Genomic DNA, 144179 nt, shown 5'->3' on the forward strand with positions numbered 1-144179 from the left:
GGCTCCAGGAGCGGCGGGATAAGGGTTAATACTTTTATGTAGGTGGCGGCGGTGGCGGGCAGCAGATTAGGGGTTAATAAGTATAATGTAGGTGGCGGCGGTGTAGGGGGCGGCAGAATAGGGGTTAATAAGTATAATGTAGGTGGCTGCGGTGTTGGGGGCGGCAGATTAGAGGATAGTAAGTATAATGTAGGTGGCGGCGGTGTAGGGGGCGGCAGGTTAGGCGTTAATAAGTATAATGTAGGTGGCGGCGGTGTAGGGGGCGGCAGAATAGGGGTTAATAAGTATAATGTAGGTGGCTGCGGTGTTGGGGGCGGCAGATTAGGGGTTAGTAAGTATAATGTAGGTGGCAGCGGTGTAGGGGGCGGCAGGTTAGGCGTTAATAAGTATAATGTAGGTGGCGGCGGTGGCGGCAGATTAGGGGTGTTTAGACTCGGGGTTTATGTTAGGGTGTTAGGTGTAAACATAACTTTTATTCTCCCATAGGAATCAATGGAATATTGGGCAGCAGCAAACATGAGCTTTCGCTGCTTTCAGACTCCCATTGATTCCTATGGCATCCGCGGCCTCCAGGGCGGCGGATTGAAAAGGAAGTACGCTGAGCCGGAATAGTGGCGAGCATACCTGGTAGATATTTGATAACTAGCAAAAGTAGTCAGATAGTGCCGAATTTGCATTCGGAACATCTGTAATGATGTAAGCATCAGTCTGTGTCGGACTGAGACCGGCGGATCGAATGTTACGTCACAGATTTCAACTTTTGCCGGTCTGTAGGCTTTGATAAATGAGGCGAATCAAGCTCGCCACAATTACGCTGCGGAATTCCAGCGTATTTGCTGTTGACGGCTTGATAAATAGGTCTCTATGGCCTAGATTTGGAGTTTGGCGGTAGCCGTGAAAACCAGCGTTAGAGGCTCCTAACGCTGGTTTTAGGCTACCTCCGGTATTTGGAGTCACTCAAAAAAGGGTCTAACGCTCACTTTTCAGCCGCGACTTTTCCATACCGCAGATCCCCTTACGTAAATTGCGTATCCTATCTTTTCAATGGGATTTTTCTAACTCCGGTATTTAGAGTCGTGTCTGAAGTGAGCGTTAGAAATCTAACGACAAAACTCCAGCCGCAGAAAAAAGTCAGTAGTTAAGAGCTTTCTGGGCTAACGCCGGTTCATAAACCTCTTAACTACTGTACTCTAAAGTACACTAACACCCATAAACTACCTATGTACCCCTAAACCGAGGTCCCCCCACATCGCCGCAACTCGATTACATTTTTTTAACCCCTAATCTGCCGACCGCCACCTACGTTATCCTTATGTACCCCTAATCTGCTGCCCCTAACACCGCCGACCCCTATATTATATTTATTAACCCCTAATCTGCCCCCCACAACGTCGCCGCCAGCTACCTACACTTATTAACCCCTAATCTGCCGTCCGCACGCTGCCGCCAGCTACATTATCCCTATGTACCCCTAATCTGCTGCCCTAACATTGCCGACCCCTATATTATATTTATTAACCCCTAACCTGCCCCCCACAACGTCGCCGCCACCTACCTACAATAATTAACCCCTAATCTGCCGACCGCAAAGAGCCGCCAGCTACATTATAGCTATGTACCCCTAATCTGCTGCCCCTAACACCGCCGACCCCTATATTATATTTATTAACCCCTAACCTGCCCTCCCTAACATCGCCGACACCTAACTTCAATTATTAACCCCTAATCTGCCGACCGAATCTCGCCGCTATTCTAATAAATGTATTAACCCCTAAAGCTAAGTCTAACCCTAACACTAACACCCCCCTAAGTTAAATATAATTTTAATCTAACGAAATTAATTAACTCTTATTAAATAAATTATTCCTATTTAAAGCTAAATACTTACCTGTAAAATAAATCCTAATATAGCTACAACATAAATTATAATTATATTATAGCTATTTTAGGATTAATATTTATTTTACAGGTAACTTTGTATTTATTTTAACCAGGTACAATAGCTATTAAATAGTTAAGAACTATTTAATAGCTAAAATAGTTAAAATAATTACAAATTTACCTGTAAAATAAATCCTAACCTAAGTTACAATTAAACCTAACACTACACTATCAATAAATTAATTAAATAAAATACCTACAATTACCTACAATTAAACCTAACACTACACTATCAATAAATAAATTAAATACAATACCTACAAATAACTACAATGAAATAAACTAACTAAAGTACAAAAAATAAAAAAGAACTAAGTTACAAAAAATAAAAAAATATTTACAAACATAAGAAAAATATTACAACAATTTTAAACTAATTACACCTACTCTAAGCCCCCTAATAAAATAACAAAGCCCCCAAAATAAAAAAATGCCCTACCCTATTCTAAATTACTAAAGTTCAAAGCTCTTTTACCTTACCAGCCCTGAACAGGGCCCTTTGCGGGGCATGCCCCAAGAGGTTCAGCTCTTTTGCCTGTAAAAAAAAACATACAATACCCCCCCCCCCCAACATTACAACCCACCACCCACATACCCCTAATCTAACCCAAACCCCCCTTAAATAAACCTAACACTAAGCCCCTGAAGATCATCCTACCTTGTCTTCACCATACCAGGTTCACCGATCCGTCCTGGCTCCAAAATCTTCATCCAACCCAAGCGGGGGCTGGCGATCCATCTTCCGGCGGCTGAAGAGGTCCAGAAGAGGCTCCAAAGTCTTCATCCTATCCGGGAAGAAGAGTAGATCCGGACCGGCAACCATCATCTTCCAAGCGGCATCTTCTATCTTCATCCGATGAGGACCGGCTCCATCCTGAAGACCTCCACCGCGGACCCATCTTCATCCGGCGACGTCCAACTGAAGAATGACGGTTCCTTTAAGGGACGTCATCCAAGATGGCGTCCCTCGAATTCCGATTGGCTGTTCTATCAGCCAATCGGAATTAAGGTAGGAATATTCTGATTGGCTGATGGAATCAGCCAATCAGAATCAAGATCAATCCGATTGGCTGATCCAATCAGCCAATCAGATTGAGCTTGCATTCTATTGGCTGATCGGAACAGCCAATAGAATGCGAGCTCAATCTGATTGGCTGATTGGATCAGCCAATCGGATTGAACTTGATTCTGATTGGCTGATTCCATCAGCCAATCAGAATATTCCTACCTTAATTCCGATTGGCTGATAGAATCCTATCAGCCAATCGGAATTCGAGGGACGCCATCTTGGATGACGTCCCTTAAAGGAACCGTCATTCTTCAGTTGGACGTCGCCGGATGAAGATGGGTCCGCGGTGGAGGTCTTCAGGATGGAGCCGGTCCTCATCGGATGAAGATAGAAGATGCCGCTTGGAAGATGATGGTTGCCGGTCCGGATCTACTCTTCTTCCCGGATAGGATGAAGACTTTGGAGCCTCTTCTGGACCTCTTCAGCCGCCGGAAGATGGATCGCCAGCCCCCGCTTGGGTTGGATGAAGATTTTGGAGCCAGGACGGATCGGTGAACCTGGTATGGTGAAGACAAGGTAGGATGATCTTCAGGGGCTTAGTATTAGGTTTATTTAAGGGGGGTTTGGGTTAGATTAGGGGTATGTGGGTGGTGGGTTGTAATGTTGGGGGGGGGGTATTGTATGTTTTTTTTTACAGGCAAAAGAGCTGAACTTCTTGGGGCATGCCCCGCAAAGGGCCCTGTTCAGGGCTGGTAAGGTAAAAGAGCTTTGAACTTTAGTAATTTAGAATAGGGTAGGGCATTTTTTTATTTTGGGGGGCTTTGTTATTTTATTAGGGGGCTTAGAGTAGGTGTAATTAGTTTAAAATTGTTGTAATATTTTCCTTATGTTTGTAAATATTTTTTTATTTTCTGTAACTTAGTTCTTTTTTATTTTTTGTACTTTAGTTAGTTTATTTCATTGTAGTTATTTGTAGATATTGTATTTAATTAATGTATTGATAGTGTAGTGTTAGGTTTAATTGTAGGTAATTGTAGATATTTTATTTAATTAATTTAATGATAGTGTAGTGTTAGGTTTAATTGTAACTTAGGTTAGGATTTATTTTACAGGTAATTTTGTTATTATTTTAACTAGGTAACTATTAAATAGTTATTAACTATTTAATAGCTATTGTACCTGGTTAAAATAATTACAAAGTTACCTGTAAAATAAATATTAATCCTAAAATAGCTATAATATAATTATAATTTATAGTGTAGCTATATTAGGATTTATTTTACAGGTAAGTATTTAGCTTTAAATAGGAATAATTCATTTAATAAGAGATAATTAATTTCGTTAGATGTAAATTATATTTAACTTAGGGGGGTGTTAGTGTTAGGGTTAGACTTAGCTTTAGGGGTTAATACATTTATTAGAATAGCGGTGAGCTCCAGTCGGCAGATTAGGGGTTAATAATTGAAGTTAGGTGTCAGCGATGTTAGGGAGGGCAGATTAGGGGTTAATACTATTTATTATAGGGTTAGTGAGGCGGATTAGGGGTTAATAACTTTATTATAGTAGCGCTCAGGTCCGGTCGGCAGATTAGGGGTTAATAAGTGTAGGCAGGTGGAGGCGACGTTGTGGGGGGCAGATTAGGGGTTAATAAATATAATATAGGGGTCGGCGATGTTAGGGCAGCAGATTAGGGGTACATAGGGATAATGTAAGTAGCAGCGGTTTACGGAGCGGCAGATTAGGGGTTAATAATAATATGCAGGGGTCAGCGATAGCGGGGGCGGCAGATTAGGGGTTAATAAGTGTAAGGTTAGGGGTGTTTAGACTCGGGGTACATGTTAGAGTGTTAGGTGCAGACGTAGGAAGTGTTTCCGCATAGCAAACAATGGGGCTGCGTTAGGAGCTGAACGCGGCTTTTTTGCAGGTGTTAGGTTTTTTTTCAGCTCAAACAGCCCCATTGTTTCCTATGGGGGAATCGTGCACGAGCACGTTTTTGAGGCTGGCCGCATCCGTAAGCAACTCTGGTATCGAGAGTTGAAGCTGCGTTAAATATGCTCCACGCTCCTTTTTTGGAGCCTAACGCAGCCTTTATGTGGACTCTCAATACCAGAGTTATTTTTATGGTGCGGCCAGAAAAAAGCCGGCGTTAGCTACGCGGGTCCTTACCGACAAAACTCTAAATCTAGCCGTATGAGTTTAGTGGGGTATCCCCAATGGTACCGGATGTTACCTTTCCGTAGGGTATGGGTGATAGATCTAAATGTCCTTTTTTGGACGGTATATGTTGAGACATCTGGGAATATCAACACTTTCTGAAATTTTGATGGTAGATTTGGGTGGTTGGCCATCTCACAAAGAATTCTTTCTTTATGGGTGAAGAAATGTACTCTGGTCAGTACGTCTCTTGGTTTATCCTGGGGGACATTTTGTGGTCTGGGGACTCGATGAGCTCTGTCTAGGATGAGACCAGGAGGGTCTAGTGCAGGTAGGTGCTGGCATAATTCCAGGATGTACTGTTCCAGATCAGCTGATCCAACTTCTTCCGGTACACCTCTGAATCTCAAATTATTGCGTCTAGACCTGTCTTCCATATCAGCCAATTTGAATTCTAAGTCTGAAATCTGGATAGACAAGTTCTGAGAGTAGGCCAGAGATTAGCATGATCAATGGCTAAATCTTCGTGTTTCCATTCCAGGGTCTCCGTACGTGTGGATAGCGATCAACTTAATGTTAGAAATAATAGGTATAAATATGAAGACACAGTCCCCCCGGGTGCCAGCTTGATAGTTTACACCAGCATCGTTAGCACAGAGAGAGCCTGTATCAAATTAAGGCAAGGAGGAGGTAGGCAACAATACGATGAGGGCCTGCAGCCCCAAGACTTTTCCAGTACTGGTTTGTTACTTATGGAAGTCTCTTAGCCTTGGTTAGTGCAAGCAGCCTGAGATAGAGGCAAGAAACCCCAAGCTAGGATGTTTGAGAGGTAGTAGTAGTTCAGTCTTTATTAAATAGTATATTTTAGAGTCTGCGGCTTGTTATGGGGCCTTTCTTTATAGTTAGTGTAAGCATAGATGGCGATTTTCCCGTCACTTACCCCTCGCAGAAGACGTTTTCACTGCTCCTCTATATTTGGTCTGTGTAAAGTATGATCTCGATCCGGTTCTAAGGTTCCTTATTTTAGCTGGTATTTAAGTCAGGTAGTGTTACATTTGGCAGTTTATAAGTATCAACATTGCCTGTGTGTTGGCCTGTAGTTTTGTGTCCTTATATCATAGGTGAACTTTGTTATTGGCTAACAAATGAAATTTTGATGGTAGATTTGGGTGGTTGGCCCTTGGATCTGACTATTAGCTCACCGGGTAATATCCTGGGTGCCTCCGAAGTTACAGCCTGTTTGGAGTGGTTGTGAGTTACGGAGTAGGCTGCAGCCGCGGTCTTTCCTAATATTGAATCGGTCAGGACGATTCCGGAAGTTTAGATCTCGCTCAGGTCTCACCAAACTTGCACAACGAGTGTTCTATCCAGTACAATCAGCAACCTAAGGGTCAGCCTATGTCCAGTGATTCACCTTAATTTAGTGTTTATTAGGTATTCTTAAGACAGAGCTCTCTACATATGCTGCTGCTCAGATCAATGGCTAGCTCCGCCCCATCAGAGAATCTAGATTTTGATGAACGAAGGGACCCTGTATTAGCAGATCTCTGTGACAAGGTAACCTCCACTGAGGAGATGAGGACATCCCCACCAGATCCGCAAACCAGGTCCTTGGCGGCCACTATGAAGCAATTAGAATCACTGATGCTCGCTCCTGCTTGATGTGAGCCACCACACAAGGGAGTAGCGATAATGGAGGAAAAAGATATATGAGTCTGAACCTCCATGGTACTGATAAGGAATCTATCAGTTCCACCTGAGGATCCCTCGACCCGTACCTGGGTAGCTTGGTATTGAGATGGGATGCCATGAGATCTATCTCTGGCATCCCCAACTCGCTACTTATCTCTGCAAACACCTTGGGTGGAGAGACCATTCCCCTGAGTGAAAGGATTGCCTGCAGAGGAAGACCGCTTCCCAGTTGTCCACACCTGGAATGTGGATCACTGACAGCACACATCTGTAAGTCTCCGCCCACTCTAGTATCTGAGATACTTCTCTCATCACCAAGGGACTTCTCGTTATGGTTGATGTAGGCAATCGAGGTTATATTGTCTGATTGGAATCTGATAAACTGGGGCGAACCCAGAAGGGGCCAAGCCTTCAAGGCATTGAAGATTGCCCGGAGTTCCAATATATTGATCGGAAGGGAGGACTCCTCCTTAATCCACAGCCCTTGTGCCTTCTTGGCACCCCAAATGGCTTCCCAGCTGGAAAAGGCTTGCGTCCGTAGTCACAATCTCCCAGGATGGTGCCTTGGGACAGATGATCTGGACAGAGCCACCAAGAGAGTAAGTCTCACGACAGGGTGTCCAGCACAATCTGTTGAGGCAGATCTGAATGGTCGCCGTTCCATTGTCTCAGCATGCATATTTGTAAGGGTCTGAGATGGAATCTGGCAAAGGGAATAATGTCCATACTGGGCCACTGAGGGTCTCAAGGAGGCCTGGAGGGCACGACAAGCAGTAGTTAGTTTGTTACGTCTCTGATCTGTGAGAAATATTCTCATGGATTTGGAGTCTATTATCGTCCCCAGGAAATTTGCCCTTGTACTTGTAGTAAGAGAACTCTTTTCCATGTTTATCTTCTATCCATGTGATCGAAGAAGACTGTGAAGGGACTCTAAGTGTTCTTTCGCTAGACGAAAAGATGGTGCCTGTATCGTCCAGGTAAGACACTACTGCAATACCTTGTGTTCTGGCAACGGCTAGAAGAGCTCCCAGAACCTACAAAAATATCCTTGGAGCTGTAGGTAGGCCATACGGAAGAGCTATGAACTTAAAGTGCTGGTCCAGAAAGGCAAACCTCAGGAACTGAAAATGTTCACTGTGAATCGGAGCATGAAGGTATGCAGGTATTGACTGTATTGTCTCCATTTTTTCTGATCTTGTAGACAGTCTGGAGAGTAGGAATCTGCCCCTGGGCAGATGAGATTTGAATCCTATCCGGTATCCCTGAGATACAACCTCCAGGACCCAAGGATCCTGTACATCCTGGAACCAAGCGTCTGAAAAAAGAGAGAGTCTGCCCCCTACTCGATCTGATCCCGTATCGGGAGCCACCCATTCATGCCGATTTGTTCTCGGCGGGCTTCTTAGTCTCCAGCAACCGCGGCTACAGCTGTCGCCGATTGAAATAAAAACCCTGTATGTTGAAACATCTTCCTCAGAAAAGTTTCCATTTTCTTATCCATAGGGTCTCTGAAAGAAGAACTATCCTCCAGAGGGATAGTAGTACGCTTAGCCAGTGTAGAAACAGCGCACTCCACCTTAGGAATGGAGCCCTACAAATCTAATTGAGAGCCAGGGACTGGGAATAATTTCTTAAAAGTAGACGAGGGGAAAAAAAGTTCCTATTCTTTCCCATTCGTTACTAATAATGTTCGCCATCTTAACTGGCACAGGAAAAGTCAGAGGGACCTTTCTGTCTTCATAAACTCTAAGTTAGGTATTTTAGGTTCCTTATAGAGTTTAGCCTCTGGAACATCTAGCGTAGACAGAACCTCCTTTAATAAAAAAAAAACGCAGATGCTCAATTTTAAAATCTAAAGGAGGGCTCCTCCGCTGAAGGAGGTTTAGAAACTGAAGTCTACGACCCAGAAAGTTCACCCTCTGATGCTACAGAGGTTAACTCGTCCTCGGATAGCTGGGACATAGTAGCTAAATCCGACAAATATTTAGATGACTCTAGGTCAGGAGAAATATGTTTAACCTTTCTCTTACGTTTGCTAGAGGGAGGTAAGGCACTCAGGGCCGCAGAAACCGCTGATTGTAACTGCGCGGTAAAGTCCACAGGAAAAAAGCCCCCTCCAGATGGAAGATTAGTTTGGCCGTGGGGAACTGCATGTGGAGTGGGTAGTGTAGAAAGGGCAGTAATCTCTCGGGACACAGATTCCTGAGAGGTAGACGGCTAAGAGGGGCTAATAGCGCTATGAGTATTAGCAGGCTTGTCTTTCTTCTTAGACTTTAGAACAGTGCTTAGGCAAATGGAACAAAATTGAGCAGGCGGGCAAACCATGGCCTCCTCACAATATAAACAGGAAATATTAATCAGTACAGAAGAAGCAGAACCTTCTAATGTAGTATCAGAGTCATCCATAGCTAAGATATATTCACAGAAGAACAGACAAAAAAGAAAGCTTTTATTTTTTTTTAAAAACGGCACCATATAATTTGAATGGCTGGGGCACTCACCACCTCCTAGACCCAAACAGCTAACGGTGAAAACGCTCTCCTTAGGAGTGATGTCCACAGCAGGTTCGTAGGAAAATGAAAATACTGCACACGGTCACGTGGTGCGTAGGACAGGACTTCCCCTGCTGTGAAAAAGGTGCTAAGCTATTATGAGCTGTGCAACACTCAAAAATGAAAGTGAAACCTGTTTGTTCCAAGTCAAAAGCACACAGTCTATGAGCCCAAAAAACTCTCACATTAAAGCAGTTATAAATAACCCCTTGCTGTTCAAATAATCTCCCTGAAGGAGATATTAACCCTTGATCCTTTCAAGGCATAAAGGAGCCACACTGTGACCCTGTATAGTAAAAGTGTATATATATAACGGTCTTACCCTCCAGGATCCATGCTATGGAACAGGCACAGCCTCTCAAGTGTGACAGTCTTGCAGCGACGCTCTGACATGGACTTGAGTGTGTAACAGCAAGCAGTGAAATTCGTCAACACTGATTGCTCAGGAGCTGTTAGCGACAGTCTGGATGGGTTAGCAGAAAAACTTTCCCTGCATCTCCAGACTCTAACTTTCATCAATACTTTCACTAAGAGGTTGACATGATTACTTAAAACTCCAGTCCTTTCTTGAAGGGAACATACCCATTACAGGACTATACACTTTTCTGACACTTCTCTGCCACCTCCTATAGTGACGAAAGGCAAAGAATAACTGGGGGATAAGGGAAGTGGGAGGGATAGTTAAGCCTTTGGCTGGGGTGTCTTTGCCTCCTCCTGGTGGCCAGGTGTTGTATTTGCCAACAGTAAGGAATGAAGTTGTGGACTCTCCCTGCCTTATGGAAGGAAATATAATTTATTGCTATTGACTACTATAACATAAATATATATTAACATATATATATATATATATATATATATATATATATATATATATGTTATCACTAATAAACACAACAAGCTAACATAAATACATTTTAATGTATATGCAATACTTAAAGGGACACTGAACCCAATTTTTTTCTTTCGTGATTCAGATAGAGCATGCAATTTTAAGCAACTTTCTAATTCACTCCTATTATCACATTTTCTTCATTCTCTTGGTATCTTAATTTGAAAAGCAAGAATGTAAGTTTAGATGCCGGGCCATTTTTGGTGAACAACCTGGGTTGTTCTTGCTGATTGGTGGATAAATTCCCCCACCAATAAACAAGTGCTGTCCAGTGTACTAAACCAAAAAGTGCCTTCTTTTTCAACTAAAGATAGCAAGAGAACGAAGAAAATTTGATAATAGGAGTAAATTAGAAAGTTGCCTAAAATTGCATGATCTATCTGAATCACAAAAGAAAAGGTTTGGGTCCAGTGTCCCTTTAAAGCTTTATGCAAAATAAAAGCCTAACAGTTTAAATATTGAATATCAATGTAAGGCCTGATATCTACAATGTTTAAAATAAAATGCATGGTCATGTATAAAATCAGTTTAAGAATTGGATATATAAATTCAAATGTAAATATACTTGCTTGATACATTTATTATTTTAAATATAAAACCATTGTAATACTAATGCCTTTTGTAACATTAATATAAATTTTAAAATCTACATTTATGTTTAAAATAAAAAACACAGGAAAAAAAATACATATACATTTATATACAATAGTCAAAAGACTATGCATAATACATGTGAATGCATAATATTTAAAAAACTGTAGATACATGCACTAATAGCCCCTAAACTGCCCTAACCTAATTACCTAATCAGCCCCATACAGGTTTGGGAGGGTTAGGAGATTAAGACCTAATAAATCGTAACCATCAATAATCACCTAATCAACCCCCATAATTGTATGGGGGTGGTTAGGAGATTAAGGCATAAACCACCACCTCCCAATGCAAGCTAGAACTACACTAACATCTAACCTCCACTCAAAACTAACGCCCTCTAAACTAACTCCCCTAAGTTACAAAAAATAAATAAGTTACAATAAAAAAAGCTAAGTTACAAAACACAATAAACTACGGTATCCAAAATTAAAAAAACAGCATTATACCTAGCACTAAACTACATGCCCCATAAAATAAAAAGCCCACCCAAAAAAAAACCCCACTAAAATAAATTACAATAGCCCTTAAAATGGCCTGGGAAAAACTTAAAGGGACAGTCTACACCTTAGTCATCTTAAAGTCTTACCTTAGATTAAGCTGCAAATAGCCTCCTGCATCTATCATGCAGCAGGAATAGTTAAAATATTATTTTAAAATGAATATTGTTTCTGGCCACTTTGAAATGGCTTCCAAGTTCTGCCCACTGATGACATCACGATCTGGGCTGCATATGGCATCCAAACACAAAAGTCTCACTAGTTGAATTCAACAGATTGTCAATGCTATTCAGCAGAGTACCTAGATGTAGCCCAGATCGTGATGTCATCAGTGGGCAGAACTTGGAAGCCATTTCAAAGTGGCCAGAAACAATATTCATTTTGAAATAACTTTTTTACTGTGCCTGCTGCATGATATAGTAAGGAGTGTGGGAGGATATTTACAGCTTAATCTAAGAAAAGATTTTAAGATGACTATGGTGTAGACTGTCCCTTTAAGTGTTTCCCAGAATAATCTGCAAGTTTGATATATAGTTTATCCCAAAACTCAAGATATAATGAGTTTGAGCCATATACATTGCCGAAGATCCAGGTTATCCCATTAACCACTTCTTCAATATTTAAAAATCTGCCTAGGGGATCCATCTCTTGAGACAGAGCAGAGTACTTAATTTTTTTATGGAAAAGAAAAGCTACTCCATATTGCCTACTAGTACATGGGGTGGCAATAACTTCCCCTACTCAACTATTTTTAAGCTAACTTAACTCTGACTGTTTTAAATATGTTTTTGCAAGAACACAATATCTGGCCTGTAATTGCCTAAATTGTCTTAAGATATTTTTCCGTTTAATAGGGGAGGTAATGCCTTCAACATTCCATGAGAGTCCGTTCAATGACTTAGATGTCATTATAGACAATCAGTTTACTGTATTGGAAGGGGCAGGGGAGACTAAAAATTAAAAAAAAAACAGAATTTATGTTTACCTGATAAATTACTTTCTCCAACGGTGTGTCCGGTCCACGGCGTCATCCTTACTTGTGGGATATTCTCTTCCCCAACAGGAAATGGCAAAGAGCCCAGCAAAGCTGGTCACATGATCCCTCCTAGGCTCCGCCTTCCCCAGTCATTCGACCGACGTAAAGGAGGAATATTTGCATAGGAGAAACCATATGATACCGTGGTGACTGTAGTTAAAGAAAATAAATTATCAGACCTGATTAAAAAAACCAGGGCGGGCCGTGGACCGGACACACCGTTGGAGAAAGTAATTTATCAGGTAAACATAAATTCTGTTTTCTCCAACATAGGTGTGTCCGGTCCACGGCGTCATCCTTACTTGTGGGAACCAATACCAAAGCTTTAGGACACGGATGAAGGGAGGGAGCAAATCAGGTCACCTAGATGGAAGGCACCACGGCTTGCAAAACCTTTCTCCCAAAAATAGCCTCAGAAGAAGCAAAAGTATCAAACTTGTAAAATTTAGTAAAAGTGTGCAGTGAAGACCAAGTCGCTGCCTTACATATCTGATCAACAGAAGCCTCGTTCTTGAAGGCCCATGTGGAAGCCACAGCCCTAGTGGAATGAGCTGTGATTCTTTCAGGAGGCTGCCGTCCGGCAGTCTCGTAAGCCAATCTGATGATGCTTTTAAGCCAAAAAGAGAGAGAGGTAGAAGTTGCTTTTTGACCTCTCCTTTTACCAGAATAAACAACAAACAAGGAAGATGTTTGTCTAAAATCCTTTGTAGCATCTAAATAGAATTTTAGAGCACGCACTACATCCAAATTGTGCAACAAACGTTCCTTCTTTGAAACTGGATTCGGACACAAAGAAGGCACGACTATCTCCTGGTTAATGTTTTTGTTAGAAACAACTTTCGGAAGAAAACCAGGTTTAGTACGCAAAACCACCTTATCTGCATGGAACACCAGATAAGGAGGAGAACACTGCAGAGCAGATAATTCTGAAACTCTTCTAGCAGAAGAAATTGCAACCAAAAACAAAACTTTCCAAGATAATAACTTAATATCAACGGAATGTAAGGGTTCAAACGGAACCCCCTGAAGAACTGAAAGAACTAAATTGAGACTCCAAGGAGGAGTCAAAGGTTTGTAAACAGGCTTGATTCTAACCAGAGCCTGAACAAAGGCTTGAACATCTGGCACAGCTGCCAGCTTTTTGTGAAGTAACACAGACAAGGCAGAAATCTGTCCCTTCAAAGAACTTGCAGATAATCCTTTCTCCAAACCTTCTTGAAGAAAGGATAGAATCTTAGGAATTTTTATCTTGTCCCAAGGGAATCCTTTAGATTCACACCAACAGATATATTTTTTCCATATTTTGTGGTAGATTTTTCTAGTTACAGGCTTTCTGGCCTGAACAAGAGTATCAATGACAGAATCTGAGAACCCTCGCTTTGATAAGATCAAGCGTTCAATCTCCAAGCAGTCAGTTGGAGTGAGACCAGATTCGGATGTTCGAACGGACCTTGAACAAGAAGGTCTCGTCTCAAAGGTAGCTTCCATGGTGGAGCCGATGACATATTCACCAGGTCTGCATACCAAGTCCTGCGTGGCCACGCAGGAGCTATCAAGATCACCGATACCCTCTCCTGATTGATCCTGGCTACCAGCCTGGGGATGAGAGGAAACGGCGGGAATACATAAGCTAGTTTGAAGGTCCAAGGTGCTACTAGTGCATCTACTAGAGTCGCCTTGGGATCCCTGGATCTGGACCCGTAGCAAGGAACCTTGAAGTTCTGACGAGAGGCCATCAGATCCATGTCTGGAATGCCCCACAATTGAGTAATTTGGGCAAAGATTTCCGGATGGAGTTCCCACTCCCCCGGATGAAATGTCTGACGACTCAGAAAATCCGCTTCCCAATTTTCCACTCCTGGGATGTGGATTGCAGACAAGTGGCAGGAGTGAGTCTCCGCCCATTGAATGATTTTGGTCACTTCTTCCATCGCCAGGGAACTCCTTGTTCCCCCCTGATGGTTGATGTACGCAACAGTCGTCATGTTGTCTGATTGAAACCGTATGAACTTGGCCTTTGCTAGCTGAGGCCAAGCCTTGAGAGCATTGAATATCGCTCTCAGTTCCAGAATATTTATCGGGAGAAGAGATTCTTCCCGAGACCAAAGACCCTGAGCTTTCAGGGGTCCCCAGACCGCGCCCCAGCCCACCAGACTGGCGTCGGTCGTGACAATGACCCACTCTGGTCTGCGGAAGCTCATCCCCTGTGACAGGTTGTCCAGGGACAGCCACCAACGGAGTGAATCTCTGGTCCTCTGATCTACTTGTATCGTCGGAGACAAGTCTGTATAGTCCCCATTCCACTGACTGAGCATGCACAGTTGTAATGGTCTTAGATGAATTCGCGCAAAAGGAACTATGTCCATTGCCGCTACCATCAAACCTATTACTTCCATGCACTGCGCTATGGAAGGAAGAGGAACAGAATGAAGTATTTGACAAGAGTTTAGAAGTTTTGATTTTCTGGCCTCTGTCAGAAAAATCCTCATTTCTAAGGAGTCTATTATTGTTCCCAAGAAGGGAACCCTTGTTGACGGAGATAGAGAACTTTTTTCTACGTTCACTTTCCACCTGTGAGATCTGAGAAAGGCCAGGACAATGTCCGTGTGAGCCTTTGCTTGAGGAAGGGACGACGCTTGAATCAGAATGTCGTCCAAGTAAGGTACTACTGCAATGCCCCTTGGTCTTAGCACCGCTAGAAGGGACCCTAGTACCTTTGTGAAAATTCTTGGAGCAGTGGCTAATCCGAACGGAAGTGCCACAAACTGGTAATGCTTGTCCAGGAATGCGAACCTTAGGAACCGATGATGTTCCTTGTGGATAGGAATATGTAGATACGCATCCTTTAAATCCACCGTGGTCATGAATTGACCTTCCTGGATGGAAGGAAGAATTGTTCGAATGGTTTCCATTTTGAACGATGGAACCTTGAGAAACTTGTTTAGGATCTTGAGATCTAAGATTGGTCTGAATGTTCCCTCTTTTTTGGGAACTACGAACAGATTGGAGTAGAACCCCATCCCTTGTTCTCCTAATGGAACAGGATGAATCACTCCCATTTTTAACAGGTCTTCTACACAATGTAAGAATGCCTGTTTTTTTATGTGATCTGAAGACAATTGAGACCTGTGGAACCTCCCCCTTGGGGGAGGCCCCTTGAATTCCAGAAGATAACCTTGGGAGACTATTTCTAGTGCCCAAGGATCCAGAACATCTCTTGCCCAAGCCTGAGCGAAGAGAGAGAGTCTGCCCCCCACCAGATCCGGTCCCGGATCGGGGGCCAACATCTCATGCTGTCTTGGTAGTAGTGGCAGGTTTCTTGGCCTGCTTTCCTTTGTTCCAGCCTTGCATTGGTCTCCAGGCTGGCTTGGCTTGAGAAGTATTACCCTCTTGCTTAGAGGACGTAGCACTTGGGGCTGGTCCGTTTCTGCGAAAGGGACGAAAATTAGGTTTATTTTTGGCCTTGAAAGACCTATCCTGAGGAAGGGCGTGGCCCTTGCCCCCAGTGATATCAGAGATAATCTCTTTCAAGTCAGGGCCAAACAGCGTTTTCCCCTTGAAAGGAATGTTAAGCAATTTGTTCTTGGAAGACGCATCCGCTGACCAAGATTTTAGCCAAAGCGCTCTGCGCGCCACAATAGCAAAACCATAATTTTTCGCCGCTAACCTAGCCAATTGCAAAGTGGCGTCTAGGGTGAAAGAATTAGCCAATTTGAGAGCATGAATTCTGTCCATAATCTCCTCATAAGAAGAAGAATTATTATTGAGCGCCTTTTCTAGTTCATCGAACCAGAAACACGCTGCTGTAGTGACAGGAACAATGCATGAAATTGGTTGTAGAAGGTAACCTTGCTGAACAAACATCTTTTTAAGCAAACCTTCTAATTTTTTATCCATAGGATCTTTGAAAGCACAACTATCTTCTATAGGTATAGTGGTGCGTTTGTTTAGAGTAGAAACCGCCCCCTCGACCTTGGGGACTGTCTGCCATAAGTCCTTTCTGGGGTCGACCATAGGAAACAATTTTTTAAATATGGGGGGAGGGACGAAAGGTATACCGGGCCTTTCCCATTCTTTATTTACAATGTCCGCCACCCGCTTGGGTATAGGAAAAGCTTCGGGGGGCCCCGGGACCTCTAGGAACTTGTCCATTTTACATAGTTTCTCTGGAATGACCAAATTCTCACAATCATCCAGAGTAGATAACACCTCCTTAAGCAGAGCGCGGAGATGTTCCAATTTAAATTTAAATGTAATCACATCAGGTTCAGCATGTTGAGAAATTTTCCCTGAATCTGAAATTTCTCCCTCAGACAAAACCTCCCTGGCCCCCTCAGACTGGTGTAGGGGCACTTCAGAACCAATATCATCAGCGTCCTCATGCTCTTCAGTATTTTCTAAAACAGAGCAGTCGCGCTTTCGCTGATAAGTGGGCATTTTGGCTAAAATGTTTTTGATAGAATTATCCATTACAGCCGTTAATTGTTGCATAGTAAGGAGTATTGGCGCACTAGATGTACTAGGGGCCTCCTGTGTGGGCAAGACTGGTGTAGACGAAGGAGGGGATGATGCAGTACCATGCTTACTCCCCTCACTTGAGGAATCATCTTGGGCATCATTTTCTCTAAATTTTGTGTCACATAAATCACATCTATTTAAATGAGAAGGAACCTTGGCTTCCCCACATTCAGAACACAGTCTATCTGGTAGTTCAGACATGTTAAACAGGCATAAACTTGATAACAAAGTACAAAAAACGTTTTAAAATAAACCGTTACTGTCACTTTAAATTTTAAACTGAACACACTTTATTACTGCAATTGTGAAAAAGTATGAAGGAATTGTTCAAAATTCACCAAAATTTCACCACAGTGTCTTAAAGCCTTAAAAGTATTGCACACCAAATTTGGAAGCTTTAACCCTTAAAATAACGGAACCGGAGCCGTTTTTATATTTAACCCCTTTACAGTCCCTGGTATCTGCTTTGCTGAGACCCAACCAAGCCCAAAGGGGAATACGATACCAAATGACGCCTTCAGAAAGTCTTTTCTATGTATCAGAGCTCCTCACACATGCATCTGCATGTCATGCTTCCCAAAAACAAGTGCGCAATAGAGGCGCGAAAATGAGACTCTGCCTATGATTAGGGAAAGCCCCTAGAGAATAAGGTGTCCAATACAGTGCCTGCCGGTTATTTTACATAATTCCCAAGATTAAAATAATTCCTCAAGGCTATGGAGTATAAAATATGCTTATATATAAATCGATTTAGCCCAGAAAATGTCTACAGTCTTAAAAGCCCTTGTGAAGCCCTTTTTTTCTTTCTGTAATAAAAATGGCTTACCGGATCCCATAGGGAAAATGACAGCTTCCAGCATTACATCGTCTTGTTAGAATGTGTCATACCTCAAGCAGCAAAAGTCTGCTCACTGTTCCCCCAACTGAAGTTAATTCCTCTCAACAGTCCTGTGTGGAAACAGCCATCGATTTTAGTAACGGTTGCTAAAATCATTTTCCTCTTACAAACAGAAATCTTCATCTCTTTTCTGTTTCAGAGTAAATAGTACATACCAGCACTATTTTAAAATAACAAACTCTTGATTGAATAATAAAAACTACAGTTAAACACTAAAAAACTCTAAGCCATCTCCGTGGAGATGTTGCCTGTACAACGGCAAAGAGAATGACTGGGGAAGGCGGAGCCTAGGAGGGATCATGTGACCAGCTTTGCTGGGCTCTTTGCCATTTTCTGTTGGGGAAGAGAATATCCCACAAGTAAGGATGACGCCGTAGACCGGACACACCTATGTTTGAGAAAAATACATTATGTCCTGTGTTTTAGTGACCCCTGTAATTGTATTTCATGCTGTGTGGGTATCTATCTAAAATATAGGCAAGTGCTTTTAAAAGTAAAAAACAAAATTTATGCTTACCTGATAAATTCCTTTCTCCTGTAGTGTAGTCAGTCCACGGGTCATCCATTACTTATGGGATTATAACTCCTCCCTAACAGGAAGTGCAAGAGGATCACCCAAGCAGAGCTGCTATATAGCTCCTCCCCTCTACGTCATACCCAGTCATTCGACCGAAAACCAAACGAGAAAGGAGAAACTATAGGGTGCAGTGGTGACTGGAGTATAATTTAAAATTTAGACCTGCCATAAAAAACAGGGCGGGCCGTGGACTGACTACACTACAGGAGAAAGGAATTTATCAGGTAAGCATAAATTTTGTTTTCTCCTGTTAAGTGTAGTCAGTCCACGGGTCATCCATTACTTATGGCATACCAATACCAAAGCTAAAAGTACACGGATGACGGGAGGGACAGGCAGGATCTTTACACGGAAGGAACCACTGCCTGAAGAACCTTTCTCCCAAAAACAGCCTCCGAAGAAGCAAAAGTGTCAAATTTGGAAAATTTGGAAAAAGTGTGAAGTGAAGACCAAGTCGCAGCCTTGCAAATCTGTTCAACAGAGGCCTCATTTTTAAAGGCCCAAGTGGAAGCCACAGCTCTGGTAGAATGAGCTGTAATTCTTTCAGGAGGCTGCTGTCCAGCAGTCTCATAGGCTAAACGTATTATGCTACGAAGCCAGAAGGAGAGAGAGGTAGCCGAAGCCTTTTGACCTCTCCTCTGTCTAGAATAAACGACAAACAGGGAAGAAGTTTGTCGAAAATCTTTAGTTGCCTGCAAATAAAATTTCAGGGCACGGACAACGTCCAGATTGTGCAGAAGTCGTTCCTTCTTTGAGGAAGGGTTAGGGCACAATGATGGAACAACAATCTCTTGATTGATATTCTTGTTAGTGACTACCTTAGGTAAGAACCCAGGTTTAGTACGCAGAACTACCTTGTCTGAATGGAAAATCAGATAAGGGGAATCACAATGTAAGGCCGATAACTCAGAGACTCTTCGAGCCGAGGAAATAGCCATTAAAAACAGAACTTTCCAAGATAACAGCTTGATATCAATGGAATGAAGGGGTTCAAACGGAACACCCTGTAAAACGTTAAGAACTAAGTTTAAGCTCCATGGCGGAGCAACAGTTTTAAACACAGGCTTAATCCTGGCCAAAGCCTGACAAAAAGCCTGAACGTCTGGAACTTCTGACAGACGCTTGTGTAAAAGGATGGACAAAGCTGAGATCTGTCCCTTTAACGAACTAGCGGATAAACCCTTTTCTAAACCTTCTTGTAGAAAAGACAATATCCTAGGAATCCTAACCTTACTCCATGAGTAACTCTTGGATTCGCACCAATGCAAGTATTTGCGCCATATTTTATGGTAAATTTTCCTGGTAACAGGCTTCCTAGCCTGTATTAAGGTATCAATCACTGACTCCGAGAATCCACGCTTTGATAGAATCAAGCGTTCAATCTCCATGCAGTCAGCCTCAGAGAAATTAGATTTGGATGTTTGAAAGGACCCTGCACCAGAAGGTCCTGTCTCAGAGGTAGAGACCATGGTGGACAGGACGACATGTCCACTAGGTCTGCATACCAGGTCCTGCGTGGCCACGCAGGCACTATTAGAATCACTGATGCTCTCTCCTGTTTGATCCTGGCAATCAATCGAGGAAGCATCGGGAAGGGTGGAAACACATAAGCCATGTTGAAGGCCCAAGGTGCTGTCAGAGCATCTATCAGAACTGCTCCCGGGTCTCTGGACCTGGATCCGTAACAAGGAAGTTTGGCGTTCTGGCGAGACGCCATGAGATCCAGATCTGGTTTGCCCCAACGCCAAAGTATTTGGGCAAAGACCTCCGGATGAAGTTCCCACTCCCACGGATGAAAAGTCTGGCGACTTAGAAAATCCGCTTCCCAGTTCTCCACGCCTGGGATGTGGATCGCTGATAGGTGGCAAGAGTGAGACTCTGCCCAGTGAATTATCTTTGAGACTTCCATCATCGCTAGGGAACTCCTTGTCCCTCCCTGATGGTTGATGTAAGCCACAGTCGTGATGTTGTCCGACTGAAACCTGATGAACCTCAGAGTTGCTAACTGAGGCCAAGCCAGAAGGGCATTGAAAACTGCTCTTAATTCCAGAATATTTATGGGAAGGAGACTCTCCTCCTGAGTCCATGATCCCTGAGTCTTCAGGGAATTCCAGACAGCGCCCCAACCTATCAGGCTGGCGTCTGTTGTTACAATCGTCCAATCTGGCCTGCTGAAGGGCATCCCCTTGGACAGATGTGGCCGAGAGAGCCACCATAGAAGAGAATTTCTGGTCTCTTGATCCAGATTCAGCATAGGGGACAAATCTGAGTAATCCCCATTCCACTGACTTAGCATGCACAATTGCAGTGGTCTGAGATGCAGGCGTGCAAAGGGTACTATGTCCATTACCGCTACCATTAAGCCGATTACCTCCATGCATTGAGCCACTGACGGGTGTGGAATGGAATGAAGGACACGGCAAGCATTTAGAAGTTTTGTTAACCTGTCTTCTGTCAGGTAAATTTTCATTTCTACAGAATCTATAAGAGTCCCTAAGAAGGGAACTCTTGTGAGTGGCAATAGAGAACTCTTTTCTTCGTTCACTTTCCACCCATGTGACCTTAGAAATGCCAGTACAAACTCTGTATGAGACTTGGCAGTTTGGAAACTTGACGCTTGTATCAGAATGTCGTCTAGGTACGGAGCTACCGATATTCCTTGCGGTCTTAGTACCGCCAGAAGAGAACCCAGAACCTTTGTAAAGATTCTTGGAGCAGTAGCTAACCCGAAGGGAAGAGCTACAAACTGGTAATGCCTGTCTAGGAAGGCAAACCTTAGGTACCGGTAATGATCTTTGTGAATCGGTATGTGAAGGTAGGCACCCTTTAAATCCACTGTGGTCATGTACTGACCCTTTTGGATCATGGGTAAGATTGTCCGAATAGTTTCCATTTTGAATGATGGAACTCTTAGGAATTTGTTTAGGATCTTTAAATCCAAGATTGGTCTGAAGGTTCCTTCTTTCTTGGGAACCACAAACAGATTTGAGTAAAACCCTTGTCCGTGTTCCGACCGCGGAACCGGGTGGATCACTCCCATTAGTAAAAGATCTTGTACACAGCGTAGAAACGCCTCTTTCTTTATCTGGTTTGTTGACAACCTTGAAAGATGAAATCTCCCTTTTGGAGGAGAAGCTTTGAAGTCCAGAAGATATCCCTGAGATATGATCTCTAACGCCCAGGGATCCTGGACATCTCTTGCCCAAGCCTGGGCGAAGAGAGAAAGTCTGCCCCCTACTAGATCCGTTTCCGGATTGGGGGCCCTCACTTCATGCTGTCTTAGGGGCAGCAGCAGGTTTTCTGGCCTGCTTGCCCTTGTTCCAGGTCTGGTTAGGTTTCCAGCCCTGTCTGTAGCGAGCAACAGTTCCTTCCTGTTTTGGAGCGGAGGAAGTTGATGCTGCTCCTGCCTTGAAGTTACGAAAGGCACGAAAATTAGACTGTCTAGCCCTTGGTTTGGCTCTGTCTTGAGGCAGGGCATGGCCCTTACCTCCAGTAATGTCAGCGATAATTTCTTTCAAACCGGGCCCGAATAATGTCTGCCCTTTGAAAGGTATGTTAAGCAATTTAGATTTAGAAGTCACATCGGCTGACCAGGATTTTAGCCACAGCGCTCTGCGCGCCTGAATGGCGAATCCGGAATTCTTAGCCGTAAGCTTAGTTAGATGTACTACGGCATCAGAAATAAATGAATTAGCTAGCTTAAGGACTCTAAGCTTGTCTATAATATCATCCAATGGAACTGAGCTAATGGTCTCTTCTAGAGACTCAAACCAGAATGCCGCCGCAGCCGTGACAGGCGCAATGCATGCAAGGGGTTGTAATATAAAACCTTGTTGAGTAAACATTTTCTTAAGGTAACCCTCTAACTTTTTGTCCATTGGATCTGAAAAGGCACAGCTATCCTCCACCGGGATAGTGGTACGCTTAGCCAGAGTAGAAACTGCTCCCTCCACCTTAGGGACCGTCTGCCATAAGTCCCGTGTGGTGGCGTCTATTGGAAACATTTTTCTAAATATAGGAGGGGGGGAAAAGGGTACACCGGGCCTCTCCCACTCCTTGGTAATAATCTCTGTAAGCCTCTTAGGTATAGGAAAAACGTCAGTACACGCCGGTACCGCATAGTATCTATCCAGCCTACATAATTTCTCTGGGATTGCAACCGTGTTACAATCATTCAGAGCCGCTAATACCTCCCCTAATAATACACGGAGGTTCTCAAGCTTAAATTTAAAATTTGAAATGTCTGAGTCCAGTTTATTTGGATCAGATCCGTCACCCACAGAATGAAGCTCTCCGTCTTCATGCTCTGCCAATTGTGACGCAGTATCAGACATGGCTCTAACATTATCAGCGTACTCTGTTCTCACCCCAGAGTGGTCGCGTTTACCTCTAAGTTCTGGCAATTTAGATAAAACTTCAGTCATAACATTAGCCATGTCTTGTAAAGTGATTTGTAATGGCCGCCCTGATGTACTTGGCGCCACAATATCACGCACCTCCTGAGCAGGAGATGCAGGTACTGACACGTGAGGAGAGTTAGTCGGCATAACTTTCCCCTCGTTGTCTGGTGAAATTTTCTTGACATGTACAGATTGGCTTTTATTTAAAGTAGCATCAATGCAATTAGTACACAAGTTTCTATTGGGCTCCACATTGGCCTTTGAACATATTGCACAAAGAGATTCCTCTGTGTCAGACATGTTTAAACAAACTAGCAATTAGCCTAGCAAGCTTGGAAAATACTTTTCAAATAAATTTTCAAGCAATATAAAAAACGTTACTGTGCCTTTAAGAAGCACACAAAACTGTCACAGTTGAAATAACAATGAACCGGATTAGTTATAGAAACCAAATTTTTACAGTAAATGCATTAATTTAGCAAAGGATTGCACCCACTAGCAAATGGATGATTTACTCCTTAATACCAAAAAAACGGATAACAAATAAAATATATACGTTTTTATCACAGTCAAAGCACAGTCTCACAGGTCTGCTGTGAGTGATTACCTCCCTCAAACTAGTTTTGGAGACCCCTGAGCTCTGTAGAGACGTCCTGGATCATGCAGGGAGAACAAGGAAGACTTGTGACTGAATTTCTACTGCGTAGTAAAGCGCCAAAATAGGCCCCTCCCACTCATAATACAACAGTGGGGAAGCTCAGTAAACTGATTTTATTCAAAACAAACGACAGCCAAGTGGAAAAACAGAATTTATGCTTACCTGATAAATTACTTTCTCCAACGGTGTGTCCGGTCCACGGCGTCATCCTTACTTGTGGGATATTCTCTTCCCCAACAGGAAATGGCAAAGAGCCCAGCAAAGCTGGTCACATGATCCCTCCTAGGCTCCGCCTACCCCAGTCATTCGACCGACGTAAAGGAGGAATATGCATAGGAGAAATCATATGATACTGTGGTGACTGTAGTTAGAGAAAATAATTCATCAGACCTGATTAAAAAAACCAGGGCGGGCCGTGGACCGGACACACCGTTGGAGAAAGTAATTTATCAGGTAAGCATAAATTCTGTTTTCTCCAACATAGGTGTGTCCGGTCCACGGCGTCATCCTTACTTGTGGGAACCAATACCAAAGCTTTAGGACACGGATGATGGGAGGGAGCAAATCAGGTCACCTAGATGGAAGGCACCACGGCTTGCAAAACCTTTCTCCCAAAAATAGCCTCAGAAGAAGCAAAAGTATCAAATTTGTAAAATTTGGTAAAAGTGTGCAGTGAAGACCAAGTCGCTGCCTTACATATCTGATCAACAGAAGCCTCGTTCTTGAAGGCCCATGTGGAAGCCACAGCCCTAGTGGAGTGAGCTGTGATTCTTTCAAGAGGCTGCCGTCCGGCAGTCTCATAAGCCAATCGGATGATGCTTTTAAGCCAAAAAGAGAGAGGGGTAGAAGTTGCTTTTTGACCTCTCCTTTTACCAGAATAAACAACAAACAAAGAAGATGTTTGTCTGAAATCCTTTGTAGCCTCTAAATAGAATTTTAGAGCACGAACTACATCCAAATTGTGTAACAAACGTTCCTTCTTTGAAACTGGATTCGGACACAAAGAAGGCACAACTATCTCCTGGTTAATGTTTTTGTTAGAAACAACTTTCGGAAGAAAACCAGGTTTAGTACGCAAAACCACCTTATCTGCATGGAACACCAGATAAGGAGGAGAACACTGCAGAGCAGATAACTCTGAAACTCTTCTAGCAGAAGAAATTGCAACCAAAAACAAAACTTTCCAAGATAGTAACTTAATATCTACGGAATGTAAGGGTTCAAACGGAACCCCTTGAAGAACTGAAAGAACTAAATTGAGACTCCAAGGAGGAGTCAAAGGTTTGTAAACAGGCTTGATTCTAACCAGAGCCTGAACAAAAGCTTGAACATCTGGCACAGCCGCCAGTTTTTTGTGAAGTAAAACAGATTAAGCAGAAATCTGTCCTTTCAAAGAACTTGCAGATAATCCTTTCTCCAAACCCTCCTGTAGAAAGGATAGAATCTTAGGAATTTTTATCTTGTTCCATGGGAATCCTTTAGATTCACACCAACAAATATATTTTTTCCATATTTTATGGTAAATTTTCCTAGTTACAGGCTTTCTAGCCTGAACAAGAGTATCAATGACAGAATCTGAAAACCCACGCTTTGATAAAATCAAGCGTTCAATCTCCAAGCAGTCAGTTGGAGTGAAGCCAGATTCGGATGTTCGAATGGACCTTGAACAAGAAGGTCTTGTCTCAAAGGTAGCTTCCATGGTGGAGCCGATGACATATTCACCAGGTCTGCATACCAAGTTCTGCGTGGCCACGCAGGAGCTATCAAGATCACCGAAGCCCTCTCCTGATTGATCCTGGCTACCAGCCTGGGAATGAGAGGGAACGGTGGGAATACATAAGCTAGGTTGAAGGTCCAAGGCGCTATCAGTGCATCTACTAGAGTCGCCCTGGGATCCCTGGATCTGGACCCGTAGCAAGGAACCTTGAAGTTCTGACGAGACGCCATCAGGTCCATGTCTGGAATGCCCCATAATTGAGTTATTTGGGCAAAGATTTCCGGATGGAGTTCCCACTCCCCCGGATGGAAAGTCTGACGACTCAGAAAATCCGCTTCCCAATTTTCCACTCCTGGGATGTGGATTGCAGACAAGTGGCAGGAGTGATTCTCCGCCCATTGAATTATTTTGGTCACTTCCTCCATCGCCAGGGAACTCCTTGTTCCCCCCTGATGGTTGATATATGCAACAGTCGTCATGTTGTCTGATTGAAACCTTATGAATTTGGCCTTTGCTAGTTGAGGCCAAGCTTTGAGAGCATTGAATATCGCTCGCAGTTCCAGAATGTTTATCGGGAGAAGAGATTCTTCCCGAGACCATAGACCCTGAGCTTTCAGGGGTTCCCAGACCGCGCCCCAGCCCACCAGACTGGCGTCGGTCGTGACAATGACCCACTCTGGTCTGCGGAAGCTCATTCCCTGTGACAGGTTGTCCAGGTTCAGCCACCAACGGAGTGAATCTCTGGTTCTTTGATCTACTTGGATCGTCGGAGACAAGTCTGTATAATCCCCATTCCACTGTCTGAGCATGCACAGTTGTAATGGTCTTAGATGAATTTGTGCAAAAGGAACTATGTCCATTGCCGCAACCATCAAACCTATTACTTCCATGCACTGCGCTATGGAAGGAAGAAGAACAGAATGAAGTACTTGACAAGAGCTTAGAAGTTTTGATTTTCTGGCCTCTGTCAGAAAAATCTTCATTTCTAAGGAGTCTATTATTGTTCCCAAGAAGGGAACTCTTGTTGACGGGGACAGAGAACTTTTTTCTATGTTCACTTTCCACCCGTGAGATCTGAGAAAGGCTAGGACAAAGTCCGTATGAGCCTTTGCTTTTGACAGAGACAACGCTTGAATCAGTATGTCGTCCAAGTAAGGTACTACTGCAATGCCCCTTGGTCTTAGCACCGCTAGAAGGGACCCTAGTACCTTTGTGAAAATCCTTGGAGCAGTGGCTAATCCGAACGGAAGTGCCACAAACTGGTAATGCTTGTCCAGAAAGGCGAACCTTAGGAACCGATGATGTTCCTTGTGGATAGGAATATGTAGATACGCATCCTTTAAATCCACCGTGGTCATGAATTGACCTTCCTGGATGGTAGGAAGAATTGTTCGAATGGTTTCCATCTTGAACGATGGAACCCTGAGAAATTTGTTTAGAATCTTGAGATCTAAAATTGGTCTGAATGTTCCTTCTTTTTTGGGAACTATGAACAGATTGGAGTAAAACCCCATCCCTTGTTCTCCTAATGGAACAGGATGAATCACTCCCATTCTTAACAGGTCTTCTACACAATGTTCCTGGCCCCTTCAGATTGGTGTGAGGGTATGTCAGAACCATTATCATCAGCGTCCTCATGCTCTTCAGTATCTAAAACAGAGCAATCGCGCTTTCTCTGATAAGTGGGCATTTTGGACAAAATGTTTTTAATAGAATTATCCATTACAGCCGTTAATTGTTGCATAGTAAGAAGGATTGGCGCACTAGATGTACTAGGGGCCTCTTGTGTGGGCAAGACTGGTGTAGACACAGAAGGGGATGATGCAGTACCATGCTTACTCCCCTCGCTTGAGGAATCATTTTGGGCAACATCATTATCAGTGGCATCATTGTCCCTACTTTGTTTGGACACTATGTCACATTCATCACATATATTTAAATGGGGAGGAACCTTGGCTTCCAAACATACAGAACATCGTCTATCTGATGGTTCAGACATGTTAACAGGCAAAAACTTGATAACAAAGCACAAAAAACGTTTTAAAATAAAACCGTTACTGTCACTTTAAATTTTAAACTGAACACACTTTATTACTGAATATGTGAAAAAGTATGAAGGAATTGTTCAAAATTCACCAAAATTTCACCACAGTGTCTTAAAGCCTTAAAAGTATTGCACACCAAATTTGAAAGCTTTAACTCTTGAAATAACGGAACCAGAGCCGTTTTTACATTTAACCCCTATACAGTCCCTGGTATCTGCTTTGCTGAGACCCAACCAAGCCCAGAGGGGAATACGATACCAAATGACGCCTTCAATAAGCTTTTTCAGTGGTTCTTAGCTCCTCACACATGCATCTGCATGCCTTGCTTTCCAAAAACAACTGCGCATTAGTGGCGCGAAAATGAGGCTCTGCCTATGACTAGAAAAGGCCCCCAGTGAAAAAGGTGTCCAATACAGTGCCTGCCGTTTTTTTAATACATCCCCAAGATTAAAAGAACTATTTATAGTTATAATCCACTAAATATACTTATAAAGTAATCGTTTTAGCCCAGAAAAATGTCTACCAGTCTTTAAAGCCCTTGTGAAGCCCTTTATTCTTATACTAAACTAAGAAAATGGCTTACCGGTTCCCATAGGGAAAATGACAGCTTCCAGCATTACCAAGTCTTGTTAGAAATGTGTCATACTTCAAGCAGCAAAAGTCTGCCCACTGTTTCCCCCAACTGAAGTTAATTCATCTCAACAGTCCTGTGTGGAAACAGCCATCGATTTTAGTAACGGTTGCTAAAATCATTTTCCTCTTACAAACAGAAATCTTCATCTCTTTTCTGTTTCAGAGTAAATAGTACATACCAGCACTATTTTAAAATAACAAACTCTTGATTGAAGAATAAAAACTACATTTAAACACCAAAAAACTCTTAGCCATCTCCGTGGAGATGTTGCCTGTGCAACGGCAAAGAGAATGACTGGGGTAGGCGGAGCCTAGGAGGGATCATGTGACCAGCTTTGCTGGGCTCTTTGCCATTTCCTGTTGGGGAAGAGAATATCCCACAAGTAAGGATGACGCCGTGGACCGGACACACCTATGTTGGAGAAATAATGCCCATAAAATTTTTCACCAAGTACCTCAGAGCTAAAACGATTAACAAGCCAGTAAACATTTTAAATATAAATATATGAAATGTTATTAAAAAGCCTGTTGCTAGTCGCTTTCACTGCAGAAAGGCTATAAGTTATATGTATACAGTATTTTCTTAGTGAAGTGCCATTCCCCAGAAATACTTCAGTGCCAACATACATACATAACAGCCTGATACCAGTTGCTACTACTGCATTTAAGGCTGTACTTACATTATATCGGTATTAGCAGTATTTTCTCAGTCAATTCCATTCCTTAGAAAATAATATACTGCAACATACCTCTTTGCAGGTGAACCCTGCCCGCTGTCCCCTGTTCTGAAGTTACCTCGCTCCTCAGAATGGCCGAGAACAGCAAATGGATCTTAGTTACGTCCGCTAAGATCATACACAAACTCAGGTAGATTCTTCTTCTAATACTGCCTGAGAAAAAACAACACACTCCGGTGCCGTTTAAAATAACAAACTTTTGATTGAAGAAATAAAAACTAAGTTTAATAACCACAGTCCTCTCACACATCCTATCTATTAGTTAGGTGCAAGAGAATGACTGGGTATGACGTAGAGAGGAGGAGCTATATAGCAGCTCTGCTTGGGTGATCCTCTTGCACTTCCTGTTAGGGAGGAGTTATAATCCCATAAGTAATGGATGACCCGTGGACTGACTACACTTAACAGGAGAAAATGTATGTGTGTCTAAGAATATAGCAAATATTGCCTATTCTTATATGAATGCACATTATAGTAAAATTCTTACCTTTGTGCATGTTGGCCAAATACGATCCACATATTCCCAAACAGACTCTGGAGATACACATCCCTTGGATGTAATAGTGTTTGGCAAATCCTGTAGAAAATACAATTAGTGGTCATCCAAGCCAAATCTGTAAAGAGTACACACTGTTGAAGAGAAAAAAACTATAATACAGTCTTGAAATTTGAGAAAATGTGGGATGAAACTAAGCAGGAAAGTTTAGAATGTGCTCTAAGAATGATTTAAATCAAATGGAAATTATTTCTTCAGGTTCAGAATACCACATAAAATAATTACTTATGACATTCTGATTACTTGGAGGGACAGAACTTTGCACATTTTCCTCTGACTTATATTCTAATCTCACAGATTCACTGTTTAGCCAAAATATAAAAGTGTAAAAGAAAAAAAAAAAGATAATTCAATTAGTTGCTTTAAATTAATTACTGACTTTGGGCCTATCTATCAAGCTCCGTACGGAGCTTGAGGGCCTGTGTTTCTGGCGAGCCTGCAGACTCGCCAGAAACACTAGTTATGAAGCAGCGGTCTAAAGACCACTGCTCCATAATCCTGTCCCCCTGCTCTGATGAGGCGGACAGACATCGCCGGAAATCAACCCGATCGAGTACGATCGGGTTGATTGGCACCCCCTGCTGGCAGGCGGCGTTGCACCAGCAGCTCACAAGAGCTGCTGGTGCAATGCTGAATATGGAGAGCGTATTGCTCTCCGCATTCAGCGATGTCTGTCGGACCTGATCCGCACTGTAGGATCAGGTCCGACAGACATATGATAAATAGGCCTCTATGAGTACTATGCCTCCTCTTTGTGTCAGAATAGCTCAACTACACAGAAGGCAAAGTCCAAACAACTTTCCAATTTACTTTTATCATCAAAATTGCTTTGTTCTCTTGTATTCTTTGTTGAAAGCTAGACCTAGGTAGGCTCAAACTGATTTCTAAGCCGTTGAAGGCCGCCTTTTATCCCAATACATTTTGACAGTTTTCATAGTTATACAGTGCTAGTTCATGTGTGAAATATAGATAACGTGCTCAATTCTGTGGAGTTATTTATAAGTCAGCACTGATTGGCCAAAATGCAAGTAAAAAGAACTGTGATAAGGGGCAGTCTGCTGGGGCTTAGATACAGGGTAATCACAGAGGTAAGAAGTATATTACTATAACTGTGTTGGTTATGCAAAACTGGGGAATGGGCAATGAAGGGATTATCTATCTTTTTAAAAATGAAAATATTCAAGTAGACTGCCCCTTTAAATCTGACTCCTCCTAGCAAGTGATAAAGAACTTTAAACACAGAACACATTTCCTCTATGCCAGGGAATCCATAATAGGTTGAAGAAGTTTCTGTGGCATAACATTGAAAAAGGAAGATGGGAGACTGCACACTTTCTGACAGAGATTGTCATGGCAATTGTAAGCCCACCTAGGTTCTACATAATATAAGAAAATAAAAATCCTAGTACAAGTAACTGACTCTGAAACGTAACAGATGGCAATAGATATTTGGTAGAAAAAAAGTCACTAAAATGCATGACAGCAGGCTGCCACAGGCCTGACCAACTACGGACAGCTAAAGACTGAGCCTTCCCCAGGCTGAGATGGTACAACCTTGCAAGATAGAAAGCAAACTAGTGAATGGATTTTAGATTTGTATTTTCTTTAACCTACAGACATTTTTATCTTTGGTTTGTCACAAAAAACTTAAACTGTTACCACCCCTAACATATACAAAGACCCTTCCCCCCACCCCCCTGCTCTACAAAGATGTTGGTACCTAATCCTTCATCTAGGTTATTATAAAAAAATATTTAAAAGAACTGGGCTATTTTACTACAATTATGTGTATATCAACCATTTTTTTTGTTTTGTTTTTTACCAAAGTGCTAATAATATAAGGTATTGCCAGTCTCTTTAATTTTGTACAGTAAACTCTTACATGGCCTTGTATCAAGAGACTTTTCTCTTATATCAATTAATTACCGTTTATCTACAGTCCTACTTACTTCCTCATAGAAACTAATTAGATTGTTTTAGCATGATCTATTTCTGAGAAGACTATGCTAGTTCTTACTTACTATCTTGAATATAATCCCTTATAACCCCCTCTCTAGTAGAAACCCCATCATGATGTCTGACTTGCTGATCCATAGCTTCTTGGATGAGATCCCTTTTGACTCAGTGGCACCATGCGTGGGGAAATTAGATCTTGAAAAATTAAAAACATAGTTTTGGCTATTACTAAGTTAAAGGGACAGTAAAGCAGAGCATTTAATTTTAAACAACATTCCAATTTACGTCTATTAACAGATGTACTTTGTTCTTTCTGTGTCCTTTGTTGAAGAGCATACCTAGGTAGGTTCAGCTGTAGCAATGCACGGCTGGTAATTGGTGACTGCACATATATGCCACTTGTGTTCAACTAGCTCCCACTAGTGCACTACTGCCTGATGGTGGACACCTTGGGCACTACTAACCTGGCAGAGATGGCTGCTGTAACCAGAAACTAGGAAAGTCAACACTTTGAACTGTTTAATAGAAAACATATGGATGAAACCCTTCCATATGCTCTGGCTTTCTTCTGCTGTCACAGTTTCTGGAGACTCTCTGGAAAATTAAAGAGAAACTATGGGTGAGATAAATTAAAAGGTTTGGTTATAAGGCTGTACACCAAATTCTTTTGCTCCAGCTTACCCATCAGTATTCTTCTCCCCCTCTTCTGCATGCAAGAGAAAATCAAGGACATCTGTGTGAATTGTGGAGGAATCAAAAGTGATATCTGACTTTGTCTTTTCCTGTGGTATCCATTGGCTAAGGCTCGCCTCATCCAGAGGAACCATCTTCCCTTTAAGGACAATAGAGCATTTTTTTTTTTAGCATATTCATGAAACTATGCATTAAATGTAATTAATGTAAATGTTGTTTGCCATGTTGCAGAGAGATCCTGAAACTTGAATTGAATACAGATGTGTAAGAGATAGGGCAGATTATTCTTATAGTTATTATTACAAATTAAGGTTAATAATAATTGTACTTTTTTAAATATAAAAAAATACTCTAATGCCATTGCAAGCAGGGATGGCTAACTGGTAGCCTGTGGGCCACGTGGCCCAATGCATTAGTAGAACCAACATGAGGTTGATCACAATCTATCAGCCCATTTGTTTTTCGTGAGTTTACGACCCAAAAAGTCAACTTTTTGTTTTGTTGCAATCACAATAACAGGTTTTTGGCTATTTCTCAGAGCTGTGAGTGCATTTTTGGCTCCCGATAAAAAACAGAATTTATGTTTACCTGATAAATTTCTTTCTCCAACGGTGTGTCCGGTCCACGGCGTCATCCTTACTTGTGGGATATTCTCTTCCCCAACAGGAAATGGCAAAGAGCCCAGCAAAGCTGGTCACATGATCCCTCCTAGGCTCCGCCTACCCCAGTCATTCGACCGACGTTAAGGAGGAATAATAGCATAGGAGAAACCACATGGTACCGTGGTGACTGTAGTTAAAGAAAATAAATTATCAGACCTGATTTAAAAACCAGGGCGGGCCGTGGACCGGACACACCGTTGGAGAAAGAAATTTATCAGGTAAACATAAATTCTGTTTTCTCCAACATAGGTGTGTCCGGTCCACGGCGTCATCCTTACTTGTGGGAACCAATACCAAAGCTTTAGGACACGGATGAAGGGAGGGAGCAAATCAGGTCACCTAAATGGAAGGCACCACGGCTTGCAAAACCTTTCTCCCAAAAATAGCCTCAGAAGAAGCAAAAGTATCAAACTTGTAAAATTTGGTAAAAGTGTGCAGTGAAGACCAAGTCGCTGCCCTACATATCTGATCAACAGAAGCCTCGTTCTTGAAGGCCCATGTGGAAGCCACAGCCCTAGTGGAATGAGCCGTGATTCTTTCGGGAGGCTGCCGTCCGGCAGTCTCGTAAGCCAATCTGATGATGCTTTTAATCCAAAAAGAGAGAGAGGTAGAAGTTGCTTTTTGACCTCTCCTTTTACCTGAATAAACAACAAACAGGGAAGATGTTTGTCTAAAATCCTTTGTAGCATCTAAATAGAATTTTAGAGCGCGAACAACATCCAAATTGTGCAACAAGCGTTCCTTCTTTGAAACTGGTTTCGGACACAGAGAAGGTACGATAATCTCCTGGTTAATGTTTTTGTTAGAAACAACTTTCGGAAGAAAACCAGGTTTAGTACGTAAAACCACCTTATCTGCATGGAACACCAGATAAGGAGGAGAACACTGCAGAGCAGATAATTCTGAAACTCTTCTAGCAGAAGAAATTGCAACTAAAAACAAAACTTTCCAAGATAATAACTTAATATCAACGGAATGTAAGGGTTCAAACGGAACCCCCTGAAGAACTGAAAGAACTAAATTGAGACTCCAAGGAGGAGTCAAAGGTTTGTAAACAGGCTTGATTCTAACCAGAGCCTGAACAAAGGCTTGAACATCTGGCACAGCTGCCAGTTTTTTGTGAAGTAACACCGACAAGGCAGAAATCTGTCCCTTCAGGGAACTTGCCGATAATCCTTTTTCCAATCCTTCTTGAAGGAAGGATAGAATCCTAGGAATCTTAACCTTGTCCCAAGGGAATCCTTTAGATTCACACCAACAGATATATTTTTTCCAAATTTTGTGGTAAATCTTTCTAGTTACAGGCTTTCTGGCCTGAACAAGAGTATCGATAACAGAATCTGAGAAACCTCGCTTCGATAAAATCAAGCGTTCAATCTCCAAGCAGTCAGCTGGAGTGAAACCAGATTCGGATGTTCGAACGGACCCTGAACAAGAAGGTCTCGTCTCAAAGGTAGCTTCCAAGGTGGAGCCGATGACATATTCACCAGATCTGCATACCAAGTCCTGCGTGGCCACGCAGGAGCTATCAAGATCACCGACGCCCTCTCCTGATTGATCCGGGCTACCAGCCTGGGGATGAGAGGAAACGGCGGGAACACATAAGCTAGTTTGAAGGTCCAAGGTGCTACTAGTGCATCCACTAGAGCCGCCTTGGGATCCCTGGATCTGGACCCGTAGCAAGGAACTTTGAAGTTCTGACGAGAGGCCATCAGATCCATGTCTGGAATGCCCCAAAGTTGAGTGACTTGGGCAAAGATTTCCGGATGGAGTTCCCACTCCCCCGGATGCAATGTCTGACGACTCAGAAAATCCGCTTCCCAATTTTCCACTCCCGGGATGTGGATAGCAGACAGGTGGCAGGAGTGAGACTCCGCCCATAGAATAATCTTGGTCACTTCTTCCATCGCTAGGGAACTCCTTGTTCCCCCCTGATGGTTGATGTACGCAACAGTCGTCATGTTGTCTGATTGAAACCGTATGAACTTGGTCCTCGCTAGCTGAGGCCAAGCCTTGAGAGCATTGAATATCGCTCTCAGTTCCAGAATATTTATCGGTAGAAGAGATTCTTCCCGAGACCAAAGACCCTGAGCTTTCAGGGATCCCCAGACCGCGCCCCAGCCCATCAGACTGGCGTCGGTCGTGACAATGACCCACTCTGGTCTGTGGAATGTCATCCCTCGTGACAGGTTGTCCAGGGACAGCCACCAACGGAGTGAGTCTCTGGTCCTCTGATTTACTTGTATCTTTGGAGACAAGTCTGTATAGTCCCCATTCCACTGACTGAGCATGCACAGTTGTAATGGTCTTAGATGAATGCGCGCAAAAGGAACTATGTCCATTGCCGCTACCATCAACCCGATCACTTCCATGCACTGAGCTACGGAAGGAAGAGGAACGGAATGAAGTATTCGACAAGAGTCCAGAAGCTTTGTCTTTCTGGCCTCTGTTAGAAAAATCCTCATTTCTGAGGAGTCTATAATTGTTCCCAAGAAGGGAACCCTTGTTGACGGGGATAGAGAACTCTTTTCCACGTTCACTTTCCAGCCGTGCGATCTGAGAAAGGCCAGGACGATGTCCGTGTGAGCCTTTGCTCGAGGGAGGGACGACGCTTGAATCAGAATGTCGTCCAGGTAAGGTACTACTGCAATGCCCCTTGGTCTTAGCACAGCTAGAAGGGACCCTAGTACCTTTGTGAAAATCCTTGGAGCAGTGGCTAATCCGAAAGGAAGCGCCACGAACTGGTAATGTTTGTCCAGGAATGCAAACCTTAGGAACCGATGATGTTCCTTGTGGATAGGAATATGTAGATACGCATCCTTTAAATCCACCGTGGTCATGAATTGACCTTCCTGGATGGAAGGAAGGATAGTTCGAATGGTTTCCATCTTGAAAGATGGGACCTTGAGAAATTTGTTTAAGATCTTGAGATCTAGGATTGGTCTGAATGTTCCCTCTTTTTTGGGAACTATGAACAGATTGGAGTAGAACCCCATCCCTTGTTCTCTCAATGGAACAGGATGAATCACTCCCATTTTTAACAGGTCTTCTACACAATGTAAGAACGCCTGTCTTTTTATGTGGTCTGAAGACAACTGAGACCTGTGGAACCTTCCCCTTGGGGGAGGTCCCTTGAATTCCAGAAGATAACCCTGGGAGACTATTTCTAGCGCCCAAGGATCCAGAACATCTCTTGCCCAAGCCTGAGCGAAGAGAGAGAGTCTGCCCCCCACCAGATCCGGTCCCGGATCGGGGGCCGATATTTCATGCTGTCTTGGTAGCAGTGGCAGGTTTCTTTGCCTGCTTTCCCTTGTTCCAGCCTTGCATTGGTCTCCAAGCTGGCTTGGCCTGAGAAGTATTACCCTCTTGCTTAGAGGACGCAGCACCTTGGGCTGGTCCGTTTTTACGAAAGGGACGAAAATTAGGTCTATTTTTTGCCTTGAAAGGCCGATCCTGAGGAAGGGCATGGCCCTTGCCCCCAGTGATATCAGAGATAATCTCTTTCAAGTCAGGACCAAACAGCGTTTTCCCCTTGAAAGGAATGTTTAGTAGCTTGTTCTTGGAAGACGCATCAGCCGACCAAGATTTCAACCAAAGCGCTCTGCGCGCCACAATAGCAAACCCAGAATTCTTAGCCGCTAACTTAGCCAATTGCAAAGAGGCGTCTAGAGTGAAAGAATTAGCCAATTTGAGAGCATTGACTCTGTCCATAATCTCCTCATAAGGAGGAGAGTCACTATCGAGCACCTTAATCAGTTCATCAAACCAGAAATATGCGGCTGTAGTGACAGGGACAATGCATGAAATGGGTTGTAGAAGGTAACCCTGCTGAACAAACATCTTTTTAAGCAAACCTTCTAATTTTTTATCCATAGGATCTTTGAAAGCACAACTATCCTCTATGGGAATAGTGGTGCGTTTGTTTAAAGTAGAAACCGCTCCCTCGACCTTGGGGACTGACTGCCATAAGTCCTTTCTGGGGTCGACCATAGGAAACAATTTTTTAAATATGGGGGGAGGGACGAAAGGAATACCGGGCCTTTCCCATTCTTTATTAACAATGTCCGCCACCCGCTTGGGTATAGGAAAAGCTTCTGGGAGCCCCGGCACCTCTAGGAACTTGTCCATTTTACATAGTTTCTCTGGGATGACCAAATTTTCACAATCATCCAGAGTGGATAATACCTCCTTAAGCAAAATGCGGAGATGTTCCAATTTAAATTTAAAAGTAATCACATCAGATTCAGCCTGCTGAGAAATGTTCCCTAAATCAGTAATTTCTCCCTCAGACAAAACCTCCCTGGCCCCCTCAGATTGGGTTAGGGGCCCTTCAGAGATATTAATATCAGCGTCGTCATGCTCTTCAGTAACTAAAACAGAGCATCCACGCTTACGCTGGCAAGGGTTCATTTTGGCTAAAATGTTTTTGACAGAATTATCCATTACAGCCGTTAATTGTTGCATAGTAAGGAGTATTGGCGCGCTAGATGTACTAGGGGCCTCCTGAGTGGGCAAGACTCGTGTAGACGAAGGAGGGAATGATGCAGTACCATGCTTACTCCCCTCACTTGAGGAATCATCTTGGGCATCATTGTCATTATCACATAAATCACATTTATTTAAATGAATAGGAATTCTGGCTTCCCCACATTCAGAACACAGTCTATCTGGTAGTTCAGACATGTTAAACAGGCATAAACTTGATAAGAAAGTACAAAAAACGTTTTGAAATAAAACCGTTACTGTCACTTTAAATTTTAAAACTGAACACACTTTATTACTGCAATTGCGAAAAAACATGAAGGAATTGTTCAAAATTCACCAAACTTTCACCACAGTGTCTTAAAGCCTTGAAAATATTGCACACCAATTTTGGAAGCTTTAACCCTTAAAATAACGGAACCGGAGCCGTTTTAAGCTTTAATCCCTTTACAGTCCCTGGTATCTGCTTTGCTGAGACCCAACCAAACCCAAGGGGAATACGATACCAAATGATGCCTTCAGAAGTCTTTTATAAGTATCAGAGCTCCTCTCACATGCGACTGCATGCCATGCCTCTCAAAAACAAGTGCGCAACACCGGCGCGAAAATGAGACTCTGCCTATGCTTTGGGAAAGCCCCTAAAGAATAAGGTGTCTAAAACAGTGCCTGCCGATATTATTATATCAAAATACCCAGAATAAATGATTCCTCAAGGCTAAATAAGTGTTAATATCAATCGATTTAGCCCAAAAAATGTCTACAGTCTAAATAAGCCCTTGTGAAGCCCTTATTTACAATCGTAATAAACATGGCTTACCGGATCCCATAGGGAAAATGACAGCTTCCAGCATTACATCGTCTTGTTAGAATGTGTCATACCTCAAGCAGCAAAGGACTGCAAACTGTTCCCCCAACTGAAGTTAATGCTCTCAACAGTCCTGTGTGGAACAGCCATGGATTTTAGTTACGGTTGCTAAAATCATTTTCCTCATACAAACAGAATTCTTCATCTCTTTTCTGTTTCTGAGTAAATAGTACGTACCAGCACTATTTGAAAATAACAAACTCTTGATTGAATAATTAAAAACTACAGTTAAACACTAAAAAACTCTAAGCCATCTCCGTGGAGATGTTGCCTGTACAACGGCAAAGAGAATGACTGGGGTAGGCGGAGCCTAGGAGGGATCATGTGACCAGCTTTGCTGGGCTCTTTGCCATTTCCTGTTGGGGAAGAGAATATCCCACAAGTAAGGATGACGCCGTGGACCGGACACACCTATGTTGGAGAAACAGTATTTATAACATGGAGCACACACATGGAGATGGAGCTAAGGGGATCTTCAGCAAAAGTGAGATCAGGACCCCAAAATCTAGATATGGAGTGTAGCAATCACTGTCAATGTGTGTTTCTAATCCACAATCATTGTGTTGTGATTGTCACTTGTCAGTATAGGTGTCTTCAGTAACAGGATTCCAAAACGGGACCACAGTTTTTAAAAGGAACCTATTGTAATCCAAATCCACCCTGATCAGTGAGAAACAATGCCTATTGTATAGAGGCTTGATGCGTATACTTGGCATGTTTGCCTAATGATTATATTGACACTTTTGATGTTGTTTTCTAATTATTCCAATGTTTGATTTTAAAAAAAAAAAGGTTTCCCAGTTTGGTGAGATATAAATCTGAAATTAAGAAGACTATGGGTTTCTATTACAAGGAAGTGTCCGTAGCTTATCTCATCTTTTAAAATGGGATGTTAAAACTTCTCACTCTATAAACAGTGAAAACGTTCCATTGTTTTATTGTAGCCTCAAAATTTTTATACAAATTGGATTGGGTGTTTGTGACTGCATTTTGAAGTTCTTATGGCTACATTTGAACTCTTGGGATAGCACCTTTGTGACTGTGAGTTCAATAATGTAGCAAGAACTAGAAAATTCACTGTCATGAACATGTTTTGACTTTGTGGTCACAAAGGCACAATCCTACTTGACTCTACAGTGTGAGGCAGTTAGTGTAGCTACAGTTACGTCACACAGGCATTATTTGAAGTGTTCCGACACAGAACCGTGTTTGGTTTCAGTGACCACATTGTCTGCGCTGTGTAGGAACACTTCAAATATGCCCCCCACCCACTCAAAGTGTCGACTAGTGGCGATGTCGGAAATGTTTAGCTGATGTAGAGCTCCCCATTATATCCTATGGGAGACACATCAACATTTGTCTGCACTTTGCGGGTCTGTCCCCTTTTTTAGAAAATATTGACAGACTGCAAGACCGACAAGGCCAGAAAGACAGTTTCTCATCGGTCTGCCGATGCTTTGAATATTGGGGCCCCTGAGAGAACCTTGAACCAGAGACCAGTCAGTAGTTCCTAAAGAACAGAGACCCAAAGCCAGAAAGTCTAGGGACACTGGTCCATCAGAGAGTGAGTCCCCCAATAGACATTGGTTTAGTATTAGTATTTATATAAATCTCTTAAAAAAGTAAAACATCAATTGGGATATTGAATTGAATACAGATGTGTAAGAGATAGGGCAGATTATTCTTATAGTTATTATTACAAAACAGAATTTATGTTTACCTGATAAATTACTTTCTCCAACGGTGTGTCCGGTCCACGGCGTCATCCTTACTTGTGGGATATTCTCTTCCCCAACAGGAAATGGCAAAGAGCCCAGCAAAGCTGGTCACATGATCCCTCCTAGGCTCCGCCTTCCCCAGTCATTCGACCGACGTAAAGGAGGAATATTTGCATAGGAGAAATCATATGATACCGTGGTGACTGTAGGTAGAGAAAATAAATCATCAGACCTGATTAAAAAACCAGGGCGGGCCGTGGACCGGACACACCGTTGGAGAAAGTAATTTATCAGGTAAACATAAATTCTGTTTTCTCCAACATAGGTGTGTCCGGTCCACGGCGTCATCCTTACTTGTGGGAACCAATACCAAAGCTTTAGGACACGGATGATGGGAGGGAGCAAATCAGGTCACCTAGATGGAAGGCACCACGGTTTGCAAAACCTTTCTCCCAAAAATAGCCTCAGAAGAAGCAAAAGTATCAAATTTGTAAAATTTGGTAAAAGTGTGCAGTGAAGACCAAGTCGCTGCCTTACATATCTGATCAACAGAAGCCTCGTTCTTGAAGGCCCATGTGGAAGCCACAGCCCTAGTGGAATGAGCTGTGATTCTTTCAGGAGGCTGCCGTCCGGCAGTCTCATAAGCCAATCTGATGATGCTTTTAAGCCAAAAAGAGAGAGAGGTAGAAGTTGCTTTTTGACCTCTCCTTTTACCAGAATAAACAACAAACAAGGAAGATGTTTGTCTGAAATCCTTTGTAGCCTCTAAATAGAATTTTAGAGCACGAACTACATCCAAATTGTGCAACAAACGTTCCTTCTTTGAAACTGGATTCGGACACAAAGAAGGCACAACTATCTCCTGGTTAATATTTTTGTTAGAAACAACTTACGGAAGAAAACCAGGTTTAGTACGCAAAACCACCTCATCTGCATGGAACACCAGATAAGGAGGAGAACACTGCAGAGCAGATAACTCTGAAACTCTTCTAGCAGAAGAAATTGCAACCAAAAACAAAACTTTCCAAGATAATAACTTAATATCTACGGAATGTAAGGGTTCAAACGGAACCCCTTGAAGAACTGAAAGAACTAAATGGAGACTCCAGGGAGGAGTCAAAGGTTTGTAAACAGGCTTGATTCTAACCAGAGCCTGAACAAAAGCCTGAACATCTGGCACAGCCGCCAGCTTCTTGTGAAGTAAAACAGATAAAGCAGAAATCTGTCCCTTCAAAGAACTTGCAGATAATCCTTTCTCCAAACCCTCTTGTAGAAAGGACAGAATCTTAGGAATTTTTACCCTGTTCCATGGGAATCCTTTCGATTCGCACCAACAGATATATGTCTTCCATACTTTATGGTAAATTTTTCTAGTTACAGGCTTTCTAGCCTGAATAAGAGTATCAATGACAGAATCTGAGAACCCACGCTTTGATAAAATCAAGCGTTCAATCTCCAAGCAGTCAGTTGGAGTGATGCCAGATTCGGATGTTCGAACGGACCTCGAACAAGAAGGTCCCGTCTCAAAGGTAGCTTCCATGGTGGAGCCGATGACATATTCACCAGGTCTGCATACCAAGTTCTGCGTGGCCACGCAGGAGCTATCAAGATCACCGAAGCCCTCTCCTGATTGATCCTGGCTACCAGCCTGGGAATGAGAGGAAACGGTGGGAACACATAAGCTAGGTTGAAGGTCCAGGGCGCTACTAGTGCATCTACTAGAGTCGCCTTGGGATCCCTGGATCTGGACCCGTAGCAAGGAACCTTGAAGTTCTGACGAGACGCCATCAGATCCATGTCTGGAATGCCCCATAATTGAGTTATTTGGGCAAAGATTTCCGGATGGAGTTCCCACTCCCCCGGATGAAAAGTCTGACGACTCAGAAAATCCGCTTCCCAATTTTCCACTCCTGGGATGTGGATAGCAGACAAGTGGCAGGAGTGAAGCTCCGCCCAGTGAATTACTTTGGTCACTTCTTCCATCGCCAGGGAACTCCTTGTTCCCCCCTGATGGTTGATATATGCAACAGTCGTCATGTTGTCTGATTGAAACCTTATGAATTTGGCCTTTGCTAGTTGAGGCCAAGCCTTGAGAGCATTGAATATCGCTCTCAGTTCCAGAATGTTTATCGGGAGAAGAGATTCTTCCCGAGACCATAGACCCTGAGCCTTCAGGTGTTTCCAGACCGCGCCCCAGCCCACCAGGCTGGCGTCGGCCGTTACAATGACCCACTCTGGTCTTCTGAAGCTCATCCCTTGGGACAGGTTTTCCAGGGTCAGCCACCAACGGAGTGAATCTCTGGTCCTCTGATCTACTTGGATCGTCGGGGACAAATCTGTATAATCCCCATTCCACTGTCTGAGCATGCACAGTTGTAATGGTCTTAGATGAATTCGCGCAAAAGGAACTATGTCCATTGCCGCAACCATCAAACCTATTACTTCCATGCACTGCGCTATGGAAGGAAGAGGAACAGAATGAAGTACTTGACAAGAGCTTAGAAGTTTTGATTTTCTGGCTTCTGTCAGAAAAATCTTCATTTCCAAGGAGTCTATTATTGTTCCCAAGAAGGGAACTCTTGTTGACGGGAATAGAGAACTTTTTTCTACGTTCACTTTCCACCCGTGAGATCTGAGAAAGGCTAGGACAATGTCCGTATGAGCCTTTGCTTGTGGCAGAGACGACGCTTGAATCAGTATGTCGTCCAAGTAGGGTACTACTGCAATGCCCCTTGGCCTTAGCACCGCTAGAAGGGACCCTAGTACCTTTGTGAAAATTCTTGCAGCAGTGGCTAGTCTGAATGGAAGTGCCACAAACTGGTAATGCTTGTCCAGAAAGGCGAATCTTAGGAACCGATGATGTTCCTTGTGGATAGGAATATGTAGATACGCATCCTTTAAATCCACCGTGGTCATGAATTGACCTTCCTGGATGGTAGGAAGAATTGTCCGAATGGTTTCCATCTTGAACGATGGGACCTTGAGAAATTTGTTTAGGATCTTGAGATCCAAAATTGGCCTGAATGTTCCCTCTTTTTTGGGAACTATGAACAGATTGGAGTAAAACCCCATCCCTTGTTCTCCTAATGGAACAGGATGAATCACTCCCATTTTCAACAGGTCTTCTACACAATGTAAGAATGCCTGTCTTTTTATTTGGTCTGAAGACAATTGAGACCTGTGGAACCTTCCCCTTGGGGGTAGTTCCTTGAATTCCAGGAGATAACCTTGAGAAACTATTTCTAGCGCCCAAGGATCCTGAACATCTCTTGCCCAAGCCTGAGCGAAGAGAGAGAGTCTGCCCCCCACCAGATCCGGTCCCGGATCGGGGGCCAGCATCTCATGCTGTCTTGGTAGCGGTAGCGGGCTTCTTGGCTTGCTTACCTTTGTTCCAGCCTTGCATCGGTCTCCAGGCTGGCTTGGTTTGAGAAGAATTACCCTCTTGCTTAGAGGATGTAGAATTTGAGGCTGGTCCGTTTCTGCGAAAGGGACGAAAATTTGTTTTATTTTTAGCCTTAAAAGACCTATCCTGAGGAAGGGCGTGGCCCTTTCCCCCAGTGATGTCTGAAATAATCTCTTTCAAGTCAGGGCCAAACAGCGTTTTCCCCTTGAAAGGGATGTTAAGCAATCTGTTCTTGGAGGACACATCCGCTGACCAAGACTTCAGCCAAAGCGCTCTGCGCGCCACAATAGCAAAACCTGAATTTTTCGCTGCTAATCTAGCTAATTGCAAAGTGGCGTCTAAGGTAAAAGAGTTAGCCAACTTAAGTGCTTGAACTCTGTCCATAACCTCCTCATAAGAGGATGCTTGATTGAGCGACTTTTCTAGTTCCTCGAACCAGAAACACGCTGCTGTAGTGACAGGAACAATGCATGAAATTGGTTGTAGAAGGTAACCTTGCTGAACAAACATCTTTTTAAGCAAACCCTCTAATTTTTTATCCATAGGATCTTTGAAAGCACAACTATCTTCTATAGGGATAGTAGTGCGTTTGTTTAGAGTAGAAACCGCCCCCTCGACCTTGGGGACTGTCTGCCATAAGTCCTTCCTGGGGTCGACCATAGGAAATAATTTCTTAAATATAGGGGGAGGGACAAAAGGTATGCCGGGCCTTTCCCATTCTTTATTTACAATGTCCGCCACCCGCTTGGGTATAGGAAAAGCTTCGGGGGGCACCGGGACCTCTAGGAACCTGTCCATCTTACATAATTTCTCTGGAATGACCAAATTGTCACAATCATCCAGAGTAGATAACACCTCCTTAAGCAGAGCGCGGAGATGTTCCAATTTAAATTTAAATGTAATAACGTCAGGTTCAGCTTGTTGAGAAATTTTTCCTGAATCTGAAATTTCTCCCTCAGACAAAACCTCCCTAGCCCCTTCAGACTGGTGTAAGGGCATGACAGAACCATTATCATCAGCGTCCTCATGCTCTTCGGTATCTAAAACAGAGCAGTCGCGCTTTCGCTGATAAGTGGGCATTTTGGCTAAAATGTTTTTAATAGAATTATCCATTACAGCCGTTAATTGTTGCATAGTAAGGAGGATTGGCGCACTAGATGCACTAGGAACCTCCTGAGTGGGCAAGACTGGTGTAGACATAGAAGGAGATGATGCAGTACCATTCTTACTCCCCTCACTTAAGGAATCATTTTGGGCAACATTATTATCAGTGGCATCATTGTCCCTACTTTGTTTGTCACATTCATCACATATATTTAAATGGAGAGGAACCTTGGCTTCCGAACATACAGAACATCGTCTATCTGATAGTTCAGACATGTTAATAGGCATAAACTTGATAACAAAGCACAAAAAACGTTTTAAAATAAAACCGTTACTGTCACTTTAAATTTTAAACTGAACACACTTTTTTACTGAATATACGCAAAAGTATGAAGGAAATGTTCAAAATTCACCAAAATTTCACCACAGTGTCATAAAGCCTTAAAAGTATTGCACACCAAATTTGAAAGCTTTAACTCTTAAAATAACGGAACCGGAGCCGTTTTTACATTTAACCCCTATACAGTCCCTGGTATCTGCTTTGCTGAGACCCAACCAAGCCCAGAGGGGAATACGATACCAAATGACGCCTTCAATAAGCTTTTTCAGTGGACCTGAGCTCCTCACACATGCATCTGCATGCCTTGCTTCTCAAAAACAACTGCGCATTAGTGGCGCGAAAATGAGGCTCTGCCTATGACTTGAAAAGGCCCCCAGTGAAAAAGGTGTCCAATACAGTGCCTGCCGTTTTTTTAACAAAATTCCCAAGATTAAAATAACTCTCCAAAGTTATAAACCATTAAATATGCTTATAAAGTAATCGTTTTGGCCCAGAAAAATGTCTACCAGTCTTTAAAGCCCTTGTGAAGCCCTTTTATTCTTATATTGAAAATTAAGAAAATGGCTTACCGGATCCCATAGGGAAAATGACAGCTTCCAGCATTACCAAGTCTTGTTAGAAATGTGTCATACCTCAAGCAGCCAAAGTCTGCTCACTGTTTCCCCAACTGAAGTTAATTCCTCTCAACAGTCCTGTGTGGAAACAGCCATTGATTTTAGTAACGGTTGCTAAAATCATTTTCCTCTTACAAACAGAAATCTTCATCTCTTTTCTGTTTCAGAGTAAATAGTACATACCAGCACTATTTTAAAATAACAAACTCTTGATAGAAGAATAAAAACTACATTTAAACACCAAAAAACTCTGAGCCATCTCCGTGGAGATGTTGCCTGTGCAACGGCAAAGAGAATGACTGGGGAAGGCGGAGCCTAGGAGGGATCATGTGACCAGCTTTGCTGGGCTCTTTGCCATTTCCTGTTGGGGAAGAGAATATCCCACAAGTAAGGATGACGCCGTGGACCGGACACACCTATGTTGGAGAAATTAAGGTTAATAATAATTGTACTTTTTTAAATATAAAAAAATACTCTAATGCCATTGCAAGCAGGGATGGCTAACTGGTAGCCTGTGGGCCACGTGGCCCAATGCATTAGTAGAACCAACATGAGGTTGATCACAATCTATCAGCCCATTTGTTTTTCATGAGTTTACGACCCAAAAAGTCAACTTTTTGTTTTTTTGCAATCACAATAACAGGTTTTTGGCTATTTCTCAGAGCTGTGAGTGCATTTTTGGCTCCCGATAAAAACAGTATTTATAACATGGAGCACACACATGGAGATAACAATCCATTTTCCTGATACTTTTCAAAAGGTTTTCGGGACCATTTTACATTTATCAAATTAGACAACTAAAGCCACTTGATAAGATCCTGCAATTACCTTTTTGCCATCTTTAATATTCTAAGACAATTTTGAATCATTCCATTATGTTGCACATGTTTTAAACACTCTAAAATGGCCACAGAATACCTTATAGAGGTGTATTGCATACATGGGGGCCGATTTATCAAGCGCTTGATGCCCCTGTTTTCGTGCGAGCCTTCAGGCTTGCCGGAAACAGAAGTTATTAAGCAGCGGTCTAAAGACCGCTGCTCCATAACTTGTCAGCCTGCTCTGAGGCCACTGACAACATTTATCGATGTGCAGCAGACATGATACACTACATTGTATCATGTCTACTCGCACTATGATAAATCTACCCCATGGTATAAATTCATTAAAGCTATTGTATAGTCCATCTGCAGTGGGCAAGGCACACATTTACACGTATATATATATATATATACATACTATACAGCTAAGGGGATCTTCAGCAACAGTGAGATCAGGACCCCAACATCTAGATATGGAGTGTAGCAATCACTGTCAATGTGTGTTTCTAATCCACAATCATTGTGTTGTGATTGTCACTTGTCAGTATAGGTGTCTTCAGTAACAGGATTCCAAAACGGGACCACAGTTTTTAAAAGGAACCTATTGTAATCCAAATCCACCCTGATCAGTGAGAAACAATGCCTATTGTATAGAGGCTTGATGCGTATACTTGGCATGTTTGCCTAATGATTATATTGACACTTTTGATGTTGTTTTCTAATTATTCCAATGTTTGATTTTAAAAAAAAAAAGGTTTCCCAGTTTGGTGAGATATAAATCTGAAATTAAGAAGACTATGGGTTTCTATTACAAGGAAGTGTCCGTAGCTTATCTCATCTTTTAAAATGGGATGTTAAAACTTCTCACTCTATAAACAGTGAAAACGTTCCATTGTTTTATTGTAGCCTCAAAATTTTTATACAAATTGGATTGGGTGTTTGTGACTGCATTTTGAAGTTCTTATGGCTACATTTGAACTCTTGGGATAGCACCTTTGTGACTGTGAGTTCAATAATGTAGCAAGAACTAGAAAATTCACTGTCATGAACATGTTTTGACTTTGTGGTCACAAAGGCACAATCCTACTTGACTCTACAGTGTGAGGCAGTTAGTGTAGCTACAGTTACGTCACACAGGCATTATTTGAAGTGTTCCGACACAGAACCGTGTTTGGTTTCAGTGACCACATTGTCTGCGCTGTGTAGGAACACTTCAAATATGCCCCCCACCCACTCAAAGTGTCGACTAGTGGCGATGTCGGAAATGTTTAGCTGATGTAGAGCTCCCCATTATATCCTATGGGAGACACATCAACATTTGTCTGCACTTTGCGGGTCTGTCCCCTTTTTTAGAAAATATTGACAGACTGCAAGACCGACAAGGCCAGAAAGACAGTTTCTCATCGGTCTGCCGATGCTTTGAATATTGGGGCCCCTGAGAGAACCTTGGACCAGAGACCAGTCAGTAGTTCCTAAAGAACAGAGACCCAAAGCCAGAAAGTCTAGGAACACTGGCCCATCAGAGAGTGAGTCCTCCAATAGACATTGGTTTAGTATTAGTATTTATATAAATCTCTTAAAAAAGTAAAACATCAATTGGGATATTTATTTAATATAGTTGTACATATTGTTTTGCTATTTTTATAAGTTTGTATATCAAGTTCTTTCTGCACATCTCATTTAACAGTGTTTTAATTTCTGTACACTATATAATATATTTTTATTGATGAAATAGCAAAAGAAGGGTAATCGTAGATCCAAAATAAAATAAAAGCAAATCTTTATTGAAAGCCTTAAAATCCAATCACAGGAGCAGGGTAGTTGATTGGTCTTACGCATTTCAGCTCATTGCCTAATCAAAGACCCTTACATAGATCTTTATTTTTTGATCACTTTTGTGTATGTCTTGATTTTTCTTGATAAAGCCCAGAAGGGTGAAACGCGTTGAATGGGACCTGCTACACTCTACTAAACTTCATTTACTACTGTCACAAAGCTGTGTGACCCTGCAACTTTAAACTTTTCTCCTGACCCTGCAAGTTAAAATCTACCTTTGGTAACTTCAGGGAATACGGTGTTACTGCTAAACACTGACCAAAGATTTCTTCAAACCTTAAGAAGTCTGAGGGAACCCAGATGAAAACAATATTTGGGCTATAAGAAGAAAGGAAAACAAAAAAAAGGATAACTACATCACCAGAACGGATCATCACCCCTGACCTCTGAATCAAAGAGAAGGTCAGGTGACTTATCAGAAGCACCAGGAACAAACAGTCTGTGAATCCCTCACAGTGAAGATAATCAGCGGTTGCAACCAGGACAGATTAAGGTACCTCTACACTAATTTGCACTACGTTTTTTAAAACACGCAAACTGAACTTTAAAGACATCAAGGTATTCATCTGTTAAATTAACCATTTCCATTAACCACGATTGCTTTGGCACCTAAATCAGAATATTGGCTGTTTTTTGCCTTTTTAACTATCCAGCACACCTGAGCCAATTATATGTCCAAGGAAAGTAACTGTGTAACTTTATAACTGAATTTGTTACTGAAGAACTGTAAAGCTATTAGGATTGATACATTTGTGCCTTTTAAATATTTAATTCACCATTTATCTTAGAAATTTGTTGCTTGCCATATGTTATCTATAGAATTAATTCCTTTATACCTGAAATTCTAGGATTATATGGTTCTAGTCTGTTTTTATAAGTGTTGTATAAGGGAGACGTCCCTTTATTAATTAGGAAAAGCATTTGCTGTTGTTTTTATGTGTTATAAGAATTTTTAAATAAAATAGATTGTATAAAACATAAATTAGATTGGTATCATCATTTCCTAGCTTTTTTTAGCGCTGCTAAATAAACCCCATTTTTTCTTCTTATCCACCATTTAGTTCTCTTTGAGGGAAGAACTTTTTTAGCAGCAGGAATCCACCTTTAGGCGCTCCTATCACACTACACATATATGTCTTGATTTTGTCACCTGTTCCTAAAAAAAAACAAGTAATTTCTTACAACACATTCTGGTTTGGACCGTATTCATTTTGGATTGTGATCACCTGAAAAACACATTAACCAAATTGGTCAAAAAATAAAAATCCTTATCGTAAGCATAAAGCCCAACCCTATAGTGCCATAGTTTTTGTGGTCCAGTGTTTATGCTTCCCTTAAAGGGACAGTCAACACTTACTTTAACATGTTTTTATATTGAAAATAACAAAACGGAGGTCCGCCTACACTATACCCCTCCTGCCTTGCCGCCTTGCTTCTGTCCTAATCAGCGGCGCTAACTACTCTAATACCTGGTAAATATGGATGCCGGACTCCCCCCACCATTACGTAGCTGCCTTCTTCTTCAACTGATACGCGCGTGCAATTTCTGTCCGAGGACTGGATTCTGATTTGCTTATCAGTTGAAGAAGGCAGCTACGTAATGGTGGGGGGAGTCTGGCATCCATATTTACCGGGTATTAGAGTAGTTAGCGCCGCTGATTAGGACAGAAGCAAGGCGGCAAGGCAGGAGGGGTACAGTGTAGGCGGACCTCCGTTTTGTTATTTTCAATATAAAAACATGTTAAAGTAAGTGTTGACTGTCCCTTTAAGGCTTCTAAAATATTGATCTGTGGTTCGTATGTCTTAGTAAGTTGGCCATCACTGAATAAATCACTAAATTTGAAGCTCTACCAACATTCCTGCTAAAATACATACCATACATAAAAACAAATAAAAGAAACATATGAAATCCAAATAGCATAATGAAAATAAATCACATAATCTAATACTGATCAGAAGTAATTCTACCAGTGCAAATGCGACAGTCTGGATCCAGAAGGTGACTCTTGTGTTCGTAAGTGGTGTCTTTCTTCCTTGCAGCCTCTGTGCATTGAGCAACTTGTGCCTGCCATATGGAATCCTAAACAGAAAAAGAATCAGTTTTCTTCCACAAGTTAATCTACACCTTACATGATATAAAACTGTCACCTCAATTGTCAGTTCAACTCCACTATTGGAAACAGGTACACAGCGCACTTAAAGGGACATTAAACACTAAGGGCTAGATAACAAGGGGGGCGCAAACAATCGCATGAGGGTTTTCACAATCTTTGCGAGCCGTTTAAATTGTGCTGATATTACAAGTTGAGCAAAATTGCTAGTGCAATCATAATTTACACTAGAATCAATACCGCAATTTCAGAGCTGTGATCAACTGTTTGCCAAAAATAAAAAGTTGCACACACTTCAAAAATACATTACAAAGTACAGTTACACTTATAACACTGTCTAATAAAATTATTTTACAAAAATATTGCACAAAAAAGTTATAAGTGCTCAAAAATATGAGATCTTAGGTTTTATAAAAAAAAAGTTGCCAAAGGGCTTTAACATTTAGATACATACATATACATGTCTAAAGTTATGTATATATATATATATATATATATGTATGTTTATATATGTGTACATATGTATATATGTATTTATATGTGTATATATGTATTTACAGACATATATACACATTTAAAGACATAAATATACAGTATATGTACACACATATATACATTTATATATATAAGTGCATTAGAGCCTTTTGCCATAAAGTAGACGAAAACATGTAAAAACATAATTATGCGGGGGCGGAGCCAACTACCGAGGGAGCCAGTCGTGTGTGTATGGAGCTCCTGGCTCTAAATTGACTATAACCTTATTTATTAACCCTTGGGCTCAAATTCTTTTGCACCATAAAGCAATCTATTGATCTTTAATAGCCCTACAATACACTGCAGGTGCCCAGGAGTTTATTTCTCGCTTTCAGAAGCTCTACATCAACGTGGCTAAGATGGAGGCCCTGACCTATTAGGCAGAGGAAGTGGCGCAGCTCTTATATGAACATTTCGGCAGAATGGAAGCAACACTGCTTGAGTATTGCGCTACCACTCTCACTCCTAAACATTCCACCCTCAACCAGACTTGTGCTAACGCAGCTGCAGACCAGAGTATTGCCGATGGCACATTGACTCATGGGTTACTGTGTCGCCCGCCCGACTCACTCCAGCATGGCGGGCCGATCAGCCAACAATCCGGAGACCAAGCTCCCAGAGAGTTACACCTTTTACCGGAGGCGACGGAAGGTGACTATTTGACCAACTACTTTGACCCTGAGCTGCCCGACGAGACACGAGTCTATAGAAATACTCAGCCCTCGCTCCTAAAGTCACCTGCAGCTGCGGGGCTTGAGACATTTGCCGATTGCGACCATATGTGTGGGACCTCAGCGAAACTGTTTGCAGCTTCCCTCCTACTGCGCTCCGTCAGAGGCCCTAGTGATATAGATGGTGACATTGATATGTCCCCCGCAGCTTTAGGGCGGCTCGCTGTAAGTTGGTGTACACCACGGGGCCACATGTTGTCGATGCAGTATGTTCCCGGTGACCAAAGAAAAGGCATAGGCTAATCTGGAGCCCCTTTGTGAACTTGCTTGCAGCCTCTGCTCTGCAACGTATGTGGAATCTATCTTCTGTCTGAACATTTCTCCTCAGCTCAGCATACGGGCACATTTCTCAGACTCACATCAGCTTTCCCACATCTGATAGTATAAACAATATAAGCTGGTGCGAGGATGTGGGGTAGTGGACATAGTCAAGTGTATTGTTATGAGTTTGCTTCTACATACTAACAGGGTTACACTCTATCCTGTCTATAAGGTTTAACTGTTCTTAGCTCAGCTCTTTGTTGTTTTGTGTGCTCACGGTGGGATTATTGTTTGGCATAGTTTCACATGTTGAACAGTATTGTTCAGTTAAGCGCTGTTCCCTTCGCCTAATTATGTTCTAGGTTTAATATGATTACTAGTATGGGAACCTTTTCCATAGCAGGTGGAGCCTAGGTTTCCACTAATTTTCTATTTAAGAGATGAGTACCTAACTCCCACTTGCCCATATGATACCCATGTATAGTCTTACTCAGAAGCAGGAATATTACTTCAGTGATACTCTTTTTTTTTTTATATATATATATATATATATATATATATATATATATATATATATATATATATATATATGTTACCAGCTACTTTTAGCAGAGCAAACTATTCACCCCTTGTAGTAATGGTGCAGAGGGGTCTTGCTGTCTGCGGCCGGGATGGCGGGATCCTAGTGCCATATAAATATAAGAAGGTTTATTGCTCCTGATTATACTATTGTGAGGGCTGGTTCAATTATATTTCTAATTTAGAAGCTCTAAGCTGCTCCAATGATATAATTTCTAACTATGGGTATCTATCCTATCACTGCTTCATCTATGCTTACAAAGTACATTGTGCATATTAGTTACAAACTACTAACTATCATATTGAATTGTGCAACTACTTAATAGGTATATTCGTGAGCCTAAACTTGGGAATTTGGCTTGATTTAGCTCATACCCATTTTAAAGCACAAGATAAGTAGTATGCCTTTATCTTTAGATATACATATAATTGATTGTACCTTTCCAGATTTACATTGGTTTCTTTTCTTTACTAGAGCAATGACCCATAGGTTCCCTTTACATGTGTGATTCCCTATTCCTTGCTGTTTTTCTCTCTCTCTCTACTAGTTACAGGTTTGATATAAGAGATGAATGCTTACTCCCCATTTACTCACAGGGTAGACTTGTATAGTTTTATCCATTTAGAGACAGTAATTCTACCTCAGTATTATTCTATTTTTGACGCTTTTAGCTAATTTTGACTAGGCAACTATTTAACTAGCCCTTTCTTAAAAGCCCTTTGCAGCCCAGGTTCTAGTGCATTTCCCAAACTAACTGTGGCGCTTCACTTATCTATCTGGCCTACCATACTCACCCTATCACCTTCTCCCATCGGGTCATTACTTATGTTCCATGTGGGGGGACTGGGTGGTTTTCCTAACCAATCTTATACCTTAGTTTAATATAGTGTCTTTAGAGCAGGCAGGTCCTGCATTAGTATTATCTCCATTTATTATTTGAGACGTTGTCCCAATCCAGGCGCTATAAATACACTTACTTATCTAATATACCCACTCCACCTTCTCCCTCCTCCCACCCATTCCTTTTCCTTTTTCTCTTTCATACTATTCCTCCTTATGTAGGAGGATGAATGGAGCGATCCATCTAGCCCATACCACACTTTACCTTTCTTTTTTATACATAAAATTTATAGTGTTATATAATATTGACTATCCCACTTCTGTATACATAATTTATCCCCTATTTCGCAATTTGTCCACCGTTTGTAACTTACCACCTCCCCCCCCCCCCCTCAATATACCTCCTATTTCTAGGAGAGTGACTTACGTGGTTTTTCTTGTCAATACCACACCTTATTTCCCCCTTTCTACATTTATATCTTGCACTACAAACTTTTATCGGTTCTACTTTTCCCTCCAATCTGTGCAGGATTGTTTAGTACTATTTTTTGAAGAGTCTCCTAATACTATACCACCTTGTTCAATTAATTATACCAACTCTATAGCGCAACTATATTAAACTTTGAGGTTTTCACGACGAGGTCCAAAAGGGCCTCTCTCTCTTGGAGATACCTTCAGTTATAACTGTTTATTATTGTTTGTTATGTGGCCCAAGAGCAGCCCCTTAGGTGCATATGAAGGTTCTATACTTTTTCTTACTTGGCATTCCCACGAGTTGCTGTATTACTTGTCTTTCATCCATGTGGCAGTTGACGACGTTGTACGTCTTGCTTAGCATGATTGAGACCATATGTACTGTTTATCATTCTAGAATTCATGCATTGCACCATGTTATAAGCCATTTTACGCTGCCTATTGTATGCTGCTACAATTTTCTGTTTGTATGCCAACTTTTCACCTCAATAAAAAATATTTAAAAAAAAAAAAAACATAATTATGCAATGTTCATATTTAATAAAGGTTTTAACTATGTATTTACTGTAAATATTCTAATGATCTGTACATTGTAGAATATGTTTTTTGTATGTATAAATATATAGTTAAAAAAACATCCGATATATGTAGAAATATTAAATTATGAATAAATAGAACATATTCCGTTAAGTAAAGAACATCATTGGAATATGAAATATTCATATTTTCATGTCAGGTTAGCACTAATGAGAATACGTGATGGTGTTTGAGTGAGAGTGGTGTGTTTTTTTTCTCCATTGACTTCTAGGGGGGTAAACGTGAGCGTGCACGCAATACTATACCCGGATATAAATAATTAAAGTAGATTGCAGTTGTTTTATTATATTTAAGATTTATCATTTTATATTACCATCTCAAAGTGTTTAATGTCCCTTTAAAATTAAACTAGGTACCAAGATAAACAATAAAAAAACAGTTTACAACTTACATCAAAGCTAATATTTGCATTCTATATCTCTGTGTAAAAAAGTTTTATTCTACTTTGAGTCTCATTGTTCTCATGTAACCCTCTGAAATAACATTTGTACTTGGCAGTATAGGTCTATCTCTTTACAAACACTACAGAACATTACATGTTATGGAGATGCAGACTTCGTATAATCAAATCAGGCTTCTAACTACCTTCATCATGTGACGTCACTTTCGCATCTAGCTGGATTACTATATATCTGAACTAGAAAATATGCACAGAAGTAGCCACAAACAAAAAAACAAGGAAATGCATCAGTTATTTGCTTTCCAATTATAAAACAAAGGGACAGGGGCGGAACTACCGGTGGTGCAGAAGTCGCAACGCTGACCGGGCCCGAGAGGTCCAACCCTCAGGGGGGCCCCTGGCCCCAGCTTCAGCAACAAACTTTTTTTTTTTTAAAAACTTTTATTATTATTTCTTCATTAATTTTTTTTCAGCCGCTGCAGTTGAACCCTAACAGTTTTAAATCATAGCGTTGCCACAGATTACCATGGCAACGCTCTAAAACATTTCCTGCTGAGCAGGAAAGAAGGATGCAAAGCTGTCTTCTCCAAGAGGCAAATGCCATCGGCCTGCCACCTAACTGAATTAGCCACTACTTTTGCAATGAGGTAAGCAGAAGGTTGACATCCTTAGCATATCTCCCAGCTGCGGGTGTCACGCTCAGGGCTGATTGATACATCATCCACAAACAATTGGTAATAGCCTACCAAGTCAGGTGGTGGCTATTACTTTCATCATACTGGTTCCCTAAATAACAGATGGATAGACTGTGGTAGATAAAAGCAGATCAGAGGATCTTTCACAACGTTGCAAGAACCAGATTACCAGTGTGAGTGCAGTCTGACTTTTAAAATATTTCATTTGACTAATCTGCATAGCTAGTATAAACAACACATTGACACCTATTTTTTATTTATGTACATTTTAGTTTACTTTCCCTTAATGGGTGCACATCCATTATCCCTGTGTTTTGTACACATCAGAGCAGTCGTGGGGGTAACAGGAATCCATACAAACCCTGACTGGAGGGGGAATGAGAAATTCTATCTCTCTGGGTCTCATGCAATCTGCAATCACATGCCCTATCACACACACGTCTCATTTGTATCACAAGGGAATATTTCAAGGAAATTATGAAATTTTCTGTTAAAACCAAGAGGAAATATCTACCAGCATTTCACGAGACTAAATTGTAACTTTTATAGCCTTGTTCACCAAGTGTTGTTTGAAACATGGACAGGTATTGTATGCAGTATTGGTTGATTTTGAGACTGATTCCTCACATAAGTGTATGACATCAGGAATATGTAGTAAATTATATGGGCACTTCAGTGCTTAGAGGATCTTAAGGCTTTTTCTCAGGTATCTCTCACACAAAGTTCTACCTATTATTGCAAGGTTGTTTGGTGTCATGGCTGGGGTCACATAATCACATCTCAGGGACAAAAAAAGTGCAAGAAACACTGGATTGGAGAAGAGAATATTACATTATTGTTGTATGGTTGTCTGTCTATCTCTCCAATAAATACAGAACCATTAAATGTATAATAAACCTTATTGATTATTACTTGCTTGTATTTATAATCTAAAGGGACATTCTATTGAAAAAAATGCATGCCGTATTTTATTAGAACATGTAGTTGGCACTATCATGGTTCCAGAACTAGTTCTGTGTGTTTTACTGCCACATTAACACATGGATTAAAGGGACATGAAACCCAAAAACAGAATTTATGCTTACCTGATAAATTACTTTCTCCAACGGTGTGTCCGGTCCACGGCGTCATCCTTACTTGTGGGAATATCTCTTCCCCAACAGGAAATGGCAAAGACTCCCAGCAAAGCTGGCCATATAGTCCCTCCTAGGCTCCGCCCACCCCAGTCATTCGACCGACGGACAGGAGGAAAAAATAGGAGAAACCATATGGTGTCGTGGTGACTGTAGTTAGAGAAAATAATTCATCGGACCTGATTAAAAAACCAGGGCGGGCCGTGGACCGGACACACCGTTGAAGAAAGTAATTTATCAGGTAAGCATAAATTTTGTTTTCTCCAACATTGGTGTGTCCGGTCCACTGCGTCATCATTACTTGTGGGAACCAATACCAAAGCTTTAGGACACGGATGAAGGGAGGGAGCAAATCACGTCACCTAAACGGAAGGCACCACGGCTTGCAAAACCTTTCTCCCAAAAATAGCCTCAGAAGAAGCAAAAGTATCAAATTTGTAAAATTTGGCAAAAGTGTGCAGTGAAGACCAAGTCGCTGCCTTACATATCTGATCAACAGAAGCCTCGTTCTTGAAGGCCCATGTGGAAGCTACAGCCCTAGTGGAGTGAGCTGTGATTCGTTCAGGAGGCTGCCGTCCGGCAGTCTCATAAGCCAATCGGATGATGCTTTTAAGCCAAAAAGAAAGAGAGGTAGAAGTTGCTTTTTGACCTCTCCTTTTACCAGAATAGACGACAAACAGAGAAGAAGTTTGTCTGAAGTCTTTCGTAGCTTCTAAGTAGAACTTCAGAGCACAGACTACATCTAAATTGTGTAGCAAACGTTCCTTCTTTGAAACTGGATTCGGACACAAAGAAGGTACAACTATCTCCTGATTAATATTTTTGTAGAAAACCAGGCTTAGTACGCAAAACAACCTTATCTGAATGGAACACCAGATAGGGTGGAGTACAATGTAAAGCAGATAGCTCAGAAACTCTTCTAGCAGAAGAAATAGCAACCAAAAACAAAACTTTCCAAGATAACAACTTAATATCTACGGAATGTAAAGGTTCAAACGGAACCCCTTGAAGAACTGAAAGAACTAGATTTAAACTCCAGGGAGGAGTCAAAGGTCTGTAAACAGGCTTGATCCGAACCAAAGCCTGAACAAATGCTTGAACATCTGGCACAACTGCCAGTCGTTTGTGTAGTAGGACAGATAAAGCAGAAATCTGTCCCTTTAGAGAACTTGCAGATAATCCTTTATCCAAACCTTCTTGTAGAAAAGAAAGAATCCTAGGAATCTTTATCTTATTCCATGGGAATCCCTTGGATTCACACCAGCAGATATATCTTTTCCATATTTTATGGTAAATCTTTCTAGTTACCGGTTTTCTGGCTTGAACCAGAGTATCTATCACGGAATCTGAAAACCCACGCTTTGATAGAATCAAGCGTTCAATCTCCAAGCCGTCAGCTGGAGGGAGACCAGATTTGGATGTTCGAATGGACCCTGAACAAGAAGGTCCTGTCTCAAAGGTAGCTTCCATGGTGGAACCAATGACATATTCACCAGGTCTGCATACCAAGTCCTGCGTGGCCACGCAGGAGCTATCAAGATAACCGAGGCCCTCTCCTGTTTGATCCTGGCTACCAGCCTGGGAATGAGAGGAAACGGTGGAAACACATAAGCTAGGTTGAAGGTCCAAGGTGCTACTAGTGCATCCACTAGAGTCGCCTTGGGATCCCTGGATCTGGACCCGTAGCAAGGAACCTTGAAGTTCTGACAAGACGCCATCAGATCCATATCTGGAATGCCCCATAGTTGCGTCAACTGAGCAAAGATCTCCGGGTGGAGTTCACACTCTCCCGGATGGAATGTCTGACGACTCAAATAATCCGCTTCCCAGTTTTCCACACCTGGAATGTGGATCGCAGATAGGTGGCAGGAGTGATTCTCCGCCCATTGTATTATATTGGTCACTTCTTTCATCGCCAGGGAACTCCTTGTTCCCCCCTGATGATTGAGATACGCAACAGTCGTCATGTTGTCTGATTGGAATCTTATGAATCTGGCCTTTGCTAGCTGAGGCCAAGCCCTGAGAGCATTGAATATCGCTCTTAGTTCCAGAATGTTTATCGGGAGAAGAGACTCTTCCCGAGACCACAGTCCCTGAACTTTCAGGGATTCCCAGACCGCGCCCCAGCCCACTAGGCTGGCGTCGGTCGTGACGATGACCTACTCTGGTCACATACTCTTAACCATCTCCGTGGAGGCAAAGAGAATGAGTGGGGTGGGCGGAGCCTAGGAGGGACTATATGGCCAGCTTTGCTGGGACTATTTGCCATTTCCTGTTGGGGAAGAGATATTCCCACAAGTAGGGATGACGCCGTGGACCGGACACACCAATGTTGGAGAAATGTTTCTTTTATGATTCATATAGAAAATAACATTTTTAAAAAAGTTTCTAATTTACTTCTGTTTTGAAATTTGCTTTGGTCTCATGCTATTCTTTGTTGATGAGATATCTATGTAGGTGAACATATCTGGGGAATTACATGACAGGAAATAGTGCTGCCATCTAGTGCTCTTGGTAATGTATAACATTGTTACAAAATTGCTACCACATAGTGCTCCAGACACATGCACACTTGTGAAATTACATCCCTGCTTTGCAACAAAGGATAACAAGAAAACTAAGAACATTTTATAAAAGAAGTAAAAAAGTTGTTTAAAAAAAAAAAAAAAAAAAAAGGTCCTTATGAATGTCTATGACCTGGGTGGGGCTTTATGGATTCTTGCACCAGGGACCTTGAGTTTCTAGTTACACCTCTGCAAAGGGAATTATATGTGTATTATTTTGCATTCCATTACGCCCTTCTATACAGGATTACATACAGATATGTGTTTCTCCTAAATCTTAAACAACATCACAGTATAAGGATAAAGATAATTCATTCTATCCCTTGAGTTTCCCACTTCTTTTTCTTCCCTCGAATCTAATTCCCATGCAAGTTTGTCCCTTCTTTACTAGGATAGAAGTATATTTGTTAAGATTAGCTCAGTGGATTTGTGGTTGCAAATTGCCTAAAGTGGCAATGATTGTAACTAGGAAAGAAGCTTTTGCTATTAAATGTCAATGCTCAATATATAGCAGTTTTCTATTGCCTGCACCTCACATTTTGGGCCTCATGTTTAGACGGATGTGTGAACAAGGTTCTCAACTTGATAACCTATCTGCACAGCTTTGTACTGAATGATCAGCAGACTGACCGTATGTATAATTACACACTCACTTGAGTATCTAATGTCGCCCCTTCTCTTGTGAAGGGCCTTTCAATCGAGCATGCTCGGGGTAGTTTCCATCCGCCACCTTAGAGGTGGCAAAGAGTGTAAGAATCAGCGTTCTGATGATCGCTGCGTCTTACATTGCAAGAAGCAGGCTCACCCTACAAGTGCTCAAAAGCAGCTTAGTACATTAAGCTCTTCGCCTGGATTACTTAGAGCAATCACTAGGCGTTGCTCAGCTTGCCTGTCACAAATAAGTGACTCCATTTGTATTGCTTATTGGAGATATAGCTCTTTGTCTTCAATTCATGTCTGACAACATTGCAATATAGCAATTGTGAGACTGGGAATTCGGTAAATTTCAAGAGATTCACGAAGCTGCAAGAAAATCAGCCAATTTTTTACACTGCAAAAGTACGGGGGATGATTGCAGCATTTGCTGCTTGGTAAATCTACCCCAATGAGTGTAAAGTAAATTATAGCTGCCATTTACTGTGTAGTATTTTTTATTGCATTGGTCTCTTCTTTCAACTGACAAACCCATAAGAGAGAGGCAAAGGGAAGTATGCAGTAACTTATCAGGGCGAGCACAAAGGAATGACACACTGCGTCCATAGACATCAGAGAAAAGAGCGTCAGTGGCTATCTATGAAACTGGTTGCTTTGGATAATGAGTTTAAATAATTTATCAATCTAAAATGTGTTTAGTGCTAACATGGGGGTTAAATTGTGGAACTATAAGAGGTACTGGCAACATGCTGGTAAAATCTCAGTACTAAGTATGTTACTAGTCATAAAGAGTTTGATTTCCATCACTATTTGTTAAAGGCAATGTAGGGGTTAAATCTCTGCACATCGTAATCGTGGCGGAAATCTCTGTAGGAATAGGGGTTACATCCCTGTAGTGTGTTACTGACAGAAAGGGTGTTAAATGTATGCAGTATGGGTCTTACTGTCAGAAAGGAATTAAAGGGACAGCCTACACCAAAAATGTTATTGTTTAAAAATATAGATAATGCCTTTAATTCTCATTCCCCAGCTTTGCACAACCAACATTGTTATATTAATATACTTTATAACATTTAATCCTCTAAATTTCTGCCTGTTTCTAAGCCACTACAGACCGCCTCATCACATACTTTTTTATTAGCTTTTCACAACAAGAGACTGCTAATTCATGTGGGCAATATAGATAACATTGTGCTCATGCCCGGAGTTCTGCAGGATACAGTACTGTTTGGCTAAAATGCAAGTCAATAGATAATAAATACAAAGTCATGTGATCAGGGGGCTGTCAGAAGATGCTAAGATACAAGGTAATCACAGATGTAAAAAGTGTATTAATATAACTGTGTTGACTGTCTCTTTAACTGCCTGTTCTTTGTGTGCCATGGGCAGAAAAGGGACTTAAAGGGACAGTCAAATCCAAAAAATGTTATTGTTTAAAAAGATAGATAATCCCTTTATTACCCATTCCCCAGTTTTGCATAACCAACACAGTTATATTAATATACTTTTTACCTCTGTGATTACCTTGTATCTAAGCATCTTCTGACAGCCCCCCGACTTTTTATGTATTATCTATTGACTTGCATTTTAGCCAATTAGTGCTGTGCTGTGCACAACTTCATGGGCGTGAGCACAATCTTATCTATATGGCCTACATAAACTAGCAGTCTCCTGTTGTGAAAAGCAAATAAAAAACATGTGATAAAAGGTTGTCTATAGCGGCTTAGAAACAAGCAGAAATTTAGTGGATTAAATGTTATAAAGTATATTAATATAACAATGTTGGTTGTGCAAAGCTGGGCGATGGGTAGTAAAGACATTATCTATCTTTTTAAACAATAACAAATTTGGCATTGACTGTCCCTTTAAATCTGTGCTCTGGGTTTTCCTGAGTCAAATGAAGTTGAACACTGTTTGAAGAGTGTGTATCACTGACAAAAGAGTTAGAATCTGAGATACATAAATAAGGCAAATATACACCGAGATTACGAGTTTTTCGGTAACAGGGGTGCGTTGCTAACGAGCATTTTTTTTTCACCGCTCCCTTAAGACAACGCTGGTATTACGTGTTTTTTTTTAACCCGGCATTAGCTGCAAAAAGGTGAGCGTAGAGCAAAATTTAGCTCCACATCTCACCTCAATACCAGCGTTGCTTACGGTAGCGGTGAGCTGGCTAAACGTGCTTGTGCATGATTTCCCCATAGGAAACAATGGGGCAGATTCTGCTGAAAAAGAACCTAACACCTGCAAAAAAGCAGCGTGCAGCTTCTAACGCAGCCCCATTGATTCCTATGGGGAAACAAAAGTTATGTCTACACCTAACACCCTAACATGAACCCGAGTCTAAACACCCCTAATCTTACACTTATTAACCCCTAATCTGCCGAACCAGACACCGCCGCCACCTACATTATCCCTATGAACCCCTAATCTGCTGCCCCCAACATCGCCGACACCTAAATTATATTTATTAACCCCTAATCTGCCCCCCAATGTCGCCGCAACCTACCTACATTTATTAACCCCTAATCTGCCGCCCCCATCGTCGCCGCTACTATATTAAATTTATTAACCCCTAAACCTAAGTCTAACCCCCCCTAACTTAAATATAATTTAAATAAAACAAAATAAAATTACTACAATTAAATAAATGAATCCTATTTAAAAATAAATACTTACCTATAAAATAAACCCTAAGCTAGATACAATATAACTAATAGTTACATTTGTATCTATCTTAGGGTCTATTTTTATTTTACAGGCAACTTTGTATTTATTTTAACTAGGTACAATAGTTATTAAATAGTTATTAACTATTTAATAGCTACCTAGTTAAAATAAGTACAAATTTACCTGTAAAATAAATCCTAACCTAAATTACAATTACACCTAACACTACACTATCATTAAATTAATTACACAAACTAACTACAATTAACTACAATTAAATTAAATTATCTAAAGTACAAAAAAAACCCACTAAATTACAGAAAATAAAAAAATTATTACAAGAATTTTAAACTAATTACACCTAATCTAATCCCCCTAATAAAATAAAAAAGCCCCCCAAAATAATAAAATTCCCTACCCTATACTAAATTACAAATAGCCCTTAAAAGGGCTTTTTGCGGGGCATTGTCCCAAAGTAATCAGCTCTTTTACCTGTAAAAAAAAAATACAATACCCCCCAAAATGAAAACCCACCACCCACACTCCCAACCCTACTCTAAAACCCACCCAATCCCCCCTTAATAAAACCTAACACTACCCCCTTGAAGATCCCCTTACCTTGAGCCGTCTTCACCCAGCCGGGCACAAGTGGTCCTCCAGAGGGGCAGAAGTCTTCATCCGATCCAGGCACAAGAGGACCTACAGATGGGCAGAAGGCTTCATCCAGGCAGCATCTTCATCCATCCGGAGCGGGTCCATCTTGAAGCCATCCGACGCGGAGCATCCTCTTCTTCCGACGGCTAAGACTGAATGAAGGTTCCTTTAAATGACGTCATCCAAGATGGCGTCCCTTGAATTCCGTTTGGCTGATAGGATTCTATCAGCCAATCGGAATTAAGGTAGGAAAAATCCTATTGGCTGATGCAATCAGCCAATAGGATTGAACTTCAATCCTATTGGCTAATCCAATCAGCCAATAGGATTGAGCTTGCATTCTATTGACTGTTCCAATAAGCCAATAGAATGCAAGCTCAATTCTATTAGCTGATTGCATCAGCCAATAGGATTTTTTCCTACCTTAATTCCGATTGGCTGATAGAATCCTATCAGCCAATCGGAATTCAAGGGACGCCATCTTGGATGACGTCATTTAAAGGAACCTTCATTCAGTCTTAGCCATCAGAAGAAGAGGATGCTCCGCGTCAGATGGCTTCAAGATGGACCCGCTCCGCTCCGGATGGATGAAGATAGAAGATGCCGCCTGGATGAAGCCTTCTGCCCGTCTGGAGGTCCTCTTCTGCCCAGATCGGATGAAGACTTCTGCCCCTCTGGAGGACCACTTGTGCCCGGCTGGGTGAAGACGGCTCAAGATAGGGTGATCTTCAAGCGGGTAGTGTTAGGTTTTATTAAGGGGGGATTGGGTGGGCTTTAGAGTAGGGTTGGGAGTGTGGGTGGTGGGTTTTAATGTTGGGGGGTATTGTATTTTTTTTTCACAGGTAAAAGAGCTGATTACTTTGGGGCAATGCCCCGCAAAAAGCCCTTTTAAGGACTATTTGTAATTTAGTATAGGATAGGGAATTTTATTATTTTGGGGGGCTTTTTTATTTTATTAGGGGGATTAGATTAGGTGTAATTAGTTTAAAATTCTTGTAATTATTTTTTTATTTTCTGTAATTTAGTGTTTTGTTTTGTACTTAAGTTTATTTAATTTAATTGTAGTTACTTTATGTAATTTATTTAATGATAGTGTAGTGTTAGGTGTAATTGTAATTTAGGTTAGGATTTATTTTACAGGTAAATTTGTACTTATTTTAACTAGGTAGCTATTAAATACTTAATAACTATTTAATAACTATTGTACCTAGTTAAAATAAATACAAAGTTGCCTGTAAAATAAAAATAAACCCTAAGATAGATACAAATGTAATTATTAGTTATATTGTATCTAGCTTAAGGGTTTATTTTATAGGTAAGTATTTAGTTTTAAATAGGATTAATTTATTTAATTGTAGTAATTTTTTTCGTTTTATTTAAATTATATTTAAGCTGGGGGGGGGTAAATTTAGGGTAAGACTTAGGTTTAGGGGTTAATAAATTTAATATAGTAGCGGCGACGTTGGGGGCGGCAGATTAGGGGTTAATAAGTGTAGATAGGTGTCAGCGATGTTAGGGACGGCAGATTAGGGGTTAATAAAATTTAACTAGTGTTTGCGAGGCGGGAGTGTGGCGGTTTAGGGGTTAATCTATTTATTACAGTGGCGGCGATGTCCGGTCGGTAGAATAGAGGTTAAAAACTTTATTAAAGTGTTTCCGATGTGTGGGGGGGGGGCCTCGGTTTAGGGGTTAATAGGTAGTTTATGGGTGTTAGTGTACTTTGTAGAACTTTAGTTAAGAGTTTTATGTTACGGCGTTAGCACATAAAACTCTTAACTACTGACTTTTAAATGCGGTAGGAGTCTTGACAGGAGAGGGTCTACCGCTCACTTCTTCCAAGACTCGTAATACCGGCGTTAGGCAAATCCCATGGAAAAGATAGGATACGCAATTGACGTAAGGGGATTTGCGGTATGCTCGAGTCACGGAAGAAAAGTGAGAGGTAGACCCTCTCCTGCCAGACTCGTAATACCAGCGGGCATTAAAAAGCAGCATTGGGACCTCTCAATGTTGCTTTTTAAGGCTAACGCAAGACTCGTAATCTAGCCAATAGGATTTTGAGGGCTGGAGGGAAACGTTACCATATTCCTAGAGTAGAGCAAAGCCTAAAAATGCTACTGCAACTGCATCAGCATGTGAGACGAAAGACTAGAATAAGAAAAGTAGGTAAAACAAAGGCTGCATTTAAGCATGGAAAACAGAATTTATGTTTACCTGATAAATTACTTTCTCCAACGGTGTGTCCGGTCCACGGCGTCATCCTTACTTGTGGGGATATTCTCTTCCCCAACAGGAAATGGCAAAGAGCCCAGCAAAGCTGGTCACATGATCCCTCCTAGGCTCCGCCTACCCCAGTCATTCGACCGACGTTAAGGAGGAATATTTGCATAGGAGAAACCATATGATACCGTGGTGACTGTAGTTAAAGAAAATAAATCATCAGACCTGATTAAAAAACCAGGGCGGGCCGTGGACCGGACACACCGTTGGAGAAAGTAATTTATCAGGTAAACATAAATTCTGTTTTCTCCAACATAGGTGTGTCCGGTCCACGGCGTCATCCTTACTTGTGGGAACCAATACCAAAGCTTTAGGACACGGATGAAGGGAGGGAGCAAATCAGGTCACCTAAATGGAAGGCACCACGGCTTGCAAAACCTTTCTCCCAAAAAATAGCCTCAGAAGAAGCAAAAGTATCAAACTTGTAAAATTTGGTAAAAGTGTGCAGTGAAGACCAAGTCGCTGCCCTACATATCTGATCAACAGAAGCCTCGTTCTTGAAGGCCCATGTGGAAGCCACAGCCCTAGTGGAATGAGCTGTGATTCTTTCAGGAGGCTGCCGTCCGGCAGTCTCGTAAGCCAATCTGATGATGCTTTTAATCCAAAAAGAGAGAGAGGTAGAAGTTGCTTTTTGACCTCTCCTGTTACCAGAATAAACAACAAACAAGGAAGATGTTTGTCTAAAATCCTTTGTAGCATCTAAATAGAATTTTAGAGCGCGAACAACATCCAAATTGTGCAACAAACGTTCCTTCTTCGAAACTGGTTTCGGACCCAAAGAAGGCACGACTATCTCCTGGTTAATGTTTTTGTTAGAAACAACTTTTGGAAGAAAACCAGGTTTAGTACGTAAAACCACCTTATCTGCATGGAACACCAGATAAGGAGGAGAACACTGCAGAGCAGATAATTCTGAAACTCTTCTAGCGGAAGAAATTGCAGCCAAAAACAAAACTTTCCAAGATAATAACTTAATATCAACGGAATGTAAGGGTTCAAACGGAACCCCCTGAAGAACTGAAAGAACTAAGTTGAGACTCCAAGGAGGAGTCAAAGGTTTGTAAACAGGCTTGATTCTAACCAGAGCCTGAACAAAGGCTTGAACATCTGGCACAGCTGCCAGCTCTTTGTGAAGTAACACAGACAAGGCAGAAATCTGTCCCTTCAAGGAACTTGCAGATAATCCTTTCTCCAATCCTTCTTGAAGAAAGGATAGAATCCTAGGAATCTTTACCTTGTCCCAAGGGAATCCTTTAGATTCACACCAACAGATATATTTTTTCCATATTTTGTGGTAAATTTTTCTAGTTACAGGCTTTCTGGCCTGAACAAGAGTATCAATAACAGAATCTGAGAACCCTCGCTTTGATAAGATCAAGCGTTCAATCTCCAAGCAGTCAGCTGGAGTAGGACCAGATTCGGATGTTCGAACGGACCTTGAACAAGAAGGTCTCGTCTCAAAGGTAGCTTCCATGGTGAAGCCGATGACATATTCACCAGATCTGCCTACCAAGTCCTGCGTGGTTACGCAGGAGCTATCAAGATCACCTACGCCCTCTCCTGATTGATCCTGGCTACCAGCCTGGGGATGAGAGGAAACGGCGGGAATACATAAGCTAGGTTGAAGGTCCAAGGTGCTACTAGTGCATCTACTAGAGTCGCCTTGGGATCCCTGGATCTGGACCCGTAGCAAGGAACCTTGAAGTTCTGACGAGAGGCCATCAGATCCATGTCTGGAATGCCCCACAGTTGAGTGATTTGGGCAAAGATTTCCGGATGGAGTTCCCACAGCCCCGGATGCAATGTCTGACGAATCAGAAAATCCGCTTCCCAAGTTTCCACTCCTGGGATGTGGATTGCAGACAGGTGGCAGGAGCGAGTCTCCGCCCATTGAATGATTTTGGTCACTTCTTCCATCGCCAGGGAACTCCTTGTTCCCCCCTGATGGTTGATGTACGCAACAGTCGTCATGTTGTCTGATTGAAACCGTATGAACTTGGCCCTCGCTAGCTGAGGCCAAGCCTTGAGAGCATTGAATATCGCTCTCAGTTCCAGAATATTTATCGGTAGAAGAGATTCTTCCCGAGACCAAAGACCCTGAGCTTTCAGGGATCCCCAGACCGTGCCCCAGCCCATCAGACTGGCGTCGGTCGTGACAATGACCCACTCTGGTCTGCGGGAGGTCACCCCTAGCGACAGGTTGTCCAGGGACAGCCACCAACGGAGTGAGTCTCTGGTCCTCTGATTTACTTGTATCTTCGGAGACAAGTCTGTATAGTCCCCAATCCACTGACTGAGCATACACAATTGAAATGGTCTTAGATGAATGCGCGCAAAAGGAACTATGTCCATTGCCGCTACCATCAAACCTATCACTTCCATGCACTGTGCTATGGAAGGAAGAGGAACGGAAGGAAGTATCCGACAAGAGTTTAGAAGTTTTGTTTTTCTGGTCTCTGTCAGAAAAATCCTCATTTCTAAGGAGTCTATTATTGTTCCCAAGAAGGGAACTCTTGTCGACGGAGATAGAGAACTCTTTTCCACGTTCACTTACCATCCGTGAGATCTGAGAAAGGCCAGGACTATGTCCGTGTGAGCCTTTGCTTGAGGAAGGGACGACGCTTGAATCAGAATGTCGTCCAAGTAAGGTACTACAGCAATGCCCCTTGGTCTTAGCACCGCCAGAAGGGACCCTAGTACCTTTGTGAAAATCCTTGGAACAGTGGCTAATCCGAAAGGAAGCGCCACGAACTGGTAATGCTTGTCCAGGAATGCGAACCTTAGGAACCGATGATGTTCCTTGTGGACAGGAATATGTAGATACGCATCCTTTAAATCCACCGTGGTCAAGAATTGACCTTTCTGGATGGAAGGATTGTTCGAATGGTTTCCATTTTGGACGATGGAACCTTGAGAAACTTGTTTAGGATCTTGAGATCTAAGATTGGTCTGAACGTTCCCTCTTTTTTGGGAACTACGAACAGATTGGAGTAGAACCCCATCCCTCGTTCTTTTAATGGAACAGGATGAATCACTTCCAGAAGATAACCTTGGAAGACTATTTCTAGCGCCCAAGGATCCAGAACATCTCTTGCCCAAGCCTGAGTGAAGAGAGAGAGTCTGCCCCCCACCAAATCCGGTCCAGGATCGGGGGCCCGCATCTCATGCTGTCTTGGGAGCAGTGGCAGGTTTCTTGGCCTGCTTTCCTTTGTTCCAGCCTTGCCTTGGTCTCCAGGCTGGATTGGCTTGAGAAGTATTACCCTCCTGCTTAGAGGACGTAGCACTTGGGGCTGGTCCGTTTCTGCGAAAGGGACGAAAATTAGGTTTATTTTTGGCCTTGAAAGACCTATTCTGAGGAAGGGCGTGGCCCTTGCCCCCAGTGATATCAGAGATAAACTCTTTCAAGTCAGGGCCAAACAGTGTTTTCCCCTTGAAAGGAATGTCAAACAATTTGTTCTTGGAAGACGCATCCGCTGACCAAGATTTTAACCAAAGCGCTCTGCGCGCCACAATAGCAAACCCAGAATTTTTCGCCGCTAACCTAGCCAATTGCAAGGTGGCGTCTAGGGTGAAAGAATTAGCCAATTTAAGAGCACAAATTCTGTCCATAATCTCCTCATAAGAAGAAGAATTACTAATAATCGCCTTTTCTAGCTCATCGCACCAGAAACACGCGGCTGTAGTGACAGGGACAATGCATGCAATTGGTTGTAGAAGGTAACCTTGCTGAACAAACATCTTTTTTAGCAAACCTTCTAATTTTTTATCCATAGGATCTTGGAAAGCACAACTATCTTCTATGGGTATAGTGGTGCGCTTGTTTAGAGTAGAAACCGCCCCCTCGACCTTGGGGACTGTCTGCCATAAGTCCTTTCTGGGGTCGACTATAGGAAACAATTTTTTAAATATGGGGGGAGGTACGAAAGGTACACCGGGCCTGTCCCATTCTTTATTAACAATGTACGCCACCCGCTTGAGTATAGGAAAAGCTTCGGGGGGCCCCGGGGCCTCTAGGAACTTGTCCATTTTACATAGTGTTTCTGGAATGACCAGATAATCACAATCATCCAAATTGGATAACACCTCCTTAAGCAGAGCGCGGAGATGTTCCAACTTAAATTTAAAAGTAATCACATCAGGTTCAGCTTGTTGAGAAATTTTTCCTGAATCTGAAATTTCTCCCTCAGACAAAACCTCCCTGGCCCCCTCAGACTGGTGTAGGGGCCCTTCAGAAACAATATCATCAGCGGCCTCATGCTCTTCAGTATTTTCTAAAACAGAGCAGTCGCGCTTTCGCTGATAAGTGGGCATATTGGCTAAAATGTTTTTGATAGAATTATCCATTACAGCCGTTAATTGTTGCATAGTAAGGAGTATTGGCGCGCTAGATGTACTAGGGGCCTCCTGTATGGGCAAAACTGGTGTAGACGAAGGAGGGGATGATGCAGTACCATGCTTACTCCCCTCACTTGAGGAATCATCTTGGGCATCATTTTTACTAAATTTATTATGACATAAATCACATCTATTTAAATGAGAAGGAACCTTGGCTTCCCCACAGTCAGAACACAATCTATCTGGTAGTTCAGACATGTTAAACAGGCATAAACTTGATAACAAAGCACAAAAAACGTTTTAAAATAAAACCGTTACTGTCACTTTAAATTTTAAACTGAACACACTTTATTACTGCAATTGCGAAAAAGTATGAAGGAATTGTTCAAAATTCACCAAAATTTCACCACAGTGTCTTAAAGCCTTAAAAGTATTGCACACCAAATTTGGAAGCTTTAACCCTTAAAATAACGGAACCGGAGCCGTTTTTATATTTAACCCCTTTACAGTCCCTGGAATCTGCTTTGCTGAGACCCAACCAAGCCCAAAGGGGAATACGATACCAAATAATGCCTTCAGAAAGACTTTTCTATGTATCAGAGCTCCACACACATGCAGCTGCATGTCATGCTGTTCTCAAAAACAAGTGCGCCATACCGGCGCGAAAATGAGGCTCTGACTATGATTAGGGAAAGCCCCAATAGAATAAAGTGTCTAAAACAGTGCCTGCCGATATTATTTTACAAAAAATACCCAGATTAAATGATTCCTCAAGGCTAAATATGTGTAAATATGATCGATTTAGCCCAGAAAATGTCTACAGTCTTAATAAGCCCTTGTGAAGCCCTTATTTACTGTGTGAATAAAAATGGCTTACCGGATCCCATAGGGAAAATGACAGCTTCCAGCATTACATCGTCTTGTTAGAATGTGTCATACCTCAAGCAGCAAAAGACTGCTCACTGTTCCCCCAACTGAAGTTAATTCCTCTCAACAGTCCTGTGTGGAACAGCCATGGATTTTAGTAACGGTTGCTAAAATCATTTTCCTCATACAAACAGAAATCTTCATCTCTTTTCTGTTTCAGAGTAAATAGTACATACCAGCACTATTTTAAAATAACAAACTCTTGATTGAATAATAAAAACTACAGTTAAACACTAAAAAACTCTAAGCCATCTCCGTGGAGATGTTGCCTGTACAACGGCAAAGAGAATGACTGGGGTAGGCGGAGCCTAGGAGGGATCATGTGACCAGCTTTGCTGGGCTCTTTGCCATTTCCTGTTGGGGAAGAGAATATCCCCACAAGTAAGGATGACGCCGTGGACCGGACACACCTATGTTGGAGAAAGGGGATTTAAAGAACATCCATTTATATTGTATATAATCTAATAAATCCTTCATGCAATATACAGTAATGGATTCTAGCAGTGCTGGGGGAAACCTGAAAAAGCATCTGCCATATGCTTCAGTAATCAAGATGAAATGGCCTATGGTTTCTCCTTGATCACAGTGTTATATCATATTAATGGTACAGAATCTTACAGGTACTAAATAGAATGATTTAATGGCCAACACAACTGGTAAAAAATATCTACAAGTGAATTAATTTTTTCTTTCTGCTACTGAATATATTATCTCATAACATAATGATAATTATTACATACGTCTGAATACATCCTATCTCCATAAGGATGGGAGGTGTATAAAAGATATTATTTTAATAGATTTATAGATTTCTTTTTCATATTTATAGGGACTGTAGGCACAGTAAAGTCAAAATTAAATTTCCATGTATCAGACAGAGCATTCAATTTAAACACCTTTCCAATTTTCTTTTATTATCATTTTTTTTTGTTCTCTTGATATACTTTGTTAAAGAGTAAACATAGGTAGGTTTCTAGGACCTCAGGATTGTGTGTGTGCCTTAAGCACTTTATGACAGCATGGTTTGCAACATTGTATAGGGACAGTCAACATGAAAAAAAAGTATTGTTTAAAAAGATAGATAATCCCTTTATTACCCATTCCCCAGTTTTGCATAACCAACACAATTATATTAATACACTTTTTACCTCTGTTACCTTGTATCTAAGCCTCTGCAGACTGCCCCCTTATCTTAGTTCTTTTGACAGACTTGCATTTTTATGAATAAGGGACAACCGAAACATATGTGTGTGTGGATATATAACTTTTTTTGAAGATCAATAATTAAACAAGCTCTTTTATGGATCGCAGTGTTTTTCTATGATTTTTACGCAGACTTGCATTTTAGCCAATAATTCTACGGGAGAGGGAACAATGTTATCTATATGACACACATGAACTAGCACTTTCTAACTTTCAAAATGCACTGAGATAAGAGGCGGCCTTCAATGGTTTCGAAATCATTTTGAGCCTACTTAGATTTAGCTTTCAAAAAGGAATACCAAAAATCATATGCTTGAAAAAAGGGGTAGTTTATAGACTATGAGGCCTACTTATCAAGCCGTCAACTGTGCTGCATTCGCCGGGACCAATACACTCGCCTAACATCGCGGCCGCGGACCTGAATATGCTCTCCTTATTTATCAAAAAAGATGTCAAAAAGCCGTGCACCAAGTACGGGGCGATGAGCAGTGAACTGTTGTTAACTAGCAGTCATCAATCTCGCTGCTATTCGGCTTTTTCCCAACTTTATTTATACCCTGTCACTAAACACCACCACTATCCTAAAATGTTTAACCCCTATCCTGCCGCTCCCGGACCCTGACGCAACTAAATAAAGTTATTAACCCCTATCCCGCTGCTCCTGGAGCCCACCGCAACTCTAATAAAGTTATTAACCCCTATCCCGCTGCTCCACGAGCCCACCGCAACTAAATAAATGTATTAACCCCTAAACCGCTGCTCCCGGAGCCCTACGCAACTAAATAAATGTATTAACCCCTGAACCTGTGGCCTCCCACATCACTACCACTTACTAAACCTATTAACCCCTAAACCTCTGGCACCCCAAATCGCCATAAACTAAATTAAGCTATTAACCCCTAAACCTAACAACCCGCTAACTTTATATTAAATATTAACTCATCCCTATCTTATAATAAATTTAAACTTACCTTTAGAATTAAATTAAACTATATTAAACTATTAATTAACCTACCCTAACTATTATACTAAAATTACATTAAACTATATTAAACTATTAATTAACCTACCCTAACTATTATACTAAAATTACATTAAACTATATTAAACTATTAATTAACCTACCCTAACTATTATACTAAAATTACATTAAACTATATTAAACTAATAATTAATCTACCCTATTATACTAAAATTACATAAACTAAATTACATAATTAAACACCTAACCCTACCCAAATTATTTAAATCTACTATTAAATATTACTACGTTACAAAAAAATAACAACTAAGTTACAAAAAATAAAAAACACTAAGTTACACAAAATAAAAAATAAACTATCAAATATTTAAACTAATTACACATAATCTAAGAGCCCTATGAAAATAAAAAGCCCCCCCCCAAAAAAAAAAACAAAAAAAAACCCTAGCCTACAATAAACTACCAATGACCCACCCAATAAACCCTTAAAAAACCTAACAGCTTGCAACAGCCAATAGGATTTTTTCAACCTTAATTCCTATTGGCAGATAGAATTCTATCAGCCAATCGGAATGTAAGGGACGCCATCTTGGATTACATCATTTAATGGGAAACTTCATTGTTTAGAAGACGTCGTTAGAAGAGGATGCTCTGCGCCGGATGTCTTGAAGATGGAGCCGCTCCGCGCCGGATGGATGGATGAAGATAGAAGATGCCGTCTGGATGAAGACTTCTGCCCGGTTGGATGAAGACTTCGGCCCGCTTGGATGAAGATTTCTGCCGGCTTCACTGAGGATATCTGCCGCTTCGTTGATGATGGATGTCAGGTCTTCCAAAACTGTAAGTGGATCTTCGGGGGTTAGTGTTAGGTTTTTTAAGGGTTTATTGGATGGGTTTTAATTTTAGATTAGAAGTTTGGGCTGAAAAAGAGCTAAATGCCCTTTTAAGGGCAATGCCCATCCAAATGCCCTTTTCAGGGCAATGGGGAGCTTAGTTTTTTTTAGATAGGTTTTTATTTGGGGGGGTTGGTTGTGTGGGTGGTGGGTTTTACTGTTGGGAGGGGTATTTGTTTTTTTTTTTACTGGTAAAAGAGCTGATTTTTTGGGGCAATGCCCCGCAAAAGGCCCTTTTAAGGGCCATTAGTAGTTTATTGTAGGCTAGGGGTTTTTTTTTATTTGGGGAGGGGGTTTATTTTCATAGAGCTCTTAGATTAGGTGTAATTAGTTTAAATATTTGATAGTTTATTTTTTATTTTGTGTAACTTAGTGTTTTTTATTTTTTGTAGCTTAGTGTTTTTTATTTTTTGTAACTTAGCTGTTAGGTTTTTGTAACTTAGTAATATTTAATAGTAGATTTAAATAATTTGAGTAGGGTTTGGTGTTTAAATATGTAATTTAGTTTATGTAATTTTAGTATAATAGGGTAGATTAATTATTAGTTTAATATAGTTTAATGTAATTTTAGTATAATAGTTAGGGTAGATTACTTATTAGTTTAATATAGTTTAATGTAATTGTAGGATAATAGTTAGAGTAGGTTAATTAATAGTTTAATATAGTTTAATGTAATTTTAGTATAATAGTTAGGGTAGGTTAATTAATAATTTAATATAGTTTAATGTAATTTTAGTATAATAGTTAGGGTAGGTTAATTAATAGTTTAATATAGTTTAATTTAATTCTAGAGGGAAGTTTAAATTTATTATAAGATAAGGATGAGTTAATATTTAATATAAAGTTAGCGGGTTGTTAGGTTTAGGGTTTAATAGCTTAATTTAGTTTATGGCGATTTGGGGTGCCAGAGGTTTAGGGGTTAATAAATTTAATTAGTTGTGGAGGGGTCTGGGAGCGGCGGTATAGGGGTTAATAAATTTATTTAGTTGTGGCGATGTCCGGGAGCGGCGGGATAGGGGTTAATATATTTATTTAGTGGCGGTGGGGCCCAGGAGCGGCGGGATAGGGGTTAATAACATTATGTAGGTGGCGACGATGTCAGGGCGGCAGATTAGGGGTGTTTAGACTCTGGGTTTATGTTAGGGTGTTAGGTGTAAACATAACTTTTATTCTAGCATAGAAATTAATGAGATATCGGGCAGCAGCGAACATAAGCTTTCGCTGCTTTCAGACTCCTATTGATTCCTATGACATCCGCGGCCTCCAGGGTGGCGGATTGAAAACCAGGAACACTGGGCCGGAATAGTGGCGAGCGTACCTGTTAGAGGTTTGATAACTTGCAAAAGTAGTCAGATAGTGCCGAATTTGTATTCAGAACATCTGTAATGACGTAAGCATCGATCTGTGTCAGACTGAGACCGGCGGATCGTATGTTACGTCAAAGATTTCAACTTTTGCCGGTCTGTAGGCTTTGATAAATAGGGCGAATCAGGCTCGCCACAATTATGCTGCGGATTTGCGGTTGACAGCTTGATAAATAGGCCTCATTGACTGTGATGGATGAATAAGATCACTGATTCTTCACACTTCAGGATTTCAGGATAGGTAAAGAGGATGACTCCCAGTAATCCTTTGCAACTAACAGGATTGTTTCTATATTATACCTGATTAAGGTTGAGGATGTTACTTGTTACTAATTCTTTCATAGAAACATAGAATTTGACGGTAAGATAAGAACCAAAAAGGCCCATAAAGTCTACCCATATTACATGTTACTTTTTCCTTAGGATAGTCTTATGCATGTCCCAGGCATTTTTAAATTCCTTTACAGTCTTTGTGTTTACCACCTCAAATGGAAGTTCATTCCATGAATCCACCACCCTTTCTGTAAAAAAATGCTTCCTTAAATTTCTCCTGAATCTGCTACCCTCTAACTTTAGATTGTGACCCCTTGTTTTGGCATTTATTTTTTTGTGAAAAATGCTTTCAGCTTCTATTTTATTAAAGCCCTTCATATATTTGAAGGTTTCTATCCTGTCACCTCTTTCCCTTCTATCCTCTAAACTATACATATTTAGATCATAGAGTCTTTCTTTGTACGTTTTATATTTTAGACCATGTACCATTTTAGTAGCCCTCCTTTGGACAGCTTCTAGTTTATTTATATCTTTCTGAAAATATGGTCTCCAGAACTGTACACAGTATTCCAGATTTGGTCTAACTAATGATCTGTAAAGTGGCATAAGAACCTTGCTATTTCTGCTACTAAAACCTCTTCCAATGAAACCAAGCATTTGACTGGCCTTGCTGGCTGCACTGCGGCATTGTGTACCAAATTTTAAATCATCTGAAATAATAATTCCCAAATCCCTTTCTTCTTTAATTACAGTCAGTAATGTACCATTGAGACTATAATAGGCCTTTGGGTTTTTGGATCCTATATGCATAATTTTGCTCTTGGTAAAATTACATTTCAGATCCCATTTATTTGACCAGTCCTCTAGTTTATTAATATCACAGTTCATTTGATCAACTCCTCCTGGAACATCTACCCTGTTACAAATTTTTGTATCATCAGCAAACAAGCAAACCTTCCCCTTAAGCCCACTTCCAATATCGCTTATGAACATGTTAAACAGAACAGGCCCAAGAACTGACCCTTGGGGAACACCACTAGTAACTGATGCCTCATTTGAATGTACTCCATTAATTGAAACCTCTGTCGTCTATCTTTAAGCCAGCATTCTAACCACTTAACAATCTTAGCATCTATTCCAAAGCAATACATTTTGTGAATAAGTTTGTTGTGTGGGATGGTGTCAAATGCTTTGCTAAAGTCTAGATATGCAACATCTACGGCTCCTCCCTGGTCTATTATTTTAGTTACATGGTCAAAGAAATCAATTAGATTAGTCAGGCATGATCTTCCAGCAGTGAAACCATGCTGTCCTTTGTCTTCTAAGTTGTTTGTCTGAATGAAAGATACAAGTCTTTCCTTTAAAAGAGTTTCCATTAATTTCCCTGCAATTGAGGTCAAACTGACTGGCCTATAGTTAGCAGAATCTTCCCTACTACCCTTTTTATGAAGAGGGACTACATTGGCAATTTTCCAGTCTTTTGGAACAACTCCTGTTAGAAGTGACTGATTAAATAAATCAGCTAATGGAGTAGCTCCCCTACTTGACTGATGTCTCTTCAAATGTAATAAACCATATAAAGGACAATATAGTTTGACAAACAATTGTGTTGGGTATATCTAGTTATTATGCCCAATTATCATATTCAGTTAGTCATCTACTATTGAAAAAAGGCAAATGCAAACTAATATGTCATACACACACATTACCCCTGTAGCTCAAAAACATAATTTATGCTTACCAGATAAATTTCTTTCCTTCCGGATAGGGAGAGTCCACGGCTTCATTTCTTACTGTTGGGAAACACAACACCTGGCCACCAGGAGGAGGCAAAGACACCCCAACCAAAGGCTTAAATATCCCTCCCACTTCCTCATTACCTCTCAGGGGGATGATGTCCCGCTGTCTCGTAAGCTAAGCGGATGACACTCCTTAACCAGAATGATAGGGAAGTCGAAGTAGCCTTCTGCCCCTTACGTTTCCCCGAATAGACAACAAAGAGGAGGATTGTCTAAACTTCTTTTTAGTAGCCTGAAGAAAAAACTTCAAGGCACGAACCACATCCAAATGGTGAAGTAAACGTTCATTTGATGAAAAAGGATTAGGACACAAGGAAGGAACCACAATCTCTTGATTGATGTTGCGATCTGACACAACCTTAGGAAGAAAACCCAATTTAGTATGTAAAATTGCCTTATCTGCATGAAAAATCCGATAAGGGAACTCACATCTCAAAGCAGAGATCTCAGAATCTCTGCGCGCAGAGGCAATAGCCATTAAAAAGGGAACCTTCCAAGATAACAATTTAATGTCAACGGAAGGCAGAGGCTCAAACGGAGCCTGTTGCAAAACACGAAGAACAAGATTTAGGCTCCAATGAGGAGCCCAAGATCTAAACACAGGTCTGTTATTAATCAGTGCCTTAACAAAGGACTGCACGTCTAGAAGCTCAGCCAGCCTCTTGTGCAATAAAGCCAACAGGGCCGAAATCTGTCCTCTCAGGGAACTAGCAGAAAAGCCCTTCTCCAGTCCATCCTGCAGAAGAGATAAGATCCTGGCAACCAATGTCCCCTCTAAGGTGCGCGGTAGCGCGACCGCACACCTTCCCTCTCTGTGTAGCGCAGGCAGTACATCAGGCCGCGCAAAACACAGGAGGAATGTAGAAAGTTTTTTGTTTGTTTTTTTAATTCATCACTGCTAGCCTTCAGGAAACCTCAGCTGTAAGACGGTTGACAGAGGCACTGTTAAAAGGTCCCTCCAGTGTAGAACAGCTTAAGCTGTTTCCTGTGCTACACTGAGGGGGAGGACCTAAACTGACTGACAGCTGTGTGCATAAATCACACAGTGCTGTCAGAGACCAGAAAGATCAAACACAGATCAAACACGGAGGGCAGCAGGAAATAAGCATTTCCAGTGAAAGAATGTCAGTGGAAGAAGTGCAGCCCTCCTCCTCTGTACAGCAGAGCAGACACTAAAGGCAGCCGAGTAGGTGAGGGTTGGAGATTTTCCTCACATGCCTTAAGTTACCAAGTTGGCATGATGGTAGCTTTTGCTGCAGGTTATCACAGTTTTAGAGGCAAATATTACTTATTCTTTTTCTGTGTTAACATGTTAGCCTTTATCAGCATTTTTTTAACACTTTTAACTGTTTACACATTAGCATTCATCTGAGATCCTGTTGTGTGATACAGCACTGTAAAAGAGTTTTTTTCTTTCTTCATCAATATTTCAGTGCAACATATTTAAGTGTCATTAAATTGCTTGTCCTGGTTCTATAAAATCCTCAACCTTAAAAAATAAATAAAAAATAAAAGCTGTTCCAACTAGGAACAATACTCCCATACTACACTCCCTGCATGAGGTGCATGGCTGTCAGTCAAACTTATAACATAGGAGTAAATTTAAAAATAAATGCTTTTGCATGTACATACATAGACAGGCTGCTGGTGACATTCCTTTCATTTACTGAACATAAAATATGCATATGCATAGGAATACATTTGAGTACACGGTTAGTCAAACCTTGCTATATGTGACGCTATACTAGGGCATAATACCATAAATATATCATTTCTACTGGCAAGTGTATGAATGAAAGGGGAAATACTTATTTTAAAAGGGACATTCCAGTCAAAATTTAAATGTGCATTAGTTTATTTTAATTTTGAATAGAAGCATTTTTCCTATTCACCTCTCAGTGGTTTGTGACAGAGGTTAATCAACACACACAGGGTCATGAAATAGTACACAATGCTCACACAACTTAGTCTAGCAATACCAGAAGCTTTTTTGTCTTTTTTCCAATCCAGGATTCTTTTAACAAAAACAAAAAAACATGCTAATCATTATTTAACCCCCTGGCTACCAGAGAGGATTGCAGTGTATTCATATACAATGCACTGTAGCCCTTTTTGGCAGACGTGGGGTTAAATTATGCTCACAAGGTGGCCTAGGCATCTGAGGAGGTTATGCAGGAGACTGAGGCTTGTCTGTGTCACAAGCTGACAGTTTTGATATACAGTTTGAGCAATATCTGTATTACTGTGTAATGCTATTGCTGCTTTTACATGAGGGTCTATTTAATCAGTATATATAAATGTGTGTATGCTCAATGCCGCACACAAGCGGTATCAAGCCCACACACAAAAAAAAAAAATAGCACAGAAAAAATAATAATTAGAGGGAACATTGCTGGCAACCTAAACTCTTTGCCAGGAAAAACCACTCTCTTCACAACAGAATAAGTAGGTCCTCGACCCTTTGTGGTAGATACGCAAAGTAACTGGTTTACAAGCATGAATAAGAGAATCAATGACACTCTCAGAGAAACCTCTGTTTGCTAAGACAGACAGGCCCATTTATCAAGCTCCGTATGGAGCTTGAAGGGCCGTGTTTCTGGCGAGTCTTCAGACTCGCCAGAAACACAACTTATGAAGCAGCGGTCAAAAGACCGCTGCTCCATAACCCTGTCCGCCTGCTCTGAACAGGCGGACAGGAATCGCCAGACATCAACCCGATCGAATACGATCGGGTTGATTGACAGCTCCCTGCTGGCGGCCGATTGGCCGCGAGTCAGCAGGGGGCGGCGTTGCACCAGCAGCTCTTGTGAGCTGCTGGTGCAATGTTAAATGCGGAGAGCGTATTGCTCTCCGCATTTAGCGAGGTCTTGCGGACCTGATCCGCAGTGTCGGATCAGGTCCGCAAGACCTTTGATAAATGGGCCTGATAGTGTTCAATCTCAACGCAGTCAGCCTCAGAGAATCTAGATTTTGATGAACAAATGGACCTTATAACAGCAGGTCTCTGCGATAAGGTAACTTCCACGGAGGAGATGAGGACATCCCCACTAGATCCGCAAACCACGTCCTTCGCGGCCACGATGAAGCAATCAGGATTACTGATACCCGCTCCTGCTTGATGCGGGCCACCACTCGAGGAAGAAGAGGTAATGGAGGAAAAAGATAAATAAGTTTTAACCTCCAGGGCACTGCTGGTGCATCTATTAGATCTGCTTGGGGATCCCTCGACCTCGACCAGTACCAGGGTAGCTTGGTATTGGGATGGGACGCCATGAGATATATCTCCAGAATCCCCCCCTTGCTGCATATCTCTGCAAACACCTTGGGATGGAGAGACCATTTCCATGGGTGGAAGGATTGCCTGCTGAGAAAATCCGCCTCCCAGTTGTCCACATCCGGAATTTGGATGACTGACAGCGAACAGCTGTGGGCTTCCGCCAACTCCAGAACCTGAGATACTTCGTTCATCACAAAGGAAATTCTCGTTCCCCCCGATAGTTGATGTAAGCCACCGAAGATATATTATCTGATTGGAATCTGTAGTCCGTAGTCACAATCTCCCAGGATGGTCTTAAGAAGCATGTCCCTCGGTACAGAACCACTAAGAGAGCGATTCTCTCGACCGGCTGTCTAATACTATCTGTAGAGACAGATTAGAATGATCGTCTCAACATGCACAGTTGTAAAGGTCTGAGACGGAACCTGTCAAAAGGAATGATGTCCATGCAAATCACCATGAGACCAATCACCTCCATACACTGAGCCACAGAGGGACCAGAGGGCAAAACATGCCGAAATTAGCTTGCTATGTCTGTTAGAAATATCCTCATGGTCTATTAGATCACCCTGGAATTCCACCCTGGTACTTGGGATAAGAGAACTCTTTTCTGAGTTTATCTTCCATCCATATCATCGAAGAAGACTGAGAAGGGACTCCGAGTATTCTTCTGTAAGATAACAAGATGGTGCTTGCACCAGAATATCATCCAAGTATGGGGCTACTGTAATAGCCTGAGTTCTGGCAACGGCTAGAAGAGCCCCCAGAACCTTTGTAAGGATTCTTGGAGCAGTAGCTAAGCCAAACGGAAGGGCAATGAACTGGAAGTGCTGATCCAGGAATGCACACCTCAGGAATTGAAAGTGTTCCCTGTGGAATGGAACATGAAGGTAAGCGTCCTTCAGATCTATAGTCATAAACTGGACTTCCTGAACTAAAGGAAGGATGGCCCTTATCGTTTCCATCTTGAAGGAAGGGACACTGAGAATTTTTTTTAAGCACTTAAGGTCCAGAATTGGGTGGAAAGTTCCCTCCATCTTTGGGACCACAAAAAGGTTTGAATAGAAACCCAAACCTCTTTCTTCGATAGGCACCGGGACAACAACTCCTAAGGTGGATAGGTCCCGAATGTACCCTAGAAAGGCATCCCTCTTTTCTGGTCTGTAGACGGGTTCGAGGGTAGGAATCTGCCCCTGGGCAGATGAGATTTGAAGCCTATCTTGTATCCCTGAGTACGACCTCCAGGACCCACGGATCTTGTACTCCCTGAACCAATTGTCTGAAAAAAGAGACAGTCTGCCCCCTACACGATCCGATCCCGGATCGGGGGCCGCCCCTTCATGCTGATTTGTTTTCGGCAGGCTTTTTATTATGCTTCGACTTATTCAAGGACTGAGCCGGCTTCCAAGTACTCATGGGTTGCTCGGGCTAGGAGGAGGATTGTTGTCGTTAGGATTTGTCAGAACGAATGAAACAAAAATTAGAAGATTGTCGTCCCTTAGACTTGTTCTTCTTATCTTGCGGAAGGAAGGCACCCTTGCCTCCGGTAACCGTTGAAATAATGGAGTCCAGGCCTGGACCAAATAAAATCTTTCCCTTGAAGGGAAGAGAAAGGAGTCTGGACTTAGAAGTCATATCCGCAGGTCAAGACCTCAACCAGAGTGCCCGGCGGGCTAGGACCGCAAAGCCAGAGGCCTTTGCATGTAGGCGAATAATTTTCATGTTCCCATCACAGATAAAAGAATAAGCAATTCTCAGAGGTTTAATTCTGTCTTAAATATCCTCTAGAGGAAACTCCACCTCAATGAGTTCGGACAAAAAGTCGCACCAGTAGGTAGCTGCTCCGGCAACCGCAGCAACTGCAGCCTCCGGTTGAAATAAAAATCCTGTATGCTGAAACATCTTTCTCAGAAAGGTTTCCATTTTCTTATCCATCGGCTCTCTGAACGAAGAACTATCCTCAAGTGGTATAGTAGTACGTTTAGCAAGCGTAGAGATAGAAGCATTCACCTTAGGAATGGAGTCCCACAAATCCAGTTGAGAGTCCAGGAGCAGGAACAACTCTTTTTAAAGTAGACGAGAGGGAAAAGGAAGATCCAATTCTTTCCCATTTGTTGTTAATAATGTTTGTCATTTTAACCAACACAGGAAAAGTTAAAGGAACTTTCCTGTCTTCATAAACTCTATCTAATTTTGGTATCATAGGTTCTCTGGAACCTCTAAAGTAGACAGAACCTCCTTTAATAAAAAAAGCAAGTGCTCAATTTTAAATCTAAAGGATGGTTCCTCTGCCGCAGGAGGCTTAGACGCTAAGGTCTCCGACCCCGAAAGTTCACCCTCGGAAGCTACAGAGGTTAACTCATCATCAGATAACTGGGACATAATAGCTAAATCCGATAAATATTTAGATGACTCCGGGTCAGAAGAGCTATGTTTAACCTTTCTCTTGCGTTTGTTAGGGCGAGGTAATGCACTGAGGGCCGCAGACACCGCCATTTGTAACTGCGCAGCAAAGTCCGTAGGAAGAAGGCCCCCTCCGGATGGAGAATTAGATGTGCTACGGGAAACTGCATGTGGAGTGGATAATGTAGCAAGGGTAGTAATCTCACGGGACGCCGAGTCCTGAGAGGTAGACGGCTCAGAGGGACTAATAGCCTTAGCAGGCTTCTCTCCCTTCTTAGACTTTATAACGGTATTAAGGCATGTGGAACATAATTGAATGCGCAGGAAAACTACGGCCTCCTCACAATATAAACAGGTATGATTTAGTACTGAAGAAGTAGCTTCTAACATGTCACAGTCCTCCATAGCTCAGGTTATACCCACAGTAGGATAGAAATTAAAAAAAATAAAAAATTTTAAATTTATATACACCGAATGGCTGGGGCACTCACCACCTCCTAGACCCAGACATTTAACAGAGGAAACGCTCTCCTCAGGTTGAAGCTTTAGCAGGAATAAAGGAAATGAACATAGACCACATGCTATGAAAAGTACAGCAAGTTAATAGGAGCTGTGCAACACTTTCAAAAATGAAAGTGAAACCTGTTTCACCAAGCCAAAAACACACAGTCTATGAGCCCAGAAAATAAAATCACACAAAGCAGCATGTAAATAATACACTGATTAATTAATCCTAACTGTTCAATAAACCCCCCTCAAGGTATAAAGGAGCCACACTGTGATCCTGTTATAGTGTTTTATGTGTACAAAATTTAAACGATCTTACCTCCAGGATCAATGCTGTGGAACAGAACACAACCCCTCAAGTGTGACAGTCTTATAGCAGCACTCCTGACATGGACTTGCGTGATTGAAAGCAGGCAGTGAAACTCGTCAACACTGATTGCTTAGGAGCTGTTAACAGTAGTCTGAAAGGTTTCACAGAAAAATTTTCCCTGCATCTCCAGACTCTAACTTTCATCAATATTCTCACTGGGAGGTTGACATGACTACTTTAAACTCCAGTCCTATCTCGAAGGGCAGATACCCTTTTTTCAGGATTCTCCGAAACTTCTGACACTTCTCTGCCACCTCCTACTGTGACGAAAGGCAAAGAATGACTTGGGTAATGAGGAAGTGGGAAGGATTTTAAAGCCTTTGGCTGGGGTGTCTTTGCCTCCTCCTGGTGGCCAGGTGTTATATTTCCCAACAGTAAGGAATGAAGCCGTAGACTCTCCCTATCTAAGGAAGGAAATAGGAAATTAGTTCTTTGAAACATCTGTTTTATAAAATAGGTTTTGAATACATAGTGACTCACAGATAGATCTTCCAGGGACCAGTTCTCATTTGACTCAGTATCAACTTCAATTAGACCCTTGTGAGTAAGCTTTGTGATTTGGATCTGGTGGGGTGTTCTTTCCTCTCTCTCGATGATATCAAGTGTCTGCAAAAAGCAAAGATTGGAAAAGCAAACTTTGGGGGTCTACCTTACTAATTTTATACTTACATACAATATAGCTTTTGTTATTATGAACATAAATATGATAAAACAGTTAATCACTCACATGTTGCCTTTTCTGGTTTCTCCAGTTGGTCAGATCCTGTCGAGCCATTTTCTCTGGAGTCATGAGGACTAGGTACTGTGGTGTGATCTCCCCAAGAACTACCTTACGGAACAGCTCCTGACACACCAAGAAAAAATATATCAGTTGGGAGATAAAATGAGATAAGGAAAAGAGACTAAAATCACTCTGCCAGTCTACTATTAATTAGTATTTTTATTATTTTTAATAATCAAATTAATGTATTGCACACTTTTCTAAAGAAACACACAAGCAATGCATGATTTTCATACTGTTCAATTTGAATGTACAACAATATTATCTTAATAAGTCCAAAATAAAGCTAAATGGAACAGCAGAGGAAATTTGGGTAGACAAGTGAAATCAATGCACAATTTTTGGTTTCCATTTGTTTATTCTATAACACCAACAGCAGCTATATATGAAAATACTTGACAACATTTTTGATGTGCATAGACAATCATTTATAGGTGTCACACTACAGCTGACTTGGGGGCCGAATAATCATTGTGCGAGCGGACATGATCCGATATTGCGGATCATGTCCGCTGCACATTGATAAAAGCTGACAGCATACGCTGTCGGCATTTATCATTGCACCAGCAGTTCTTGGGAACTGCTAGTGCAATGCCGCCCCTGCAGATTCGCAGCCAATCGGCCGCTAGCAGGGGGTGTCAATCAACCCGATCGTATTCGATCGGGTTGATTTCTGGCGATGTCTGTCCACAGCCTCAGAGTAGGCGGACAGGTTATGGAGCAGCGGTCTTTAGACGGAGCTTGATAAATATGCCCCTTGATATGAACTTCAAATCACATAGAAAACTATATCATTTACAAATAAACAAAGGCCAAATAATCGGGAACTACATAAAAAATAAATGTAAAAAAACATCATATTAATCTGTCAGTCCTAACTTTTTCCTACCGATGTGTCACAAAATGATGTTGATAGGAATGGTAAATACAGTTAACAGATAAAAATGTAAATAAAACCACTATCATAAATGAGTGAAATGGCAGTAGGTGTATACAACTTTTATGATCAGAAATAAGTTAGTCTTTGCTGTTAAATGCTGTGCATACTCTGAAATTCTGCCTGTGACTCTGAACTTTTTAAAAAACATAATTTATGTAAGAACTTACCTGATAAATTCATTTCTTTCATATTGGCAAGAGTCCATGAGCTAGTGACGTATGGGATATACAATCCTACCAGGAGGGGCAAAGTTTCCTAAACCTCAAAATGCCTATAAATACACCCCTCACCACACCCACAATTCAGTTTAACGAATAGCCAAGTAGTGGGGTGATAAAGAAAGGAGTAAAAAACATCAACAAAGGAATCTGGAAATAATTGTGCTTTATACAAAAAATCATAACCACCATAAGAAAAGGGTGGGCCTCATGGACTCTTGCCAATATGAAAGAAATTAATTTATCAGGTAAGTTCTTACATACATTATATGTTCTTTCATGTAATTGGCAAGAGTCCATGAGCTAGTGACGTATGGGATATCAAATAACCAAGGTGTGGAACTCCACGCAAGAGTCACTAGAGAGGAAGGGATAAAAATAAACAACAGCCGTATGCTGAAAAATTAATCCACAACCCAAAATATAAGTTATTCTCATGAAGAAAAGAAAAACTTAAAACATCAGCAGAAGAATAAAACTGAAACAGCTGCCTGAAGAACTTTTCTACCAAAAACTGCTTCTGAATAAGCAAATACATAAAAACGGTAGAATTTAGTAAATGTATGCAAAGAGGACCAAGTTGCCGCTTTGCAAATCTGATCAACTGAAGCTTCATTCTTAAAAGCCCACGAAGTGGAGACTAATCTAGTAGAATGAGCTGTAATTCAGAGGCGGGGCCTGACCCTTCTCTAAATAAGCTTGATGAAGCAAAAGCTTTAACCAAGAAGCCAAGGAAATAACAGAAGCCTTCTGACCTTTCCTAGAACCAGAGAATATAACAAATAGACTAGAAGTCTTTCTAAAATCTTTAGTAGCTTCAACATAATATTTCAAAGCTCTCACCAAATCCAAAGAATGTAAGGATTTTTCCAAATAGGAACACATTAGGACACAAGGAAGGGACAACAATTTCTCTACTAATGTTGTTAAAATTCACAACCTTAGGTAAGAACTTAAATGAAGTCTGCAAAACCGCCTTATCCTGATGAAAAATCAGAAAAGGAGATTCACAAGAAAGAGCAGAAAGCTCAGAAACTCTTCTAGCAAAAGAAGCAACACTTTCCAAGAAAGTAGTTTAATGTCCAAAGAGTGCATAGGCTCAAATGGAGGAGCCTGTAACGCCCTCAAAACCAAATTAAGACTCCAAGGAGGAGAAATTGACTTAATGACAGGCTTAATACGAACTAAAGCCTGAACAAAACAGTGAATATCAGGAAGAGTAGCAATCTTTCTATGAAATAAAACAGAAAGAGCAGAGATTTGTCCCTTCAAAGAACTTGCAGACAAAATTTTATCCAAACCATCCTGAAGAAACTGTAAAATTCTAGGAATTCTAAAAGAATGCCAAGATAATTTATGAGAAGAATACCATGAAATGTAAGTCTTCCAAACTCGATAATAAATCTTCCTAGAGACAGATTTACGAGCTTGTAACATAGTATTAATTACTGAGTCAGAGAAACCTCTATGACTTAGCACTAAGCGTTCAATTTCCATAATTTCAAATTTAATAATTTGAGATCCTGATGGAAAAACGGACCTTGAGACAGTAGGTCCGGCCTTAACGGAAGTGGCCAAGGTTGGCAACAGGACATCCGAACAAAATCCTCATACCAAAACCTGTGGGGCCATGCTGGAGCCACCAGCAACACAAATGATTGTTCCATGATGATTTTGGAGATCACTTTTGGAAGAAGAACTAGAGGCGGGAAGATATAAGCAGGTTGATAACACCAAGGAAGTGTCAGCGCATCCACTGCTTCCACCTGGGAATCCCTGGACCTGGACAGGTATCTGGGAAGTTTCTTGTTTAGATGAGAAGCCATCAGATCGATTTCTGGAAGACCCCACATCTGAACAATCTGAGAAAACACATCCGGATGGAGAGACCACTCCCCTGGATGTAAAGACGGCTGAGATAATCTGCCTCCCAATTGTCTACACCTGGGATATGAACCGCAGAATTTAGACAGGAGCTTGATTCTGTCCAAACAAGTATCCGAGATACTTCTTTCATAGCTTGGGGACTGTTAGTCCAACCTGATGATTGACATATGCCACCGTTGTAATATTGTCTGTCTGAAAACAAATGAACGGTTCTCTCTTCAACAGAGGCCAAAACTGAAGAGCTCTGAGAATTGCACAGTTCTAAAATATTGATTGGTAATCTCGCCTCTTGAGATTTTTTCAAACCCCTTGTGCTGTCAGAGATCCCCAGACAGCTCCCCAACCTGAAAGACTCGCATCTGTTGTGATCACAGTCCAGGTCGGCCGAACAAAAGAGGCCCTTTGAACTTAATGCTGGTGATTTAACCACCACGTCTGAGAGTGTCGAACATTGGGATTTAAGGATATTAATTGTAATATCTTTGTATAATCCCGGCACCATTGATTCAGCATACAAACCTGGAGAGGTCTCATGTGAAAACAAGCAAAACAAAACACGTCCGATGCTGCAGTCATGAAGCCTAAAACTTCTATGCACATAGCCACTGAAGGGAATGACTGAGACTGAAGGTGCCGACATGCTGCAACCAATTTCAAATGTCTCTTGTCAGTTAGAGACAGAGTAATGGACACTGAATCTATCTGGAAACCTAAAAAGGGGACCCTTGTCTGAGGAATCAAGAAACATTTTGGTAAATTGATCCTCCAACCATGTTTTTCAAGAAACAACACTAGTTGATTTGTGTGAGATTCTGCAGAACGTAAAGACTGAGCTAGTACCAAGATATCGTCCAAATAAGGAAACACCGCAATACCCTGCTCTCTGATTACAGAGAGTAGGGCACCCAGAACCTTTAAAACGATTCTTGGAGCTGTTGCTAGGCCAAATGGAAGAGCAACAAATTGGTAATGCTTGTCTAGTGAAGAGAATCTCAGGAACTGATAATGTTCTGGATGAATTGGAATATGAAGGTAAGCATCCTGCAAGTCTATTGTAGACATATACACCTAGATTTAGAGTTTTGCGGCCAAAGGGGTGCGTTAGCTACGCGTGTTCTTTTTCCCACGCACCTTTTAAATAACGCTGGTATTTAGAGTTGTCTGAAGGGCTGCGTTAGGCTCCAAAAAGGGAGCGTAGATCATAATTTACCGCCACTTCAACTCTAAATACCAGCGTTGCTTACGGTAGCGGCCAGCTTGAAAAACGTGCTCGTGCATGATTCCCCCATAGAAAACAATGGGGCAGTTTGAGCTGAAAAAAAACCTAACACCTGCAAAAAAGCAGCGTTCAGCTCCTAACGCAGCCCCATTGTTTAGAATTGAGGTTATGGGGGATTAGTTGGAGTTAGGCAATAACAGATACAGTCCCCTTATTAGTATTACAGTACATATATTTTGTGTCTATATGTTATATTAAATGTCACCAAATGGGATCAGTATCTTATGTGGGATCTCAGAGAACAGAACTAAACAACTAGAGAAACTAATTGTATAAGAAATACATTAGGATTCACAGCAGAGATTGCCACAAATTATATATCATGTGAACTCCAAGTGATGGATTCAGATAAAGATTACACTATATATTTATAAAAAGTTCCATAACATTCATACCTTAAGTCTTTATTAATATGACTAGGAACCAACATTCACACAGTAGTAGCGAGAAGAGAGTTAAAAACACTTAAACCCAGTCAAGAGTAATTATTTATGTTCTTATTAAAGCAAAAAAGTATATAAATATGCATGGGCCCACTTGTAAATATTCTAGAATAAGCTAAGCCCTTATAATCCGAACTTTTAACTATTAGTATAAGTAGGCACCATGTATAACAAACAATTAGCGAGAAAATTATTTTTTAGACATAGGCAAGCAGATTAAAAACGGCAGACAGGAGAGACAACGCTACTCCTGCTGGACCCCTGACGCGCGTTTCACAGAACGCTTCCTCAGAGGGGGCTTGCATCCGTAGTTACAATCTCCCAGGATGGTCTCAAAAAGCACGTACCTTGGGACAGATGATCTGGACAGAGCCATCAGGAGAGCGAGTCTTTTGACAGGCTGTCCAGCACAATCTGTTGAGATAGATCTGAATGATCGCCATTCCATTGTCTCAGCATCCATAGTTGTAAGAGTCTGAGATGGAATCTGGCAAAAGGAATGATGTCCATGCAGGACACCATTAGTCCGATTGCCTCCATACACTTAGCCACTGAGGGTCTCGAAGAGGCCTGGAGGGCAAGACATGCAGAAATTAGCTTGCAACGTATCTGTGAGGAATATTCTCATGGATATGGAGTCTATTATAGTTCCCAGGAAATTCACCCTTGTACTTGGAGTAAGAGAACTCTTTTCCAAGTTTATCTTTCATCCATGTGATCGAAGAAGACTGAGAAGGAACTCTGAATGTTCTTCCGCTAGACGAAAAGATGGTGTCTGTACCAAGATATCGTACAGGTAAGGTGCTAATGCAATACCTCATGTTCTGGCAACGACTAGAAGAGCCCTCAGAACCTTTGTTAATATCCTTGGAGCAGTAGCTAGGCCAAACAGAAGAGCTATGAACTGAAAGTGTTGATCCAGAAAATCAAACTTTAGCAACTGAAAATGTTCCCTGTGAATCAGGACATGAAGGTATGCATCCTTCAGGTCTATTGTGGTCATAAACTGTCTTTCCTGAACCAGAGGCAGGATTGACCGTATTGTTTCCATCTTGAAAGAGGGAACACTCAGAAACTTTTTTAGTCACTTTAAGTCCAGAATTGGGCGGAAAATTCCCTCCTTTTTTTGAACCACGAAAAGGTTTGAATAAAAACCCAAACTTCTTTCTGCTGTAGGTCTCGGGACAATTACTCCTAGAGAGGAGAGATCCCATACGCAACTAAAGAAGGCAGCCCTCTTTTCTGGTCTTGTCGAATGACTGGAGAAAGGAAACTACCCTGGGCAGATGAGAAATGAATCCTATCCTGTATCCTTGAGATACAACCTCCAGGACCCAAGGATCCTGTACATCCTGGAACCAAGCATCTGAAAAAAGAGACAGTCTGCCCCCTACTCGATCCGATCCCGGATCGGGGGCCGCCCCTTCATGCCGATTTGTTCTTGGCAGGCTTCTTAGTCTGTTTGGACTTATTCAAGGAGTGAGTGTACTCTTGGGCTGCTCGGACTTGGAAGAGGAAAGTTGCCGTCCCTTAGGCCTATTCTTCTTATCTTGTGGTAGGAAGGCACCTTTCCCTCCGGTAACCATAGAGATAATGGAGTCCAGCCCTGGACTGAATAAAATCTTCCCCTTGAAGGGAAGAGAAAGGAGTCTGGATTTAGAAGTCATATCCACAGACCAAGACTTCAACCAGAGAGTCCGGCGGGCTAGAACTACAAAGCCAGAAGCCTTTGCATTTAAGCGAATAATCTGCATATTCGCGTCACAGATAAAGGAGTTAGCAATTCTCAGTGCCTTAATTCTCTTCTGAATATCCTCGAGGGGAGTCTCCACCTCAATGAGCTCCGACAGAGTGTAGCACCAGTAAGGATAGCTGCTCCAGCAACCACGGCTACAGCTGCCGCTGGTTGAAATAAAAAGCCTGTATGTTAAAACATCTTCCTCAGAAAAGTTTCCATTTTTTTATCCATAGGCTCTCTAAAAGAAGAACTATCCTCCAGAGGGATAGTAGTATGCTTAGCCAGCGTAGAAATAGCGCCATCCACCTTCGGGATGGATCCCCACAAATCTAATTGAGATTCGGGGACCGAGAATAATTTTAAAAAAAGTAGACGAGGGGGAAAAAGAAGTTCCTACTATTTCCCATTCGTTACTAATAATGTTTGCCATCTTAACTGGCACAGGAAAAGTCAGAGGGACCTTCCTATCTTCGTAAACTCTGTCTAATTTAGGGATCTTAGGCTCCACAGGGAGTGTAGCCTCTGGAACCTCTAGAGTAGATAGATGCAGAGAAGATGCTCAATTTTAAATGTAAAGGAGGGTTCCTCCACTGAAGGAGATTTAATAACTGAAGTCTCCGACTCAGAAAGTTCAAAGCTACAGAGGTTAACTCATCCTCGCATAGCTGGGATATCGTAGCTAAATCTAACAAATATTTAGATGACTCAAGGTCAGGAGAACTATGTTTAACTGACCTATGTTTCTCTTGCATTTGTTAGAGTAGGTAAGGCAGTGCATGTGGAGCGGGAAATGTAGAGAGGGTAGTAATTTCTTGGGACCCAGATTCCTGAGAAGTAGATGGCTCAGAAGGGCTAATAGCGCTAAGAGTATTAGCAGTGTTTAGGCAAATGGAACAAAACTGAGCAGGCGGGCAAACTACCATCTCCTCACAATATAAACAGGAATTATTAATCAGTAAAGAAAGAGCGGAACCTTCTAATGTAGTATCAGAGTCCTCCATAGCTTTGTATATACCCACAGAACGATAATAAAAAAGAAACGGTTTTATTTAAAAAACGGCACATAAATACTTCCAATGGCTGGGGCACTCACCACCTCCTAGACCCAGACAGCTAACAGTGAAAACGCTCCTCAGGAGTGATGTCTGCAGCAAGATCTTAGGAAATGTGGTACGTAAGACAGGACATTCCCTGCTATGAAAAGGGGCGCCAAGCTATTATGAGCTGCGCAACACTTCAAAAATGAAAGTGAAACCTGTTTGTTCCAAGCAAAAAACACACAGCCCAGGAGCCTATAAAAACTCTCACATTAAGCAGATATAAATCCCCAAACTGTTCAAATAATCTCCCTGAAGGAGATATTAACCCTTGATCCTATCAAGGTATAAAGAAGCCACACTGTGATCCTGTATAGCATTTTACAATGTATATATAAAAAAAACTTACCCTCCAGGATCCATGCTGTGGAACAGGCACAGCCTCTCAAGTGTGACAGTCTTGCAGCAGCGCTTCTGACATGGACTTGAGTGTGTAGCAGCAAGCAGTGAAACTCGTCAACACTGATTGTTTAGGAACTGTTATCGACAGTCTGGATGGGTTCGCAGAAAAACTTTCCCTGCATCTCCAGACTCTAACTTTCATCAATACTCTAAATTAGAGGTTGACATGATTACTTAAAACTCCAGACCTTTCTCAAAGGGAACATACCGATACAGGACTATCCAAATCTTCTGACACTTCTCTGCCACCTCCAATAGTGACAAAAGGCAAAGAATGACTGGGGGATAGGGGAAGTGGGAGGGATATTTAAGCCTTTGGCTGGGTTGTCTTTGCCTCCTCCTGGTGGCCAGGTGTCGTATTTCCCAACAGTAAGGAATGAAGTTGTGGACCCTCCCTGCCTTATTGAAGGAAATATAATAATATGCACTTTAATTACTTCACCTGCAAATTTATACTGCAGTGCCTCTAGCTCTAACTCCACCCACACATTTCCTTCTAAGGGGCCGATTTATCAAGCCCTGTATGTATCTGTTTCCATGCGAGTCTTCAGGCTCACCGGAAACAGGAGTTAAGAAGCAGCGGTTATAAGAGGCGGTGAACAGAGATTGGATATGATCGGGTTGATTGACACCCCCTGCTAGCGACTGATTGGCCCCGAATGTGCAGGGGGCGGCATTGCACAAGCATTTCACTAGAAATGCTTGTGCAATGATAAATGATAAGAGACCGCTGCTCGGATCATGTCCACCCGCACATAAATCTACTCCTATGGCTGTATCTATATCTATTGTTGCTTTGGTAGAATGCAGCAGTAAACAGTGAATATCTGCTGGAGCATGCTTAGAAGCTGTGAATTACAATGCCTGTGTCTAAACACTGATAAGGGGGGTGGAGTAGACTGCTCTTGACAGCATGGTTATTCAAGTATTTTTGATTATTTTTGAAAATTATTTTAAAATACTTGACAGCAATTACTTTAAGATTAAAAAGAGTGAGACATAACCATGAGACAATACACTTCACATCAGTCTTTATGAATTACTTATGCTGTGATTTGTAGGTGAAAATTCTCAACCACAGCTAAGGGAACACCCATGACCAGCCAACGAAGCCTCTCATCAACGTCCTTAGCAACCCTGGTAATCTTTTGTATACTTGCGGCGGCTCGGGTAAGCGTGCCTCTGTTGTTTCCTGTTTAAATAGCGTGCTTCAACCTGTCATCCTCCCCCGTATATAGGAATTTTGTGTTCCTGGGTGTTCTATTATAGTTTTTGTCTACTGTTACCAACTATGCTTGTAAATTGGATTATAATACTATTTGCTGCCTGCCCTGACCATTGGACTGATCCTGATGATTTTCCTGCCTATCGATTTGGTACATTGTCTGCTTACCTGGTTCTTGACCCCTGCTTGCCCCCAATGCCTCTTTGTCCCAAGATTCTGCCTAGTTCTGCCTGTCTTGTTGCTGACCATGCCTGCCTGACTTTGCTACAGTATTCTTTAAGCTACTTCTACTGGCCTCCCTGTTAATTGTCAAGTCCTGGGTTACACTCAGCGTGCTGGGATAGTGTTGCCTTTGTCACTTTTCAGCCTCTGGGTTCTTTTCCTGGACTGGCGTTTACTACAGGCCTGACAGTATATACAGGCAAGAAGATAGACCCCGCGGAAGTGGACAAGGCAGTGACCCATCAAGGTCAGTTAATGGGAGCTCACGCAGCTTAGCTTCAAAACTTAGACTCCAAGATTGAACAACTGACAGAAATGTTCAAAGCATTTATGCAAATGTCCCAAACTTCTAGAACAACTACTTTTGCTACAACAACTCCTCCCCAAGATCTGTTTGGGAATCCTCTCCACCCAGGACCACAACAAGTTTGTTGGAAACTGAAGAATGTTGTGGTTTTCTCAATCTTTGCAGATTACATTTCAGAAATGACCCTATGTCTTTCTCCACTTCAGCGGCTAAGGTAACCTTTAAAATATATCTCTGGCAAAGCTCTGGCTTGAGTTTCCCCACTGTGGAGAATATTCTTGCCTTCGGGATGCTAAGCTGTGTATGTCCATGCTACAAATAGTATTTGATAAACCAGGAATATCTGCAGATGCTGAGCCTTCAATATTAGATCTTCGACAAGGAACTCAATCAGTAGCCCAGTATGCAATCAATTTGCAGCTAAAACCGTAATAGTCTCAGTGATAGTATTAAGGACGAATTGGTCTATTGTGACATTCCAGAATCACTGGAGGGATTCATTGAGTTGTGTATTCAACATGAAAGACAGTCAGAAAGAGAAAGCACTAGAAAATGTATTACACCAATTATCAAGTTAGCCCCACACTTCTCTACTACTCCTTCTTAATCTACAGAAGAACCAATAGAAGTAGGAACTATTTGACAGTCCAAAGCTGAACAACAAAGACATTGTTCTTTGGGCCTTTGTTTGTACTGCAGATTAAAGGATCATCTCATTCGTAACTTCCCTACTAGGCCAGTAAAAGATTGTGCTTAACCTTGGTAACGGGTAAAAGATTAAACCATACTTCTGGTCTCACCACCTTCAAATCAAAAAAATTCTCTCAATTTGACTCCCACTTTCTGAAAAGATCTTTAATTTTTTAGCTCTAGTGGATTCTGGCACAGCCAGAATATTTATGGACGTGAATCTGGCAGCCAATCTGGCAATTTCCAAAGTAAAGAAGAATCATTCTCTCATAGTTACCACTATCTGGCCTGAGTATCAAACTATGCCGTAACTTAGTTCTACTGGGATTCTACACACAGAGTATCTGACCTTTGATCTGATCTCTTTCATCTTTGGTTCACCCTGACTGAAAAAACATGAACCAACCTTTTCTTGGACACAAGGGGAACTCATATCTTGTCTAAAATCACCTGCCGTAATGAAGACTTCCTGCATTGCTATCTCCAGTGAATATGTTCTACCGCCTGAGTACTCTGATTATTCTGATGTCTTTTTCAAAAAGAAAGCAGAAAATGTACCCCCTCATCAATTAAAATTGAGGAATAGAGCTGTTCCCAGGTGCATCAATTCAAAAGGAAGAACTTTTCCTCTCTCAAAACATAAATCCAAGGCTTTAGAGCAATATATTGTCTAGGTGAAGATGGTTCTTCAACTTCTGAGAAAACACCAACAATACGCCACGTTACAACATTGTTTCTTTCATAAGAACAGACATCCGTTCTTAGGATATATTATTAATCCGCTTAGCTTTTAAATGGATCCTGACAAACTATCCTCAGTTCTTTAATGACCTTGTCCAGACTCCATCAAAGCTTTACAACGCTTTCTCAGATTTGCTAACTATTATCGAAAGTTTATTAGAGGATTCACCACTTTGGTTGCTCTTTTGACAGCTCTTACTACCAAAGGTGCAACAATTAAGTCTTGGGGGCATATGTATCAATGTGCGAGCAGACATAAAACGAAGTAGCGTATCATGTCCGCTGTCGGCATTTATCATTGTACCAGCAGTTCTTGTGAACTGCTGGTGCAATGCCGCCGCCTGCAGATTCACAGCCAATCGGCCGCTAGCAGGGGGTGTCAATCAACCCAATCGTATTCAATCAGGTTGATTTCTGTCCGCTGCCTCAGAGCAGGGGGACAAGTTATGGAGCAGCGGTCTTTAGACCGCTGCTTCATAACTTCTGTTTCCGACGAGCCTTCATACGGAGCTTGATAAATATGCCCCTTGGAATGAGGCTACTGAGAAGTGATTTTTGAAACTTAAACAGGTCTTTACTTCAGCCCCAAAACTTCATCAACCTAATCCAGTACTCCAATACATCCTGGAAGTTAATGCCTTTGACGTGAAACCAGGAGCAGTTCTTTCACAGAGATATCCTGAAACTAGCCGCATTCATACAGTTGCATTAATTTCCAAAACAAAAAATCTGCCAGTAAAATGGCCCTCACTGACTGGAGACATTTGTTAGAAGGAACAAAAAAGCCATTTCTCATTGTTACAGATCATAAAAATGTGTTATACTTACAGAACGCTAAACACCTGAAGCCTCAACAAGGCCATTGATCATTGTTTTTCTCACACTTCAAACTCTTGTTATCCTACATACTTGGCTCAAAGAATAAGAAAGCCCACACCATTTCTCAACAGTTTCCTTCAGACAGACAAACTGACATGGAGAATGTTAATACAATTCCCCCTGAACAAATAATTTGTATGTTAACCATATCATTGATGGAACACAAAAGAATATCCCTAAAACCATAACAAACCCTGAAAATATAGTCTTTGTACCAAAAAGACCCTTCAAAGAGAAGTACTAAAAACAAAATTTATGCTTACCTAATAAATTTCTTTTTTTTGTGATGTACCGAGTCCACGGATTCATCCAAACTTGTGGGATATTGTCCTTCCTGACAGGAAGTAGCAAAGAGAGCACCACAGCAGAGCTGTCTATATAGCTCCCCCTTAACTCCACCCCCCAGTCATTCGACCGAAGGCCAAGGAAGAAAAGGAGAAACTATAAGGTGCAGAGGTGACTGAAGTTTACATAAAAAAATACTATCTGTCTTTAATAGACAGGGCGGGCCGTGGACTCGGTACATCGCAAAAGAAAGAAATTTATCAGGTAAGCATAAATTTGGTTTTCTTTTGCATGATATACCGAGTCCACGGATTCATCCTAACTTGTGGGATACCAATACCAAAGCTTTAGGACACGGATGAAGGGAGGGACAAGACAGGAACCTAAACGGAAGGCACCACTGCTTGCAAAACCTTTCTCCCAAAAATAGCCTCCGAAGAAGCAAAAGTATCAAATTTGTAAAATTTTGAAAAGGTATGAAGCGAAGACCAAGTCACAGCCTTACAAATCTGTTCAACAGAAGCATCATTTTTAAAAGCCCATGTGGAAGCTACCGCTCTAGTAGAATGAGCTGTAATCCTTTCAGGAGGCTGCTGTCCAGCAGTCTCATAACCCAAACGGATGATGCTTTTCAGCCAAAAGGAAAGAGAAGTCGCCGTAGCCTTTTGACCCCTACGCTTTCCAGAAAAGACAACAAACAAAGAAGATGTTTGACGAAAAACTTTGGTTGCCTGCAAAGAAAATTTCAAAGCACGAACCACGTCCAAATTGTGCAACAGACGTTCCTTCTTACAAGAAGGATCAGGACACAGAGAAGGAACAACAATTTCTTGATTGATATTCCTGTTAGTAACAACCTTAGGTAAGAACCCAGGCTTGGTACGCAAAACCACCTTATCAGCATGGAACACCAGATAAGGTAAGTCACATTATAACGCAGATAGTTCAGAAAAGAGATAGCAACTAGGAACAAAACTTTCCAAGATAAAAGCTTAATATCTATGGAATGCATGGGTTCAAACGGAACCCCCTGAAGAACTCTAAGAACTAAATTTAGACTCCATGGTGGAGCAATAGGTTTAACCACGGGCTTAATTCTGACTAAAGCCTGACAAAAAGCCCGAACATCTGGAACATCTGTCAGACGCTTGTGCAAAAAAAACATAATTTATGCTTACCTGATAAATTTATTTCTCTTGTGGTGTATCCAGTCCACGGATCATCCTTTACTTGTGGGATATTCTCCTTCCCAACAGGAAGTTGCAAGAGGATCACCCACAGCAGAGCTGTCTATATAGCTCCTCCCCTAACTGCCACCTCCAGTCATTCGACCGAAGACAAGCAAGAGAAAGGAGAAACTATAGGGTGCAGTGGTGACTGTAGTTTAAAGTTAAAAAATACCTGCCTTAAAATGACAGGGCGGGCCATGGACTGGATACACTACAAGAGAAATAAATTTATCAGGTAAGCATAAATTATGTTTTCTCTTGTAAGGTGTATCCAGTCCACGGATCATCCATTACTTGTGGGATACCAATACCAAAGCTAAAGTACACGGATGAAGGGAGGGACAAGGCAGGTACTTAAACAGAAGGTACCACTGCCTGTAAAACCTTTTTCCCAAAAATAGCCTCGGAAGAAGCGAAAGTATCAAATTTATAAAATTTTGAAAAAGTATGAAGCGAAGACCAAGTTACCGCCTTGCAAATCTGTTCAACAGAAGCCTCATTTTTAAAGGCCCATGTGGAAGCCACAGCTCTAGTAGAATGAGCTGTAATCCTTTCAGGAGGCTGCTGGCCAGCAGTCTCATAAGCCAAGCCTATTATACTTCTTAGCCAAAGCGAAAGCGAGGTTGCCAAAGCCTTTTGGCCTTTCCTCTGTCCAGAGTAGACAACAAACAAAGCAGATGTTTGACGAACATCTTTAGTAGCTTGTAAATAATACTTTAAAGCACGAACCACGTCAAGATTGTGTAATAGACGTTCCTTCTTTGAAGAAGGATTAGGACACAATGACGGAACAACAATCTCCTGATTGATATTCTTATTAGATACCACCTTAGGTAAAAACCCAGGTTTGGTACGCAAAACTACCTTATCTGCATGGAAGATCAGATAAGGGGAATCACATTGTAAGGCAGATAACTCGGAAACTCTACGAGCCGAGGAAATAGCTACCAAAAATAGAACTTTCCAAGATAAAAGTTTGATATCTATGGAATGAAGAGGTTCAAACGGAACCCCCTAAAGAACTTTAAGAACCAAATTTAAACTCCATGGCGGAGCAACGGGTTTAAACACAGGCTTAATTCTAACTAAAGCCTGACAAAAGGCCTGAATGTCTGGAACATCCGCCAGACGCTTGTGCAAAAGAATAGACAGAGCAGAAATCTGTCCCTTTAAGGAACTAGCTGACAATACTTTTTCCAATCCTTCTTGGAGAAAGGATAATATCCTGGGAATCCTGACTTTACTCCATGAGTAACCCTTGGATTCGCACCAATAAAGATATTTACACCATATCTTATGATAGATTTTCCTGGTGACAGGCTTTCGTGCCTGAATTAAGGTGTCAATGAATGACTCGGAGAAGCCACGCTTTGATAAGATCAAGCGTTCAATCTCCAGGCAGTTAGTCTCAGAGAAATTAGATTTGGATGGTTGAAAGGACCCTGAAGTAGAAGGTCCTGTCTCAGCGGCAGAGTCCATGGTGGAAAGGATGACATGTCCAACAGATCTGCATACCAAGTCCTGCGTGGCCACGCAGGCGCTATCAAGATCACCATTGCTCTCTCCTGCTTGATTTTGGCAATCAGACGAGGGAGCAGAGGAAACGGTGGAAACACATAAGCCAAGTTGAAGGACCAAGGCGCTGCTAAAGCATCTATCAGCGTCGTCTGGGATCCCTGGACCTGGATCCATAACAAGGAAGTTTGGCGTTCTGGCGAGACGCCATGAGATCCAGTTCTGGTTTGCCCCAACGATGAATCAATTGTGCAAACACCTCCGGATGGAGTTCCCACTCCCCCGGATGAAAAGTCTGTCAACTTAAAAAATCCGCCTCCCAGTTCTCTACGCCTGGGATATGGATAGCTGATAGGTGGCAAGAGTGAATCTCTGCCCAGCAAATTATCTTTGAGACTTCCAACATCGCTAGGGAACTCCTTGTTCCCCTTGATGGTTGATGTAAGCCACAGTCATGATGTTGTCCGACTGAAATCTTATGAACCTCATTGTCGCTAGCTGAGGCTAAGCCTGAAGAGCATTGAATATCGCTCTTAGTTCCAGAATGTTTATCGGAAGGAGTGTCTCCTCCTGAGTCCACGATCCCTGAGCCTTCAGGGAGTTCCAGACTGCCCCCCAGCCTAGAAGGCTGGCATCTGTCGTTAAAATTGTCTAATCTGGCCTGTGAAAGGTCATACCTTTGGACAGATGGACCCGAGATAGCCACCAGAGAAGAGAATCCCTGGTCTCTTGATCCAGATTTAGTAGAGGGGACAAATCTGTGTAATCCCCATTCCACTGACTGAGCATGCAGAGTTGCAGCGGTCTGAGATGTAGGCGGGCAAACGGCACTATGTCCATTGCCGCTACCATTAAGCCGATTACTTCCATACACTGAGCCACCGAAGGGCGAGGAGTGGAATAAAGAACATGGCAGGAATTTAGAAGTTTTGATAACCTGGTCTCTGTCAGGTAAATCCTCATTTCTACAGAATCTATTAGAGTTCCCAGAAAGGAGACTCTTGTGAGAGGGGATAGAGAACTCTTTTCTTCGTTCACTTTCCACCCATGCGACCTCAGAAATGCCAGAACTATGTCCGTATGAGACTTGGCAATTTGGAAATTTGACGCCTGTATCAGAATGTCGTCTAAATAAGGGGCCACTGCTATGCCCCGCGGCCTTAGGACCGCCAGAAGTGACCCCAGAACCTTCGTAAAGATTCTTGGGGCTGTAGCTAACACAAAGGGAAGAGCTACAAACTGGTAATGCCTGTCTAGGAAGGCAAACCTGAGAAACCGATGATGATCTTTGTGTATCGGAATGTGAAGATAAGCAACCTTTAAATCCACTGTAGTCATGTATTGACCCTCCTGGATCATAGGTAGGATGGTACGAATAGTCTCCATCTTGAATGATGGGACCCTGAGAAATTTGTTTAAGATCTTGAGATCTAAGATTGGTCTGAAGGTTCCCTCTTTTTTGGGAACCACAAACAGATTTGAATAGAATCCTTGTCCCTGTTCCTCCTTTGGAACTGGGTGGATCACTCCCATAACTAGGAGGTCTTGAACACAGTGTAAAAATGCCTCTCTCTTTATCTGGTTTGCAGATAATTGTGAAAGGTGAAATCTCCCTTTTGGAGGAGAAACTCTGAAGTCCAGAAGATATCCCTGGGATACAATTTCCAACGCCCAGGGATCCTGGACATCTCTTGCCCAAGCCTGGACGAAGAGCGAAAGTCTGCCCCCTACTAGATCCGTTACCGGATCGGGGGCCAATCCTTCATGCTGTCTTAGAGGCAGCAGCTGGCTTTTTGGCCTGCTTACCTTTGTTCCAAGTCTGGTTAGGTCTCCAGACCGACTTGGACTGGGCAAAAGTTCCCTCTTGTTTTGTATTAGAGGAAGTTGATGCCGCACTCGCCTTGAAGTTTCGAAAGGCACGAAAAATAGACTGTTTGGCCCTTGATTTGGACCTATCCTGAGGAAGGGCATGACCTTTTCCTCCAGTGATATCAGAAATGATCTCCTTCAAACCAGGCCCGAATAGGGTCTGCCCCTTGAAGGGAATATTAAGCAGCTTAGACTTTGAAGTAACGTCAGCTGACCATGATTTAAGCCATAGCGCCCTACGCTCCTGAATAGCAAAACCAGAATTCTTAGCCGTTAGTTTAGTCAAATGAACAATGGCATCAGAAACAAAAGAATTGGCTAGCTTAAGTGCTCTAAGCTTGTCAAGTATATTATCCAATGGGGTCTCTACCTGTAAAGCCTCTTCCAGAGACTCAAACCAGAAGGCCGCAGCAGCAGTGACTGGGGCAATTCATGCAAGGGGCTGTAGAATAAAACCTTGTTGAATAAATATTTTCTTAAGGTAACCCTCTAACTTTTTATCCATTGGATCTAAGAAAGCACAACTGTCCTCGACAGGGATAGTATTACGCTTAGCTAGTGTAGAAACTGCTCCCTCCACCTTAGGGACTGTTTGCCATAAGTCCCGTGTGGCGGCATCTATTGGAAACATTTTCTTAAAAATAGGAGGGGGAGAGAACGGCACACCTGGTCTATCCCATTCCTTAGTAATAATTTATGTAAACCTTTTAGGTATTGGAAAAACATCAGTGTAAACAGGTACTGCATAGTATTTATCCAATCTACACAATTTCTCTGATACTGCAATTGTATCACAGTCATTCAAAGCAGCTAAAACCTCCCTGAGCAACACGCGGAGGTGTTCAAGCTTAAATTTAAATGTTGATATTTCAGAATCAGGTTGAATCCTCTTCCCTGAGTCAGAAAAATCACCCACAGAAAGAAGCTCTCCTTCCTCAGCTTCTGCATATTGTGAGGGGGTATCAGACATAGCTACTAAAGCGTCAGTATGCTCTGTATTTCTTCTAACTCCAGAGCTGTCTCGCTTTCCTCGTAACCCAGGTAGTCTGGATAATACCGCTGACAGTGTATTATCCATGACTGCCGCCATGTCTTGTAAAGTAAACGCCATGGGCGCGCTAGATGTACTTGGCGCCTCTTGAGCGTTAGTCCCTTGAGCGGGATTTAAAGGTTCTGACACGTGGGGCGAGTTAGTCTGCATAACTTCCCCCTCGTCAGATTCCTCTGGTGATAAATTTTTTAAAGACAGAAAATGGTCTTTATTACTTAAAGTGAAATCAGTACATTTGGTACACATTCTAAGAGGGGGTTCCACCATGGCTTCTAAACATAATGAACAAGGAGTTTCCTCTATGTCAGACATGTTTAAACAGACTAGCAATGAGACCAGCAAGCTTGGAAAACACTTTAAAGCAAGTTAACAAGCAAAAAATAAAAACGGTACTGTGCCTTTAAGAAAAATAAAAAAGGTCAGAATTTGAAAAACAGTGAAAAAAAGCAGTAAATCAAACAAAATTTTTACACTGTGTATAATAAGCTAACAGAGCATTGCACCCACTTGCAAATGGATGATTAACCCCTTAGTTTAAAAAACGGATCAAAAAAACGATATAGACGTTTTTTTAACAGTCACAACAAACTGCCACAGCTCTGCTGTGGCCCTACCTTGCCATACAAACGACTTTGGAAAGCCTAAAAACCCTTTAGAGAGGTCCTATAGCATTCAGGGGACTCCTTGAGGGAAGCTGGATGTCTCAGTCTGCAAAAGTTACTGCGCAATTAAGCGCTAAATTAGGCCCCTCCCACTCATGTCTACACAGTGGGAGGCCTAGGAAAACTGTTTCTAGGCTAATTTAAGCCAGCTATGTGGAAAAAACTAGGCCCCAATAAAGTTTTATCACCAAAACATATATAAAAACGTTTAAGCACTCCCAGCAAACGTTTTATATGACAGGAATTGAAAAATTATAAAAGTATTACCTCTGACAGTAAGCATGATACCAGTCGCTATTAAATCACTGTAATCAGGCTTACCTTAAATAAATCTGGTATAGGCAGCATTTTCTAGCATTTACATTCATCTACCCCTTCATGCTGACTTAGTGGCAGCAGCAGGCTTTTTGGCCTGTTTACACTTGTTCCAAGCCTGATTAGGTCTCCAGGTTGGCGTGGATTGAGCAAAGTTCCCCTCTTGCTTTGCAGCAGGGGAAGAGGTAGAGGGACCACTCTTGAAGTTTCGAAAGGAACGAAAATTATTTTGTTTGGTACTAGTCTTATTTGACTTATCCTGAGGGAGGGTATGACCCTTCCCTCCAGTAATGTCAAAAATGATCTCTTTCAATGCAGGCCCGAATAGGGTCTTACCTTTGAAAGGGATCGACAAAAGCTTAGATTTAGATGACACATCAGCTGACCAGGACTTAAGCCATAACGCTCTATGTGCTAAAATGGCAAAACCTGAATTCTTAGCCGCTAATTTAGCAAGATGAAAAGCGGTGTCTGTAATAAAAGAATTAGCCAACTTAAGAGCCTTAATTCTGTCAAAAATATCATCTAGTGGGGTCTCCATCTGAAGAGCCTCTTCTAGAGCCTCAAACCAAAAGGCAGCTGCAGTGGTTACAGGAACAATGCACGCTATAGGTTGAAGAAGAAAACCTTGATGAACAAAAATTTTCTTTAGGAGACCCTCTAATTTTTTATCCATAGGATCAATAAAAGCACAACTGTCCTCAATAGGTATAGTTGTATGCTTAGCCAGGGTAGAAATAGCTCCCTCCACCTTAAGGACCGTCTGCCATGAGTCCTTTATGGTGTCAGAAATGAGAAATATTTTCTTAAAAACAGGAGGGGGAGAGAACGGAATAACTGGTTTATCCCACTCCTTAGTAACAATGTCCGAAATCCTCCTAGGGACCGGAAACACATCAGGGTAAACAGGAACCTCTAAATATTTGTCCATTTTACACAATTTTTTCTGGAACTACAATAGGGTCACAATCATCCAGAGTAGCTAAACTCTAGCTCTAGCTTAAATTTAAATGCCGTCATATCTGAATCCGTCTGAGGAAACAACTTACCTGAATCAGAAATCTCTCCCTCAGACATCAAATCCCTCATCCCTACTTCAGAACATTGTGAGGGAATATCGGATACGGCTACTAAAGCGTCAGAAGGCTCAGCATTTGTTCTTAACCCAGAGCTACTGCGCTTCCCTTGCAAACCAGGCAGCTTAGATAAAACCTCTGTGAGGGTAGTATTCATAACTGTAGCCATATCTTGCAAGGTGAAAGAATTAGACGCACTAGAAATACTTGGCGTCACTTGTGCAAACGTTACTGGTTGAGACACTTGGGGAGAACTAGATCGCAAAACCTGATTTCCTTATGTCTCAGAATCATCTAATGCCAAACTTTTATAAGTCAAAATATGCTGTTTGCAATTTATAGACATATAAGTACAAGTGGGACACATTCTAAGAGGGGGTTCCACAATGGCTTCTAAACAAATTGAACAATGAGTTTCCTCAGTGTCAGACATGTTTAACAGACTAGTAATAAAGCAAGCAAGCTTGGAAAACACTTTATTTAATAAAAAAACACAATTTGTAAAAACGGTACCATGCCTTTAAGAGAAAAAAAGGCATACACAAACTGCAAAACAGGTTAAAATTGCTTCAATTTTTCTGAAATTTTAACAGTGTACCCACTAAGCTTTAGAAGGATTGCACCACAAGTTAATAAGCAATAAACCCCCAAATGACAAAACCGGATTGAAAAATGTCTAAAACCGATGTTACTGGGGCCTACTCAAATCTAACAAACCTAGTTTGAAAACCATGTGGGTTATAACAAACCCAAAATAAGCCAAATGACCCCTTAAGCAAACGTCCCATAAACATAAACGTTACTCCCAGAACACACAAATGTCTGTACCAATTTTACATAAACAAACTGAGTGCCGAAATTTTTTTTTAGCCCTTTATGCAAGCTAGTAAAACCTCTACAGTATCATACTAGGATTACTGCTTACCCTTCCCCTAATGGGGATACTGTCAGACTTTCTGAGTTAACACAGTCTCTGCAGAAAAAATGACTGAACATACCTCATTGCTAAACAGCAAGAACCGTTCCTCACACTGATGTTTTCCTGTACTCCTCAGCTCATGTGGGAACAGCAGTGACAAATGCCAAGATCATCATCCTCCAGGCAGAAATCTTCATCTATGTCCTGCCTGAGAGCAAATAGTACAACACCGGTACCATTTAAAAATTTGGCCTGCCAAGGACACACTTCTTTGCCTTCCTACAGGCGCGGCATTATACCACTGCCTTAATAAGAGACACATCTGAATTCTGGGAGGGTTCTCCCTTCCAGTTGACTCAGGCGCTGTACCAGATGGAGAGATTCTCTCCATCCGAAATTTACCAATCACTCATACATAAACATTCGGAGGGAGTGCGAGAAAAGATTCGGACGGGTTGGTCCAGAGAGGGAGTTAGTGAAGTTTCGTGGGAGGATATTCGAACAGGGCTGGAGAGAACTAAGTTAGCCACTTTGTCGGCCGGGTTCAGGGAAACTCAGGTTCGCTTTCTTCACAGAGCGTACCTCACTCCGAGACATCTGGCTAAATGGGTGCCAATGCACCCTAACGTGTGTGCAAAGTGCTCAATGGAAGCCCCTACCCTTTTACACTATATTTGGGAATGCCCAACAGTCAGGCAATATTGGGGTAAAATACAATACTGGATTAATCAAGCTCTACAGATAAGACTCACAATCCTACCGGAAACTGTCATTTTCTTACACTGGGAATCACAACACAAACAACAAGATGCAGTGCTGAGTCTGATAATATTGTTAGCTAGAAAATGTATTCTAAATAAGTGGACGGGTGCGGAGAGGCCCCTCTTTTCAAGGCTTTAAGAACCTACTCAGAACACAGATATTCATTGAGCAGGTAGATGTCAGGATGGATGTTCAAAATAGACTGGGCCATTTCTTGCGTAAATGGCGCAGGCTTATACTCACCTTTGAACTAGAGATACAAAGACAAATACTGTTCCCATTTAAAGACTCAGCTGCCTTCTTGGAGGGAGGGCTGAGGGGTGAGTGGGAGCACTTACTTACTGAACCGATGAACCTGGGATAGAACTCTTCTCTCTTCCCCCCTCTCTACTTCCCCCCTCCTGTACTCCCCCTTGTACTCTTCTTCTCACTTTTTTTTTTTTTTTTTTTTCTCTTCCACCGCCGTCGGGCCTTCTGGGAGCTAGCTTCACGTTAGTATCTACAGTTATTTATTGAGACTTGTTGAGTTTTATTGTTTAGGTTAATATAGATAGGTAGTAAGTAGGACTACTAAGAAAATGGAAAATGGATAGGTGGGGGTTATTAGGGGCATATGCTGATATATGACACTACATCCAAAAAACTCATATTGCAAAATCATTGTATTGAATGTACCAGATGTCGACATTAACTGTATCACATAACTGTATTGTTCTTGGTTGTTTGCATATTTATGCTTTACTATAACGTGATTGTATTTGTATCGCCCTACTCCACACTAATAAAAATGATATGTTAAAAAATAACAAACTCTTGATGAAATAAAAACTAACAGTTTAACACCTCTTCTCTTTACTCTTCCTGCTTAGAGCCAGCAAAGAGAATGACTGGGGGGTGGCGTTAAGGGCGGAGCTATATAGACAGCTATGCTGTGGTGCTCTCTTTGCTACTTCCTGTCAGGAAGGACAATATCCCATAAGTTAGGATGAATCCGTGGACTCGGTACATCATGCAAAAGAAATGGGCTCATGATTCTCTTAATTCAGGACCTCCTGGAGTATGCAACGCAATACTCAAACTGAAGCCTGTTGTATGGTGGCCTCAAATGTCACAAGATGCCAAGGAGTATGTGGATGCCTGTCATAACTGTGCAACAAAAAAGACATTCTGTCTACAACCTGCTGGTCTATTGAAACCACTGCCTCTGCTACATCAACCTTGGACTCATGATCCTATGGACTTCATAGTTGAGCTGCCTATCTCAAAGGCTTATACTGTAATCTGGGTCATGGTAGACCAAATCTCTAAGATCGCTCACTTTACTCCATTACTTAAGTTACACACTGCCACCCAATTATTCATTGAACATATTTTCAGAATTCATGGTCTGCCCATAGATTTTTGTCTCAGACAGAGGAACACAATTTAACTCCCGTTTCTGGAGAGCTGTCTGTAATAAACTAGGCATAAAAAATTCACTATCCTCCTTGTACTATACTCAATCTAATGGCCAAACAGAGAGGAACTAATCAATCCTTAGAGACTTACCTCTGACACTATTGCTTCTCAAGACAACCGGTCTTCATTACTTCCTTTGGCTAAGTCTGCTCATAGTAAATGCTGCCATCAAGACAACTCATTGCAATGTAACATTAGGATAACATCCATACTCTTTTTCCATTAGAAACACCTGTTCTGTGTATGACCTCTCTGCCTTGTTCTACTTGATTTTCGCGTTGGATCCTGATTTTGTACAGTTATTGCCCACAAGTTCTCTGACATGCCTTTGGATTTTGATTGTGTACCTCAGTGCCCAGAAATGAATAACCTCTAGCCTGTTTAAATTAAGCATTTGGATCATCCCCTATCAGGTAGTCACGCCCTGGGTCTCATTAAGGTTATTGAGACAGTGTTTATTAAAGTGACATAATAACCATAACTGTAAAAAGTGGACAAGAACATATCCCCTGAACATCTCTATGTAAAATAAGAAGATATTTTACCTCAAAATTTCTCAAGCTCTCAAGAATAAGTGCTCTGTTAACAGTCATCCTTCAGCTAGTGTCAGCTGCATGTTGAAAAACAAAAATTATGCTTACCTGATAATTTTCTTTTCTTCAGATGGAAAGAGTCCACAGCTGCATTTATTACTTTTGAGAAAAAAGAACCTGGCCACCAGGAGGAGGCAAATATACCCCAGCCAAAGGCTTAAATACTCCTCCCACTCCCCTCATCCCCCAATCATTCTGCCGAGGAACAAGGAACAGTAGAAGAAATATCAGGGTGAAAAAACTACAGGTGGGGAGCTGTGGACTCTTTCCATCTGAAAAAAAGAAAATTATCAGGTAAGCATAATTTATGTTTTTCTTCATAAATGGAAAGAGTCCACAGATGCATTCATTACTTTTGGGAAAACAATACCCGAGCTATAGAGGAAACTGAATTCCAAGACGGGAGGGTACAAGAGGCGGCCCATTCTGAGGGCACCAGGCCTTAAACCACTACCCAACAAACCCCCGCTTCGTCCGAAGCCGAAAACATTGAAAGGAAAAAGCCCCAAGAACACTGACCGGCAGATTGTCTGGAAGCCTGGCAAGAGACTGCAAAATCAGACTCAACTGAGCCAACAGTCCTCCAGGAGACACCGTCGCCCAGTGGTCGGCCCCCAACCACACACCCCTTACTAGCAAAGGGAACATCAGCCCAGAACTTCCAAGGGACAGGGCAAGGAAAAACCAAAGGGAAACCGAAAGGACACCACAAAATTCCATAAAGGAAAAAAAAAACAGAACGAGCCCAGCTCACAAAGACCCAAATGGGTCCATGACAAACAAGGGGAGGCAATGCCCAGACCAACAGAAGAATTCAACACAAAACCGTGTAACAGACCAAGACGAGATAAACACCAAACACGCAGCCATCATTAGGATGACACAGAGAGAGAATACTTGCTAAGAAGCAAAATGCGGCTAAACAAGATATCAGATTGCAAAAACTCCAAGACAGAGGGCACACTCTAGGCAATCCAAGCCACCAGACCGACCCATAGTTCTCAAAAGGGGAGAAGCCCAGAACCTCAACGAGGCCCACTACACCCTCTTTTTTTTTTTTTTTTTAAACCAAACAGCACGGTGGGATGCCACTAGTGACTCCCTGAAGATTGTTTCTGAAATGAACAACAAATCTCAGAACCTACTCCCAGCCGGGCCAGCCCAAGCATCAGCAAGTCTGAAACCAGGGGAACAGAAGAACCCCTACATCCCCTCACAAAAGAGTGGAAAAAATGGCCTCAGCCTTTCCAACTGAGCTCGGGGACCCACCCAAAACTCCTTAAAGACAGTCGACAAGGCCGAAAACCCAGAAGAATCTAGCAAAAGGACCATCTCGACGCGGAGCCAGCAAGACTCCAGATAGAACAGAAAAACCCAGAGAGCATGCCTCTCTCCAAAATTGGGTAACCCTCTGCTCCATCCCCTGAATCTAGGAGAAGTCCTAAAACAAGGCCACCTCCGTAGGAGAACAAGCCCCCCTAAGAAAAAAGGGGGGCCATTAAAGACAGAGCACCTGCCCATGAGACACAAGGCCACAGGCTGAACAAGAGATCAATCTCCAACGCAGATGAACTTGGAAGGAATCCTCTTAGAAATTAGCCTGTTAGCACACAGAAAGGGTGCAAAAGCAGCGCCTGCAGAACCGCAAAGCCATCAGGTTACTTCAGCCAACCGTCCAAGGGAAATCGATTTTCCTGGGCGGCACTCAGGAAATCTGGCCAACCATGACCAGATCTACTAGCCAGACAAAAGGTCATAGCCCAAGTTCCCTGGAACAGGAGAACCCCGAACCAGCCCTAGATCCTGAAAAGAACGGTAACAACCCGCAACAGGATCCACAAGGGAAAACGCTGAGCAAAAGCTCCAGCAACCTGAAGAACCAGGGGGATGACAGGTCCGAGCCCCCAATTGTTTAAAACAAACAATATCCCAGAAACTCAAACACCCCGTCTGATATAAAAAACAGACCCACAGGGAGGTATCAATGTAATATCCAGAAGAACCCGGAGAAAGAGAACACCTCGCAAGCCCCGACCCAAGGAAGAGACCACCCCATACCGAGGTCCAACGCTCCACAGGAGCTAAGGCATGTCGAACCAAGAAACTAGAGCCTATAGGCATTTAAACTGCCACAAGACATCCAAAGCAAGGGAATACCTCGAGGACAAGGTCACTCGAGCAAAGGCTAGTCTCTACATCACCTCCATACGAGACAGAGGAGCACATGAAAACAAGGATGCGGAGCATCCCCAGTTCTGGGAAAAACCCTAAGCAGATCCCAAAGGAACACTCTCGAAGGGAAAACCAGGTCCCCAAAGGAGACCCACTAACATGGAGGAACGTACAAAGGCCAAATGGTCTCACTGAACAAGAGAACCAAGGTAGGAAAAAGTGCAAAAGGATGATTCCTAGAGCCTCAGAAAGACCAAACCGCCCTAAACCTAAACCCCCATTCCTCCCACGTGAGGAAGAATAATCTAGATCCCGAGAGAATCGGAAGCAAAAAGGAGTGACGCAGTGGAACGCCGCTGACCCAGTCAACCACCTTTAAGGCTAAATAAGGACTGAAACAATCCTTCCAGCCTCATGGACCTACGAGTTCTCTTTAGAATGCTTAGCGGAAACTTGTAAAACAAAAAAGAGAACACAAATAATAAAGTGAGCACTCTGCGCCTCAACTGAACCAGCAAGGCCGAACAGGCGCAACGTGTCTGAACAAGCCACGAGACAGAAGATCTGAACCCAAGCAGGACCAGCTTGCAAACAGGGGCATAACTGTCAAGCTGCCTTAATCCTCCCTCAGAGGGGAAGAGAATAACAGACAAAAAATAGGCCTAACATGTCCCTTAACAAAGTTCCGCAGAAGTAAACAGCGAGAATCGATCCCAGAGAAAGTTCCCGAAGGAAACATATAATCAAAAATAAAAGTCACCCTAACCGAATAAAAGAAAATATAAGGCAACCCGTAGGTAAACGCCCAAGAAGAAACAGGCATACCCGCAGGACCAGTCAAACGGAACCCTGATCTTCCAACAAAAACCGTGAAAGATCTCAATAACCGACAATCAGGAGATTACATCATACCCTCATGTCTAATGAGGTGAGCCATTCGAAGTAAAAACGTGTCTGAGTAAAACGTGAAGGCGCGCTATTCTGTAATGAAAGGCACAACACTCACGGACAGCTTCATCTGCAGGGAACTGTATAGGTCCACCCAAGGCCAGGAGACCCGGGACAAAAGGGCATGAGCACAAACGCAAATAAACATCTCAACTTTGCAGACGCATAATCGCCAAAAATATGTCAAAGCAAAAACAAGCTGCAACCTCCGGGGGGAACAAGCCGAGGGATAAACATAATCTGGGTTACCTGCATGTGTAGTAGTAGGGAGCGGTAGGGAACTCGCCTCTTGGAGGACAGAGCCCCCAGAGGCGGATGGCTCAGCGGACCCTTGATTCCCCGAGCCCGAGGAACAAGGCACTCTAATACGGCATATCGAACATAACTGTTTGACCTGTGTCAACGGGCCAATTCGCATTCTTCACAAGTCGAAGAATCTGAATCTGAAATTTGAACAGTCCCAGCATCAGAATCCTCCATAACTTGATAGAGAATATAATAATATGGACTAAAGAAAATGCTAAACGGCACCTGACACCCACAATGGCCACCTCCTAGGAACCAGACACTAGCAGATCAGAATTTTTCAGTCGCCACACGGTCAGGAATGTGGAAATGGAAGACCAGAACGTAAACACGTCCAGTCACAAGGTGAACTGTATAGTCCAAAAAAAGTGTGCCAAACCATAAGGTCGCGTCACTTCCAAAGGCCCTTATGTTCTAAGCCGAGAGCCTAGTTAACACTACACATAAGCAGATTGAATCACATAACAAACATGATTAAAAAAAAAACCCTGTTCAATAATCCCCCTCGGGAGATATTAACCCTCGATTCCAAGATACCAAAGGAGCCTCACTGAGACCCATATTATATACTTAATAAGTCCCGCAAGAAAGTACCTTACGGAAAGCAAATAAGTTACAGTACATTCTGATGAAGTAAAATGAAACGATCTTACCGGAATCTACACCATGTAACATGGCCCTTAAAGTGTGACGAATAGTAGCAGCGCCTCCGCCATGGACTTGAGAGAAAAAAGCAGGCAGCAAAGCGAAGTTCGACAATGCCCATTGCTTGTGGAGCTTTTAATATGAGTCGGGATGATTTCGCAGAAAGACTCTCCCTGCATCTCCGGACTCTAACTTTCATCCAGGCCCTCACTGAGATAGGATTACTTAAAACTCCCGTCCCATGTTGAAGAGTACTACTACAGACACTTCTCTGCCAACCTCCTGGGACGAAAGGCAAAGAATGACTGGGGGATGAGGGGAATGGGAGGAGTATTTAAGCCTTTGGTTGGGGTGTTTTTGCTTCCACCTGGTGGCAAGGTTCTTATTTCCCAAAAGTAATGAATGCAGATGTGGACTCTTTCCATTTATGAATAAAAAATAAACTCAATCAGCTTCATCAGTCCTGATGTTACATTTTGCTTTACTGTGATCTCATGAGATTTCACTGAAATCTCTCAAGTTTTCATAGCAAACTTCCTTAAACTGAGGCGTGAACTAACATGACTGTGCTGTACATACCAGATGCACGCTCCCTTGCATGTCAAGGGACTAGCATCCTAATTAACTGCTTAAAATCGCTTTACAATAGGATGTGGCTACTGAGGAAATTTTAAGGTAAAATACCTTCCATGTTTACATCAAGATGTTCAGGTGATATTTTCTAGTCAGCTCTTTAGTTATGCTGCATCACTTTCAAGTGCGTCAACATTTGGGTATCATATCCCTTTAAGTAATTTCTCAGCTGCTGGGACCTTACGCAGCCAGAAACTTACCTCACTTTGGGCTTCATGACATCTACTCGTCAATCATGTATTCTAAATATTTCTTCAAATGCTTGTGTGGGATACAATACCTGTTTTAGTTTTTATGTTTTTTAATGTATATTTGTTTAGTAGATGCATGCTACTTGGGGATGTCCAGCAGCATAACTGGCTTTAAATCTAATTCAATACACTTCTTTGAGGGTGAAAACTAAAATATTTTTACTTATGAATAAAATGGGTTCCTAGGTTTCATAGATACATTTAATAGCTGTGTAAAATACATTGGATAAACCTTTTCCCATAAACCTTACCTTATTTGTAGGGTCCTTCAGATTGAAGAGAATACTCCTATATTTTGTTTTGTATCTGTGGTCAGTGCTCTGGTAAAGTGCAAACAATTCAAGTTCTATATTTTCCACAATCAATTTAACCATCTCGTTTTGAACGTCCAAATCTACTGTCGCTGTTACCCTGGAATAACGTCAGATGTAATTGTTCATCCGAGTGGCCAACAGTGATAATATTTCCATATCTTAATCATTGCATTAAATGTGTTATTAAAGAGATATAGAGCATTATTTTTTATAGTACAGATAGTCATTTTACAATAAGAATAATGATGATAAAAGGTTGACAGGGGTAGCAGTTAGGATTATTTGGGGTGTCAGGGATATACCTATATATGTCTGAGATATATAATATGTACTCCAGTTCTCTGAATGCATGTGTGTGAGGTGGCTGGTTTATGGCAAAGAACTGGAAGCAAACATCGAACATGGTAAGAGATGCTGAGTGCTGGACTACAATCTATATTTGGAGACCAATCAGATTCATTAGTACCCCTGCCCAACTGCTTTACTTGGATGTCTTCCTTGTGGAGACTAAGCAGTGGATGGTGATACACACACACATACATAGATACACACACACATAGATATAGATACACACACACACACACACAAAGATAAACACACACACAAACACACATACATAGATACACACATCTGTAGCCACACATACATACACACATACATAGATACACACACACAAACACACATAGATACACATACACCCACATAGATCCACACACATACATAGATACACATACACACACACATAGATACACACAAGCACACATAAATAGATACACTTACGCACACACACAAACAAGCACACATAAATAGATACACATACACACACACATAGATACACACACACACAAACAAGCACACATAAATAGATACACTTACGCACACACACAAACAAGCACACATAAATAGATACACATACACACACACATAGATACACACACACACAAACAAGCACACATAAATAGATACACATACGCACACACACAAACAAGCACACATAAATAGATACACATACGCACACACATAGATACACACACACACAAACAAGCACACATAAATAGATACACATACGCACACACATAGATACACACACACAATCACACATAAATACAGGTGAAACTCAAAAAATTTGAATATTGTGCAAAAGTTCATTTATTTCACTAATGCAACTTAAAAGGTGAAACTAATATATGAGATAGACTCATTACATGCAAAGCAAGATAGTTCAAGCCGTGATTTGTCATAATTGTGATGATTATAGCTTACAGCTCCTGAAAACCCCAAATCCACAATCTCAGGAAATTAGAATATTACATGCAATCAATAAAACAAGGATTGTACATACCTGTAGAACAATATCGGACCTCTGAAAAGTATAAGCATGCATACTGTGTGTACTCAGTACTTGGTTTGGGTCCCTTTTGCAGCAATTACTGCCTCAATGCGGCGAGGCATGGAAGCTATCAGCCTGTGGCACTGCTGAGGTGTTATGGAAGACCAGGATGCTTCAATAGCGGCCTTCAGCTCTTCTGCTATCAGCCTGTGGCACTGCTGAGGTGTTATGGAAGACCAGGATGCTTCAATAGCGGCCTTCAGCTCTTCTGCATTGTTTGGTCTCATGTCTCTCATCTTTCTCTTGGCAATGCCCCATAGATTCTCTATGGGGTTCAGGTCAGGCGAGTCTGCTAGCCAATCAAGCACAGTAATCCCACGATTATTGAACCATGTTTTGGTGCTTTTGGCAGTGTGGGCAGGTGCCAAGTCCTGCTGGAAAATGAAGTCAGCATCCCCATAGAGCTCGTCTGTGGAAGGAAGCATGAAGTGCTCCAAAATCTCCTGGTAGACGGCTGCATTGACCCTGGACTTAATGAAGCACAGTGGACCAACACCAGCAGATGACATAACTCCCCAAATCAACACAGACTGTGGAAACTTCACACTGGACTTCAAGCATCTTGCAGTGTGTGCTTCTCCACTCTTCCTCCATACTCTGGGTCCTTGGTTTCTAAATGAGATGCAAAATTTGCTCTAATCAGAAAATAGGACTTTACACCACTGAGCAACAGACCAGGTCTGTTTTTCTTTAGCCCAGGTAAGACGCTTCTGACGTTGTTTGTTCAGGAGTGGCTTGACAAGAGGAATACGACATTTGAAGCCCATGTCCAGGACCATCTGTGTGTGGTGGCTCTTGATGCACTGACTCCAGCCTCAGTCCACTCATTGTGAAAGTCCCCAACACTTTTGAATGGCCTTTTCCTGACAATCCTCTCCCTGCTGCTTGTGCACCTTTTTCTTCCACACTTTTCCCTTCAACATAACATTCTATTAATGTGCTTTGATACAGCACTTTGGGAACATCCAACTTCTTTTGCAATTACCTTTTGAAGCTTTCCCTCCTTATGGAGGCTGTCAATGATGGTTTTCTGCACAACTGTGAGGTCAGCAGTCTTTCCCATGATTGTGATTCCTATTGAACCAGACTGAGACCATTTAAAGGCTCAGAAACCCTTTGCAGGTGTTATGGCTTATTTAGCTGATTAGAGTGGGACACTTTGAGCCTTGAATATTGCACCTTTTAACAATATTCTAATTTTCTGAGATTGTGGATTTGGGGTTTTCATGAGCTGTAAGCCATAATCATCACAATTATGACAAATCATGGCTTGAACTATCTTGCTTTGCATGTAATGAGTCTATCTTATATATTAGTTTCACCTTTTAAGTTGCATTAGTGAAATAAATGAACTTTTTCACGATATTCTAATTTTTCGAGATTCTGTAGATACACATACACACACATAGATATACACACACATACACACACATAGATATAGATACACATACACACACATAGATATAGATACACATACACACACAAAGATAAACACACACACATGTATAGATACACATAGATAAACACATCTGTAGATACATATACACACATAGATAAACACACACACATATACACATAAACATACATACTCACACACATAAAAACATAGCAGTCATGCTGAACTGACAGGTATCAATTTACCTTTTTTTTAATAATAGTATCTTATCCAATTAAAAGTTCCTTATCTAAAATTCCCTTATTTAACACATTGCTCTGGGTGGTTAAAGTCCCAGCGTGGGGATTACCTTTTTAATAACGCATGATAGAGAGTCTCCACTGCTGTTATGCGTATATCTTTAGTACTAAATAATCCAGGCAACAAAAGAGTAGTATTTGGCCCTTCATCTTTACAGGACTTTCTTTTTATTTTCTTCCCTTCCTTGCCGTTTATGCATGCTGCAAGAAGAAGAATAAAACAAAGATATCAGCAACACATGAATGTTAAAAAATTAAAGGGACAGAAAAGTCAAAATTAAACTTTCATTCAGCTTGAGCATCCAGTTTTAAAACACTTTTCAATTTACTTCCATTACCCAATTTGCTCCTCTCTCTTAAAACTTTATACTGGCAGACTGTCTGCCAGTACTTAAGATGGTGGTCAGGGGTGTGGGAGGGAGAGAGCTATTTGGGAGGGATCAGGGAGGTGGGAAGTGTCAGGTGGGAAGGTAATCCCTGTATTAAACTACTATTACCCTTACCAGCTAACTAATTAACCCCTTCACTGCCGGGAATTTCAGAAGTAAGGTGGAGAGCTGCAATAATCGGCCATCTAATTGGTAAAGCATGTTTGCTATTTCTGAACAAAAAAGACCCCAGGGAACCTTTTACAACCATTTGTCTTATGACTGCAGTAGTTATGTGCAAATAATTTCAGGGAGAAACCCAAAGTTTGTGAAACAGTTAACAATCTTTTTAATATGATTGCATTATACAAAAATGGGCCTAGATCAATACCTTGGATTGTCTACTAAAATATATATATATAGCTTTGATAGATAAATAAAAAAAAGAACAAGGCTCTATTTCTGTTTAAATGGAGTGCTGGAAAAAAATGCTAAAAATTATTCTGTATTTTAGGCAAGTTTTTCTCTGAATTTCCTGGTAGGGAAGGGGTTAAATCTTATTTTTGTATCCATACATACATAGTAGAATCTAATTTGATCAATTGCCTTCTTCAATATTAAACAGACATAAAACTCAATAGTGTTTAATAGTGATATGCAGAATTAGCATACAACTGCAAAGGCACTTTACAATGTGAAGTGTTAAAATAAGGTTGTTTTAACTTTTTTTAAATCCTTCACAATAGAATTAATGGGGGAGTGCTGAAAAACTCATGTTTACTGTTCTTTTAAACACAAACTGTTTTAAACACACATCAGAGAAGTCGACATTTTGGTTTTCATTTAAACCATTTTCAAGACATCACATAACTCTTCCTAAACACTGACAAAACTGTCACAATGATCTTTGGAACGGGACCTAAATTACAAAAATTACAAAATTCCCATCTTCGCATCAAAACAAAATCCAATTGCATGCTGACCGCAGTCCACTCTTTTAAATACTTAGGTATGTTGTTAGACCCCAATCTATCTTTTGGACTCCACATAGAAAAACTTGCCTCTAAACTTTATCCAAAACTAGGTGCCCTGTACAGAAACAAACCTTGCCTCAGCCCTACAGTAAAGGAAAAGATTGTAGAGCAAATGCTGATACCTATCTTGGATTATGGGGACGTAGTATATGCACCTGCTCCGCAAACTCACCTTAATAAACTAAATACGTTATATAACTCGTTCTGCCGCTTTGTGCTACAATGTAACTACAGGACCCACCATTGTGACATGCTAAAAGAACTAAACTGGCTGTCACTGGAATCCAGACGCACCCTCCATCTTTCCTGCCTTGTCTTTAAGAGCCTTTCTGGGAAGCTCCCACCCTACCTGAGCAGAATGTTCTCCCCTGGTATTCCCACCTCCTATAACCTCTGATCCAATAACAGCACATTATTTAGCTTGCTTCAATACAAAGAGAAAGCAGCTCGATCCTCCTTTTCCTACAGAGCGCCACAATTATGGAACGACCTCCCTCACACTTTAAAAACTTCCCCAAGCCTAAAATCCTTTAAGAGATCCCTCTATACATATCTCAAAACAGAATACTCCTGTCATGGCTGATTAAATATTTTGTACCTGCTCTATGTTAAATGTTTGCATATTTTTTTTGTGTATTATTATTGTTTTTGTATTTTATTGTACCCTATTGTATCAATGCAATGTTTTGTGGTCCCAGGACATACTTGAAAACGAGAGATATCTCAATGTATCCTTCCTGGTAAAATATTTTATAAATAAATAAATAAAATAAATAAATTATTTATCTGTGTACAATATAAAAAACAAAAACAATCAATCCCCCACATCAAGTTGCTTTACTTTTTTACACATACCCCATGTTTAAACCTCCTATCCAGTGTACAACATATACATAAAGAAATATTAGAGGAAGGAAGTGAAACAATCCCCAAGAGAAGCTATTAAAGGGACATAATACTCATATGCTAAATCACTTGAAACTGATGCAGTATAACTGTAAAAAGCTGACAGGAAAATATCACCTGAGCATCTCTATGTAAAAAAGGAAGATATTTTACCTCACAATCTCCTCAGCTCAGTTAAGTTCTGTGTAAAAAAAAAGTTATACTCAGCTGCAGGTAAAAAAAAAAAAAATTAAATGAAGAAATGAACAGCAGCCATTCAGCATCAACAGTGTTGAGGTCCTGAACTCTTTTACTGTGATCTCATGAGATTTCCCTTAACTCTCATGAGATTTCTTTGTAAACTTCCTTACACTGAATAGGGAAATAAGATGAGTGTGCACGAAAGCTCGCTCCTTCCGGCGTTAGAAAGATCCCATTGAAAAGATAGGATACGCAAATGGCGTAGGGGGATCTGCGGTATGGAAAAGTCGCGGCTGCAAAGTGAGCGTTAGACCCTTTCCTGACTGACTCCAAATACCAGCGGGCGGTAAAAACCAGCGTTAGGAGCCTCTAACGCTGGTTTTGACGGCTACCGCCCAACTCTAAATCTAGGACTTAGGATTTATTTTTATTTTACAGGGAAATTTCAATTTATTTTAACTAGGTACAATAGCTATTAAATAGTTATTAACTATTTAATAGCTACCTAGTTAAAATATAGAGAAATTAACCTGTAAAATAAAAACTAACCTAAGTTACAATTACAACTAACACTACACTATACTTAAATAAATTATTCCTATTTAAAACTAAATACTTACCTGTAAAATAAACACTAAGATAGCTACAATGTAATTAATAATTACATTGTAGCTATCTTAGGATTTATATTTATTTTACAGGTAACTTTGTATTTATTTTAGCTAGTTAGAATAGTTATTAAATAGTTATTAACTATTTAATAACTACCTAGCTAAAAGAAATACAAAATTACCTGTAAAATAAATCCTAACCTAAGTTACAATTAAACCTAACACTACACTATCATTAAATAAATTAAATAAATTACCTACAAATAACTACAATTAAATACAATTAAATAAACTAACTAAAGTACAAAAAATAAAAAAAGCTAAGTTACAAAAAATAAAAAAAATAAGTTACAAACATTTCAAAAATATTACAACAATTTTAAGCTACTTACACCTAATCTAAGCCCCCTAATAAAATAACAAAGCCCCCCAAAATAAAAAAATGCCCTACCCTAATTCTACATTAAAAAGTTACCAGCTCAATTACCTTACCAGCCCTTAAAAGGGCCTTTTGCGGGGCATGCCCCAAAGAAAACAGCTCTTTTGCCTGTAAAATAAAAATACAACCCCCCAACATTAAAACTCACCACCCACATACCCCTACTCTAACCCAAACCCCCCTTAAATAAACCTAACACTACCCCCCTGAAGATCATCCTACCTTTAGCCGTCTTCAGCCAGCTGACCACCGATGGAACCGAAGAGGAGATCCGGAGCAGCAGAAGTCATCATCCAAGGGTCACTGAAGAAGTCTTCCATCCGATTGTAGTCATCATCCAGGCGGCGTCTTCAATCTTCATCCATCCGGAGCAGAGCGGAGCAATCTTCAGACGAACCTACGCAGAGCCATCTTCTTCCACGGACGACTGAACTACGAATGACGATTCCTTTATCAGGATCAGCCAATCAGTTTTTTCCTACCTTAATTCCGATTGGCTGATAGAATCCTATCAGCCAATCGGAATTCGAGGGACGCCATCTTGGATGACTTCACTTAAAGGAACCGTCATTCGTCGTTCAGTCGTCGGTGGAAGAAGATGGCTCCACGTAGGCTCGTCTGAAGATGGCTCTGCTCCGCATGGATGAAGATTGAAGACGCCGCCTGGATGATGACTTCAATCGGATGGAAGACTTCTTCAACGCCCCTTGGATGATGACTTCTGCCGCTCCGGATCTCCTCTTCGGTTCCATCGGTGGTCGGCTGGCTGAAGACAGCTAAAGGTAGGATGATCTTCAGGGGGGTAGTGTTAGGTTTATTTAAGGGGGGTTTGGGTTAGAGTAGGGGTATGTGGGTGGTGGGTTTTAATGTTGGGGGGGGTTGTATTTTTATTTTACAGGCAAAAGAGCTGTTTTCTTTGGGGCATGCCCCGCAAAAGGCCCTTTTAAGGGCTGGTAAGGTAATTGAGCTGGTAACTTTTTAATGTAGAATAGGGTAGGGAATTTTTTTTATTTTGGGGGGCTTTGTTATTTTATTAGGGGGCTTAGATTAGGTGTAAGTAGCTTAAAATTGTTGTAATATTTTTGAAATGTTTGTAACTTATTTTTTTTTTTTTTTGTACTTTAGTTAGTTTATTTAATTGTATTTAATTGTAGTTATTTGTAGGTAATTTATTTAATTTATTTAATGATAGTGTAGTGTTAGGTTTAATTGTAACTTAGGTTAGGATTTATTTTACAGGTAATTTTGTATTTCTTTTAGCTAGGTAGTTATTAAATAGTTAATAACTATTTAATAACTATTCTAACTAGCTAAAATAAATAAAAAGTTACGTGTAAAATAAATATAAATCCTAAGATAGCTACAATGTAATTATTAATTACATTGTAGCTATCTTAGGGTTTATTTTAAAGGTAAGTATTTAGTTTTAAATAGGAATAATTAATTTAATAAGAGTTAAATTTATTTAGATGTATTTAATTAATATTTAAGTTAGGGGGGTGTTAGGGTTAGGGTTAGACTTAGGTTTAGGGGTTAATAATTGTATTATAGTTGCTGCGGTGTAGGGGGGGCAGGATAGGGGTTAATACATTTATTATAGGTGGCGGCGGGGTCCGGAAACGGTGGTTTAGGGGTTAAACAATTTATTTAGTTGCGGCGGGGTCCGGGATCGGCAGGATAGGGGTTAATAAATTTATTATAGGTTGCGACGGTGTAGGGGGGGCAGGATAGGGGTTAATAAATGTATTATAGGTGGGGACGGTGTAGGGGGGCAGATTAGGGATTAATAAATGTAATATAGGTGGCGGCGGGGTCCGGGAGCGGCGGTTTAGGGGTTAATACATTTATTATAGTTGCGGCGGTGTCCGGGAGTGGCGGTTTAGGGGTTAATAACTTTATTATAGTTGCGGCGGTGTCCGGGAGCAGTGGTTTAGGAGTTAATAACTTTATTTAGTTGTGGCGGTGTAGGGGGGACAGATTAGGGGTTAATATGTATAATGTAGCTTGCAGTGGGCTCCGGGAACGGCAGTTTAGGGGGTAATACATTTATTTAGTTGCGGCGGTGTAGGGGGGGACAGATTAGGGGTGTTTAGACTCGGGGTACATGTTAGGGTGTTAGGTGCAGACATCTCCCATAGGAATCAATGGGATGTCGGGCAGCAGCGAACATGAACTTTCACTATGGTCAGACTCCCATTGATTCCTATGGGATCTGCCGCCTCCAGGGCGGCGGTTTGAAAACCAGGTACGCTGGGCCGGAAAAGTGCAGAGCGTACCTGCTAGTTTTTTGATAACTAGCAAAAGTAGTCAGATTGTGCCGAACCTGTGTGCGGAACATCTGGAGTGACGTAAGAATCGATCTGTGTCGGACTGAGTCTGGCGGATCGAAGCTTACGTCACAAAATTCTACTTTTGCCAGTGTAAAGGGCTTGATAACTAAGGCGAATCAGCCTCGCCACAAATACACTGCGGAATTCCAGCGTATTTGAGGTTGACGGCTTGATAACTAGGGGCCAAAGTCTCTATGGACATAATAGTCTCTTTGGACGTAATAGTAACAATTCCAAGGGCACAATTTGTGCAATAGTATTGATAAAAAGTCTCTTTGGAAGTATTGGTAACAGTTCTCAGGGCACAATTGTGCAATTATATCGATAAAATTATCAAACTGGTGATTAAAAAGTGAAGAGTTGGTAATTTTCAATTCTTATACAGCTTCTACCAGCCAGGCTTACCCGGGGAATCTTACCAGGCCTTTCTTGGTTGTAGGACTCCTTTTCAAGTGAAATTAGAGCAAATTTTACCGCCAAAGTGACACCGGGAGAAGCGTCTTCTCTCCGTGCTGTATAGGTGTCTTCAGTCACTGCGGGTAATCATCTCTGTGTATTCCCACGTGTGGATGGTCACGTGTATTGCTACACCAATAGGTTTGGTCCGGTAACAGATTCCTCTCCTCTGGTTGCTATGATTTAGAAGTATTCCAAGAAGGGAAAAGAGTGAAAAAGGTTTTGTTTTCATGGAAGATCCGTGATCGTTCACAAAAAAATAGTAGTTGCTACCTCTGTTGGCAGATATATTGTTACGCGTTTCGGCGCTGTATAATGCGCCTTTATCAAGTTTATAACTGCTTTTGGTAGCAATGCGGTTTTTTATAGTCTGTTTGAAGGACCTCCCATTTTTTTCATTAACCCTTTACTTTCATTTTCAATGTGTTCAATTGCTTATAGTACAGTTGCGCTCATAAGTTTACATACCCTGGCAGAATTTATGATTTCTTGGCCATTTTTCAGAGAATATGAATGATAACACAAAAACTTTTCTTTCACTCATGGTTAGTGTTTGGCTGAGCCATTTATTATCAATCAACTGTGTTTACTCTTTTTAAATCATGACAACAGAAACTGCCCAAATGGCCCTAATCAAAAGTTTACATACCCCAGTTCTTAATACCGTTTATTGCCCCCTTTAACATCAATGACAGCTTGAAGTCTTTTGTGGTATTTGTGGATGAAGCTCTTTATCTTCTCAGATGGTAAAGCTGCCCATTCTTCCTGGCAAAAAGCCTCCAGTTCCTGTAAATTCTTGAGCTGTCTTCCATGAAGTGCACGTTTGAGATCTCCCCAGAGTGGCTCAATGATATTGAGGTCAGGAGACTGAGATGGCCACTGCAGAACCTTCACTTTATTCTGCTGTAGCCAATGACAGGTCGACTTGGCCTTGTGTTTAGGATCATTGTCATGTTGGAATGTCCAAGTACGTCCCATGCGCAGATTCCGGGCTGATGAATGCAAATTTTCCTCCAGTATTTTTTGATAACATGCTGCATTCATCTTGCCATCAATTCTGACCAAATTTCCTGTGCCTTTGTAGCTCACACATCCCCAAAACATCCATCTCCATATTTCACAGTAGGAATGGTGTACTTTTCATCATAGGCCTTGTTGACTCCTCTCCAAATGTAGCGTTTATGGTTGTGGCCAAAAAGTTAAATTTTGGTCTCATCACTCCAAATGACTTTATGCCAGAAGGTTTGAGGCTTGTCTCTGTGCTGTTTGGCGTATTGTAAGCAGGATACTTTGTGGCATTTGTGTAATGCAGCCCATCTTTCTTCAAGTGCCTCCTTATTGAATATCTTGAAACAGCCACACCACATGTTTTCAGAGAGTCCTGTATTTCACCTGAAGTTATTTGTGGGTTTTTATTTGCATCCCGAACAATTTTCCTGGCAGTTGTGGCTGAAATTTTAGCTGGTCTACCTGACCATGGTTTGGTTTCAACAGAGCCCCTCATTTTCCACTTCTTGATTAGAGTTTGAACACTGCTGATTGGCATTCTCAATTCCTTGGATATCTTTTTATAACCCTTTCCTGTTTTATACAGTTCAACTACCTTTTCCCGCAGATCCTTTGACAATTCTTTTGCTTTCCCCATGACTCCGAATCCAGAAACGTCAGTGCAGCACTGGATGAAAGATACAAGGGTCTGTCAGGAGTCCAGAAACTCATTAACATTTTATACACACACACATTAATTACAAGCAAACAGATCACAGGTGAGGATGGCTTTAATAGCCATTCAAACCGCTTTGTGTCAACTTGTGTGCATCAGGCCAAAATCACCAGGGTATGTAAACTTTTTATCAGGGTCATTTGGGTAGTTTCTGTTGTCATTATGATTTAAAAAGAGTAAACATAGTTGAATGATAATAAATGGCTTCAGCCAAACACTAAGTAGACAGAAAATAGTGTGCGCTAGGAGATGAATATCATACACCTCCCTATGAGACAATATCCCTAAGTGTTGTCTAAGAAAAAACAATATTAAGCAAAAAAACTCATGTATAGAGAGGGCGCCTGTTAGGCCAAAGATATCACCACTTTCGAATATAACAAATATTTATTAAAAAAAATATTAAACAATAAAAAGTATTAAGGGACGTCTCCCTATAAAACACAGTCGACTCAATAATCAAGCTTAATAAAAAAACCTGTGTGGCATCCATAATACCTATAGCAAGCTGGTATCCAGGAAAAGTTCAGCCATGTCCTTTATAACAAATCATTTAATATGTTTCAAAACCAGGAAATAGATACACAGTCTTTGAATGTATACCACAGATGCTAAATGTTGCAAAAGATTGTAGCACAATACCATTCCAATACTAGATCAGTTGTTACATGAACATATACGGTCTTGCTCAGACATGTGAGGATTTCTTTGAGAGCAAAGCGACTTTTCCCAAAAAAACACTGTTTTAAATCATGTAATAAAAGGATAATACCTGTATCGCTGTAGAAGTTCCAGACTGGTAAGTAGGTACTTTACCGTTACATGCAGTGGGTATATCACCCGATCTTGCGGAGGTGCTCCTGCTCCTACTCGGAATCACTTTTCAAACGTTATATAATTATTGTCATTTTTATACCATTATTTCTCTTATGGTGTATGAACTTTTTAGCATAACCCGGGTTATTATTATACTCTTTTTAATCACTTCCGAAAATTGGAGTTGGAGTTTGAAGGGAGAAAATATACCCAATAACATCCTTTCACTGCGTGCATAGCACTAAGTGCAGGTTTCAAGTCTTTTGTTATCAATTACAGCTGGGAGCGGCTGACCATCTCCAGGAATCATCATCTGTTTGCTCTATCGAGACGGAGAACAACCCGTGACGTCAGACGCTGTCAGTCACGTGGCACTACTCGTTTGAAAAGTGATTCCGAGTAGGAGCAGGAGCACCTCCGCAAGATCAGGTGATATACCCGCTGCATGTAAGGGTAAAGTACCTACTAACCAGTCTGGAACTTCTACAGCGATACAGGTATTATCCTTTTATTACATGGTGTAAAACACAGTGTTTTTTTTGGGAAAAGTCGCTTTGCTCTCAAAGAAATCCTCACATGTCTGAGCAAGACAGTATATGTTCATGTAACAACTGATCTAGTATTGGAGTGGTATTGTGCTACAATCCTTTGCAACATTTAGCATCTGTGGTATACATTCAAAGACTGTATCTATTTCCTGGTTTTGAAACATATTAAATTATTTGTTATAATGGACATTGCTGAACTTTTCCTGGATACCAGCTTGCTATAGGTATTATGGATGCCACACAGGTTTTTTTACAGAGGTAAAATGTGTATTATTATAACTGTGTTGGTTATGCAAAACTGGGGAAAGGGTAATAAAGGGATCTTTCTTTTTAAACAACAAAAAATCTGGTGTTGACTGTCCCTTTAATTTTGACTTTCCTATCCCTTTAAGTCTCTAAGAGAAGCTATTAAGTTAATCAATGTATCAAAAGTTCTCTTGACAGGGTGTAGACACAAATTTAACAATTTCAAAATAATTGTTCATAGACATACAAGTGAAAAGGGTGCCAAACCCTGTGTATAATGCTACGTTTTGAAATAAATGTAAATAGTTTATAATCGTTCATATCCCCATGCACACTTATTGTTTATTGAATAAACAGTCATACAGTCACACACACATTTTTAAAAACACTCAACCTTAGCTATACCAATTATCATAATACCTATATCAAATTTTAATCCTAAATGGGAAGAAATCAAACAGTATCTGATATTACAGTAGCTTGCTCAATACAAAGTGTACTAAGCTCCTGCAATGTGGGAGCTATAATTAATGTTAACATCTACACTGCAAGCATTGGTGTCAGAAGAAAACCTTCATCTGCATAATAATCCCCCAAGTATGGAAATATATCTTAAAATGTTATAGATAATAGCTAAGGTAAGCGCAAACCACTGAGGCGCGTTTCACTTAACAAATCCCTTCCCGTTAAAGTTCATGGGCTCCTGTGCGTGTTATAGTACTATACAATTGGGCCAAAAATGTTGTCAATCTTAGCCTGCATCCTATCCACATCGCTCATGTGGGGTGTCGGGATGATATTGCGATAATGTCACAGTTAATGAATACACACAATTACTTCCTGGTATGTTATAATTGGCTGATGACTGTTTACATTTATACTTCACTCCAAGGCCTCTATTTAACAAAGTCTGGCGGACCTGATTCGACAGTGCGGATCAGGTCCACCAGACCTCGCTGAATGCGGAGAGCAATACGCTCTCCGTTTTCAGCATTGCACCAGCAGCTCACAAGAGCTGCTGGTGCAACGCCGCCCCCTGCTGACTCGCGGCCAATCGGCCGCCAGCAGGGAGGTGTCAATCAACCCGATCGTATTCGATCGGGTTGAATTCCGGCGATTCCTGTCCGTCTGCTCAGAGCAGGCGGACACGGTTATGGAGCAGCGGTCTTTGTGACCGCTGCTTCATAACTGCTGTTTCTGGCGAGTCTAAAGACTCGCCAGAAACACGGGCCCAGAAGCTCACTACGGAGCTTGTTAAATTGGCGCCCAAGTGTGATATATAGAATGTTTGATTGCAAATATGTAACCTTTTGCTAGCTACTCTATTAATGCAACATTATTGCCTTTTAAACTGTGAGGAGCGGTTATCAATATAAAGCAATTATGTGGACTGCATTTGTAACATGCATTCATTAGATACAAATTACAATTTGAAAGGTTAATCTATCTATGTTGCTACATTTTCCTTCATTGTTTCACCACTATTCACATCAATGGAAGTTGTGTAATAGCTTTAACAGAGGTAAGTTGAATATTTTTAATCAAAAGGTGTATAGATTACCCGGAATTCATTTTTCTAATAAATAAATATAATAAATTACAAGATTAATTTAACAGATACAGAATTAAATACATTTTATTTAGTGAGAGAAAACTTTATGTAGAAAAAATGTGGAAATGATGTAACTTAATTACGAAATAAGTGATTGTGAAAAAATAACACTATAAAGCGGTGTTTAAAATATCAGTGAACATAAGATAGGTGTTGCAATATGCACTGTTGTGTGAAAGTAAATAACATTAGAAAATGTATGAAGGTATGATGTATATACTGGGTATGATGTGAAATAAAATAATATATGGTGAACAAAAATAAACCTGTGACAAAACTAGTGCTATTAAATATGAATCTGATCTCTAGGGTTGCATTATACCAATCTAGTATGATTACATTTGTTGTTACGTGACACAAGAACTAAGAGAGCATATTATGTCACTGGCATCAATTTGTTGGACAGTAGAATGAAGTCGGCCTGTAGCAATTTGTACAGAACTGATACACATTTATTTGACAGCTATGTGTCAATCACCTAGATCAGGGGTCGCCAACCTTCCAGACCTCAGGATTTTTTTTAAAAGGTACAAACCTCTATAATATTACTATATATATATATATATATATATATATATATATAAAATCCTCCAAATAAGATGCACTCTCAGGTCTTTTTGCAAGGTGAAACAAAATCTTGTTTTTTGATGGGACGTTTTCAGGGATATCTCCCCCTTCATCATCATGATTATACTTTGCATGTTTGCACCCAGGCGGATGTCCCTAGGAGGGTAACACAGTTATTTGGACGGTATTTTATATATATATATATATATATATATATATATATATATATATATATATATATATATATACACAGTATATACACACACACACACATATTGTACATAACTAGTATAAAGTAGAAGGAAGCAGCACTCTTACTCCATTGTCCATAAAATCCAAAGGTTTATTACAAATCGTTTAAAACAAGTAGACAAGCACAGCACAGTACAAGTACAAGCTACACAAGTGGAGGGGGAGCAAATCCTTACATGTTTCGTGCTATGCAGCACTTAATCATAGGATAGCTCACCACCTGTGCAGCACACCTTTAAAGGAACAATGGCCAATCACAGATTCAAAGCCATAGTATACCTGAAATGGAGTGTCTTAAAGGTATACCGCAAAGGTGTGAGAAGAAATGGTGTAACATGGCAATACAAAAAAAGGTACTCATTATCTAAAAAGTACAATAAGAAAACAAGAATGCATATAGAGAAATAAATAAAAATACAAATACAAACAATACAAAAAAAGTTAATAATAATAATGAAAAGTTTAGAAAAATTTGTTTCTCTATATAAAAATAAAAATAAAAATAAACACATCAATAGATCATGTTACACAAAATCCGGATTAGTCTCAAAAGAAAAATAATTATAAATTTGATTATAAATTTAAGAAAATGAAATTGCAGTGAAGAAAAATATATATCTATATACACAAGGCAAGAAAAAAGAAAAAACAAAAAAACAAAAAACAATAGAACATATGTCAAATAGAATACACAACACCTTTTGGTGAAAATTTAACAAAAATGGTATTGATTCTTTAATGTAGTGCACATATAGTATTCATATTACTATATTGACAGTGGGATTGAAAACTCCGGACATAACTTATATGTTCAGAATTCAGAATTCCAGAATCTAATATCCCTATACTATAATAATGTTAATGAACACAGGAAATAATTAAGAATGTAGTTCAGCTCATTCTCAGCAGTCCTTAGATGAGGTGAGAAGTACCTATAATCCTACAGAAGGAAAGAGGAATAATAAGGCCAAAAAAGCAATGTGTGATAAGGATATAGTAGTGTTCTCGACAGAATTTTCTTCACAATTTAATGATCTGTGCAAAATTATCAAAGGAAACTTATCTATACTTAAAGGTGATGATATTCTAGCAAATATTGTAGACAAGGTTAAATTTGTGCCTAAAAAGGCACCTACACTTGCTAAAAAACTTTCCCCCAGTATGGTGAATAGCCAAGTTGGTCCAAGGGGGAGTCAGTGGCTTAATAAGAAGGGCACTTTTAAATGTCTATCTAGAAATTGTCTCACTTGTTTACAGATATCTATGGAGGCTGAATTCACCAGTCATGTAACCAAACAGAATTTCAAGATTAATCATTATGCTAATTGTAGTACAACATTTGTTGTCTATCTTATTGATTGCACCCTTTGTTCTGAACAGTATGTTGGTCAGACCTCCCGTGCCCTTAGATCAAGAATAGGAGAGCACAGAAGGGACATTAAAAATTCTAACAAGGATTCGAGTGTAGCAAGACACTTCAATTGTCTACATTTTACTGATCAGCCTAAATTCACTGTTAAAGTAATAGACATAGCCAAAAAGCCCATTCGGGGAGGAAATATTTATAATATATTGTCCAAGAAAGAACTTTTTTGGATTTGGAAACTTAGTACGAGGGCACCGCTTGGTCTAAATAAGGAATGGGACATCAGTTACTTTGTGGAGTAACTTTTCCATCAATGTAGACGCTTATAGTTATATTAAGAATATTCCTTTTTTCTCACTCCAAAGATATCTAGTTTTACATCTTCATACTTTCATATATTCACATATTGATATATACAATTATACATATCTGTATATGTTTTCACATTAACTTTTTTTGTTTTTGTATTTATCTATTATTGTAAGAGATTATGAATGACTATTTACGGCTAACCATGGGAGTTGACAACAATTTGAGCTGAACTACATTCTTAATTATTTCCTGTGTTCATTAACATTATTATAGTATAGGGATATTAGATTCTGGAATTCTGAATTCTGAACATATAAGTTATGTCCGGAGTTTTCAATCCCACTGTCAATATAGCAATATGAATACAATATGTGCACTACATTAAAGAATCAATACCATTTTTGTTAAATTTTCACCAAAAGGTGTTGTGTATTCTATTTGACATATGTTCTATTGTTTTTTGTTTTTTTGTTTTTTGTTTTTTCTTGCCTTGTGTATATAGATATATATTTTTCTTCACTGCAATTTCATTTTCTTAAATTTATAATCAAATTTATAATTATTTTTCTTTTGAGACTAATCCGGATTTTGTGTAACATGATCTATTGATGTGTTTATTTTTATTTTTATTTTTATATAGAGAAACAAATTTTTCTTAACTTTTCATTATTATTATTAACTTTTTTTGTATTGTTTGTATTTGTATTTTTATTTATTTCTCTATATGCATTCTTGTTTTCTTATTGTACTTTTTAGATAATGAGTACCTTTTTTTGTATTGCCATGTTACACCATTTCTTCTCACACCTTTGCGGTATACCTTTAAGACACTCCATTTCAGGTATACTATGGCTTTGAATCTGTGATTGGCCATTGTTCCTTTAAAGGTGTGCTGCACAGGTGGTGAGCTATCCTATGATTAAGTGCTGCATAGCACGAAACATGTAAGGATTTGCTCCCCCTCCACTTGTGTAGCTTGTACTTGTACTGTGCTGTGCTTGTCTACTTGTTTTAAACGATTTGTAATAAACCTTTGGATTTTATGGACAATGGAGTAAGAGTGCTGCTTCCTTCTACTTTCTACTATTGGATTTGGCTTGATTCTCATTTTAGCTGGCACCACGCCAACAGTGCTTTTCTTTGTGCCGATATTCTGGGGCTGTAATTGGATAACAGCGCACACACCCTCTTCAGGCTGTAGCGACGTCACTCTCCTACTCACTACATAACTAGTATAACCATAGCTAAGTTTACATTATGTATATATATATACACACAAACATACTGTACATAACTAGTATAACCATAGCTAAGTTTACATTATGTATATATATATATACACACAAACATACTGTACATAACTAGTATAACCATAGCTAAGTTTACATTATGTATATATTTATACATTTTTAAGAATTATTTTTTGGAATTAACTGAATGACAGAACTGAGACAATACTTCCAAATGACAGATGGAGGGCAAGTGCCAACTTTTGAGCTGGAAACAGAGAGTGGAAAAAAAAGAATTATGTTTAAATGGACCACAAGACTTCCAAGTTACCTCCCCAGTTAGGAATTATTTGAAACTACTTATGATCATGGACAGACATCGAAGTAATAAATTAAGTTTATATCAAAAAGCTCTCAAAATGGATGTGAGCTAACCATGATTGATGTTACTGGCAATTACTATAATGCTGGTGGGACATGGCTAATCTGCTGGATGGCAATTACTGGAAATCAGGTGGAATAAAATTATTAGAATGAAAAATAACTAATATTTAATACAAAAAAGAAGATGGAGGGGAGAAAGACAAACAGTGATTTAAGTCCATCTGAAGGAATTAGGAAAACTACTAGAAAGAGACAGGTAAAGGGAAAAAAATAAATGAAATATAAGAGAAATTTATTTTTTAAGATTTTATTTTTTATATACTTGAATTCCACTATTTCAAGCCAAGACTATACCAACCTCTGCTGGTTTTAGAATGTAAGCATCTTCCTCTGAGCAGCGCCCCGGGTGGGTGGAGTTAAAAAACAGAATTTATGTTTACCTGATAAATTACTTTCTCCAACGGTGTGTCCGGTCCACGGCGTCATCCTTACTTGTGGGATATTCTCTTCCCCAACAGGAAATGGCAAAGAGCCCAGCAAAGCTGGTCACATGATCCCTCCTAGGCTCCGCCTTCCCCAGTCATTCGACCGACGTAAAGGAGGAATATTTGCATAGGAGAAACCATATGATACCGTGGTGACTGTAGTTAAAGAAAATAAATTATCAGACCTGATTAAAAAACCAGGGCGGGCCGTGGGCCCGACACACCGTTGGAGAAAGTAATTTATCAGGTAAACATAAATTCTGTTTTCTCCAACATAGGTGTGTCCGGTCCACGGCGTCATCCTTACTTGTGGGAACCAATACCAAAGCTTTAGGACACGGATGAAGGGAGGGAGCAAATCAGGTCACCTAGATGGAAGGCACCACGGCTTGCAAAACCTTTCTCCCAAAAATAGCCTCAGAAGAAGCAAAAGTATCAAACTTGTAAAATTTAGTAAAAGTGTGCAGTGAAGACCAAGTCGCTGCCTTTCATATCTGATCAACAGAAGCCTCGTTCTTGAAGGCCCATGTGGAAGCCACAGCCCTAGTGGAATGAGCTGTGATTCTGTCAGGAGGCTGCCGTCCGGCAGTCTCGTAAGCCAATCTGATGATGCTTTTAATCCAAAAAGAGAGAGAGGTAGAAGTTGCTTTTTGACCTCTCCTTTTACCAGAATAAACAACAAACAAGGAAGATGTTTGTCTAAAATCCTTTGTAGCATCTAAATAGAATTTTAGAGCACGAACAACATCCAAATTGTGCAACAAGCGTTCCTTCTTTGAAACTGGATTCGGACACAAAGAAGGCACGACTATCTCCTGGTTAATGTTTTTGTTAGAAACAACTTTCGGAAGAAAACCAGGTTTAGTACGTAAAACCACCTTATCTGCATGGAACACCAGATAAGGAGGAGAACACTGCAGAGCAGATAATTCTGAAACTCTTCTAGCAGAAGAAATTGCAACCAAAAACAAAACTTTCCAAGATAATAACTTAATATCAACGGAATGTAAGGGTTCAAACGGAACCCCCTGAAGAACTGAAAGAACTAAATTGAGACTCCAAGGAGGAGTCAAAGGTTTGTAAACAGGCTTGATTCTAACCAGAGCCTGAACAAAGGCTTGAACATCTGGCACAGCTGCCAGCTTTTTGTGAAGTAACACAGACAAGGCAGAAATCTGTCCCTTCAAGGAACTTGCAGATAATCCTTTCTCCAAACCTTCTTGAAGAAAGGATAGAATCTTAGGAATTTTTACCTTCTCCCAAGGGAATCCTTTAGATTCACACCAACAGATATATTTTTTCCATATTTTGTGGTAAATTTTTCTAGTTACAGGCTTTCTGGCCTGAACAAGAGTATCAATGACAGAATCTGAGAATCCTCGCTTTGATAAGATCAAGCGTTCAATCTCCAAGCAGTCAGTTGGAGTGAGACCAGATTCGGATGTTCGAACGGACCTTGAACAAGAAGGTCTCGTCTCAAAGGTAGCTTCCATGGTGGAGCCGATGACATATTCACCAGGTCTGCATACCAAGTCCTGCGTGGCCACGCAGGAGCTATCAAGATCACCGATGCCCTCTCCTGATTGATCCTGGCTACCAGCCTGGGGATGAGAGGAAACGGCGGGAATACATAAGCTAGTTTGAAGGTCCAAGGTGCTACTAGTGCATCTACTAGAGTCGCCTTGGGATCCCTGGATCTGGACCCGTAGCAAGGAACCTTGAAGTTCTGACGAGAGGCCATCAGATCCATGTCTGGAATGCCCCACAGTTGAGTAATTTGGGCAAAGATTTCCGGATGGAGTTCCCACTCCCCCGGATGAAATGTCTGACGACTCAGAAAATCCGCTTCCCAATTTTCCACTCCTGGGATGTGGATTGCAGACAAGTGGCAGGAGTGAGTCTCCGCCCATTGAATGATTTTGGTCACTTCTTCCATCGCCAGGGAACTCCTTGTTCCCCCCTGATGGTTGATGTACGCAACAGTTGTCATGTTGTCTGATTGAAACCGTATGAACTTGGCCTTTGCTAGCTGAGGCCAAGCCTTGAGAGCATTGAATATCGCTCTCAGTTCCAGAATATTTATCGGTAGAAGAGATTCTTCCCGAGACCAAAGACCCTGAGCTTTCAGGGGTCCCCAGACCGCGCCCCAGCCCACCAGACTGGCGTCGGTCGTGACAATGACCCACTCTGGTCTGCGGAAGCTCATCCCCTGTGACAGGTTGTCCAGGGACAGCCACCAACGGAGTGAATCTCTGGTCCTCTGATTTACTTGTATCGTCGGAGACAAGTCTGTATAGTCCCCATTCCACTGACTGAGCATGCACAGTTGTAATGGTCTTAGATGAATGTGCGCAAAAGGAACTATGTCCATTGCCGCTACCATCAAACCTATTACTTCCATGCACTGCGCTATGGAAGGAAGAGGAACAGAATGAAGTATTTGACAAGAGTTCAGAAGTTTTGTTTTTCTGGCCTCTGTCAGAAAAATCCTCATTTCTAAGGAGTCTATTATTGTTCCCAAGAAGGGAACCCTTGTTGACGGAGATAGAGAACTCTTTTCTACGTTCACTTTCCATCCGTGAGATCTGAGAAAGGCCAGGACAATGTCCGTGTGAGCCTTTGCTTGAGGAAGGGACGACGCTTGAATTAGAATGTCGTCCAAGTAAGGTACTACTGCAATTCCCCTTGGTCTTAGCACCGCTAGAAGGGACCCTAGTACCTTTGTGAAAATCCTTGGAGCAGTGGCTAATCCGAACGGAAGTGCCACAAACTGGTAATGCTTGTCCAGGAATGCGAACCTTAGGAACCGATGATGTTCCTTGTGGATAGGAATATGTAGATACGCATCCTTTAAATCCACCGTGGTCATGAATTGACCTTCCTGGATGGAAGGAAGAATTGTTCGAATGGTTTCCATTTTGAACGATGGAACCTTGAGAAACTTGTTTAGGATCTTGAGATCTAAGATTGGTCTGAACGTTCCCTCTTTTTTGGGAACTACGAACAGATTGGAGTAGAACCCCATCCCTTGTTCTCCTAATGGAACAGGATGAATCACTCCCATTTTTAACAGGTCTTCTACACAATGCAAGAATGCCTGTTTTTTTTTTTATGTGGTCTGAAGACAATTGAGACCTGTGGAACCTCCCCCTTGGGGGAAGCCCCTTGAATTCCAGAAGATAACCTTGGGAGACTATTTCTAGCGCCCAAGGATCCAGAACATCTCTTGCCCAAGCCTGAGCGAAGAGAGAGAGTCTGCCCCCCACCAGATCCGGTCCCGGATTGGGGGCCAACATCTCATGCTGTCTTGGTAGCAGTGGCAGGTTTCTTGGCCTGCTTTCCTTTGTTCCAGCCTTGCATTGGTCTCCAGGCTGGTTTGGCTTGAGAAGTATTACCCTCCTGCTTAGAGGACGTAGCACTTGGGGCTGGTCCGTTTCTGCGAAAGGGACGAAAATTAGGTTTATTTTTGGCCTTGAAAGACCTATCCTGAGGAAGGGCGTGGCCCTTGCCCCCAGTGATATCAGAGATAATCTCTTTCAAGTCAGGGCCAAACAGCGTTTTCCCCTTGAAAGGAATGTTAAGCAATTTGTTCTTGGAAGACGCATCCGCTGACCAAGATTTTAACCAAAGCGCTCTGCGCGCCACAATAGCAAACCCAGAATTTTTCGCCGCTAACCTAGCCAATTGCAAAGTGGCGTCTAGGGTGAAAGAATTAGCCAATTTGAGAGCACGAATTCTGTCCATAATCTCCTCATAAGAAGAAGAATTATTATTGATCGCCTTTTCTAGCTCATCGAACCAGAAACACGCGGCTGTAGTGACAGGGACAATGCATGAAATTGGTTGTAGAAGGTAACCTTGCTGAACAAACATCTTTTTAAGCAAACCTTCTAATTTTTTATCCATAGGATCTTTGAAAGCACAACTATCTTCTATGGGTATAGTGGTGCGTTTGTTTAGAGTAGAAACCGCCCCCTCGACCTTGGGGACTGTCTGCCATAAGTCCTTTCTGGGGTCGACCATAGGAAACAATTTTTTAAATATGGGGGGAGGGACGAAAGGTATACCGGGCCTTTCCTATTCTTTATTTACAATGTCCGCCACCCGCTTGGGTATAGGAAAAGCTTCGGGGGGGCCCGGAACCTCTAGGAACTTGTCCATTTTACATAGTTTCTCTGGAATGACCAAATTCTCACAATCATCCAGAGTGGATAACACCTCCTTAAGCAGAGCGCGGAGATGTTCCAACTTAAATTTAAATGTAATCACATCAGGTTCAGCTTGTTGAGAAATTTTCCCTGAATCTGAAATTTCTCCCTCAGACAAAACCTCCCTGGCCCCCTCAGACTGGTGTAGGGGCCCTTCAGAACCAATATCATCAGCGTCCTCATGCTCTTCAGTATTTCCTAAAACAGAGCAGTCGCGCTTTCGCTGATAAGTGGGCATTTTGGCTAAAATGTTTTTGATAGAATTATCCATTACAGCCGTTAATTGTTGCATAGTAAGGAGTATTGGCGCGCTAGATGTACTAGGGGCCTCCTGTGTGGGCAAGACTGGTGTAGACGAAGGAGGGGATGATGCAGTACCATGCTTACTCCCCTCACTTGAGGAATCATCTTGGGCATCATTTTCTCTAAATTTTGTGTCACATAAATCACATCTATTTAAATGATAAGGAACCTTGGCTTCCCCACATTCAGAACACAGTCTATCTGGTAGTTCAGACATGTTAAACAGGCATAAACTTGATAACAAAGTACAAAAAACGTTTTAAAATAAAATCGTTACTGTCACTTTAAATTTTAAACCGAACACACTTTATTACTGCAATTGCGAAAAAGTATGAAGGAATTGTTCAAAATTCACCAAAATTTCACCACAGTGTCTTAAAGCCTTAAAAGTATTGCACACCAAATTTGGAAGCTTTAACCCTTAAAATAACGGAACCGGAGCCGTTTTTATATTTAACCCCTTTACAGTCCCTGGTATCTGCTTTGCTGAGACCCAACCAAGCCCAAAGGGGAATACGATACCAAATGACGCCTTCAGAAAGTCTTTTCTATGTATCAGAGCTCCTCACACATGCATCTGCATGTCATGCTTCTCAAAAACAAGTGCGCAATACAGGCGCGAAAATGAGACTCTGCCTATGATTAGGGAAAGCCCCTAGAAAATAAGGTGTCCAATACAGTGCCTGCCGGTTATTTTACAAAATTCCCAAGATTAAAATAATTCCTCAAGGCTATGGAGTATAAAATATGTTTATATATAAATCGATTTAGCCCAGAAAATGTCTACAGTCTTAAAAAGCCCTTGTGAAGCCCTTTTTTTCTGTCTGTAATAAAAATGGCTTACCGGATCCCATAGGGAAAATGACAGCTTCCAGCATTACATCGTCTTGTTAGAATGTGTCATACCTCAAGCAGCAAAAGTCTGCTCACTGTTCCCCCAACTGAAGTTAATTCCTCTCAACAGTCCTGTGTGGAAACAGCCATCGATTTTAGTAACGGTTGCTAAAATCATTTTCCTCTTACAAACAGAAATCTTCATCTCTTTTCTGTTTCAGAGTAAATAGTACATACCAGCACTATTTTAAAATAACAAACTCTTGATTGAATAATAAAAACTACAGTTAAACACTAAAAAACTCTAAGCCATCTCCGTGGAGATGTTGCCTGTACAACGGCAAAGAGAATGACTGGGGAAGGCGGAGCCTAGGAGGGATCATGTGACCAGCTTTGCTGGGCTCTTTGCCATTTCCTGTTGGGGAAGAGAATATCCCACAAGTAAGGATGACGCCGTGGACCGGACACACCTATGTTGGAGAAATACAATCTAGCTACACAAGTTGAGCAGTACTACGCAACGTGCGTAGGGAGATTGTAATTTAACTCCTCCTCCGTCGGTTTTCACTGATTTCCAGTCAGACACATCAGAGGAGATGAATTCCTGCTTGATGATATCAAGGACCACCAACATCTTTTCGTGGACCAACAGTGGTCCACGGACCACTGGTTGGCGACCGCTGACATAGATTACGGGTTTTGCACTATACAGGGTGTGAAACGAACACCAAAAAAATTACGAGTTACTGAAAAGCCTCCTTGTGCATGCGATATGGTGGCGTTAAGCTCCATACCGCACAAAATCCAAAGGTTGCTTTGATGTGCTCGTGCCCACTTTCCCCTATAGACATCAATGGGGAGAGATTGTTAGAAAAAACAAAATTTTTGCTAACCTGATAAATTTATTTATTTCTTGACATAGTGAGTCCACGGATCATCATCAATTACTGTTTGGAAAATCACTCCTGACCAGCAAAAGGAAGCAAAGAGCACCACAGCAAAGCTGTTAAGTGTCACTTCCCTACCCACCATTCCCCAGTCATTCGACCAAAGGGAAAGGACAGAAAGGAAGCAACATAAAGTGCAGAGGTGCCTGAGGTTTATATAACAAAAACTGTCTGAAAAAACAGGACAGGCCTTGGACTCACCGTGTCAAGAAAGAAAGAAATTTATCAGGTAAGCATAAATTTTGTTTTCTTTCTAATGACACGGTGAGTCCACGGATCATCATCAATTACTGTTGGGACTCAATACCCAAGCTAGAGGACACAGATGATTAGAGAGGGACAAGACAGGCAACCTAAACAGAAGGCATCACTGCTTAAAGAACCTTACTCCCAAAAGAAGCCTCAGCCGAGGCAAAAAGATAAAAGTTAAAAACTTAGAAAAAGAATGTAAGGAAGACCAATTTGCAGCCATGCAAATCTATTCCCCAGAAGCTTCATTTAGAAACCACAAAAAGAAGAGACAGCCCTTATGAAATGAGCCATAACTCTCTCAGGAGACTGCACCCCCGCAGTCTGAAAACCAAACGATTAAACTTCTCAGAATAAAAATAAAGGTCAACTCATTTCTAATTAATGTATCTTATATACATACGTATTCAAATACACAGGTGCATCCTAGATAAATAATATATAGATAAAGTAAAGAAGAAAGTAGGTACCTCAAATAAGAGGTTCCTAAAAGTCTAGGGAGAAAGCACAACTGCACAATTATTAGACAGAGACTTCAATTGCCAAAATACAAAACATACTTTAATGTACACCTATAAAAATATAAATATATATACACATAAGTATGCAGGCTATGATAATTTAAAGTGCACTTTGACCACAGAATGTCTTGACTTGAATCAGTTAAGTTACAAATGTCTGTGTAACTGTCATTTAAGGATCTTAATTGAAAATCCAATTGTGAAAATACAGCCATCCGGGTATTTATCCAAAGTGCAAACAAAGTCAAAGCAACATGAAAACAGGCACCAAAAACTCACCAAATAGGCTAGTGAAATAATACACAGGCATATAAGAGAGGAGCTGGTAATATACGTATCAACAGGTATGACCGCCGAAGAGGCGTCCCTCAACGCTACCGATCAATTTATATTTACCCGTCTACTTTACGCTACAGCTCCTCTTAATGGTACTGCCTTGTTCTGTGTATTGCCTTCGGGGTTGGTCCTGTACATGGGGGGATCTCATGCGAGTAAATGCTGCAAAGCACCGACGAGTCGTCTCGCTCGTTTTACTCCTTCCAAAGTAGCAGCATGGAGCTTCTTCCGGGTGCTGACGTCATTGTGAGAGGCGTGCCTTTTTATTGGATCATCCTCGTCATCACTCCTACTCTTTTTTGGTTGACCAGTTTTCCACAGCAGTTACAAAGTAACCTTGATCATAGAGAATAACGTTATATTATGTATTATTGCTTTTTAACTTATTTACCAGTCATTTAAATGTATACATAATATCAATGACTTGAAGAGTATGGGCATATCTATACCCTCAGGATGATGATTCAATACCTATGTTACAAATTATTTACATACAAATGAATCCTCAAAATCATGTTATTAATCTCAAAATAAACTAAAAGCTCATTTAGTTACAGCCCAAATAATGTAGAATTATTTTTGATTCTCTTAAAACAATCAATTTATTCATCTTTGCTAAGGCTTTTATGCATTTAATTTAAAACAATTAATAGCATGTGCTGTTATTGGGAAGGTGAGAATCCAAATTAGATGTTATTTACAATATTATTTACAAAGAGAAGGGATAGGGGAAATGGTTTTCATCTTATTGCACAATTATCCCAAAAACGAAGCAAATTCCAATTTTTCATTGAGTCCTCTTGGGGATAGTGTTTCTAATTTATACATCCATCTTGTTTCTTTCTGTAAGAGAATTTTATCGATGTCACCTCCTCGTTTGCTCAACTTTACTGATTCTATACTAATAAAATGGAGGTTGTCAGTTTTAGATTGATGGAATTAGGCAAAATGTCTAGCCACAGGGCTATCTATATTAAAATCTTTAATATCATCCCTGTGTTCGGTAATGCGCAATCTAAATTCTCTAAAAGGTTTTCCTACGTAAAAATACTTGCAAGAACAGTATAGCAAATAAATCACTCCTATAGTGGAACAATTAATAAATTACTTTATTTTATATGAAATTCCAGTATTTGTGCCGAATATTTTAACCCTCTGCACAAACTGGCAGCAGACACAATGATTGCACGGGGAGCAGCCAGTTATCCTTTGGGCACTTCGTTCTAACCAATTACATGTAGGAACCTTTGTGAATTCGCTTTTTACGAGAAGATCTTTAAGATTATTGGATCTCCTTGCTGTCATAAGTGGGTACTCTACCACATGATCATAAAGAGAGTGGTCATTAGATAATAAATGCCAGTTATTTTTCAAGATAGTTTTGACTTTGTTCCAAAGTGAATTATACTTTGTGATAAATCTAATTTTTGTTGTTTCTTTATTTTCCTTATCTTTTGTTTTGTATAGCAAATCTTTTCTTTGTTGTTGGGACGCACTAAATAAGGCTCTTTTTACACTTCTTTTGGAATAGCCTCTCTCATAGAATTGGGCCGCTATTTCTTTTGCCTGTGTTTTAAACACAGAGTCCTCAAAACAAATTCTAACCGCAAGAATTGTTTGTACGGTATTCCTCTCTTGAGGTTTTCTGGGTGGTGGCTCAATACAAGGAGAAAAGAGAAATAGCAGTAGTTTTCTGAAACAGAGAAAACAGACAAAAAACAGAAGACAAAAATATAAAGCCCGCACAATATTCCAAGTTGTGCCCACATGTTCCTCAAAAGATAAAAATGAGGACACAGAGAGGGAATTCCCAAATAAAATTCTCACTTCTGAGAAAAAAAATGCCTTATCTGAAAAAAGATAAAGCGAATAAAACTGCAAGCTGAGAGTACCTAAACTCTCCGAGCAGAAGATATAGAAAAAATAAAAAATTCCAAGACAAGATTTAAAATCTTATGGAATGCTATAGCTCAAACTGAGCCAGCTGCACAACCTTAAAAACAAGGTAAAAACTCCAAGAGGAGCCACAAACTTAAACACAGGCCTGACACTAACCAGGATCTGACAAAAAAGATACACGTCTGGCCCATCTGCCAGACACTTGTGTAAAACAAAAATAACGCTGAAACCTGACTGACAAACCGTCCTCCAGGCCAACCTGGAGAAGGATAAAACTCCTAGGAATCTTGACCCCACTCCCAAAAGTAGTCCATGGACTCACCCCAATCAGGAAATTTATGTCATACCTTATGGTAAAAGAAAATGGAAACAGACTTGCAAACCTGAATTGTGGTCTCAATGACCTATTCTGTAAGGTTCTGTAATGGAACCCTGATTAAATAGTGTTTTTGTAGATATAAACCTTAAACCCAGATTACATAGGTGAATAAAATGGGCAATTAGGTAAATAGCAGTTATTACAATTGAGCTTGTGGTTTACCTTGTTTATCCTTTAAATAGAATAACAGGTTATGAAAAGCAAAAAGAACTCTGTTTCAGGAGTAAAGGGCTGAAATATGAGCAGTTATAAATGAAAACTGTAGTTCAGTGTTCAATGCAAGCACATTCAAAACAGATGGGGTTTAAATAAGATCTCCCATAAATATACAAGGTTAACAGTCTAAGCACAGCAGTTTAGACTGCTTTTTTTTAGACAAAGCCTTAGTTTTACTTTGTGCAAAGTAGATTTTACTGCAGCAAACGTTAGTTAGCAAAGTAGTAACATGAGAGGCAAACATGCACTTCGAGGGTTAATGCAACAAGCAGTTAGAGGTGTTTGTTTCTTAACAGCAATAAGTATTCTTATGAGCAGACAGTTTATGTGGCAGAGAGGAGCTTGAAGGTCCGTTGTAGATAGCTGAAAGGTATCCGGATATGATGAGTGTCAGCTGGAGGTTGAGCTGCAGTTGGTAAATAGAAACTCCAGAGATAAAGCAGGAAGCTTGAAATAACTTTAGACAAGGATCATCTAAAACTTAGAGATTGCAACAAAATATTCAAGCAGTAAAAGGAAGCAGGAAGTGACCTAAAAAAGGCTATGCAAGGAAAAGGAGGAGCAATGCTTAAGGTGGTATGTAGAGTTCTTACAGGTAATGCTTAAGGTGGTAGTTAGAGTTCTTAAATATTCAGGAAAACCACACTTAGACAGAACTAAGCAAACAATCTCCAGGCAGATAGCTTCAGAGAAAAGAAGTTGAATGAAAGAATGGACCCTGAATTAGAAGGTCCCCCCTCAGAAACAACCACCAATGGCGGAAGAAAAACAACTCCGCTAGGCCTGAAGACCAGACCCTGCGACTAAGCAGAAACTATAAAAATTTTGTATCTCACTCACATATGATACGAGCAAAGACTTATGGAAGAAGAACCATCAGACTGAAATTTCAGGGAAACACCAGGTAATTTAGCAGAGCAGCCTGCTAATCACTTAAACATAACATATGAAAATGGCGTACTGCCATCTCCAGCACCCCCCATGTGAGGATTAACCTGGAAAACACCTCCGGGAGAAGCGTCCACTCAACGGGAAGAAAAATCTGACTGCAAAAGAAAACCGTTCCCGGTAAACACACTTGAAATGTGAATAAACTAGAATGTGAGCGTCCGCCCACCGAACAATCCACGCCAATCATGGCAAAAGAATTCCAGGTTCCTCCCAGGTGGTTAATGTAAACTACTGAGATGAAATTATGCAACTAGAACCTGAAAAACCGGATAAAACAACTGAGGCCAAGCCATCAGAGCATTGTAAATTGCTCTCCACTCCAAGATGGTTATGGGGAGAGCGGCTCCCAAGACCATAGTCACTGACCCATTACAGGCTGGCGACTGCGACTATTACTCAGAAAAGTCTCCTAAACAGATGCTCCTGAAGGAACACAAAGATTTTGGAAAATGCGAGTAACGATCCCGCTAAGTCTGGCAAGCAAAATGAGCGCTCGAATGATGCTTCCCCTCTCTGATCCCAGGGAAGAATCTCATGCCATCAGATCTAGATCTATCCTCCAGGATCGCCACAAGATTCTCGCTTTACTATCTGAACATACATAACCGCAGACTCTCAGACAGGATCGAACAAAGGGATGATGTCCAATGAAGCAAACAATCAGACCATTACCTCCATACATTGAGCCACTGAAGGGCTAAACAGTAGAGTGCTGAAAGAGGCAAGAGGAAAAAACTTCTATTTCCTGACCTCTGACAAAATATTTTCAGATATAGGGAAAACTAATCTTGTCCTTAAGAAACGACCCTGTAGCTGGAACAAGGGAACTCATTTGTAGACACACAACCATTCAAGGAATGAAGTGAGACAACAAGATATCAGAATGAGAGATTTCTTGTTCAAAAGATGGCACCTGAACCCAATGACGTCCAGGAATGGCACCACAGCAACTCCCTAAAAACCTTCAAAGAACCCTGGCAAAGCCAATGGGAAGAACTAAAAACAAAGTGTTTGACAGAAAAGCCAACCTCTGGAACTTGGAATGCGCATCCTCCAGGACTATGGTCACAATGAATTGACACATCTGGATCAAAAGGCAGAAAGGAACCACTGGTTTCAATTTGCAGACCTTGAGACAATGAGTTGACACACTTCAGGTGTACTAAAGGATGGAAAATTCCCTCCTTTTCAGGAACCTCAACAGGAATGATAAATCCTAGGCCCCGTTCTCTAACAGGGACTGGAACCATCACTCACAGGGAAGAGAAGTCCCAAACACACTACTAAGAATGTCTCACAGTTATCTGGCCCGCAGATAAAATTGAGAGATGGAACCTGCCTCATACAGGGAAGGAATGACTATAATG

General features: G+C 41.1%; 1 protein-coding gene across 1 annotated transcript; it reads right to left on the reverse strand.

Moving 5' to 3' along the window:
* Window positions 1–30342: 30342 nt before the first annotated feature.
* On the reverse strand, window positions 30343–116327 carry SPOCD1 (SPOC domain containing 1). The gene is made up of 8 exons (XM_053705393.1): window positions 116156–116327; window positions 112958–113117; window positions 83896–84012; window positions 83649–83774; window positions 49626–49737; window positions 31801–31951; window positions 31584–31713; window positions 30343–30375 (listed from the first exon to the last, which is right to left on the reverse strand). Exons 2-8 carry the CDS (start codon window positions 113078–113080, stop codon window positions 30343–30345), a joined length of 792 nt encoding a protein of 263 aa, XP_053561368.1. The 5' UTR covers window positions 113081–113117; window positions 116156–116327.
* Window positions 116328–144179: the final 27852 nt, after the last annotated feature.

Source organism: Bombina bombina, chromosome 3 (assembly GCF_027579735.1).
Source record: "Bombina bombina isolate aBomBom1 chromosome 3, aBomBom1.pri, whole genome shotgun sequence".
In the NCBI taxonomy this organism is placed as follows: domain Eukaryota; kingdom Metazoa; phylum Chordata; class Amphibia; order Anura; family Bombinatoridae; genus Bombina; species Bombina bombina.

Excerpts from the sequence above, each read along its gene's own strand:
- SPOCD1 (XM_053705393.1), bottom strand. The coding sequence starts at position 113,080 with ATGGTTAAATTGATTGTGGAAAATATAGAACTTGAATTGTTTGCACTT. Across the intron at positions 31,952-49,625 it reads AGACTGTCGCATTTGCACTG|GGAAGATGGTTCCTCTGGAT; the intron begins GTAGAATTACTT and ends TTGTCCTTAAAG. Across the intron at positions 31,714-31,800 it reads GGGGAGAAGAATACTGATGG|AGAGTCTCCAGAAACTGTGA; the intron begins GTAAGCTGGAGC and ends TTAATTTTCCAG.